Below are 138318 nucleotides of genomic sequence, written 5' to 3'. Positions count from 1 at the left end.
TGAGAGTCACAGCTGCTTGAGTTCTGTTACATGCTTCCTTATGTAATGGATTAACTTCTACTCTCGCATGTTATTTGGCTTTTCACATCACAACTTATTCTTTTGTTGTCACAAGTTTTTTAATCTTTTATGTAACGCGGACAGGGCTGTTTGTCCTAACGACGGTGCCAGGGTGGGAACATAGGGGGCACAGTGGGTGGAGGGAGGACCAGATCAAACTCTCACACTCACTTCCTTACTTATTCACTCAGTCATTCACTCAGTCATTCACCCAGTCATTCACTCAGTCATACACTCAGTCATTCACTCAGTCATTCACTCAGTCATTCACTCAGTCATACACTCAGTCATTCACTCAGTCATACACTCAGTCATACACTCAGTCATTCACCCATTCATTCACTCAGTCATTCACCCATTCATTCACTCAGTCATACACTCAGTCATACACTCAGTCATACACTCAGTCATTCACCCAGTCATTCACTCAGTCATTCACTCAGTCATTCACTCAGTCATACACTCAGTCATACACTCAGTCATACACTCAGTCATTCACTCAGTCATTCACTCAGTCATACACTCAGTCATTCACTCAGTCATACACTCAGTCATACACTCAGTCATTCACTCAGTCATTCACTCAGTCATTCACTCAGTCATACACTCCTACGCTGGGAACTGTGGATAGTCTTTTGTTGCAGTTCATGCCATTTTCTGGCACTGGCCGTTCCAGCTTAGAGTGATCAAACAGCTGGAGATCACGGACACAAATACACACACTCACACACAGAGTAATACGTAATCCTGTACAAAACCTCTCACAAAAAAACTGCAGTCCCTTCATAATGACACAGTCATTGACTCTCTGTTAACTTGAACAAACACTAGAACACTTTAGAAACACTGTCCTGCCCCCCCCCCCCCCCCCCCCCACACACACACACACTCACACTCACCCACCACTCACCGCCCATAGTCTCACTGTGTTGTAGAAGACAGCTGAAGCCTCTGCAATGTGCTGAGTGTGGAACACATTGACAGCTGGGTCAGGTCTGTCTGATGCCTCGTGTCTCCATGGTGACTGAGGCTGTATATGTTGAGGGCCTCCACAGATGTACGTAACGTATCCCAATGTAAAGGGGTCTCGTCTAATACCTGGGGGGGGTTCTCAGGCCTGGGTCTTCTTCTGTCTCTCACACACAGCTGTTCTCACCCCCCCCCCCCCCCCCCCCCCCCCACTCCCCTTTCTCCCCACAACCTCACCCTGATACCACTAGAGGGGGAGGGAGTCAGGGTTCCCCTACATCGCTAAATCTCACCCCCCCCTCTGTCCTGTCTCAGAATGATTTACAGTGGACACAAGGAATCTTAAATAGGAGACAAGGGAGGAGCTGGTTGGGACTGTGAATGCAAATGAGTGTGTGTGGATGTATACTGTAAGATTGAGTGGAAGTATATGTGTCGACTCTGTCTCCACAACAGCTTGACCTCCTCACATTAACACACTGGTCTCTCAATGGAGGAGCTCACCTCCCAGAATGTCCCACTGCAATCAAAGTTACCATTCCAACAATCTGTTAGGCTGTTGTCATGGTAACGGCACTATATGTTTTGCGGGTCAACGCTCGTACTGCACGGACTATCATTGTTTCACAAACCGCCACACACACACATGCGCAGGCACTTGCACATACAGACACATATACACACATGCACATACACACACTCATCGCTTGCAATAAGAGACTGTTGGCATTCATTCTTGTGTGTAGTTGGGAGATCATGTACAATCCTTGGACAGGTGATATTCAAGATGAAAGTCAGGTTGGCTGTGTGTGTATGTGTCTGGATGTGTAAATGCCACTACCAAACAGCTGATAAAATTCCTGGTAAGAGTCACGAGGCAAACACTAATCAACAGCTTCTTGATTTCACCTTTGACCTTTCAACAACGTTGCGTTCTGTAACCCCAGGGAGGTGCTGGAAGTAGAGCAGAACACTGTATAACTAGAACTACAGTCCCTCAGGGCCTACTGGGCCACTCACTGCTCTATCCTCAGTGTGCCGGCTGGGCCACTCACTGCTCTATCCTCAGAGCCTGCTGGGCCACTCACTGCTCCAGCCTCAGTGCCTGCTGGGCCACTCACTGCTCTATCCTCAGTGCCGGCTGGGCCACTCACTGCTCTATCCTCAGAGCCTGCTGGGCCACTCACTGCTCTATCCTCAGTGCCTGCTGGGCCACTCACTGCTCTATCCTCAGTGCCTGCTGGGCCACTCACTGCTCTATCCTCAGTGCCTGCTGGGCCACTCACTGCTCTATCCTCAGTGACTGCTGGGCCACTCAATGCTCTATCCTCCCCTCACACTCTGTTACCTGAAGTGGAAGCACAGTCTGGTAACACTGCAGTGACATGAGGAGGAGGAGGAAGAGGAGGAGGAGGAGCAGCAGGACGTGGAGGAGGAGGAGGAGAGACCAGAAGGGGAAATCTGTGTATGTCAGACGTCTGACGGTGAAGAGGGAGAGAGAAAAAGAAAGGAAGGGGGAGTGAGAGAAAGAGGGAAAGAGAGAAAGAGTAAGAACCGGATAAAGGACGATCAAGATTTACGTGTGTCAGTGTAGACACATGTAACGATAATCTATTAGGATGCTGTACTCTCAGCTTCTTATCCTAGTGTGTAATAACCATGGTGATGAGTTATCATGGTTGTCAAATGTACACAACTGTATTTTGCAGAACCTATTTTATCTTATCTTCCATATGACATTGCGTGTTTGTGAGTGTGCCTCCTCCTTAAATGTGCAGTTCTTAAAGCACGTTGTGCGCGCGCGTGTGTCAACCCCCCCCCACAATGAAAGGCCAAGCTCTCTCCATCCTAATCCCACCACACGGTAATCTGTGGTGAGTGATATTACTCTCTAATCCACAGGCTTTTATTTTCCCCTTCCATCTCTGTCCCTGCTACCCTGCTACCTACCCTGGTCCACCCTTCGATTGCTGACGAAGGGAAAATCCCAGCCTTTTATTATCATGTTACTAATGAGATTAGATGTTGGCTGGGGCGGGGGCGGGGCTGGGACTGGGTGTGTTGCATTTGTTGTTATAAATCAATGCACTTTCCATTCCTTCTCTGGTGCAACTGTAGGTTCATTAGCTAAGTGAAGTCAGGTCTGGTTGGGAGATGAATATATTCCGAGCATGATAATATCTGATTCTGGATCTGAGGGAGGGGTCCCACTCTAACATAGCAGGAAGCTCTCTCAACCGCAGACTTTATGTAGGAATTATGTAATCTCATTACAGAAACATTAATCACATTTCTATTATGACACACACACGCATACATTCACACAATGCCCTAAGAGAAATACCCTTTTCCATTTTCAAGTGGTGACATTTTCGACAGCTTCTAAAAATGAACGTGTACTCGTGTTTGTGTGTGCGTCCTGGAGACTCTCAGTGATGGTGCAGAAACTTGAGACCATATGGCCGTTTGGCATTCAGGAGACTCACTGTAGACGTGTGTGTCTGTAATGCCCAGAATGTGAGTCCCAGTACGTGCATGGGTGCGCGAGTGGTGTTGTTGGTGTGTGAACTCGCGCCAGGGAGCGGGAACAGGGGTCTGAGTTTGGGGGTGAGGGAGTTATGGGGGGGATGGCAACATAGCACCTGTCTTTCCTTCAGTGCTGAAGAAGGCTTTGAGAGCAAGAGGGACTGTAGCTGCTCTGTGCCAGTCTGAGACAGCCAACCAGGGAGGAACAATCACAGCTCCCATCCCTCCGCAAGTCTCTGGACCCACACCAGGGGAACTGGGGAGATTGGCGCATCTCACTTATCCCACTCTCAACAAAAAGAGAGAAAAAAGGAGTAGATGAGAAAGAAAAAAAACAACGTTAGCGAGAAGACACGAAGGAGAGAAAGGAGAAATAGACCAAGATTAAGTACACATGATGGAGGAGGAGGAGGTGAAACTTTGTTCTCTGTGTGTGTGTTTGCGTGTGTGTTTGCGCACGTCTGTGTGTATGTCAAATATCTGGTCTTCTTGTCACCTTGTAGCTGGTATATTTACCTTGTCTCAATGAACATCTTCTAGAGTATTCCTTTTACACATACTCATTGTTTTTACTTTCATGTGTTGTGATGGTTTTAAAGTACTTTGTACAAGCAGATTCACATTATTTAATTCAACGACTGACTTCAGATCTGTGTTCCCTGCGGTAGAACACTGTGAATGGGTGGAGTGTGTTATTTAACGCCTTTCCTGGGATCTGTGTGTCTAGAATGGTCTCAACGCGCTGCACCTGGCAGCCAAAGAGGGGCATGAGGACCTGGTGGAGGAGCTGCTGGAGAGAGGCGCGCCCGTTGACTCTTCCACTAAGGTAACCGTGGCAACCCCTCACGCTCTTGACTCTGCCGCTAAGGCAACAGTGGTAATCCCTCACCCCTGACCTTTACATTTGCCAGAATCAGAATGTAGTCACCTCGGCTCAACTAAAGTCACCATTATGTAGCCGTGACCCTGTCAACTCTTTACCCAACCCCAGACCCTTTACCCGGCCATAAACCTGACCCCTGACCCTAACTCTAACCCAAGAAACGAGACAGACCAACACTTTGTGCAGTCATCTGTTGTTCTCCCTCTAGTAACGAGAGATGTCAGAGGAGGGAAGGAGGGGAGAGACAACGAGCAGATAGAGGGAGCGGGTACAAGAGACGAAGAGCAGGATCAGTGTTTCCGAGGTGTAAATCACTGACTGGAATCTCACTCATCCTTGGTGTCTGTCATCTGATCTGGTAGAGAAAGGGGGGGGGGGGGGAAGAGAGGGGGTCAGAGGGAGAGAAAGAAGGAGGGAGAGAGTTAGAAAGGACGGGGAACATGAGCCAAGGGTATCAGATGACGGGGGTCGCTCTTCAACAGACAGAGAACGTAAACAACCTCCAGTGAATCTCTCCCCACCCTCTATCCATCAGTCCTCTCTCTTTCCCTCCCCTCCCTCTATCCCTTTTTTTTGCCCCCCCTCATTCTCTCACCTTCCACTCTTCCTCTCCCCACTATTGTGCCCCCCCATCAATCATTCCATCCGATCAGTCAATCCATGATCTGACTTGATTATGTCACATAAACCGTAGATTTGCTGCTTGTGTCTAGTGTTCTAGTCTGTGATTGGTAAATAGGTTTGATACATCCTGTTAACAGCTGATGGGCATCATGTGCCATCTCATCAGTGTGGTGTTAATGTGGCCTTGTGTGTCCTTCACACCCCATAAAACACATTAATCCGCACACACACTCTCTCACACACACACACTCACACACACACACACACTCTCTCTCTCACACACACACACACACACTCTCTCACATGCACACGCACAAACTATTCTACACACTCACACACACACCAGATACACACAGATTCATAAACACACAGACATTCACACACTTTCCTAAATGTTCCCTGCAGAAAGGAAATACTGCCCTTCACATCGCTTCTTTAGCTGGACAAAGAGAAGTGGCCAGACTGCTGTTGAAGAGAGGGGCAGATGTCAACGCCCAATCACAGGTCAGAACTCTGAGAATGAAGACTTGTATCATTAAAGTCTGATAAGACCTGTTCTGTTCTCCCTTGGTTGGTACTGTACTTGTAGGCATTGGTAGGTCCAACTTACATTACATGGAGGTGTTCAGTTCAGTTCTTTGTAACTGTGTGTGTGTGTGTGTGTGTGTGTGTGTGTGTGTGTGTGTGTGTGTGTGTGTGTGTGTGTGTGTGTGTGTGTGTGTGTGTGTGTGTGTGTGTGTGTGTGTGTGTGTGTGTGTGCGTGTGTGTATGTGTTTGTTTTCTCGGCAGAATGGTTTCACGCCTCTGTACATGGCGGCCCAGGAGAACCACCTGGAGGTGGTGCGGTACCTGCTGGAGAATGAAGGGAACCAGAGCACTGCCACAGAGGTCTGTCTACCTGTCTGTCTGCCTGTCTGTGTGAATGTCTGCCGGCCTGCCTATCTGTCTGTGTAAACGTCTGTCTGTCTGCCTGCCTGTCTGCCGGCCTGCCTGTCTGTCTGTGTGAATGTCTGCCGGCCTGCCTATCTGTCTGTGTAAACGTCTGCCTGCCTGCCTGCCTGTCTGTCTGCCTGTCTGTCTGCCTACCTGACTGTCTACCTGTCCTCAAGAATCTCCATTCTGTGTTCAGGACGGCTTTACCCCGCTGGCCATCGCCCTCCAGCAGGGCCACAACCAGGTGGTGTCCCTGCTGCTGGAGCACGACACCAAGGGCAAGGTCCGCCTGCCGGCGCTGCACATCGCCGCCCGCAAAGACGACACCAAGTCTGCGGCTCTGCTGCTGCAGAACGACCACAACGCCGACGTGCAGTCCAAGGTGAGGGGGGGGGGGGGGGTCAGGGGATAGGAGGTCTGTGGCAGAGGATCGGCGGTCGTGTGAACCTGTTGTTTTTTTCCAGCGTGAGGATATGTGTCTGTTTGTCTTTTGACTAAACAATCCCCCTTTAACGAGCCAACACCAACCACCTTCCTCCCCTCCCCTCCCTCTTGTCTCTCTCCCGCTTCTCTCTGTCCCTCTCGTTGCGGCCATGCCAGATGATGGTCAATAGGACTACGGAGGTATACTTTCCTCTCTTCCTCCATTCTTTCCTTTCCTCCTCCCTCTGTCTCTTGTGCTCTCATTGGGACCATGTTAACTACTGTGCATGCTGGTCGCATATACTTTGTCTGGTCTTGGTCTCTGTCTGTCTGAACTGTTTGTTTGTGTGCAAAATGTGCACCCTGCATGATCTCTCAGGGTGATTACAATAATGTCTTGTTGGGGATAGACTCCCCATGAATGTGATTCTCTTGTTTATTTGTGTTGAGTTTGTTCATTCAAATTTTAACTTTATTTATTGCATAAGGGATCATCCTCTGACAATGTTGAGATAACAAATAATTATTTGATATAATCGTAAATTAGACTAGATAAAATCGAATAGTTTGTTGTTGATTTACCAGTTACATTTTTGTTTCTGCTTGTACACATCATTAATTTTTTCTAAACGTGATGTAAGTCTGATTCTGTTAGACACAGTTCTTTCTTTAACTCTGTTTTTCAAATTACACCATGTCTAACAGAATGGGAAGGTAAGAAGAGAAATGTCTGTCAATTAGAAATCTATACATTCCTGTATTTACATTTTACTGTATTTATATATTTCTGTAGTTGTATAATTTTATTAGATATCTAAAGTGTGTAGTCATTTTCTTTTTCTGTAGGTTTCTTTTGACAAGTGACGTGTTTTTTGTGTTCCTTTATTATTAAGCATGGGAACAGTTGGTGGTGGTTGCCATGTGCAATATTTTGCATGTATATTTTTCCTGACTTGACCATAGTTTTCCCTTTCTAGCCTTCCGTTTATCTTTCTTTTCAGAAGCATGCAAATGTTTACTCTCTAGGCTCCTTCCTACTGTCTGTCTGCTGTGGAACATCTAATTTCACTAATTTAATCTTTTTCTTTCTTTTTCTCTTTTAACCCGTGCCCCCATCCCTTTCTATTTCTTCTCCTGTTTCCATCCTACTGTCTTTTCATCCATCTCTCTCTCCGTTTGTCACTCTTCCTCCTCTTTCTCTTCCTCCTCCTCTTCCTCATCTCCTCCTTCTCTTTCTCATCCTCTCTTCCTCCTCCACTCCTCTTCCTTCTCCTTCTCCTCTCCTCCTACTCATTCTCCTGCTCTCCTCCCCTTCTCCTCTCTCTCTTTAACAGAGTGGTTTCACGCCTCTGCACATTGCTGCTCACTATGGCAACGTGAATGTCTCCACCCTACTGCTAAACAGAGGGGCTGCTGTGGACTTCACAGCCAGGGTACGCCCCCTGCCCCCTCTCAGCCAATCACAGACCCCGTCTACCAAGAAATGGTGTTGCTTGGCCACTCACAACCTACAACAGCTGTATCCCTGACACTGTGTGTAACGTGTGTCCTCAGAATGGAATAACCCCCTTGCATGTGGCCTCCAAGAGAGGAAACACCAACATGGTGGCCCTGCTGCTGGACCGAGGAGCTCAGATTGATGCCAAGACCAGGGTGAGTGACACACACTCACAACAGAAATGTGCCCTGCTGTCACTGTCAATTGTAGCCCTTCTGGCATGAATAATTAGCTTGTAAGTAACATATGAGTCTGTTCTCTTGTTCCCTTATGTGTGTGTGTGTGTGTGTGTGTGTGTGTTTGTGTGTATGTGTGTCTCAGGACGGCCTCACCCCACTGCACTGTGCGGCCAGGAGTGGACACGACCCAGCACTGGAGCTACTGCTGGAGAGAGGAGCACCTATGCTAGCGAGGACCAAGGTACACACAGAAGTAGACACATATACATGCACACGCATGTAGATGTGTGTCACACGCACACACACGGACACACACATATGGATACGCGCTCACAAATGGACACGCAAACACACGAACACATACATACATACTGTATCTGCAGTCATAGACTTACTTGGATGGGCTGAATCAAAGGCGTAACTTCTCCTTGTCTCTCTCTGTTTCTTTCCCTCCTTCCACAGAACGGCTTGTCCCCGCTCCACATGTCGGCCCAGGGCGACCACGTGGAGTGTGTGAAGCACCTGCTGCAGTACAAGGCGCCTGTTGATGATGTCACTCTCGACTACCTGACAGCAGTGCACGTGGCGGCCCACTGTGGACACTACCGGGTCACCAAGCTGCTGCTGGACAAGAGGGCCAACCCCAATACGAGGGCGCTGGTACTGAACACACACACACACACAATCACATACACACAGGCACTCTCTCACGCACACATATTCACACATGCTCATGCACACACGCAGACAATGACTGACAATGACCCGTTTTATGTCGATCCATCCTACCCCTTCCCTCTTTCTCTCTCTCCCCTCCTCTCCTTGTCTCAGAATGGCTTCACTCCTCTGCATATTGCCTGTAAGAAGAACCGAGTGAAAGTGATGGAGCTGCTGATCAAGTATGGAGCCTCCATCCAGGCCATTACTGAGGTGAGACACCAGGGGGCACTGTGTCATACGAGTACACGGGGAGCAGCAGGGATTGGTTAGGTTGGGAGTCTTTGTTTCCTTATACTGTCTAGGGGGGCAAGAAACAGTTTGAAACAACTTGTGCCCCTGGCTTTGGCCCTCTTCTGTCTCGTCGTCTCACTTTCTCTCCTTCTCTCTCTTGCTTCTGGCTGTATCTCTCTTTCTGTCTCAATCCCTCTTAATCTCTCTCTATCTCTCTCTCGATCTCTCTTTCAATCTCTCTTTCTCTCCCTCTCTTTCTGTCTCTCGGTCTCCTCCTGTCGATCTCTCCAGTCGGGTCTGACGCCCATCCATGTAGCAGCGTTCATGGGCCACCTCAACATCGTCCTGCTGCTGCTGCAGAACGGAGCCTCGCCCGACGTCTGCAACATTGTGAGTAATGCTGGCGTCCAATCGCAGCCCACTTCCAACCGCCAACAGCTGTGCACTTCCTGTAATTGTCATCCGACCATGAATTGTTTGTGCGTGTGTCTCAGCGTGGAGAGACAGCCCTCCACATGGCAGCCCGTGCAGGTCAGATGGAGGTGGTTCGCTGTCTGCTGAGGAATGGAGCTCTGGTAGACGCCGTGGCCAGGGTGAGACCATCTGCCACTGATACACCTGGCACACACACCTGGCACACACACCTGGCACACACACCTGGCACACACACCTGGCACACACACACCTGGCACACACACCTGGCACACACCTGACACACACACCTGGCACACACACCTGGCAGACACACCTGACACACACACCTGGCAGACACACCTGACACACACACCTGGCACACACACCTGGCACACACACCTGGCACACACACCTGACACACACACCTGGCACACACACCTGACACACACACCTGACACACACACCTGGCACACACACCTGGCACACACACCTGACACACACACCTGGCACACACACCTGACACACACACCTGACACACACACCTGGCACACACACCTGGCAGACACACCTGGCACACACACCTGACACACACACCTGACACACACACCTGGCACACACACCTGACACACACACCTGGCACACACACCTGGCACACACACCTGACACACACACCTGGCACACACACCTGACACACACACCTGACACACACACCTGGCACACACACCTGACACACACACCTGGCACACACACCTGGCACACACACCTGGCACACACACACCTGGCACACACACCTGGCACACACACACCTGACACACACACCTGGCACACACACCTGGCAGACACACCTGACACACACACCTGACACACACACCTGGCACACACACCTGGCACACACACCTGACACACACACCTGACACACACACCTGGCACACACACCTGACACACACACCTGGCACACACACCTGGCACACACACCTGGCACACACACCTGGCACACACACCTGACACACACACCTGGCAGACACACCTGGCAGACACACCTGGCAGACACACATGACATACACACCTGACACACACACCTGACACACACACCTGACACACACACCTGGCAGACACACCTGGCAGACACACCTGGCACACACACATGACACACCTGGCGCACTAATGACACATGGCACACACCTGATACACACACCTGGAACTACATGCGCGAGGGACACCTTTTCACACAGCTGACTTCCCCAGGAGGACCAGACCCCGCTCCATATCGCGTCTCGCCTGGGGAAGATGGACATCGTCCAGCTGCTCCTGCAGCACATGGCCCACCCTGATGCCTGCACCACCAACGGCTACACCCCCCTGCACATCTCCGCCCGGGAGGGCCAGCTGGACACGGCTGCAGTGCTGCTGGAGGCTGGAGCCTCGCACTCGCTGGCCACCAAGGTGGAGACACACACACGTACATACACACACGTAAACACACGCGTACACACACGCGTACACAAACACACACCCAGACATGTACACACTCACACACACACTATAACCAGTGCTACATTTTCATTTCCCTCTCCAGAAAGGGTTCACCCCCCTACACGTAGCAGCCAAGTACGGGAGCCTGGAGGTAGCTAAGCTTCTGCTGCAACGCAAGGCTCTCCCTGACGATGCTGGCAAGGTGGGCAGGAATAGACACTCTACAAGATGTTTATGTACAGTCGGAATATTCATTTAGAACATTCTGTGAGAATACAGACTTCTTCCCTACTTCTTTCAGAACGGCCTCACTCCTCTGCATGTCGCCACTCACTATGACAACGAACAGGTGGCGCTGTTGCTGCTGGACAAAGGGGCGTCGCCCCACGCCACTGCCAAGGTACGGCTAGCTTACAGCCCCATGTCTTGTCGGCACTCACGCACGCGCACACGCACAGACATGCCCCTGCATGTGTAACAGCCAACGTGCTCCTTGTGATCCAGAATGGCTACACGCCTCTCCACATCGCGGCCAAGAAGAACCAGACGAGCGTGGGCTCGTCCCTGCTGCAGTACGGGGCGGAGACCAACGTGTTGACCAAGCAGGGCGTCACCCCGCTGCACCTGGCGTCTCAGGAGGGCCACGCAGAGATGGCTAGTGTTCTGCTGGGCAAAGGAGCCCACGTCAACGCAGCCACCAAGGTGACACACACAAACGCGTCTTTTCGTGTCCGTTTTGTTCTCCAGCTACGTTTTGTTCTTCAAGTCTGCTGAAGTGAAAGAAGTCCACAAGTCTACAATGACTGTCCTCTCTGTCGCTCCAGAGTGGCCTGACCTCTCTTCACCTCGCTGCTCAGGAGGACAGAGTCCACGTCGCAGAAACCCTGGCTAAACATGATGCCATCCTGGACCAGCAGACAAAAGTGAGAATACACACACACACATACTGTCCACACACACATGCACACGCACACACTAATGAGGAGGGTTTGATGTTACTCCTCAGCTGGGCTATACCCCTCTCATAGTCGCCTGTCACTATGGAAATGCCAAGATGGTCAACTTCCTGCTGCAGCAAGGTGCTTGTGTCAATGCCAAGACTAAAGTAAGAGACACGCTTCTTTTTCTGATTCTCTATTTGCGTGATATAGAATTTTTACATTAAAGTTTTCAATAATCTGTGTGTGTGTGTGTGTGTGTGCGTCTTCCTACAGAATGGATACACTCCCCTCCACCAGGCAGCACAGCAGGGGAATACGCACATCATCAATGTGCTGCTGCAGCATGGGGCCAAACCCAACGCGACCACTGTGGTAGGGCACACACACACAGCCTTACACACACACACAGCCTTACACACACACAGCCTTACACACACACCCTTACACACACTCCCACATATGCACACACCTGCCTATATCAAATGACCACATTTTCCCTACTTTCCATTTTTTGTCACTGCATCGCTCCCTCTCCCTGCAGAATGGAAACACTGCTCTGTCCATCGCCCGTCGTCTAGGCTACATCTCTGTGGTGGACACCCTGAAGGTTGTCACGGAAGAGGTCATTACCACCACAACGGTACGTGATCACAACTAATCAAGAGAAGCTGTATCATTCCAGCTTTTGCCAACATATTTGCTTGAAGTTAAATGATGAATCAATCAGTGTTCTCATTGGCTCATCTCTGTTGGTTCTCATCTCCTGTCTCCACATGTTTGTCTCGGTTGTGATTGGCCAAACTCTCCCGGTTACCATTAACGGTGACAGACGGTGACAGAGAAACACAAGATGAACGTTCCAGAGACAATGACAGAGATTCTCGACGTGTCAGATGAGGAGGGTGAGTGAGATGTGTCAGGTGATGCATGTCATGTGTTCATCCTACTGTTCATCGTACCTCTATTTTTGGAAGTTCTTACAGCTGGGTGTTTCTGAGTAATGTTGTTTCACAGCCCAGGTCCATATGGTTGTGTATTCTGGTTAATATTGTTTTGTGTGTACCATAACCCTGTATTCCTGGGTAATGTAGTTATAGGTCAGGCCCAGGCAGCTTCATATTCTGGATAATGTAGTTCTGTGTGTTGTGTAGCCCTGAGGCTGCTGGATGAAGAGCCGTTCTCTGACGTGTCTGTGGAACTGGAAGGTACTGGAAGGTACTGAGGACAGACAGGCAGGCTGGGTTGTCAGTACCGCTGTCTGTCCGTTCGTCCGTCAGTCTGCCTGTCAGTCTGTCTGGTTTGTCTGGAAGATAGAGTGTTGTCTTTCAAGCATCACAACTCTTTAGTCCAGCTTCTGTGTACGCTTGATTCACACTTCATCTTGCTGTAGTGGTTGAAAGAAACTAGAAAGGCTGTTCAGCTGATGAATCCTCTCACGTTTACTGACGTTGAATTTGAGTGGATTCTTAAGTCTTTTCCCCTTGTCTCTCAGAATTATTATTTGGGGACAGAAATAAAGGGAAAAAGACAACAAAAACAGATATTATTAAGATATTTGAAAGTCTAAATTCTCAACACCTGCACTGATACGCTTTTCACCTTAGTAAAGAAGAAAGATGGAGTGGAATTTTTTCTAACCAGTAACACCGTAACCATCATTTTAATCCTGTTGTGTCTATTACATTGCTGCACTCAGGTGTTCATATGTTGTAACTACAGGGGTTACCAAAGGTTAACCCTTTTTGTGCATTGCAATGAATAATTTCACTTACTACTAACTAGGTTCTAAGTATAGAAATTGATTAGACATAATGTGGGGGACATTTTATGATTTTAATTTAATGAGAATAACAAAATGGTTGGCTTCAAATGATGGAATGGTCAGCAGAGTTTCCAGAATGTTAACCCTTTTGAGTTGGTTTAGAAGGAACTGGGGATGAAGGTGAAAGCTAAGGAAGTGCAACACATTTGTAGGAACTTCTACAAAGGTTTTGGGAAGAACTTTCCCAATTTGATTTCCATTGTAGAAAGAATGCTTCAAGTGTGTTCAGCTGTTATATCTACAAAGGTGGCTACTTTGATGAGTAAAAAGTTGTAATTCAATTTTGTTAAAATGATCCAGTGATGTATTTTGATCTCGAAATTGTTTTGTCCTTTTTTTATATAGAATATTTGGTGAAAAGTTTGAATGGTAGCTGATTTTCTTTTGCAAATGTATACTGCATGCTACAGCTTGTTAGTTTCTTATAATGTTGTAAGACACTTAATTTTAGTCCATGTCCAATATAAATTTAGTTGGATCATTAATGCTATCTCAAATGAAACATTCAGACACCATCCTGCCATAACTTTAAACTTTCAATTTGAAAGTTGACTGTCCAGTAACAGCACAAGCAAGGATCAGATTCTCTAACAGTGTTAGTAATGTCACATCCAACTCCCGCGCAAATAGGCAGACCTACAGTATGTTGTGCACATCATTTTTAAGAAAAGTACTCATATGAGGCAAAATAAAGTATGAATGTTACGAAATAAAAAATGAGAAAACATTGCTGTAGAAAGCCTGTAACCACAAATACAAACGCTGCTGTCCCCCCCCCCCCCCCCCCCCGTCCCCCCGTCCCCCCCCCCAGGTGAGGACACGATGACAGGGGACGGAGGAGAGTACTTGAGGGCTGAGGACCTGCGGGAGCTGGGAGATGACTCCCTGCCTGGACAGTACCTGGAGAGCTTCAGCTACATGAGTCACAATCTGGACAGGTCTGACTCAAGCACACACATATAGTACACACACGGTAAACACACACACCATTTAACAGTAAACACACACACCCTCTTATGGTCCTGTGCTCTGTCCCTGTCTCGTAGCAGATCCCACCAGACTCCAATTCACCACCAGAGAGAAGGGGTCCTAATAGAAGAGATCTTCACCAGTCACCAGGTGAGCACACACACACCAGCAGTTGCACCAAACCCCTCACATGTTTATAGACCACGGAACATTGACTGAAAGATTCAATGGGATCGATGTTTGCATTGTGGTCGGTTTCCAGATGTCGTCTCTCTCGAGGGATAATGACAAGGACTCGTTTCGTCTGAGCTGGGGAGCTGAGCACCTGGACAACGTGGTGTTGTCCTCCAGCCTGCTACACTCAGGGTTAGGGCAGTGCATACACACACACACACACATAAATGCACTTTCACACACACACACACACCTACACACAGAAGGCCTTGGTATACTCCAGTTTTTGTACTCTACGTATGTACGTACGTATGTGAAAGCTACGCACGTGGCATTGTTCACATACTGTGTTCTTTATGTCATTACATTTACATTTAGTCATTTAGCAGACGCTCTTATCCAGAGCGATTTACAGTGAGTACAGGGACATTCCCCCCGAGGCAAGTAGGGTGAAGTGCCTTGCCCAAGGACACAACGTCATTTGACACGGCCGGAATCGAACCAGCGACGATCTGATTACTAGCCCGATGCTCTAACCGCTCAGCCACCTGACTCCAACATGGATGTTTAAAAGCTATGTCCACTAGGAGGCAGGTCAGCGACAAAACATTTTGTGACTCAACACGACAACTACTTCAGAACAGCAGTTACCATGGTGACATAGGAGGAGGCATTGCTAACTATGTCTTTATGTATGATTACGAGTCAGCTCAAATATTTTCTCTTTCAAATATACCGGCCTCATGTGCTACTATTTCTTTGCTGTTTCATGTTTTGATCTCGCAGCAGGTAAGAGGATCTTTAGTATACTTTGGTTATAACCCTAACAAACGCAGGCAGCCACACGTACTTAGCGTGAAGTATACTTCGGCCTTTACCCTTATACACACAGACTGATGAATGAGGAAGCACACACATCCATATCAGACTCACACACTCTCACATGGCAACAAGTTACACTTCTTCAACTACATATTCCAGAGAACCCGTGGTCATGTGGATGATGATGACATGTTTGCCCAGTCCCCATGTGACACAGAGGAGTGTGCTTCACCACCCCAGATCACTTTGATTTCCCGCACTCTGCCTCCTTTTTCACTACCTCACTTTTCCGTTCGGTCGGTATCTCGGTGGTCCTTCTCACTGGTCTCTGTTTCCCTCTGTTCTCCTCTGGTCTCCCTCTCTTTTCTCTTTCTCTTTCTCTATCCCCTGTCTTCTGCTATCTGTCTCTCTGTCTTCCTCTGGGCTGAGTGTGACGCTGTCTGTGTTCTGCTTCTAGCCCTTCCTCCCCGTGCCTAGACCATGACAACAGCAGGTGAACCTCCTCATCTTGGCTTCTCATTCTTTTCCTCCTCTCTCTCTCTCTCTCCCTCTCTCTTTCTCTCTCTCTCTCTCTCTCTCTCTCTCTCTCTCTATCTCCATCGTTTGGTCTGTCTCTCTCTCTTCTCTGTGTGCACAACCATGCATGATTTTTGGTCACAATTCCATGATCTATCCGAAATTAGATCAACTATTCAGTCAAAGCCAAAACATACAAACTGTAACTGCATGTACAGTCTGCAAATTTGATTAAGGAAATATACAGTACAAAATCTCTTGCCTCAGAAAATGCTATCAGTTCACGTGATCAATCGGAAATGAGGAAGATCCCTCCAGCTCCTGTCTGGAAACTCATAAATGGAACTGGAATGTAACCATTGGGATAGACCAGACTGGAATCGGTTTGGAATGCTTCCACACAAGTCTCCTTGTCTGTCAGTACATTAACTGGCCTGTCCTGTCAGTAACTCCTTTGGCTTGACCTAACAACACAGAATGATGTCACACAAACACCGCTTCACGCTGTCGGTTGCATTATCTGCATGAGGACCCAAGTGAATAGTCTGGAGAATGCCTCAATGCAACCAAACAATTATCACCATCTAAAAATCCTTCTGAATTGGAAACTAACAAAGAAATCCCTTAAAATGCTGAATCAGTTTTCATTGGTCGTTTCCCTTCTTCCTTCTCTCCTCCAGCTTCCTGGTCAGCTTCATGGTTGATGCCAGGGGAGGGGCAATGCGCGGTTGCCGTCACAATGGCTTGCGCATCATTGTCCCGCCAAGGAAGTGCTCTGCGCCCACGCGGGTGACGTGCCGCCTGGTGAAGAGGCACCGTCTGGCATCCATGCCCCCCATGGTGGAGGGAGAGGGGCTGGCCGGACGCATCATAGAGGTCGGACCCACTGGAGCCCAGTTCCTAGGGTAAGGGAATGTGTGTGTGTGTGTGTGTGTGTGTGTGTGAGTGTGTGTGTGAGAGAGAGAGAGAGAGAGAGAGAGAGAGAGAGAGAGAGAGAGAGAGAGAGAGAGAGAGAGAGAGAGAGAGAGAGAGAGAGAGAGAGAGAGAGAGAAGGGAAACAGAAAGAGTGACTAACATGTACTAATAAATCTCAAGTGTGACCGTGTCCATGTAACATCTGTGTGAGTGTGTCTGTGAGTGTGTGTGAACAGCACGCACATTGTTCACGCTCTCCTCTCGCCTCTCTTGTGCTGCGTGCGGATCAGTAAGCTCCACCTCCCTACGGCCCCGCCCCCTCTGAATGAGGGCGAGAGCCTGGTGAGCCGCATCCTGCAGCTGGGTCCTCCAGGGACCAAGTTCCTCGGGTAAATGTCCCCCAACGAGCTCCACGGCATGGATGCCCTGCCCCCCTCCTCCTCGCTCCATCCCCACGTCCATCTATCCCTCCATCCACCCCAAACCCATGTTTCTCTGGGGGACTTAAGCCTCACAAAGAACACTTTGTAACTTATATAGGGCACTTCTTCAGGAGTCACATATCATTCTGTTATGCAGTATTTAGTGCTATGTCATAAGTATAAAATGTGTCATTTATTAAGAGGGTTTTTTGTGGTATGTATGACCCTGCTTGTGTTAATTCATCCCAGTGTTTGGCCTGTCCCTCACCACACAGATGTGGACATTATCATTTGGATGTTTATTTTTGTTTTTCACTCCATGCATGACGCAAATATAAGACGGATATCATTTTTTGTGTTGGTATTGACCCCTGTGCCCGCCTCCCAGGCCTGTGATCGTGGAGATCCCCCACTTTGCTGCCCTGCGGGGAACAGAGCGGGAGCTGGTCATCCTGAGGAGCGAGACGGGGGAGAGCTGGAGAGAACACCACTGTGAACACACAGAGGAAGAGCTCAACCTCATACTCAACGGCATGGATGAGGGTGAGGCCACTCAGTGATGTCATCAACATGGGACAGGGAACTGTAGGGTGACTATTTCGCTTCTGAAGCACCCTCATGTCTTTCAACCACCTCCTCTCCCCCATCTGTCCTTCATCTGTCCATCCAGAGCTGGACTCTCCAGAGGAGCTGGAAAAGAAGAGGATCTGCCGTATCATCACGCGCGATTTCCCACAATACTTTGCGGTGGTGTCGCGGATCAAGCAGGATAGCCAGCTGATTGGTCCAGAAGGCGGGGTGCTAAGCAGTACTCTGGTGCCGCAGGTCCAGGCAGTGTTCCCCGAGGGAGCCCTCACCAAGAAGATCAGGGTCGGACTGCAGGTCTGACATCACACTCTCAATCTCTGGTTCATAGAGACCATGGTTCAGTTCCCTGTAAATGATGTGCTGTTAGTTGTTGGTTGTGACAATGCCAGTTGTCCAATACCAATAATAGCTGTGACCTAAATATGAGAATGTTTATTTTTGAAGTAGTGGCTCTGATTGGTCTCTCACCATCCACTTCCTGCCAGGCCCAGCCAATTGGTGTAGACCTCATCAGGAAGATCCTGGGTAATAAGGCCACATTCAGTCCCATCGTCACGCTGGAACCAAGGAGGAGAAAGTTTCACAAACCAATCACCATGACAATCCCCGTCCCTAAGAGCTCGGCGAACGATGGAACGACCAGTGTGTTTGCTGGAGACACACCCACCCTGCGTTTGCTGTGCAGTATTACAGGTATGTGGGAAGGAATTTTGAGGAACTGAAAATAAGAAAAAATGTATTCCCAGTTAGTTTATATAGTCTATAAACATTAGTAGTTTAAATTCCGTAAAGCAATGATTAAACATCATTGGAGGATATCTTGTATGTGGAAGGAAGTCATCTCATTGGATGTGCGTTTTAGGTGGCACCACTCCTGCCCAATGGGAAGACATCACAGGGTCCACACCCCTAACCTTCATCAACCAATGTGTGTCCTTCACCACCAACGTGTCAGCAAGGTAATGTTTCCTACCGTACGTATTACTGTTCTTATTTAACTGTATAATCAACATGTCCTGTCCTCTCTGGCACCCTCTGTAGGTTCTGGCTGATCGACTGCCGGCAGTTGCAGGAGTCGGTCAGCTTCTCCACGCAGCTTTACCGGGAAATCATCTGTGTGCCCTACATGGCCAAGTTTGTCATCTTCGCCAAGACGCTGGATCCCATCGAGGCGCGCCTGCGCTGCTTCTGCATGACGGACGACAAGATGGACAAGACCCTGGAGCAGCAGGAGAACTTCACTGAGGTGGCGCGGAGCAGGGACGTGGAGGTGAGAGAGATATGATACTTTGTGAAATTGTTTTTAACAAATAAATACTAACTTTAAAAAGCATTTATAGTTTGTGTAAATGTATTGTACTTTTACTCTCTTGTTATTACATGAGGTGAAGAGCGCAGTAGGACTCAAAACTCAAAGTTTAGGAGTTGGGACTTGACTTTGAACTTGTCAGTCTAGACTTTAGACTTAACTTGGGACTTCAGTGCAAAGACTTGGGATTTATTTGTCACTTGCAAAACAATTACTTGGTTCCACCTCGGCATGGAGGTGAGGGGTTGGAACCATGAACATGTAGAGGGGATGGTGGGAGGTGGGGCTGATTTGAGCTGAAGTAAGCTCTCTGTTTAAACACAGGTGCTGGAAGGGAAGCCGATTTTCGCAGACTGCTTTGGGAACCTGGTGCCTTTAACCAAGAGTGGACAGCATCACGTTTTCAGCTTCTTCGCTTTCAAAGAAAACCGACTCGCCCTCTTCATCAAAGTAAAGTTTTGATTTAATTTAGCGACATGTTTGCCAAAAATGCAATGAATAACGTCTATTTGTTTATTGGAATCATGTGACTGATTAAGATGATTGGTTGCTGGGTTGATCTATTGATTGACTGATTGATTGATTAATTGATTGATTGTTGACAGATCCGGGACACGGCCCAGGAGCCTTGTGGACGCCTGTCGTTCACCAAGGAACCCCGTACCTACCGCAGTCTTACCCACAATGCTATCTGCAACCTCAATATCACGCTTCCTATGTACTGCAAGGTGGGTTTAGATAAAGCTGAAGTGTGTGCCAGAAAATATTCCTTATTGCACAACCTTTTTCAGAACTAATACCTTTCTCTCTCTGGTTGTCTCTGAAGGAGTCAGATTCCGACCAAGACGCTGATGATGAGGTAATTGAAATGGACATTTTAAAATGCTTTCTACAATACAAATGATTGATACAGTAGTGTAAAACCACAGTACCAAAAGGTGATAAAGTTTATATAACATATGTAATATCTAACATACTTCTCTAAACTTTACTTCTGACAGAGTGAAAAGAGTGACAAGAAATGTAAGATAATCCTTTTTTTCAAGATAATAATGAAAAACAAAATTGTTTTAATGCAATATCAAGGCTAGTGAATTGCATTGCTTAGCATACTGAAACAACTCCCTGATCACCCTGCTGTGTGTACTAGTTGTATGCTACTAACAGTGAGTACAGTGAACTCCTGGTTCCTGGCCGCTATGCTATGGCTGATACGCACCCTTTCCTCTCCAAGACCCCATTAACACCTCTCACCTTATACTCATTCACCCATCGCTCACCCTTTTATTTTATGCTAAGACATTTTGAGTTTGTTTTGAAAAAAACAAATATCCAATGATATTTATATTGGATGGGGAACAGAACGATCCACTTTTCAGTCAGAACCTGCACCGTTGATGCATTCCTGTAGTTTGATTGCCTGACATGCATTATTTGATCAAAATCCATTTGACCTTTCAGTTATACTTCTTCTTTAGACTACTTCCCCTGTTGCATGAATTTCCTTTTCCGTTCTGCATGGAAATAACTTGACTCACACAAACAAATGAAAGCTTTGTGTGTTTGTGCATGTATGTAAATGTGTGTTCAAAGTACTTTTTCTCTATGAAACTTTGATGTGTTTATATTTCTTGAATTCATGACATTCGCTCTATATGATTTAAAGGTGTCTTCATGTATCATTCCTGTTTTACATTTTGTCATTATTACATTAGCATGTTGTTTGTTTTACTTCACCTTCTGTTATTGTATAGGCATAGTTTCAACATAATTTGGAAGTTCTCTTGAAATGCTGCATCTTTAAGAGACCCAATTTACCTTTGTAGCCATTTCATTTTCCATTTTACAAATACACTGTAATACTGCTCTAGCTTTAATGATACTACAAGGGTATTAATATTTTCAGTGTACTATATTTCTTAACACAAAATAAAGCACTGAACAACCCCTTCCAGCACATGGACTTTCAATAGATACAGTATACAATAGATACATTTTGCATGCATTTAAATATAAATTGTATCTTTCCACAAAGGTAGTCTACTTTTCTTACTTTTTTTGTTGTCAGTGGATGTGATTCCCCGTTCATGTCTAGAACAATCTTGAGATGCCTCGTTCTTGTGAATCCAGTCTGTCTCTTTGTCCATTTGTTCAATATACTGTATAGGTCTCTGTCCCCTCAGCTGTTCATGTCCACAGACATTTGCTGTGTCATATGTACGGATGTGTAGTCAAACACACTAAACTGACTGTAGAGTATACTCAAGTTATTTCCAGCCCATATCTTGCCTCTATCCCTTCTCCTCTGTTTGCTTCGCTTATGCTGTTGCTGCCCCAAATCCCGTTTGAAGTCTTTTGGATCTTACAATTCATCTTGTCCCGAAAACCTGCTGTCTTACTCTTTGAACCAACGATACATTGTGATATTTCTGCCCTGACCATAGTTTTCCGATGTCTCTTCTTCCCAATCCACTTCCCCTTCTGTTATTCACCTTTCTTTCGGTTGTCTGCTTTTCTATAATGGAAGACGATGAAACGGAATCGACCGAGACGTTCACCTTGCAAAGCAACCAGGTTCTAGACCCTGCTACTCTGGCGAGCCCAGACCTCCTCTCCGACGTCTCCGATATGAAACATGACCTAATTAAAATGTCCACCATCTTGACATCTGACAGAGTGGAACATGCAAGCTCCTCTGTCCAAGGGAGAAGAGAAGAGTTTAGAGGGCTGGAGGAGGAGGGAGAGGCAGGCGAGCCTTTTGAGATCGTGGGGCAGGTGAAAGACAACCTGGAGAAGATTGGAGAGATTTTACGAGGAGATGTGGTCACCGTTTACACAGTAGAAAATACAAGCATGGAGGATAGCGGGTGGGTTCTCCTGTCTCAAACTGATGTTGTAGAGACCAAAGGCATGACTGCTCCCGTTGTTGAGAAGTCGTCCTCCCGGCAGACTGTAGACCTCAGAGACATGTCAGGGATGGTGACACACCTCAGTGTGGACATGGCCCAGAATGTGGAACAAATACCAGTGGCAACTAAAAGTCGACCAGAGGAGGACATTGTCCAAGATGTTGCCCTGCAGAAGAATGGGAAACGCCATCCCCCAGAAATTAAGAAGCCCATTAGGAAGAAGCTAAGGGACAGGGAACGTTCTGGATGCAGCAGCTCAGAGGGTGAGCTCGAGAGGATGAGCTCGCAGGAGTCTCTGGATGGTGATGTTGTTCTAGGCCAACCTGGTCCTGAATCAACTCCAGTGGTAGAGGGTTCTCAATGGGAGCCTGGCTCAGGACCATCCCCAGCCATGGAGCCACCAGTGTCACCCCGGGTGGTTGAAACCCCAATTGGCTCAATTAAAGAAAGGGTGAAAGCTTTGCAGAAGAAGGTCGAAGAAGAAGAGGGAGAAGAAAGGAAGAAGAAGCATGAGCAGGTGACGGTCGCTCAAGTTAAAACCATCGCTACCATGAAAGAAGCAAAAGTGACCGAAATGCCTGACCTTCCCAAAACACCCAAATCTCCCAGGTCTCAGACAGAGAGGTTGGAAGAGACCATGTCTGTTCGGGAGCTGATGAAGGCATTCCAAACAGGGCAGGACCCTTCCAAGAACAAAGCTGGGCTTTTTGAACACAAAGCCGTGACCTCTTCTGACATAACAATCTCAACATTGGACTCTGATGCTGTAGTCTCTGATGAGACCCAAAGAGCTGAGCCCAGTGCCTACCCCTCATCAAAGTTTCAGACTCCCACAATTCTCTTCCCAGAGGGTAACATCCTTCCACATGATGAAAATACAATACCAGGTGAGGTAACTAAAAGCCCAGCAAGGGCATTCTCTGAAGAGTCAGAGAATGATTCTTCAAGCGTTCAACAGTCAGTTATCACTATAGACCAGCCTCACCCAGGCTGCGCTGAGCTTAGCTTTGAAGGAAAAACTTTAGTAAAAGTAGAAATGAGCTCAGATAAGATGCTAAAGGACGAGACAGAGACTGACAGGAGGCGATCTGAAGACTTACAGATCAGCCCAGACAGAAGACCCTCTGAGGACTTTAGTGCTGATATCAAGGCTGAGCTGGAGGAGAGTCCTGAATACCAGCTGTTCAGGCAGACCTCATCCACATGTGAAAAGAACCACCAACTGAACACCACTAATAAGGAGTTCTTCGCTGGAAACCATGACACCCACCCTGCCGCTTACTTCAGCCAGTGTGTAAGCGATGATGACGGTGACTTTTACTCTAAGAGTGAGTGTCATGTGAGAGATGTGGTTGCAAGCTCAGAGAGTCTGGAACGTGAAAGAATATCTTTGGGGCGTACTTCAGTCAGCAGTGTGGGTCACAGGACGTCACACTCAAGCTCAGGAGACAGTGAGAAACATGAAGCGCAAGTAGAGATGACCCAAACGGACCTAGACACCCCAACCTTCTCTTCTAAAGAGGAAAAAGTTGAAGTAGACAAAGGTAAAGGATATACAGTAAAAGAAGATAGGCAAGTTTATGGTGACCAATTACATTTTGCTGAAACTCATGCAGGTTTTGAAGACGCCAAAGAGATTTCTCATAACATTTTAGGTGAGGAGCCTGTAGCACATGAAGTCAAGCTTGAGGGAAAGACCTCCACTAAGGTTGCAACAGTGAAGGACATGTCTGGCATGGCGTCACTCCTCACTGGAGACTTGGACCGGTATCTGGATGAGCTGCCCGTTGTCACTTCAAGCCAACCAGAGGACGAGACTATCGTACAGGAGAGATTTGAACAAATAATACTTGCAAAGGGTCACAAACCAGAAATTGTGACCTCTTCAGATGTTAAGAGCATGGAGCCTGTATTACAGGAAGTCACGCTTGAGAGAAAGACCTCCATTAAGGCTACATCAGTGAAGGACATGTCTGGCATGGCGTCACTCCTCACTGGAGACTTGGAGCACTACCTGGAAGAGCAGCCTGTGGTCGCTGCTTGCCAATCAGAGGAGGACACCATAGAACTGGAGAAGTTTGAACAGGTGTTTCTGACACGGGATCGCAAACAAGAAACCCGGACATTGTACACAGATGAGGAAAACATGTTGGAGGAAAATATGGAAGGAGAATTGAAGGATTATGCATTCTCTAGAGAGGAGGGACACATGCAGACTGGTACTTATTCATCAAACAGTGACTCAGAGGATCTCACAGTTCATCTGCAGAAGTCATCTAAGACTGTTCCTACTACACATGGCTCTGAGCATGACACACAAATTGCCTCAACAACCACTCTAAAGGACTGGCATACCAGCGAGGTAAGAGAATCACTAGATGTCATACACACTGACCTAGAAAACCAAGACTCCATTTTAACAGAACAAGACTGTGCTGAGGCCAGTCAGAAGACTCCAGAGGTACAAGAAAGCAAGTCAGACAAGTCAATTGCTGAAACTCCTGCAGATTTTGAAGACGTTAAAGAGATTACTCATAACATTTTAGCTGAGGAGCCTGTAGCACAGGAAGTCAAGCTTGAGAGAAAGACCTCCATTAAAACTACAACAGTGAAGGAGATGTCTGGCATGGCGTCACTCCTCACTGGAGACTTGGACCGGTATCTGGATGAGCAGCCCATTGTCACTTCAAGCCAACCAGAGGACGAGACTATCATACAGGAGAGATTTGAACAAATAATACTTGCAAAGGGTCACAAACCAGAAATGCTGACCTCTTCAGATGTTAAGAGCATGGAGCCTGTATTACAGGAAGTCACGCTTGAGAGAAAGACCTCCATTCCAGCTACAACAGTGAAGGACATGTCTGGCATGGCGTCACTCCTCACTGGAGACTTGGAGCACTACCTGGAAGAGCAGCCTGTGGTCGCTGCTTGCCAACCAGAGGAGGACACCATAGAACTGGAGAAGTTTGAACAGGTGTTTCTGACACGGGATCGCAAACAAGAAACCCGGACATTGTACACAGATGAGGAAAACATGTTGGAAGAAAACACAAAAAAAGGAACAGTGAACCAAGTGCATGATATGGAGGTAGAATTGAAGGATTATGCATTCTCTAGAGAGGAGGGACACATGCAGACTGGTACTTATTCATCAAACAGTGACCCAGAGGATCTCACAGTTCATCTGCAGAAGTCATCTAAGACTGTTCCTACTACACATGGCTCTGAGCTTGACACACAAATTGCCTCAACTACCACTCTAAAGGACTGGCATACCAGCGAGGTAAGAGAATCACTAGATGTCATACCCACTGACCTAGACAACCAGGACTCCATTTTAACAGAACAAGACTGTGCTGAGGCCAGTCAGAAGACTCCAGAGGTACAAGAAAGCAAGTCAGACAAGTCAATTGCTGAAACTCCTGCAGATTTTGAAGACGTTAAAGAGATTACTCATAACATTTTAGCTGAGGAGCCTGTAGCACAGGAAGTCAAGCTTGAGAGAAAGACCTCCATTAAAACTACAACAGTGAAGGAGATGTCTGGCATGGCGTCACTCCTCACTGGAGACTTGGACCGGTATCTGGATGAGCAGCCCATTGTCACTTCAAGCCAACCAGAGGACGAGACTATCATACAGGAGAGATTTGAACAAATAATACTTGCAAAGGGTCACAAACCAGAAATGCTGACCTCTTCAGATGTTAAGAGCATTGAACCTGTATTACAGGAAGTCACGCTTGAGACAAAGACCTCCATTCCAGCTACAACAGTGAAGGACATGTCTGGCATGGCGTCACTCCTCACTGGAGACTTGGAGCACTACCTGGAAGAGCAGCCTGTGGTCGCTGCTTGCCAATCAGAGGAGGACACCATAGAACTGGAGAAGTTTGAACAGGTGTTTCTGACACGGGATCGCAAACAAGAAACCCGGACATTGTACACAGATGAGGAAAACATGTTGGAGGAAAATATGGAAGGAGAATTGAAGGATTATGCATTCTCTAGAGAGGAGGGACACATGCAGACTGGTACTTATTCATCAAACAGTGACTCAGAGGATCTCACAGTTCATCTGCAGAAGTCATCTAAGACTGTTCCTACTACACATGGCTCTGAGCTTGACACACAAATTGCCTCAACTACCACTTTAAAGGACTGGCATACCAGCGAGGTAAGAGAATCACTAGATGTCATACACACTGACCTAGACAACCAAGACTCCATTTTAACAGAACAAGACTGTGCTGAGGCCAGTCAGAAGACTCCAGAGGTACAAGAAAGCAAGTCAGACAAGTCAATTGAAAGAGGGATGGTATACGGACCTGATTATTTAGGTCTTCCTATCAAACCTTTAGACTTGGAGACTTTACACACAGTAGCCATGGATGACCTGGAGAGACGTCCTTCCAACAGAGACTCCCTGGAGAATAGTCCAAACATAGAGGACAGGTCTTCCAATCAATCTCCTGATTCTATTGACCCAAGCCCAACTAGGGAGTCTCCCTGCCCAGACTCACTAGAAGGAAGTCCAACTGAACCAAAACCGTACACGGCACGGCACAGCTTTCAAGAAAATTACCAAGATACACCAAGAAAGGCAGCTGTTTATGAGGACTATGCCTCCCAGCTTAAAGCTTGTTATGCCTATGACAGAAGCGTTTATGAGGAAGAGGGTGATGACCAACTAGTCCATGGTATTGAAATCGACGGGGGTGAAGAAGATGACGAGGCTGCCCAAAGGCAGATCACACCAGAGGAGGAGATGTTCAAAATGGCCACCAAGATAAAAACATTTGAGGAAATGTATGAGGAAGACAAAATCATAAAAGGTTGTACATTCTCAGGTGCCTCATTTATATCAGAGACGGGAGAATATGAAAAAGGAATGTACCCTGACAGTATCCCAACTGACAGAGAGGCTGAAGAGGTTGACCTCAAAAGGGAATCCAATGCTCATGATGTTGAACATTTCTCTGGAATGCAGCGTTCATCCCCACATGTAGATGATGAAAGTAAATGTCCAGGCTACTGTGATACTACGTTATTTGCGAGAGTGTCAATAGATTCTCAGACAGCCTGTCAGTCTAATGATGATTTAATCAAGAAGAAAGAAACATTTGCCACAGAGGACATGAGTGACGATATCATGGACAATACCAAAGAGATAGTATACACAGAGAGGGAGGACAAACATGATCAGTCACAGTTAAGTGTCAGTCTGTTAGATGAAAGGCTGTCAGACAGTGAACAGAGCTGTTCAACGAAACATGAGAAAGTTAACAAAGAGCAAGGGGACTCAGAAGTTGCATATAAACCAGAAATGTGCACAGATGAACACAGAAGAGAGGGTGCTGAGGGAGAAGAAGCCATATTAGAGATGCAGTCAGATGCAATGGCGGTTCGTGGAGAATTAGTGCCTTGGAGCTCTTTGACTGATTGCACTGAGGAGGAGGATGATGAAGCATTCAATGCTCGTGTGGAGGCGGAGGAACAGAGGATTCTGGGAATTGCGGCGGAGCTGAGAACCCCTGACACCACACCAGGCCGGACACCAACTGAAGAGGGAACCCCAAGCCCTTTTCAGTTCCAAGAAGGGAAGCTCTTCGAGATGACAAGAGGGGGTGCCATTGACATGACTAGGAGAAGCTGTGAGGAAGGGGAAGGGTTTGAGTTTTTCCACATAGGTGATCACCCCGTAGATGTGATTGCGGGGGAAGACACTAGAGTGGGACAAACCAAAGATCTCTCTGAGTCACCTCTTCCAAGCACACCTTTGGCTGTGGAGTCAACTTCACCACCGGCTGAGGTTGCGCACATCAAAATCCCTGTCCCCATGCCTAGGGGCCTGTGTAGAACAGAGCCATCCGACTCTGCTGATGTACCAGCAAGTGGACACCCACTGCTGAAAGCAGGCATGACAAGTTCCACTGACTCTCATTTAGGTTCTCCAGACCGCTACATCTGTGACCCTCACAAAGACATAACGAGCCCCACAGAACTGGAGTTTGGTTATCTAGACTCCACCATAGCCGACCTTCAAACCGCTACATCCACTGTCACCCGCTCTGTGTACTCAGACCAGACCCTGGATTCCTCCGAATCATCCCCGGAGGATGAAGAAGAAGAGGAGGAGGAGGATCTGTGCTCAGTTATCGAGGTGCCCACTGCAGCTGAAGTCAAGGTGTCACCCTCTAGTGTGTCAGCAGCCTCTGACATCTCTGCAGATTTTCAGGAGTCGCCTCCGCCGGTGTCGTCGAATCAGCATAGTACAGCTAAGGAGGCTGGAAAATTCAAATCAAAGATACCTTTAAAAACGGGTTCAATGAAATACACCCAGGAGAAATCCTTAGAACAGGAGCGCAGGACTAGATCAGAGGCTGATGTTAAGACTTGTAAAGATGTGGGCAAAGACAGTAGGAGTCTTTCTGACCGGGATAACCCCTCTGCTAAATCAACACCTCTCCCCTCCCGACTTCCTGTCAAACAGAAACAAAATGCTTGCTTTTCCTCTCAAGCTGACGGGGACCAGCTCTCTGACGTTCCAGAGCCTTCTGTCAGATCGTCCGTGTACACAGAGGATGTCAGTAGTGCTGATCCCAAGAGTCCAGATTCTGTTATCTTCAAATACGACAGTCCGGTCTCTTTTAGTTCTGATCCCAAAACTAGGCTCCCTCTGGGGGCACGACCCTCATCTGTGACAGAGGACGTCTTTGAGTCGAGACCCATCTGGGACGACACAGTGGAAACTCAGATGCAGCGAATCGTCGACGACCAAACTCCAGAGCTACATCAAGGTATCCTCCCTCCCGAGCCTGTATGGGTCTGTGCTTATCTTCCCTTCCTCCTACTCTGCTTCGTGGCAGCAAGATTTTGATTTTCCCAAGATAATTCATTGGTCACTTTTCAGTTGTGTACATTTGTGTGTGTCGTCGTGTTTTGTTCTGTGTTTCATCTTGTGGTGTATTCTTTCTATTGTTTATTTTTTCATACATGTCTGTATGTACATGAAATCTCAAGATTGACTGGAATGGTTATATAAATGATCTTAAATACCCATTGGGTTGTGAAACATCTGATGGTATGAGGCAATGAGAAATAATGCAGCTTCACTAATATTAACACAAGCTTTATTAATACTTTGATTAATACCCTTTTGCCATTGCTTATGCACTAATCAGCCACACCAATACATCCATTGTGACCACACAGAAGTTGATCTAATAACAGTATATGGATCAGAACCACTGTTCACCTCAGTCTCATGATCCATTTCACTTTCCACAAACCATTTGTTCTACAGCCTATAACATTGAGGCCACATATATTGAAATCTAAAACGATGGAAGTAAAAATAATTCTTGTGCTATTACACCAAATGTCAAATATTTAGATGGTATTTTCTGTTGTGGAACGTGATGACTTAAGTGTGATATTGGGTTCTGGCTGTGTGTGTAGTGGATTGGCAGGATGATGCGGACAGGAAAGAGGAGACTCTGGCTATCATTGCCGATCTGCTTGGCTTCAGCTGGACAGGTACTTTCTTGTCAAAATGTCTTAGAGGTGGATCGTTTTTTATATTTGCGAAAAGGTAGATGACACTGTCTCAAATTAGTAATATGGACATTGTGTTGAGCAATGTTTTCATAATTGAATTGAATCAGTCTGCAAATGAATAGTTTAAATGACAGTACGGTTTATCTTGGCTGTGTTCAGAGCTGGCCCGGGAACTGGAGTTCAGTGAGGATGAGATGCAGCAGGTAAGGACGGAGAACCCCAACTCCCTCCAGGAGCAGAGCCAGGCCCTGCTGCAGCGCTGGGCCCAGAGGGAGGGCAAGCACGCCACCGGTAATGGAGCAACAACGTTCCTGCTCTCATCTACCTGCAGCTAACCTCTGTCTCCTACTGCTAACACACTCCTGCTCTCTCCACTCACGGCTATTAGCTTCTTAGTGTCTGTACTATTACCCCAAAGTCGATGTATTGTACCGACTGCTAACGTCTCCTGATATCAAACTTGAAATGTCTGTTCTACTTATAACAACCTATAACATAGAAATAGAACATCGTTCTATTTCACTGTATACCATAAACATTGTTTCTAGTTTGATTCATCCAGACTGAAGAGTTGTGTAGTATGACTGACTTGTAAGCTGTTTCTTTCTACAGAGGATGGCCTGATAAAAAGACTGACCAAGATCAACCGTATGGATATAGTCCACCTCATTGAGACACAGATGAACAAATCTGTCCAGGAGCAGACTTCTAGAACCTATGCAGAGATAGAGAAGACACTGGATCACAGTGAAGGTATGCAACAACTCCACACTTGAGTCACAGGCAGCGAACATGGAACTGCAAAGGCTCCAGGTTAGGGTGAGCTAACGCTCTGATGTACAGTGTGACGCTATTGTCTAAGTTGAAGATGGGATGGTGATACAATCTCTCTTGTCATCAAGAAGATGACATAAGAGATGATTCTCACTCTGTCTTCTCTTCTTTTCTCTTCTCAGTGTCAGTCGCCCTCTCCTTAGTGCAGGACGATGTAGACAGCCCCAGACTGGTGCGGATGGTGGAGTCAGACCGCAGGCCGCCCCCTGCCGTCTCTGAGGAAGACCTATCAGTGGCCTCCCTCTTGGACATTCCTTCCTGGTCGGAGCCTATGGGGCACACCCACTCTGAGAGCATGCACTGTGATCTACTGGAAGAGCTTGAGATTCCACAGTATGTTTATCAATAGAGAAGACATACTGTATCATGAAAAATAAAGAATGCAGCTGAGGACACCCTTTCTTGTTTGAAATATACGAATAAGATTTAGAGATCACTTATAACTTTGTCTCCTTTCATATATTTTTTTAAGTGAACTGAACCCCAATGTGTGGACGTCGGAGGACGTCATGACACAAGAGTCAAAGGCCGATGACAACATAGATGAGCAAGTAAGTCCTCCACCCAACCCAAGAGAAGTACGTCTGTGGAGTCTGGCGTCTCACGTGTACGATCCCCAGTACAGGGGGAGAGCAGGTCAGGGGAACCACAATGTTGCAGTTCAGTCCTCAGGGGGTGCCACTGGGCCCCTGCCAGCTGGCGTCAACAATAGCATCCAAGATGGTCGCCAGGTCAGATGCAAAACGTCCCCTGATAGGTACTGGATGTCACCAGACCTGCTCATGATGTCATCCCCCATATCCATCAGGGACTTTAGTCTGAGCCTGTCTGAGTCAGACCAGGCTGAGACTGACTTTAATGAACTTTGGAGTGGGTTCAATGAAATGTGTTCGGCCCACCCTGCCCAAGAAACCTGTGACCCTGACCATTTCAGCAGAGACAATAGAGGCCCAAAGCACTCTTGCCCAGAGAGTCAGAGTGAAATAAAGGTCCCTAGCGGTCCTGTGGAGATGGGCCTTGAGCCTCTTGGGTCATGGCAGGAGAAAAGTCAGGAGTGCAAACAGCTATTTGGACTTATCAGTTCCCATCCAGAACACATGGATTCTGAGCTTCACTTCATTGATGAACCAGAAGAGGTTTTTTCTACAACTAAGCCTAGCGTTTCTGTTACTCAATGCAGGGTGGTTAAACATGGATCCCTTTTTCAAATCATTGGGTCTACTCAGATAGCACATGACTCAACTGATCATCCCTGTCAGTTCAGTTGCAACACTGTGAACCCAAACACTGATCATGTCATAGTCAGAGCAAAAACATCCTATATCTCTGAGCCAAAATCCTTCGCATCACACGTCTTCATGCCAATAAGCCAACACAGCCCAACTTGGCACTCAGCACTCCCAGACTGCCAATCTTCAACCCCAATATCTATGGAGTCTGACAAGAAATATGACTCACCTACATCTGGGCAGGGTTTTTCACCCATAGAACCAGGGGTGATGTCCTCACCTGAGTCCGTTTTATCATTGAGCGCTGATAGGGCATTGTCACGTGATTCTCATATGGAACGGATGGTGTTGTCTCCTGATTCTGCCATAGACTTGGATGGCAGCAGGTCTTTCTCATCAAGGTCAGATAGCTCCAGGTCCCCACCAGAGATTTCTACTTATATCATGGAGTACTCAGAACCCCTAACACTGGAGGGTCATAAATCTGCCCTTGTTGCTATGGATTCTGTATTTTCTGAAAACTACCACTCCAATTCGCCAGAATCCTATGAATCTGTGGATGAGCACAGACCTCTGTCCCCTGATTCTCCAGTACCTGAGTACAGTCCTCTAAACGCTGAGTTTACTATGATGGATGGAGACGATCGATCATGGTCACCTGTGACTTCTGAGGTAGATGATTCTGATATCTATCTTGATTACTTGTTCACTGACATGAGGCCTTCTTCACCTGACTCTGTAGCATCACTTGATGAGTATAGAGTCCTGTCACCTGACTCTCCTATACCCCAGTTCAGATCTGAATGTTGTAATTATTATCTGTCCTTTACAGGCCATAGATCATCCTCACCTGAATCAGTGAGTTCAGAACTAGAATATCCAGATGTGTGTTTGGAGATATTCAGAGAGAGCAGCGCAGAGTCAGTTGGCTCTTTTGATGAGTGCAGATCCCTCTCCCCTGACTCTCCAGTCCCCCAGTTTAGAACATGGATTTTGGAATGTCAGTCTTACTTTTCTGAACACAGATCTTCTTCAACAGAATCACTGACATCAGACCTGAGCTACTCAGACTTGTGCCCAGAAGAATTATTTGCTGAGAACAGATCAGATTCACCCGACTCCGTGATTTTACCGATGCCACTGTATAGGACTAAAACACAAAGCGATGAAATAAATTACAGGCCCTTATCACCAGAGTCAGTAACTTTACAAAATGATTTTTTATTCCCAGAGCATTGGTGCTCAGAGTTAAGACCGACCTCTCCAGTATCTGTCGCTTCAGTTGATGAAAATCAACCTCTCTCCCCTGAGTCTCCAATTCCCCAGTTCTTAACTGAGTATTGTAACTACTATTTACCTTTTTCAGGTAGTAGATCTTCATCACCTCAGTCAGTTGGTTCTGACATTACTTTTTGCCTTGAGGATATGTTCTCTGAAAATAGACCAGATTCCCCTGATTCGGTAAAGTCAGAAAGTGAGTTTGGAGGACGCATGGATTTGCTGAAATTAAAACCTTTATCACAAGAATTATTGGCGTCTGAGAGTAATTTCTCATTCCATGAGCACTGGTTCTCAGAGTCCAGAGCATCTACTCCAGAATCCGTTTTATCATTAAATGACCACACACTATTTCATCAATATTGTGACTATTATTTATCATTTAATGGAGATAGGTCCTCTCCTCATTCAGTAATTTCAGACATTGAATTTGCAGAATTCTGTCTAGAAGACCTGTTTGCCACGGAAAGACCCGATTCTCCTGAATCATTTATATCAGACTGCAGTGAAACAATTAAATTGAATTTGTTTAGATACAGGCCCCTGTCTCCAGAATCAATCTCCTCAGACTATGACTGTTCCTTCCTTCAGAGCTGGTTCTCAGATTCTCGACCCTCCTCTTTTGACTCATCCAATGAAGCGTCTTTTTCATCAGTCTTGCCTCAGTCACAGCTCAGACAACAGTGGTGTCATTATTTTCTTTTGTACGATGTACAAAAAGGTTCAGTCCCAGACTCTATGCTATCAGATATTGAATATTCAGATTTATGCTTTGAGGGACTGTTTAATCAGAACAGAACCGACTCCCGCTCCTCATACATATCAAACTGTGGATTAAAAAACTGGATGGAAATGGGTTCAATGACATCTGGAACGCTATACCCTGAGTGGCTCATTTCTGATAATGGGGGCACTTTGCTGTACCATAACTACCGGCTTCCTGAGAACAGACCATCCTCTCCTGAATCAACAGCATCATTCAATGAGTGCACACCTCTTTCTCCCGATTCTCCAATTCCTCAGTTCAGACCTCCAATATTAGACGACTGTGTTTTCACATCTCACTCCTCACCTGAGTCAGTTGCTTCAGACCATGAATATTCTCAGGAAGGATTGTTTGTTAAAAACAGACCATATACCCCACAATCATATCTATCAGAAACATATTTTGATACAGGTGTGACGGGATCAAGAAAGAACAGACCACTGTTACGAGAGTCCATATCCTCATCTGTTGACCATATTTCTCTGGAGCCATTGTTTTCAGACTCTAGACCACCATCCCCTGAATCTGTCATGTCATTAGATGAGTACAGACCACTCTCTCCTGACTCTCCTGTTCCCCAGTTTGGAGCTCAGTGTTGTGATTATTATTTGTCATTTAATGGAAGTAGATCTTCATCCCCTGAGTCAGTAGCATCAGACCTTGAGTTCTCTGGTTTATACCTTGATGCCTTGTTTGCTGAGGAAAGACCACATTCCCCATATTCAGTTATCTATGGAATGGAGGGTTGTGATTTAGCGGCATATAGACCAAATTCTCCTCAGTCTGAGTTCTTAGATGCTGAAGGTACCCTTTTTTTTCTGGATTGTTGGTCCACTGGAATTCAGAGATCTTATTGTGAATCTCCTTCTACAATAAGTGACAAGGTAAGGGAGCCAGATGAAATTGATCATAGATCTTCATGGTCTGAATCTGACTTGTCAGATGTTGAGGGTACTCTGCTGTATCTTGACTGTTGCTTCTCTGATGATCAACATAATGAACCTTTGACTGTTATTGCCAGGCAACAGCCTCAAATACAAGGTCTGAGCTGCCCAGCATTTGCCAAAGAAGTGAAATCTGGCATATTAAGCCATGGCTCAGAGACGAGTGGAAAATTATTGTATGTAGATGAGTGCTGCTCAAAGCACAGACCTCTCTCCCCAGAATCATTGACCTCGGAAAGCAGTGTCTTATTCCTTATATCCTCACCTGAATCTTTCATTTCCGATATTGAATACGGTGAGGAATATTTAGACAGTTTTGACATAAATTACAGATCATCGTCACCTGAGACGACGGTCTCCTACTTATTGGAAAGATCTTGTAACATTTTGGAGTTTCCATTGGTAGTGCCGTTCTCATCTGAGTCAATCGTAGATATTAGCCCTGTATCTAATCAAGCAGAAACATTAAATGCACATCTAATGAACTTCAGACCTCTTGCACCAGAATCCTTGACTTCTGAGAACAGCTTCTCGTTCCTGGATCTGTGGGTTTCTAGGCCGTCCTCCCCTGACTCTATCACATTGTTGGAGAGGTACAGTCTTACCCATTTCAGGCCTCAATACTGTGATTATTATCTGCAGTACAACAGAAGCAGACCTGTGTCACCTCTGTCAGTGTCATCAGACCTGGAGTTCTCAGGTTATGACCTTGAGGACCTTTTTGATGAAAACAGACCAGACTCACCAGAGTCGTGTCTCTCAGAGGGTGGATATGAGGAGAGTTATGGAATACCTACCATGTTGAGACCTCTCTCACCTGACTCCCTAACCTCAGAGAATCAATACATCCTCTCTTTCCTAGAATACTGGATCTCAGAATCAAGGCCATCTTCTCCCGAATCTGAAGCTTTGTTTAATGAGTACAGACCTCTCTCTCCTGACTCCCCTGTTCCTCAGTTCAGACCCCTGCAACCAGATTGGTCAGGCTCATACTGTGAAAGCAGGTCGTCCTCTCCAGAATCTTTGATATCAGATGTTGAGTATTCAGAGGAATATGGAGAGGCTTTTGACATGAATGATAGACCTCTCTCACCTGAGCCAATTGTCTTCCATTTTGTCAAAAGACCAGAATCCTACAAGTTTCCAGCAGCTGCCTCAGTTTCACTAGAATCAGGTCTATTACGCAGTAATGCAAAAACTCTCCTTCCTCTATCAGAGACTTTTGACATAAATGATAGACCTCCCTCACCTGAGAAAATAGTCTTCCCATTCATTAAGAGTCCCACAAAAACAGGGTATATACAGCTTGACTTAAGCAATACACAGTTTTGGTCCCTGCAGTTGCCACCATTCTCAGCAATAGAAGATTCTCTCTGTGAGTGGAATGGACTTGCTTTTGAATCCAATGACAAATCTGAGGTCAAGATTAGACTAGATTCCCTTAGTTCCTTTAATGACTCACGAGAATCAGTACCTTCAGAATTGGAATATTCCGATTTGTGTTTCAAAGAACAATTAGCTGAAAACAGACCAAACACTCCTGAATCGTATGCATCCCATAGTGATTTAGCTGGTTTTATGGAGATTACTCAGACACTACATTCACCAAAATCGTTAACATCAAAAGTTTATTTTCATCCCATTTCGAAAATTTCGAAAATCAAATCCCTATCCTCATTTGATAAGGATAGACCTCTATCTCCTGATTCTCCAACACCTCATTTTAGATCTGAACATTGTGACTACTATTTGCATTTTAGTGGGAGTTTTCCATTGTTAACTCAGTCATTTGGTTCTGACATTGAGTCCTTTGAATGGTGCCATGAAGAATTGCTCACTGGGGAAAGACAAGATTCCCCCGATTCAGTAATGCCTACAAGTCAGTCTGTGTTATACATAGACAAAGCTATCATAAATGACAGACCACTCTCACCAGAATCATTGACATCTGAGAACAGTTTCTCATTTCCACAGTTCTGGTTCAGTTCAACAACATGTTCCCTAGATTCAGTGAGATCATTAGATGAGTATCAACCCCTCTCTCCAGACTCACCAGTTCTCCAGTTTGAAACTCAGTGTTGTGATTATTATTTATTATTCACACACAGTACATCTTCATCACCAGAGTCAGTAGCTTCCGACCATGAATTCTCTGGTTTAAACTTTGATTCTGTGTTTACTAAGAACAGAGCAGATTCACCAGATACATTTATATCTGAGGTTGAAGATGAACACTGTGATGATATCCCAACCATATTCAGACCATTCTCACCTGATTCACTAACGTCAGAGAATGACTACTCTCTTTCATTTCTTGAATACTGGTTTTCTGAATTAAGGCCATTTTCCCCTGAAGCCATGACATCGCCTTTTGAGTATCGACCTCTCTCTCCAGACTCACCAGTTCCCCAATTTGCACCTGCTCTCTCTATGTTTACCATGAAAACAGCAGGGAGAAGTTCTCCGCCGGAATCTGTGATGTCAGAAACAGACTGGGAGGAGTTTTGTCTGGAGGATGTGTTTAGCGAGGTTCGACCCTGTTCACCTGATTCTATATGGTCAGATAGTGAAGACATTGCAGGTGCTTTAGAGGCGCCACAAAATCAGTCTAAACAAAAAACAAAAACTCAAATGACGGAGACTAATATTACAGAACTAACCTGTCCACATGAGAATGTCATACCATTATCCCAAGTTAATATAGAAGTGTCTGAAGGTAGATTTACAGCACCTGAAGATGTTGGTCTTTCAGAAACACCTCTAACTGAACAGCAAGCAGATACCACTGCCCCTTCACAGGTCATGTGTGATGTCTACGAAGGTAGGACATTGACTACAGAATATACCCTGGTTTACCAGGCCGTTCACTGCAAGTTAATGGCTCATATGAACGATCCACTATACAAAGGAGAAACCTACAAGAGTAAGACAGGTGTATTTGAATGCACAGGAAGAGGAAGGCAGGGGGCTAGAAGAGTTGTTGACATTCAGAGGGAAACTTTACATGAAACCAGAACAGATATTGATGAAGAGCCAAGGCTTGATAAAATGTCTGATTCGGAAATAGTTATTCTTAAAGAGACAGAGGTGATAGAATCACAACAGACTCAGTCTGTGGATCTTTTTGAGGAGAAAATAGATCATTGTTCGCTGACAGACTTTAAAGCTAATAAGACAATTATAGATTCTAAGGATGTACTTGACTCCTCCTTACCAGTGATGGCAGAAATCAGGAGCCCTTCCCCTGTCTTGTTCGAACTGGAGTTTGTCCAACTATCTCCCCTGCCTGAGTACCAACCTCTCTCCCCTGAATCTTTCAATTCAGACAATGATGAAAACCTTTTACATCTTAACCACCTGTTCACTGACATGAGGCCTTCTTCACCTGACTCTGTGGCATCACTTGATGAGTATAGACTCCTCTCGCCTGACTCTCCCGTACCCCAGTTCAGATCTGAATGTTGTCATTATTATCAGTCATTTACAGGCAATAGAGTATCCTCACCTGAGTCAGTGAGTTCAGAACTAGAATATTCAGATGTGTGTCTGGAGGAATTGTTGACTGAGAAACGACCAGAATCACCAGAATCTATCACATCCACCAAAAGAGTTTTAGAAAGAAAGTCTCCCAAACACAGACCATTGTCACCAGAATCAATAACTTCAGATTATGATTTATTGTTGTTTGAGCCATGGTTCTCAGAGAATATGACATGTTCCCCAGATTCAGTGAGATCATTATATGAGTACCAATCCCTCACTCCAGACACACCAGTTCCCCAGTTTGAAACTCAGTGTTGTGATTATTACTTATTATTCACACACAGTACATCTTCATCACCAGAGTCAGTAGGTTCCGACCATGAGTTATCTTGTTTAAACGTTGATTCTGTGTTTACTGAGAACAGAGCAGATTCACCAGATACATTTATATCCAAGGGTGAAGATGAACACTGTGATGATATCCCAACCATATTCAGACCATTCTCACCTGATTCCCTAACATCAGAGAATGACTACTCTCTTTCATTCCTTGAATACTTTTCTGAATTAAGGCCATCTTCCCCCGAATCCATGACATCGCTGTGTGAGTATCGGCCTCTCTCTCCAGACTCACCAGTTCCTCAATTTGCACCTGCTCTCTCTATGTTTACCATGAAAACAGCAGGGAGAAGTTCTCCGCCTGAATCTGTGATGTCAGAAACAGACTGGGAGGAGTTTTGTCTGGAGGATGTGTTTAGTGAGGTCCGACCTTGTTCACCTGATTCTATCTGGTCAAACAAAGAGAGTGATACAAATCCACATAATGAGAAACAGTCTCCTACTTTACATTCAAAACAAGATTTTTTAGAATATGACTGGTGGCCTGATGTCAAATCAGAACACCGGAGACCCAATACCGAATCAAAGGACGCCCCCTTTACTTTTTACTTCCCCACCTGTTGCCAAACCCACAGAATCGTAGACCAGTTTTTTTGTAGAGCCTCCTCCCCACACAGCACCAGTAAACCCTGCAATGATGTAGAACAGATGACAACTCACAGAATCGACCAGTCGTCCTCTGAGTTAAGTCATGTGCCATCTGACAAACACCATGAGGGATCTCAGGCTGTGTGGCTGGAGGAGGCTTTTCCTGAACAACACCAAACAACCCTATCTAAGCACTCAAGAGGGAGTGATGTTATTTTGAAGTGGATAAACCCGGATGTTAAACCGGGCATTGAGCAATATTCCAACAACAAAGACCTGGCAAGAGTGATGATGAGAGAGAAGAACAGCAGAGTCTCCTTGTTGTCGGTAAGACCACGGGAGCTTTTGCTTGGCAGGGAATGCTATGGTGCTTTTGGAAAAGAGTGTGGACACCAATGTGCAGTGAGTGAGCATTGCCTAGATCTTTAGGCTCCGGCTTTTACTAATATCGCCGTAGCTCTAGAAGACTGACATGCAGTGGCATGTTCGCTTTAAAACAGGATTGACCAGTTGGCTTAGAAACTAATTTGAAGTAGTGACAGATCTTCTAGGGTCTCAACACCATAAACTTGCTGCTAATCACATTGTGTGACTTTTTGTTAGAAATCATAAGAGACCATGTATGTGTGGTTTATGATTTTTGTTGTGCTTTGTTTGTAGTTTTGTAATATTTGGGGAGAATCCTTTGGTTTTCATAGAAGATTAAATCTACTGCATTTTGAGATCAATATACAAAGTTGTTACACATAGTTGTGCTGGTTTGCTCACTCTTTGACTGAAAGTCTTTTGTTTATGGTATTAATAGTTGCTTATATTTGGCTACATTGATCTGTATGAGGCTATTAAAGTGCACTTCAAGGCTGATTTGTATTGTACTATTCTGAATTAATACGACTCATTCATCAGTGTTTCCATCTCATTTGTTTTCCATTCCATTTCATCATTTCTATTCAGGTCCCCACAGATTATCCAATGAAGGACCTGTCAGAGTCTTCAGAACATGAACATGTGGTTTTAGAACACAGTACAACAGATGAAATTCCATCTCTGTCTCTCAAACCAAGGAACAATCTCCCATCAGAAACTCTAGAACTAAGTGATTATAGTCACGAGCCTTCTCCTTTAACTGTTGAGGGTAGCAGTTTATCACAGGAAGGACATAGAAAACCATCTAAACAGAGCAGAGACTCCTCCACCTCTTCATCACCATCACACACCCCTGTCATACCTGATCTACTCAGTCATATGTCCCAGGACAGCTCAGATCTGGGAGAGGATCTTCAAACATCTGAGTCTGTATCCCCTAAACTTGACCAGCTTTTGTCAGAACTTGAAGACATAAAGTCAAAGTTTAGACCAGAGACACTGTTGCCCATAGACCCACTGGTCTCAGAATCCAGTGAGGACAGTCCAGAAATTCTACAACCCTATATTGAGTTTAAGGACCTCTCCCCAGAAGATGACAGACAGTTCTGTGAGGATGAGGCCTCCATATATCTTGCAGAAACACCAACCGAGGAAGAACTGGTGACATTAGGAGATCCATCCCAAACTCATCCAACTGAACCTCAGGTTTTCAGAATAACTCCCGATCTGATAAAAACCTCAACAGAACCAACTCAAGTCTTGGCCGATTCTGTTTATTTCAGTGATTTGAGTCCTTTGGCCGCTATGCTCACTCACAGAGCAGTAAGTTGTGATATAAGCGGTTCCAGTGCTGACACAACAATTAATTCTAGATCAGATAGAAATCCAGAATCTTCTAAAAATTGGTGTGAGGCTCAAGAAATGTGTTCAGAATTCAGCGTTCAGACTCAAGAGTTCCAGACTCTCAGACATGATGTACCTACAGGTGACGCATATTCAGATCTTTTGACTGATTCTTCATCTATAGATGAACTTACAGTCCCTGAACACAAGCATGAAGTATTTGAAGATGAATATATCAAACCAGTATCAGTTGAAAAGAGCAACATTGAGCAATGTCAAGTAATTAATGAAGTTGAGGATTCAACTGATGAACAAAGCAATGTTGGAAGTTATAATTCCACACAGAGAACCCAAGAACTTTTAATTCTTAGAAATAAGACTTCACCCGAGACCAACCAGTATCAAGAACCTTTCCCCAAGCCTGTCTCTGTTACAGCAGAGGCAGTAACAGACTACCGACTTTCCAACTTTGAGGAACTGACTCAGTTTTCAAGTCCTAATTGTGATAATACTTCATCAAAGGAAGTCAAGGTTAAAGTCAACTCAGAGTGGACATCTAGTGATTCAACGACCCCAGTGGACATGGACTCCCCTTCCACTCAGACAAGTTCAGCCAAACCTGGAGTGCAGACTTTATCAACCCAGGATGAAGAGCTCTCTGTGGAGTTCAGTGTTTCACCCGAAAACAATGAGGCATACGCCTCACCCTCTAATCAATACAAACCTAAGCCTCCAATGAACATTAACATTGTGCAAGGTAGTATGCACAAAGAAGACTCAGATACCGAGTCTTACTTTGACTGCAAACAGGCCTTTTCAGACTTCTCAGAAAATGAGCCGGATGAACCTAAGAAGCAATCTAATCTAAGCCAGGCAGCCAGCCAGCCAGGCCGTCTTTGTGGCCAAGTGCGAAAACAGCCCAAAGGGACGGTCCGCTTTTCACTCAGCAGGCCAGAGTGTGGCGCCCTACTGTCCTCCGGGAGTGAGGATTTTGAAGATGTCCAAGAACCTCCAGATGAACCAAGCAAAGTCACCCAGGAACTGTCCCACACAGAGGAGTCTTTCTTTGAAGCATCTCAGGAGCTTCCTGTGGGACAGACACCATTTTGTAATGAAGAGGATTCTATGTGGAGGGTAAGATAAGTCATATCTGAATCCTACAAGGCTTGTGAAACCCAGAGCTGCGCTAACCTCGGTCCCCTGCTTCAGAAGGGAATGACTGCCTGAACTGCAAGGCTACAGGGATGGGATCTAAAACCCTTTTATCCACATTTGTTTTGACTTGATTCAGATCCAGCATGTTTTGAGGAGATGCCATTTTGCTCTTTTCTTGACAATGCTAATACTGCTGATCCTTTACAGCTTGTTTATTGCCTACTAATGATTTCATCATCCTTGCTTAGTTAGATGATTTACCACCCCAACACTGTCCATTGTACTTTCAATTTTCAAGAATTATGAGACCATAACCATACTGTTTAAAGCACATCAGCTTTTTTTAACCGCTTGCATGCCACATACATTTTTCTAAAGCTTATCTTCTTGGGATGTGTTATACTTCAGTATTAAAATACTAACTTTTAAGGATTGATTTTAATTCACTAAGCAACAGAACCACAGAACAAACAGCATAACATCAACGGCATTCACCATGCCTTTCCGTGCCAAAAACCGAAAAATAATGTAACGATCTACAATGTATCTGTGTTGCCGGATCTTTCCAGGAGATGGATGCGGATATTGGTGCGATCTCAGAGAGTTCAGATGAAGATTTTCTGACAACCAGAGTAGTACGGAGAAAAGTGATAATTAAGGTACAATCGTGGTCAGAGAATGGAGTTATTCAGGTCGTAGTGTGCTGTGCCCTTGGTTTGGGGTTTCAAGATGGTTTATGTTGAATGTCATAACTTGTTTATTGGTGGTGATTGTTGCTAACAGCATGAGTGCTTCTTCCATGGCGTCTGGTGACATGGAGGGAGAATTGTCCAAAGGATTTAACTGTGAAATGAATTGGCTCGAATTTGATTGTTTTCCAAAAAAGCTTTAGCGAAGAGTTTTGTGCCGCCCTGTGTTCAGTGTGTCTGAGTAGCCTTTGTATTACTTTACGTTTTGCTGTGTGCCGGGCTTCTCCTACTCCCGCCTCCTGAGAATGGACCTCCATTGTCACACCTTATTCCTCAAATATCGCTTTTTAAGTGACCAAAACTGGGCTATGTTAAGAGCTGATCATTTATCTCTGGCCTCCAACAGGCAGATGAGATGCCAGATCTTCCCTCTCAGACGGTTACTGAAGAACATTACACAGATGAACATGGACACATGGTGGTGAAGAAGGTAAAATATTGGTGGTTAAGACCCAGGCTGCCTGTCCTTGTTGTAGATGGTGAGCCACATACTGGGTGGTCTGTGGGCTACTCATTGGCTGCACACAGGCTTGAGGCCACTCCTGTCTGTCGTATTGCATCTCGGTTGCTTTAATTTCACTGCTGTCTAGGCCTATGTCTGGGGAGAAGATATCTATTAATATGGCGTTTCTTAATAGCGACACAAAAATACATTCAAACGACTCCTGACGGTGAATGTACTTGATCTCTTTTTCACAACCACCCATCCTGTGACCTTTGACCCTTCCAGGTGACCAGGAAGATCATTCGTAAGTGTGTGTCTGCAGACGGTATGGAGCGAGAAGAGGTGACAGTGGAGGGATCTCCCCAGGGGTCTGTCAGCGTAGCGGAGGGAGACAGCTACTCCAGGGTGGTGAAGAGGACTGTGCTGAGGAGCGAAGGAGATCACACAGAGGTGCGAGTGTGTGTTGGTGTCATCGCAAACATAACATCGTTCTGGCCTCTCCTTTGTAGGAACAAAACACAAACATTACTCTTTCAAACTGTGTATATCCTCTTTCCCCAGGTGACCTTCACTGACGGGGTGCCAGGATCAGGGGAGGAGCTTCTTGGAGGACATAAGGTCAGCCGGGTCGAGCAGACATCCGTGGTGGAAGGCGAGAGAAGGGAGACACACCACGGTGACCCCTCACTGACCTCTGACCTTCCTTCGGCCCACGATGACTTCTCAATGGTGAGTAAATCTGCCGACTGATCCGTTCATCAACCCCCTTTTCCCAAACTGGCTTTACTCCACAGGTGTTGTCTTTCGATGTGAGAACCTGTTCTCTCTTCCCCCTCATCTCCGCCCACTGCCTCAGGCTTTGGGCTACATAGGGGGATTTAGCAGGGTGCAGCTCCCCAATGTGGTGGAAAGGGAGATTGTCAATGAGGACGGCTCTGTAATAAGGAGGTTTGTTGTGATGATTTCTGTGAAGGAGTTCATTTCATATATGTGAGCGTGTTTGTTGTCTTAGTTGTCTCTGAGTGTGAGAGTTGATTAATCTCCATCTCGAGTTGGAGTTGTGTGGTCAGACCTGTACCACAAACAACCAGTAGGAGCCCCAGGATAAAAGCAACCATGTATATTGAATGCCGGGTTTCAAATGCATGTCTGTGTTGAAAAGTTGAATCTGTGTTCATTTATACTTCCTGCTAACAATTTCTTTGCCTCTGATGGTGACGTTTGTCTTTTCTTCTGCTTGGTCTTTATGCTCCGTTGTTCCTGGTTTGGATTTGTATAAACTTGAATCTGTCTGTCTTTCTCCCCACACTTTTTCACCCTTTTATCTTCTTAATTCTTTCTCCTTTGGTCCTTTGTCACAACCCCATCCCAGGGCCCGGATGCGTAAGGGGCGCACCCAGAGGCGGACAGTAGTGAGGGGAGCTGGGCGAAGCCAGGTCCTCCTGGAGCGCCTGGATGATGTTCAAGAGGGTTCACGACCTCATGACCTTCAGCAGCACCTCCATCAGCTCATCCATAGCTACTGCAAAGAAGAGGGTGAGGAGGAGGAGAGGAAGGATTAACAGGCTTTCAGCTCTCACCCTCCACTTCTCGTCTCGCCCCTGACGCCCCATCAGACACGTTTCCACCAATCCTATGCATCAAGCACATGCAATCCCAGAATGCACCTTGGCACCTCACCCCTACCACAGTCTTCCTGTTTTAGTTACAGATGCCCATCTGCCCAACAATCAGAGACAGTTTTCTTTGCAGTGTTTTCCCTGCTTGGTTTTATTTTCTCATAATGTATCTCTGTTTTCTTGTAACCTTTTTGTGACCAAAGAGAGTTGCCTGTTGGTTCCTGGTTTTCCGGAGTTTCACTGTCCATTTAATTTGCCGTTTGTCTTTTGAGTTTTGAGTCTTGAAGCTGTGGTAAAACGACGACAAAAAAACTAACAAATGAGAAAAGAATCCAGACGACTCCTATACAAACCTCCAACTGAAGAACACAGAGAATCCTTTCAGCTGGCGTTAGGTGCTGGAGTAAAGAACAACCTGTCACACTGCACTGCCTATCTCTCATTCTAGATAAACCCCCTCACCCAGAATTACAGTATATCACTACTGACACATTTAGCTCTTTTAGCTCAAAATTACTGTATAAAGGAAAATGTTGCAGACTTTATTGACACTAACTCCATACTATCTGCTGCTGACGTGCTTAATGTATGTGTTATTTCTGTCTTTGGAAAAGTATCTATATAATCTGTGCATTTTTAAATGATTGGCAACCCTGGTAATCTAGGCATCATTAATCAACCATGTGAACTAGAGCAGGCATGACTAGTCAGTCACTATGATCATAGCTACAGCAAGACAGCTGTCTAGTAGTTAACCACCCCAGCCTTTTTCATATTTTTTCTTTCTCTAGCCTGTCTCTCTTGTTCACTTCCCTGGAGTGCTAGAAGTGTTGAACCTATTGGTTTCATCCGGACTGTTGTTTGATGTGCAAGTGGGTTTGTGCATGTGTGTGTGCCTGGGTTGTGTGTATGATGATAGTCAACAAGTTATTAAGAGATAATGGGTGAGAGAAGATCTAAGAAGCATTGATTGGGTTTGTATTTGTTATGTTTTATTTTGGTTTCTATTTTATAGTGTGAGAAGTTAGTGTTCTGATTTGTGTGTGTGTGTTTCTATTATTTGAAAAGTTGGAGACAGATTGTCTGACATTGTGTTGTTGTTGTATTTCAGGTGAATCCTCTAAGTTTGAACTAATTTATGAATGTACCTAGGGGCCCAGTTAGTGTGGGACCAGGTGTAGTTGGATCTGTGTATTGTTGATTTGATTTGAGCGATGAAAACAACTTTATTTCACACAATCATGTCGAACTCAACTGAATGTCAGGAGGAGGCACCTCCACGCCTTGGGCACAGGAAATGGCGTAAGAAGCAGCAGGAAGTAGAGGAGGCAGCAGCATTTCTCAACCAATGAATTTTGTCAGGACACTGGATAGAGACTCACCTGGCACAGGTGTGACATGGCACGTTGAAAGTTTGTATACAGCCTCATTCACAGCTCTGGGTTAGCTACTGTATGTATCTACGACATATAATGTATTACTTTCACTATCACTGTTTACTTTTGAGCGAAATTACAAAAAAAGTGAAAATGCAAAACTAGTGGAAGTTCACTGTGACAAGTAGGCTTTTCATTTGAAGAAATCAGCATCCAGTTTATGTGGTGATGACAGTTATATACATATTCTATTATACATATATACATATCTATGAGGGCATGTCAGTTTACTGGAAATAATTTAAAAAAGAACATGACTGATAGATAAATAAAAATACAAGTGTAAAACCAAATTCTGTCATTAATTTGGGGTCATACATTACCACCAGTGACAACATTGTGCGTAAGATGAATTATACCAAGATGGGGGTAGTATCATCCCCCTCTTGTGGACAAAAAATGCCTGCCTTAATAAAACAAACTTTGAGGTGTATCAGAATAGCATTACCTTGTTTAACATACCTGATTATTTTTGGTTAATAGATATGTTGTTGCATTTGTGGAAGAAAAATGCATCTGTCTGCCCCAATAATGTGGCCTTTGTCTGGGTTCTGAGTCCTGTGAGGCACGTTTCTCCTTCAGCTGCAGAAACATAGCTCAACTGTGTGAGTGGAGGGAAGGGAAGACATAGTCTGACTTTTGCAAAGGAGAAATGCAACAGAACTGCCTACGGCAGTGGTTCTCAACCCTGGTCCTCAGGGAACCTCTGTCCTGCATGTTTTAGATGTTTCCCTGCTCCAACACACCTGATTCAAATAAATGGCTCGTTATCTAACTCTGTAGAAGCCTGGTAACGAACATGCATTTGAATCAGGTGTGTTGGAGCCAAGTTGGAGCTAAAACATGCAGGACAGGGGGTCCCTGAGGACCAGGGTTAAGAACCACTGTCCTAAAGAGATGAGAACTGCGTAATCAAAAAAGTAAGAACAGGGCACATTATCAATCTGGTGATTGGCTGCAGCTTTGTCTCCTATCGCACTCGTGACTGGGAAGCGAAAACCGGGAACGTGGAAAATCTGCCGTCTTTGTCCTGAGCCGCTGTCCGCGGTGCTGAACACCGCTTTTCACCCCACTGGCACTACTCAAAAAGTTTTTGATTATCAAAAAATATTGATCTCATTGTGTACAATCAACTAGGCTACATCTTTGAGGACGTGATTTAAGTTGTGTTTTCACCCGCGAGCCTTATGGTTTTATTTAGAAATATATGTTTCCATAAATACAATTTTCACGCCACAAAGGCATACATTTAAAGCCATGCTCTCCCTTTCAAGACAGATACGGTCCAAATTAAGGGTCGTCACACCTGCCTCTTATTGGAAAGGGAGAATGGTATTTTATGATAGGCTAAGAATCGTTTTCTCATTGCCATGGTAAACTACCTATTGAGCAGAGCGTTGTTTGATTTAAGGCTCACTTTCAATTTTGGTTGAACTTAACATTGCTAAAGAATACACAAAGAAACTCCTGTTTCCATTACTATTCTGGATCACTCACCAACTTTAAACAACAACCAACATGGAGCAGTCATCACACCTTTTATATTTATTTACTTCTTAAACATGTTATCCATTTATTGCCAAGCCGGCAACAATTTATACACACCATGTCACGGGTGCTGCATTGCATTGACATCATACGTTTTGCAAAAAGAAATTAAGTTAATTGTAGATTTCCTAAAAAAACAAACTGTAAAGTATTGATGAGGATAAATTGATGTATTGGTGAGGTGGTGTGAGGACAGACACATAGAAGCTCAGGTCCTCAGGGAAGACTTTACCACATGACTTTACCACATGACCTTTACCACATGACCTTTACCACATGACCTTTCTCCTTCACTGTTCTTCTCTTCTTCCGCCTCGTCTTCTAGCTTCCTTTCCTCTCTCCTTCCCATCACCTCCTACACTACCCCTTCTCTCCTCTCTTCATCACCTCTCCCTTCTCCAACATACTGTACTGGATTTCTTCTTGTTCCTCATCTTCCTTCTCCTTCTCTTCTTTTCCTCCTTCTTTCCCTCTCTACTTTGTAACAGTTCCTGGCCCTTTTGCTCATCCTCACCCATCCTCTTAGTCACTTCCATATCTATTCTCTCCTCCTTCCTCTCTTCCCATTCCCTCCTCCCTCTTCTTTTCTCTCATCCCTTCATATGTTCTCTAATTGCAGTAGTTTAAAAAACTCAGTTTGGTTCTGGACCATGGGTTTCCAGAGAAGCTTAATTAAGCTAAAACGTACCACTGCTTATCCAGGTGGACAGACCTTTGCTTCTCCTCTTCAAAATGATATGTTTGAAATTACAAAAAGAAATGATAAGAGGAGGAATACAACAACATAACTCTTACTTACAGTGGAAGTACAATACAGGTATACAAACATTCTGAAAATGAAAATGTTTTTTATCCTCATTCCGTCTTTTCTATAAAATGTGAAAGGGCTGCTTTGACCAACTGAACGTTTCTTAACCCTCTTGATCCATTGTGATGCTGTGATTTTTATACTAGACATTTTACCACCTATAGTTGTGTTTTTCGGTATTTTAAGACAGGTCTATGACACTGGAGGACAGTGGAACATTCCAGACAGGACCGGTGCACAACATTAACAAATGCAAACAAACAATTCAGTGATTTCACAAATCAAAACAGAAGATATTATAGTTCCATATGGTCACGATACCCCTTCCACCCCATGCATAACACAATAATCTTGATTTTTCATATATGACATATATGCTACATTCTCTTATTTCTTATTCAATGATATAAAGGCAAACATATCTTAATGCAAAGTATAAGCGGCTTAGCTTCTCTTTACAGTTAAATTAGTAGTACGTGTCAAAATCTGATGATTCAAACATGACTTAGCTCATAGCAAACATAAATGTAGCTCATAAATTTACGTAAATTCTTAATTCCTCTGATAGCAAGAATAGCAATTTAGTGTCTGTTTGTGTTATCAACAATCACAATGTATTCATATGTACATCACCAGAACTAAAGCAAGCTCAATTTTAACATTCTGATCTTTCAAATGTTTCGTATTGCACACACATAAATACACATAAAAATACAGAACTAATTTTCGGGAGAGGTTACAGTAGTAGATTTTTAACATCTCTCTCTATATATGTAAAATGCATACCAAAACAGCTTAAAAAACAGAAAAAAGAAATGTCAGTTATAAGCTCATCTGACAATGTCCAAATATGGTGTGCTGCCACCGTCTGTGGTACCAATGACTTTCTGTAGTAAAATGTGTTAACATTAAAATGTGTTGATATTGTTGTCCTGTGCGATGTTATGTCTTTATAGGGGGGTCAGGGGGCAATCAGGGGTTGGCTAGTTGATTGCCCGTCACAGAGAATCGTTGATGGGATTTTCATCTTGATATTCCATTAACTGCAGGACACAAACACAGAGGATCAGAAGAAAACAACAAAAGCGGTTAGTAGACTTCTCAGACTATTATTGAAAGGATCTCATTTTATATTATTGCTGTTATGTCAGTCTGGTTACCATGAGGGTATGACTGATCATGACTGACACTGGCTATGTGCAGTATCTGTACTGGAAGGAGACACTGTGTCTGTGTTTCTGTAATGGGATGGGACACTGGCTGTGTATACCTACTGGGATGGGACACTGGCTGTGTATACCTACTGGGATGGGACACTGGCTGTGTATACCTACTGGGATGGGACACTGGCTGTGTATACCTACTGGGATGGGACACTGGCTGTGTATACCTACTGGGATGGGACACTGGCTGTGTATACCTACTGGGATGGGACACTGGCTGTGTATACCTACTGGGATGGGACACTGGCTGTGTATACCTACTGGGATGGGACACTGGCTGTGTATACCTACTGGGATGGGACACTGGGAGCCCCAGAGCGGTGGAAGTGGATGTTTTGCCACTTCCCGTCGCGGCGGTGCCACACGCGGGTCTCCTCGGACTGCATGGTGCGCGGCATGCTGGCGGCGTCCATGTACTGGGTGAGGCGAATGTACGCAATACACGCAGCGTTCTCTCCGATCAAGTGGACGTGGGGATTCAGCAGGATAGTATGTACCGGCTTGTTGCCTTTAGACAGAGCTGGAGTGGGGGAGGGGGTTAGGGAGAGAAAGATGAGAAGGAGGAGGGGGGTGAGTAAAGGAGAGAAAGATGAGAAGAGAAAGGGGGAGGAAGAGATGTGGGGGGAGGATGTGGACAGAGGGGTAGAGGGTGAAAGGAATCGGAGAAGGGAGGGACAAAGGGGAGTAAGATGGGATGGGGTGGAAAAGGGAGAAGGAAGGTTCTAGATGATTTTAGTTGTGTGACAGCGGGCCTGGTAAATGATTGAGGTTTCTAGGGCAACGGCTTATCCGTTCTATTTTAGGCCTACTGAAGCGTAACAGTTGTTACTATTTATAGTCATCACATCATCAATTATTTGAGTGTTTTTGGAACAAAAGCTTCTAGTCTGACCATATAGAAGACTGACATGAGATATGATAGAAATAGCATCAAAACAACTTTCCTGGTCAAATGCTTTCACCTAACTAGGTAATAGAATCCTGTTCAGGGTTTCACTAATCAATAAGACAATGGTGAATGGTGTTTACCGTTCTCAAAGTAGAAGCGGTGGAAGTCATGACCCTCCACCAGATTGCCCAGGGCCTCAGGTTCAAAGGAGGTCAGGCCAGGATCACAAATCTTACTGGGGACCAATGACAGAGCAGGAGGGGCTTAGAACGTGATGAGTAACAAGTCATCTAGCTAAACTGAATATTAATGTGACTCTAAACCTTTCTTCAACATTGTAATATTGTAATAATAATAAACGAAGTGAATCCCAACATTTAACACGTTCTTAATATTTGTATTATGCGCAATATTGACTAGCACACAGTAGGCCTATTAAAATTCCACACACATACAGTAACTCTCTTTCACTCACACACCCACACGACTCACGCGTAAGCTTCAAAGTCTCCGTTGTTGATAGACTCAATCAGCTGCTCAGTGACCTTAATGATCTCCTGCTTACGGGCTGAAACACATAAGCACACACAGCGTCAGTAACCCGGGTCCTGTCGGCAGGATAATGGGTATGGAACGTCAGGAAATGTATTCAGAGGGTCCTCGTTCCAGAATGAACTGGATTTCAAAGCAAACAAGTTTAAAATGGACTCTAGTCTACAAAGCTGCAGGTACCATAATTAGTGATGGAAAGCACACCAAAAATCTGTAATTAAAATTATTTTGTGTTGTCTTTAAAACCAGTTACAAAACCGAATTCAGTTTTCCAGTGCTTCCCATGACTAATACTCTATAAGGCAAGAACATATTAGATGGAGGACTCTCCTTCACTCCTTAAAGCTCTGCATTACTGCATTCTCTATGGATGCAAGCTGGGAGATGGTGACAGTTACCTTTATTGTTATTGGTGCAGGCTGGGAAATAGTGAAAACATGACTTATCATTTATCCAACAGACAGACACAGATTTGTGAACAGATGTAGCACTTCATATCTCGACTACTCATTTTGATATGAGAGAAAAAGAAGGCTTACACAAGACGTATTGTGTGTACATGTGTGCATGCGTACGTGTGTGTCACTGGGAGTCATCGTGTTTAAGCGTGCATGTTTGGGTTTGTGTCTATGTCCCTTCGCTTTTTATCGAAGTCAACTGTGACTCAATGTTTGGGTTAGTGAGAGACGGGAGAGGGACAGACAGGAAGAGAGAGAGAGAGAGAGAGAGAGAGAGAGAGAGAGAGAGAGAGAGAGAGAGAGAGAGAGACAGAGAGAAACTGCTCAGGGAGAATAAGGGGAAACACAAAACAATACACAAAACAAAAAAAGGAGAGCCTGGGTGGTTGAGGGGCAGGGACAACAGTGGATTAAGGCTGAGGCAGTTTGAGAGGCAGTAGGATCCCGATGGGAGAGAGGGGAGAATCTACTCTGCTATCCTGCTCTTCTCCAGGGATGGTGAGTGGGCAGGGCAGGGCAGGGAGTCTCCCCCAGCCAGGAGGGACTTACTCTGGACTGAGGAGGTGGGAGTCTGCCTGGGCTCCGAGGTCTGGGAGGAGCAGCCCTTAGAGCTCAAGATACTGCCTACAAAGTTCCCCAGACGGAGCACTGGCACACAGGGGTGTGTGATCAGATGGGTGTGTGAGGAAGTGTATTTGTGTGTGTGTGTGTGTGTGTGTTCAGGAAGGTGTGTGAGTGAGTGTGTATGTGTGTGTTCATGTGCATGTTGTGGAGGGTGTGTGTGTACATGGAAGGGGAGAAAAACAAACATAGTCATTCCAGAAGTGTGGTAAAAAAAAGGAAACTAAATAAAGGAAGTGATATTTAAAAAGACAAAAGACGAGAAGTGATATGATAAGAAATGACATGTACTGTATACTGTAAATACACTCTTGAAGACGCAGAGAAAAAAGGGTGAAGACAAGCAGACGAAAAGGTTGCAGGGTGTACACTGTTAGCACAGACTACAAGTATACTAAGAAGACTAGACTGGCAGGCAGGCAGACATGTGAGAGAGCAGACAGAGAGATGGCAGGAGGGCGGGGCGGGTGCTCCTACCTTTAACATCCTCATCCTCTATGGTGGTATTGGCACTTTCTATGGACTCCTGGACAGAGAAATAAACACATTGTGTCTAGAGGGGCCACGACACACCTGGATCCATTTACACACTGGCATACACACATGATTAATACACGTACACACAAACATTGAACACACACACATTATATATATGAACACATACATTGTAAACACATACTAAGTGTACCTTGTTTCCATCTACAGGGTTGTGGATGACTGTGGTCTGAGGTTCCTGGAGAAAGGTGGAAAAGAAGAGTGAAGGTATTAAAAAAAGGAGGAAGGAGAAGCCAGCAGGAGTGTGTGTGTCTGTGTGCATTCTGTAGTACCCATATGTCTATCATGATCCTTGAAGCTCAATGACGCTAAGCCACATAGAGGGGGTCAGACACTGCTGGTGTCTTTGACATCCATCTGGCAGATTAACCTCAGTGATTGACAATCTCCTTCCTCCCTCTCCCTCTCCCTCTCCCTCTCCCTCTCCCTCTCCCTCTCCCCCCTCTCTCTCTTTCTCTTTCTCTCTCTCTCTCTCTTACTCTCTCTCTCTCTCTCTCTCCAGCTGTTTCACTAAGTCCCTCCCTCCCCCACCTTCGACTCCTTCTTTTGCTCTCTTCCTCCCCAGAGCCTCTTTCCTCCATGTCTCCTGTTGACTCTTCCTCCGTCTGCTCCTTTCATCTGCTGGCATCCCTCTCTCCTCTTCTCTCTCTTATCTTCTCTCTCTCCCTCCCCCCCCCCTCTCAGACATGGGCTCTGGCCTCAGTTAAGTAAGATGAGGGTTTATCATGATTGACTCTGATTCTGAAACTCCGGACGACTCACAGACTGCTCAAAGGTACACCACTTGAGCTCACCTGTCCTGCATCATTGCGTTTGTGTGTTTGTGTGTGTGTGTGCATGTGCATGTTCATGAAAACAGCTGTCTGTGTGAATGCACGTGAAGCTTTTGACATCACACAAAGCAACAGTCATGTGACCAATACAGCCAAACAATCAGCAAACACCATGCACAATCCTCTGTCAATCATTGACAGACCTGGGTCAAATAACTTCAGAACCATCTTTATCATTTGCGCTTGATTTAGTTTGCCTGGTATGATGGAGCCAATGGGTAAGTCACAGAAGTGCCAAGCCCCACCCATCTACCATTCGAGGCAGGCTAAGCCAACACACAGGATAGGGCGTAGTCTTTGACCCAGGTTGTCTTCTTGCCTGAAGAGCCTGAATCCTCCAAATCCTCCACTCAAGCCAAGCAACTCCACTCAGTGTTAGTTAGCAGCAAAGAGACAGAACAACCAACACTTGACAACAACAATGACAACAGCTACACAGCTCTGGAAAACCACTGCTGTTGGAATGACAAGGTTTCAAAAGGGTTTCATGCAAACCAAAGCACATCCTTCTGGGTAAAGTAACAGTTGGGGGGTAAGATGGTTTAGGGGTATGGCTTCATGCAGTGGGACAGGTAAGGGTGGTGGGGAGGAAGGTGTGTGTGTAGGGGGGGTGAGTGTGTATACCAGGGCAGGGGCAGGGCCAGTTTCTTTAGGGCTGGTCACTGTGTTGGCTTTGTTGTTTACCTGCAGGGGGGGGGGGGGGTGTAGACAGAACATAGCACACACACACACCCTCCTGAGTGACACACCGAGCAGAGACACTGATTCAGAAAAGGGCATGTACGGCCAGAAGCCCAATCTCAAATCAACTCAAAAAAAGCTTACACACACTCTCTCACTTACACACGCCCTATCACAAACACACACACACTCAGTATTTCTACCCCACATACTGGATACCCACACACCCTTATTCTTAAGTGTTCATTTCAGATGGGGCACATACAAACACAGACGTACGGACACTTTAGAGAGGGATCTGGGAGTGAGATCAGAAACATACCCCAGTGGAGGAGAGATATGGAGCGTGTTTAGAGAACAACAGCACAGATCCTAGCACACAATGACCACTGACAGAGAAGGGTGAAACAAGATATCCTAGTATTTAATACATACTGCACTGTATACAGTATATGCTACTGAAGAGACATAAACAAGATGCAATCTAAAATGCAATACAATAACATCGCCTTAAATAGACCACTGGTGAGAATGACTGTCCAGTCATTGGTGTGCATCCATTGGCTCCTCAGACATTGTAAGGGCCTAGTTCCATTTCTCCCAGCAGCCCTCCAATTCTGATAGTCTTTGTCTGCATGGGCAATGGTTTAGAGAAGCTTGACAGGTGTAAGCAATTTGGTCGGTGGCTGTTCCACAATGCTGTCACCTGTCCTGTTGTTTCAGATCAGATGGGGGGAGGGCTAAGGGAAGCGACTAGGGGCTGAAGTGGAACCAGGCACATGTCTGTCATTGTTCCATTCCAGTGGAGGCAATCTGAATTGCCTTTGAACAAACATTTTTGAGAACTCACCTTGACGCCGTCCGCTTTCTTGTTCAGCAAACTTTTGGCTGCTGTAGAGAATAAGTTCATACAAACTGTCAACTTCAGAGTTACATGTAGCACTCAAAACTAACATGTCAATTTCAAGTTACCCAGAGGAACCCAAACTAACATGCAACAGGCAGCTCACGCCATATTGAGCTCAATGTGCAAACCCTCAAGAGCCCTGTCCAACAAGGTCCATAATGCAATGCAAAGGTGTCCACTGACAGGAAATCATTCTTATGCAGGGCACCAATCACGTGCATCGAAGATAGACAGGATGGGACGAGGCGATGGGCCAAACTCGGGTGTTTCGTTTTGAGTTTAATGTACGTGTCTTGTCAGTGGGGGGGTATTCTTAATGACTTAGTGAGCATATTAGAGATATGCAGATTCAGATATGAACCACAAAGCATTTGATTCAATTAGATACATTATATATTGGTTAAATAATTATTTGGTATATGGATGCATTGTCTAAATAATCAGGAGATCTGTATATCTGACATGCCAGTGTCATTCTTCATTTACTGTAACAATGAATGCCTCCTACATGCGCTCTCACACACACAAACATCTTTGTTGCATACAACTTTCTTATCTTATTATATCTTAACATGCTGTTTCATAGCATGCAGGGGTTGGTCACCCTGCACAGCATTTTATTGTTTTACCAGATTTGTATGGCTCTATAGTCAAGCTGTACATTTAAAGTTACTTTATAAACACGGAAGACGCAGAACTGACGTGCAAACAGGATTACTGATTGGCTAATAGACAGGAAGTGAGATCAGGCAACACAGTTTACTTATCAGGGTTAAAACATTCCCTTTTGAGAACATTCCAGAAATCTTACCTCTCAGGGAACCACATCCCAAACAACGGAAGGAAAGAAAATTCAACAGGATAGAAGAAGAGAATGAATAAGGAGGAACAGAAAGCAGCCTTATGAATTAAAGGTCTATAAAAGAACATAAATCAAATCATAAAATCGTAACTGGATTTGTTCCAAGAGGAGGGAGAGGTGTGGGTAGTTCTTCTCTGGTGGAACACCTTAACCAACACTATGCGTGCTAGCATGAATGGAAGTTAGCTATTGACCTCTACTGGAGTGAAAGGTGTGGGGGAAAGAAGGCAAAATAGGCAGAAGTAAAGTCATGATAGGAAAGGAGGAGCGGGAAAGCAAGCAAGCTAGAAGTAGACGTTAGGAAAAAAATGGAAAACACTGACAGTAAGAAAAGAGAGTGCAGAGGACAAAAACTGATGGAAAGGGAAAGAGAGTAAGAGAGAAAGAGCGAAAGAGAGAAGAGACCTACCTGAGAAGTTTCTTGTGACCAGCAGAGTGGTCAGAATGGCTCCCTGCAGGAGTGGAGAGCAGGGAATAAAGGAGGAGGAGAAGGAGGAAAGGAGAGGGGGTAGTTGGAAACCCACTTGTTATCAGAGCATGTTAGAACAGGCGAGGACATCAGAGCAAGAAGAAAAGCAGGCAGGTAATTGTGTAACCGGTCGTTATGGAGAAAGGCAGGATTGAGGGAGAGGTGTTAGAGGAGAAGAAACAGAAGGAGAGGGTTGACAGAGGTCCAACCTTAAGTTTCCTCCTGGCGTTGAACTTCTTCAGGCACTCCACCGTCTCCTGTCTGTGCATCATGGAGGCGACAGTTGAGCGTTGCTGCAGGTGGAGAGCACCAAGGAGGGAGAGAAGGAGAGAACCAATGTCAGCAGGGATAAGGGAAGGAGGAACTGGTGTTGTGTTGTATTGAAATGAGTGCGCTGTAGCTGAAGGAATTAGACGGTACTGGTTTAGCATGTTAGCATTCCACATGTTAGTGTGTGTGTGTGTGTGTCTGAAACATACGCAGATCCAGGGGTGTTTCAGGGCTTCGGTGGCATTGATACGTTTGCTAGGGTTGATGGTCAGCATCTTGTTGATCAGGTCTTTAGCTTCAGGGGTCACTGTGTCCCACTCCGGAGATGGAAACTGGCAGGACACACAACAGTCATCCACATAATCAGTCAATCAATTATCTATCTATCTATGTGACTTTATACAGAGAGAAACTGGTGAAAGGAGAGAGATAAAGCAGTAAGTGTAGTGAGTAGAAAGATTAAGGGCATGTGCATTCTCACATCATAGGCCCCAGCCTTGATCTGCTGGTACAGGCGATGTTGGTCCTCGTCCCAGAATGGCGGATAGCCAACCAGCAGGATATACAGGATGACCCCTGGGAGGAAGTGACATGCTTTGACATTCAAGACTATCTGAATGAAGATCTGAACTGACCTCCAGGGTGAAGTTAAAAGGGTGAAGGTGAGAGGTTAGAGGGTTTTTTTTTACCACAAGCCCACATATCCACTGGCTTGCCATATGGGTCTTTTCTCAGCACCTCTGGAGAAAGGTAGCCCGGAGTTCCAGCAAAACCTGAGGGGGAGAAGACAGGAATGAAGGGATGGAGGGACGAAAGATCATAGGGAGGCAGGGATGGACAAGAGTGGGGGGAGACAGTGATGGAGGGATGGAGAAAGGAGTGGCGGGAAGGGATGGAGCAGGGTAGGGTTCAGAAAGAGATGGAGAAGGGTTGGGGAAGAATACATGGATGGAGGGATGGGGAAGATTACGGGGGGAGGCAGGGATGGAAGGATGGTGATGGGTGGGCGGAAAGGAAGGATAGAGCAAGAGGTTGGAAGTGGTTGAAACGAGAAAGGAGAAGTGCAAAACTTGCGAATCAAGATACAAGAAGGAGAAGTCACTCTACACTACACGGATGGCTGTTCCATTGATTGATTGATTGATTGATTGAGTGAGGGAGTGGGTGGGTGGCTAATTGATTGTGATTGATGGGTTGGTGGGTGGCTGATTGATTGACCCCTTCAATATCTGATTATTGATTGGCTAGGTGGATACTCACCAAACCATGCCTGTTGGTCCCCCTGCACCTCGATGGCCAATCCAAAGTCAGCCAACTTGACCGCCGCCCCCTTCAGCTTACTGGCCAATAGAAGGTTCTCAGGCTGGGGGGGGCGGAGTCAAACAGGTTAGAGATAAGAGGTCTGGCACTCTCTCAGAGTCTGAATCGCCAGTGGAGGCTGATCTGGGAGCAGTTTAGCCCAACCGAAGCCTAACCTCAATTGTTAGGGGTCACAGCACCAATCTGACCCCAGACCAGCATCCAGGGAGACCTACTATAGCTTAAATTAAAACAGAGAGACAATGAGCCCTCCCCTCACTCCCCATCAGAGATTTCAAAGAGAGCGGATGGGTGTGAGGCTAACTGCCTCCCTTTGCTTCGACCGATCCCATGCTCTCAGACCAGTGAGAGAGGATATTCTTGGTCAGAGGTTAGGGTTAGCTCACAGCAGCTGGAGATGAGCAGCAGAAAAACAAGCACTAAAACACAAACACACCTGCCTATACACCTATGCACACACGTATGCACACACACACACAGGCACAAGACAACCTGAATACGATTATTTCAATATAATATTTCCAATCAGTGCAAAACCTCTGATCCAAAAGACTTCACACATGCTTAGCTAACACTCAACATTTTGGTAATGATGTAAAGAATGTTATTTTACCCAATACCATTTGTGTCTTACACTCTGGGCTTGAGAGAATAACAATAAAGACTAGTCAGCTTCTGTTACGACACTCAAAATGATCACTTATATCCCCATCCCTCCCTCTTTCCATCTCATTATTTTTATTTCCCTCTCCTTCCCTCTCTCTATTTCCTTCTCTCTGTTTCTCTTTATTTCTCTCTCTTGCTCCCACCGCAAATATCAATTCCTTGGGAAGTCATCAGAATTCCTCACCCCTTCAGAATATTCATTCTGCTAAAAATGCTTCACATCTCAACACCGTTTTTACATAATTATGCAAATATGCTATCTAAGTGGCACACGCACAGTCCTTCCCTGTCACTGTAATGCTGTACTCAGCACAAAGACACACACACACACACAGTCTCCGCAGGGGACTGCAGCCCCTGGGTAATGATACAGGAGGGAGGTCTAGTTCCTGGAAGTGTCACAAGGCACACTACACCCAGAAGAGAGGAACATGAAGGTGCTGAGGTTTGGGGGACAAACGCAACAAACTAAGACTAGGCTACACGCATGTCTGCAAACACAACAAAGTGTCAACTTTATAAGTATTCTTATCAGCAGTTAATGAAACGCAAGCAGGATAACTACCACCATATGCTATGAAGGCTGAGGGAACTGGTGTGGCAGGGAATTTACGTTCAAAACTTGCAAGATGTGGCTGGAAAAAAAGCTCGACTGCGATAAAGATGTTTATGTAGGTGTTGTAAAAGTGTGATTATGAGGGTGAAGCATTGGCATACAAACCTTGAGATCCCTGTGCACTATTCCATTGACATGGCAGTGGTGAACACTCTCCAGAATCTGCTGTATACAATGACTGAGGAATGAATGGAGGGATGGAGCAATAGCAAGAAAGGAGCGAGACAAAAAGGAGGAAGAGAGACAAAGAGAGCAAGGAGAATTAAGAAAACAAACATTTCAAGAAACAAAGTTGATGTATTTCACCTTTTCCACGTGGATACCAAAGGACCAACTGGGTTGAGTTCATAAGTGAACGCCCTTAAACACAACAAGAACAAACAAAGAAGGAACCCTAGCCCTAACTCAGTCTGATAATGAGGCTGCTTTATGATACTGGAATGGTCGTTCATCATTTAACTAAAACACACATCTTGCTGCAAATCGGTACATCTTAAATCCCTACGTTCGCCTTTTGTCAGTGATGCTGTTTCTCCTCTCGTTCTACTTCCTCAATGCACTTTTTATATTACTCCTCCTTACTCCACCCTCTCCAGGATCTCTTCCTCCTCTTCCTAAACGTCTCTCTCTTTCTTTCTATCTATCTCTCTATCTCTCTCTCTGTTATTCTGTCTCTGGGGAGGTTGTATTCAAACCCTGGTAGTGTAGATGATGAAGAGCACAGTCAGTGTATCATTAATCACCTTTATAAATAACTGGATGAGAGACAAGGCAGATGTATCACACCTCGGGTACCATATGGGATAAAAAAACACACACACACACACAGCAGGACATAAGGGCTGCTGACCTCAGCAGTGTGTGTGTGTGTGTGTGTGTTGCCTACCTGGCATCAGCCTCACTGTAGTACTCCCTGGCTACAATGTCCTCAAACAGCTCTCCTCCTGTCACCCTGAACACAGGAGAGAGACATTAGACACACACACAAATACAACAGTCCAATGTGTGTGTCTGTGAGTGTGTGTACATGCATGTGTGTGTGTGCGTGCGTGTGTGTGTGTCTTTAGTGAGAACAACAGATCCACCCCTGAGCCTCCCTGGCAGGCCGCTCTTGGCTATCCAACCACACTGCATGCTGGGTGAAATGGGGACATTGTGTGTGTGTGTGTGTGTTAGCATGCATGAAGACTTGTGTGTAAAGGGTAGGATACACAGTGGTGGGTGGGGAAAGAGAATCGGGGAGCATGGAGAGGGATGAAAGAAAAGAAGAAAAGAAAGGAGCGTCTGGGAGAAGGAGGGGAGAAAGGAAGAGGGAGGAGAGAGCGGGAGGAGAGGAAAAGACAGACAGTATACTCACAGATCAAAGACCAGGTAGTGGAAGCCTTCTTCTGATATGCTGTCATGGAGACGAACTAGAAAACCAGAAAAGATTGTTAGAAGGAGGAAAGTAAAGATGTGAAAAAAGAACAATTCTCTCCTTGAAACGTTGACAGTACAAACATTGTGTCACAATTCCCACTAACTACATGCTTCAGTAGTACTACTGTCACTCTTGTGGTACAGCCAAACAGCGTGTTCTAATCATGTAAACAGATACCTTACACATCCTAACAGAGCCAGTAATAAAGGCAGGGTAGGTAATGTTGTTGAGAAGCACTTTTTGACATATTCGCTTACTGTAAATAAACTTCACATCCTGAAAGCAATCAATAAATCTAAAGGTTTGAAAGTAAAATGTAATCAATCCGATAACTGTGGGCGTCACAGGACTGTAAAAGCCAAAGCCACTAGTTATCTGTGGAGTTATTTCTTGACCGAAGAATATGTTATTGTGTTGCCGTGTATCATTATAATGTGATGTGCAAGTGTGTGTTTTCAGTCACATGCATCTTACCAATATTGGGGTGTTTCAATAAACGGCAAATCCTCGCCTCTCTCTCAAGCTTCTGGTGGTCTGTGAAAAAAGAGGGGGGGCAGGAAAAAAAGATTATTATATTTCTATTCAGACTCCAGTTGACATTACAACCACTGGAGGGCATGATGTGCATATCTGAGCATCTGTGTGTAAATGCAAGCTAGTGTGTTGGTGAGTGTGTGTGTGTGTGTGTGTATACACATGGCCGTAAGATGACAGCTGGCAGAGGTAATGGATGAAAACACTATAAATAAACGTCATGTCCCCCATTTCAACAGAACCCTCCTTTTATCTCAAAACTCCACCAGAATAAACTGACCTGATATATCAACTTAGCTTCGCACCACCGAACTTCAGGCCATACTGAACTGCCACAAAGACAAAACTAGTCAAATAGTCAAAGTCTGCCTGCATTGTTAGGTGGTGTAGGTGTAATAAATGTTAATATTATGTCTCCCAATCCTTCCATTAGTTCCGTTTTTTTTTTTATACCATGTTTCTTGCTTTGTGAGAGCCTGGATTGAAACTCACAAAACCGAGATATGGTTAGTGCCATGTTGAATTTCAGTATCCATATACTGCAAAGTGCAGTGTTCTGATGATTTGCTATTTTCTATCTTACCCAACCAGTTTGACCGGACAAGAATGGAATACGGACCCAGTACAAAGTGTCCAATGCTTCATTTAATACCTCGCCAACACAATGGGGCTACACAGGAAGGTTTTTGGTTTTATGGAGGGGTACCCTTAAGTTTGTTTTGGCATTTCACTGTGGGTACGCCCTCGCAGAAGCGCTTTTATCATGTCAGCCAACAGAGACGCCTGCACTGGAGGAGGGGAGACGCACGGCTCTCCAGTCATTAAAACACCTCTACTCGCTGGCCACTCAGAAAGCTCCATCTTGCTGCGATTGCCAGTAGGGAGCGTATCTAAACTGTCCACAGTTCGAGCGACCAACTCGTTCCTTAAGGATATCCACCTACGGTCAAACAACAGCAAGACTATTTATGCCTGTTTCCCCCGGATGCCTGGAGGAAGCTTCCATCACCTGGAACCTGGAAGCCCTATTCAACTCCATTTAGGGAGAGTCGGCACTCGACTGCATCGGTAATGGTGGAAAATGGCCTCGAATACATGTTTCCAGTTGAACCGCTAGTGGCCTCTCATCTACACCCCATCCAGAAGGCCACTCTGACTCCTACTGGGTCTACCTTGCCTGCCAAGGCTGACTGCTTCCCGTCCTCCACGAGAGAGCAGGCATATATAAATATCCTGTCCTTCATGCTAGTGGCATACCAGGAAGAGCTACAGGAAGAGATTGCTATCAAAGCTGAGGCAGGGATGTGGGATGAAATCTCCATTGCCACAGATCCTAGCGCTTCCACAGATGTCCCTAGGGAGCTGGGAGAGCTCTGTCCAAAACCACATGTGTGTCGGTGTATGAATGGTGCGCATTGCTTATGTCCAGTGTCTAAACCCATCACCACGTATTAGCACTGCCCTTCCAATGGAATTGGATAATATCAGAACCACTAGAACAGCTAGACACAGTCTATAGCTATAACCTTAGGTTATGACCATAACCTGGGGTCCTTAGACAGTGAGGCTACTTACCGGACCACCCTCCAAGAAGAGTTGTTGCTGATCCTAAATCACAGATAATTCCAATCAATTGGATTTTTTATACGGTTTTACCTAAAAAGACTGGTCACATTTACAGGAACTCTTGCCATGGTATTGATTTTACTGAACATCAAAACCAGAGAAATCAAGAGACGAGCGATCTGATCTGACAGAACCCAATGTGGGCCAATGTAATCTAAGAATCAGACCAGTGAAATCCCACAGGGATCAGCAGAACAGAATGATTCTGTGTCATGTGTTTGGGAGCGATTCCCGATTCTCACCACGTTAGTCGCAGTAGAGGAGAATTATGTCACCTGATTCTGATTCAAAATCACAGAGTCAGATTCAATTTGATAGAGTCAGATTCAGATCTACTGATCTGATTCAGGACAGTGTGGAGGCGACCCACTTCAGCTTCGCCTCAGGACAGAAAGAGAGAGAGGGATGAGCAGAGGGTTGTATTTTTTTCCAAATAAAATAGGACGCCTATTTTTCACCTTCGTCCTCTTCTCCTTCCTCTATTCTTGTTGACGCTGTGGAAACTGCGGGCCCAGTTCAATCAAACTTGTGCGTGTGCGCGCCTGTGTGTGTGCGTGTGTGTGTGCGTGATAGACAGCTATATAGACAGTAGGAAAAGACAACGATTGTAGTCATTACTTGGCAATATGAACAAGGTCAACTCTTTCCTTATCTCTCATGTTCTCGGCCTTTATCTCACTGTCATCTTCTTTTATTCTCCCTCATCCTCTTACACACACACCAAACATATTTTCAGCTCCTATCATACTCGATCCCTCTCTTCTCAACATACAAACTTCCTCTCCCTCTTTCTCTCTCTGTCTCGCTCTCTCTCACATCCTCTCCTTCTCTCATCCTCTCCCTCTCTCTCTCTCTTCCTCCACAGGTAGTCTACCTACCAGCTGGTCAGACATCTGTTGTCTAGCAACTCCTGGACCAATCAGAGTGCCAGGTTTCTCCTCTCCTCTGCAGTGGAACTAGCCTTGCATGCAAATGGACGTCCCTGAGCTTCCACTCATACATGTATCCACCTAAACACACAACTTACACATACAAACTACTCTACCACTATTCACAATCTCAGGCAACTACGCCAACCAACAGCTATAATAACATCTGCATATAAAGCCAACCCTACAGAAAGGACACACACTGAAAGACAGCCTGCCTCCCCCAGCAAGTCTTAAGAGGTGAGCAATAATATACTGTGACAGGCTGACTGCGTTTTTCGACCTACTACTTGTGTGAGAGAGTCCAAACCCACAATAGACATCAAAGGTTATTTCTGCTTGCGCGTTTAAGCTGTAGTTTGTAGGCATCAGCATTTTGAAATTGTACGGAGGCAACTTTATTGTCCAGACAGATGACAGGTTAAATACCAGTCACGCACTAGCATCTCTAAAACGGGACAATCTCTGCCCCCAACAACAGCCCTGGGAAAAACCAGAGCTGTTCCCAGATTCACCCTTTTTATTTGTAGAACTAAATATTTTAGGAACACAAGTTTGGTCGATCATTTATTCAAACGAAACCTTTGACTACATTGGCTTCCACGTGCTTGTAAACGCTTGTTGCAAACATTGTCCTGTGTATTTATCTCTGCCTCTCTCCATCTCTCTTTCTCTCTCTGGCAGCTTGTTTCCCATTCGATCAGCCGATCAACCGCACTGCAGCACAGTAGGGTTGTGTGTGTATGTGTTTTCATATTAAGGATCTTGTTACAGAATATGTTGCAGATAGACAGACAACAGGCCGGCAGACAGACTGAGAGACACACTGGCAGGCAATCAGAGATATACACAGGCAGACAGATATCATGGCCAGGGGACTGTAGACGTGTTCTCCATAGTCTGATTTTCACATTTCTACTACATTACAGACTAACACACACTAATTCACTGAGACAGTGAGACTCAGTCTGTCACCCTCCAATGGCTCTGAATGAAATCAGACTTAATATTCTCTATGGAGTCAGGGCATCCGGGGATAACCAGTGGTTCTACACACACACACACACACACACAGAGAGAAACAAGAGGTGTTTTTTGTCAAAGATAGAATGTCTCAAGAGTATCTTAATACTTTGTGCTACTGTCTCCATCTATCATGGAACATTATCACAGTATATGGAGGAAACAATGCACGCGTGTTCACAAACACACACATACACCCCCACACACATAAATATGCACACATAAACACAGCTGTTGGCCCATTTTCTTCTGTTCAGTCATTTGAGACCTGCCTCCTGGGTGAGGCTCAGTAAACACTACAGGGGATGGATTAGAGTCTCATGCACACACACACGCCTGCGCTGCGCACTCACACATGCACGCATGCATGCACACACACAAATACACACATCAATACATGTGAACCGAATATTAACATGTGCAGTTGTTTTTACATGTCACTATTAACAGGTCTGCACAAAGACACACATTCCTCCCTATTTCTTCTTGCACACCCCCTCTACTCCTCCCATTTCTCCTTTCCCTGCTCTTGTCTCACTACACCTTTACTTTGCTTTTAGTCTCTGTCTCGTTCTGTCAAATTACTCTCACACTTACCTTTAAAAAGACGTGCCTTTTCAAGGTTGAACCTTAGACTGGGGAATACAAGCACACACAAACACCTTCAGAGTGTGACTATCCACTGTACCACGATAGTGTTGCATTATAGAATCTCATCCTTATAGATTCAAATATTCTACAAGGTGAAACTGTTCCTCTCAACCCAGAAAGAGAGCATAGAGAGAGAACCCCGAGAGATAACCTAGAGAGAGAACCTAGAGAGAGAACCTAGAGAGAGATCCTAGAGAGCTAATCTAGATAGATAACCTAGAGAGAGAACCTAGAGAGATAACCTAGAGAGATAACCTAGAGCGATAACCTAGAGCGATAACCTTGAGAGTTAACCTAGATAGAGAACCTAGAGAGATAACCTAGAGAAATAACCTAGAGAGAGAACCCAGTGAGATAATTTAGAAAGCGCACCCAGACACCAGTTAGGACACACTCATCAAAGAGACTCAATGGCCTTCATTCAACAACAGACTGCTAGGTCAAAGAAGGAGGGAGGGGGAAAGGAAAGGAGAGAGGGAGGAAGAGGAGAAGAATAAAGGTGAGTAACTACAGAACTGAAACAGAATGAGGAACAGGTGTGGAAAGGGTTTGAAGAGAAGAGAGGAGAGAGAAAGAAAGAAAGCAATAAAGAAAGAGAGGGATGGGGGAGAGAGAGCTTCACTCTTATTAAGAATGTCCTAGCTGTTTCCTCAGAGTCTCATGCCCTAGTTAGTCAAGCTGGGGGTTCTTTTTTACCAGAAACACTGAGACACACACCCTGCTCCAGTGTAACAAACATACACATCCAGCAGCAGTGTAGCAGACACACACAGCCTCCTGCAGTGAAACACTGAGACACATGCACCCAGTTGCAGTGTAACTGTCACGTTGGCCAGGTTACTGTTCAACAGTTTGTCTGTCCACAAAATGTGAGCACCAAGTAGAACAAACACACAGCCTAGAAAGCAGGGTGTTCTCACTGTGTGTGTGTGTGTGTGACCAGCGTTTATTTTTAGCCTTGCGGTGCCCAGTGTGTCATGTGATACCTCCTCCCCCTCTTCCTCCCTCCCTCTCTGTCTTCATCTCTCCCTCCCTCTCTCTTCCTCCCTCCTGCACCCAATTTCTTTCTCTTCCTCTTTTTGGAGGTGAGGAGAAAAAGTAGATGGAAGGATGAGAGAGGAGGGATAGATGACCATCTAGAATGTGACACACACAAGAAAAGTAGAAAGAGAGGGATGAACACACACTACAGCCACCTTTACCATGGCTGTTGCCGTGTTACCTGCGCCACAGGGTTACAGGTCTCTCTGTGCCACACCCTAGTGACTCTAGCAACCAACCAAAACCCTTCTCAGTCCATAGCATAGCAATGCACACTCGATCTATACGCATACACTCAGACAGTGGGGGGTGGGGGGGGGGGTGGAGGGTCAGGGCAGAGTGAGAGTGACGCATGTCGGAGAGGAGTGGTTAAGCTGGTGAAAAATACACACATACACACGTCATCAACTACACCCTTCTCTTGACTCCTTTGCCTTCTCCATCTCTCTCTGTTTCTCTTGCGCTCACTCACACACATCATCAACTTCACTTTCTCTCCTCCTCCAATCTCTCTCTTCTATCTCCTTCTGTATCTCTCTCCCCTTCTCTCTCTCTCTCTCTCTGTCTCTCTCTCTCTCCCTCTCCCTTTTTCTCTCTGAGTCTTTCACCTCCCCTCCCCCCTCTCTCCCATCTCTGTCACTCTCTCATGGACAGACCAGACTGAAATGGTGCTCTTAATGAAATGCTGTATAATCAGGTGGCAGATTGCAGGATTGTAAAACGCTCTATAGGAACACACACACACACACATGCACTCACACACAAACACACAAAATGAAACATACAAATACAGTACACACACCCATAGCCCAGTACTGATCTTCCTGCACTCTCACCACCAACCCTGCCCTAAGCCCATCCCACTGATATCCACACAATGTACGCCCACACACACACAAGCTTACAAACCCACCCACACACACAAGCTCACACACACACAAGCCCCTTCCCTCACACACAAGCACACACTCACACACATAGGCACACACACATAGGGTGGAGGGTCATCATCCCACCAGAGTTGCAATTCCAGAGCTTATCACAGAAAGAGGCTAAGACCATATCTAACACAGCAGTATGCCTGGCATGGGAAACCTCTACTGACTGTTTGCCAGTATGTGTGTGTGATTGTATCTGTTGAGATAACCCATAGCTCAGTCATACTCCAATGGCGGACAGCAGTCCATGTCCTGGTCTAGCAGGGTTAAGGGAACGCTAGCCCGGGGCCGCGTTCTATCCTATCATATGCATTTATGCAAATGTGTCTCTTGAAGAGAGCAGTGTTGGGACTGGGAGCAAAAAAGTTCCAACACAAGACTGTGAATGTGAGAATGGCTTGTAACCAAGTATCCCAAATAATAATTTGATTGATAATTGATAATCTGACAATAGCAGGTGGTGACTTACAAGAGCACCGATACTGACAATATCTTTGGTCTGGACCTTTTCTACTTAGGAACATTTGTGTGACTGGACCTCCTAAAATTGGATTTGAATACCGCTGCCATGGGTAGATTTTTCAACGCAGTCCCATCATGCAAATGGAGAGATACTGATGCTCTTCATTAGGTATCCATTACACAGAGAGCAAAGAGAAGAGGTGAGAGGAGATGAGGGGATCAATCGGTTATAAGGAAAGAGCAGCTCAAAATGATTGGTTCCAAGTTCTGGACAGCTTTAGCAGTGAGGGATGTGATTGTTTTGGATAAGCAAATACAGAGCACATTATTGGATATAAAGGAAATTAATTTGCACAATAGGTAGCACATGCTATTGGTTATAAGAGTTAACTGCCGGTGCTAGGCTTTTTGGATGCTGTGTCGTTGTAATGGTGTGTGTATGTGTGCGTGTGTTGGGGCATGAATCTGAACTTGTATGTGTGCGCGTGCGTGTGTCTGTGTGTCCCAAGCCCCCAGGCAAGCCAGCCGGCAGCTACAATTACAGTGACGGATGTGAAAGAACTGGGTCGGCTCTGCTAGAGATCTACCCCTGGGACCACAGGCCCGGCCAGGGCCTTGTATCAATACGCAAACACACACACACACAACAAACACAAACTCACACATTCCCTCAAAGACGCACACTGAAACTCAAGCATTTACACATAAGACATGAGTCTAACCTCACAAAAAAAGGACACAGGAAAAGACTCATCCTACACATACTGCAAGTGGGCAAAGCATACACTCTTTTGTCATGGACGCATGCATAATAAATCACATAACACTTCAGCTCTCTTAGTCTCCCTTGCAAAATACAGCAAGGACACCCACACTTGTGCACGCACGCGTGTGCATAGACACACACACACGGACAAACACACTTCAACACACACACACATGCACAAACACGCTCATACAACCAGTCCTAATCAACGGAGACCCAGATGAGGCTCAGCTCCTATGGCCTCCTTCTCTTTTTCCCCTTCTTCTCTGTCTCTCTTCCTCTTTGTCTCCCTCTCTTCCCCCCTGCTTGCTCTCTCTCTCTGTCTCTCTTCCTCTTTGTCTCCCTCTCTTCCCCCCTGCTTGCTCTCTCTCTGTCTCTCTTCCTCTTTGTCTCCCTCTCCTCCCCTCTGCTTGCTGTCTCTCTGTCTCTCTTCCTCATTGTCTCCCTCTCTTCCCCCCTGCTTGCTCTCTCTCTGTCTCTCTTCCTCATTGTCTCCCTCTCCTCCCCTCTGCTTGCTCTCTCTCTGTCTCTCTTCCTCATTGTCTCCCTCTCTTCCCCCCTGCTTGCTCTCTCTCTGTCTCTCTCCTCTCTAAGTCCATTCAGGGAGCAGACTTGTTCACAGCTCACTCCCATGTGACTCCACACCACTAGGGATGTGTATCTGTGTGCATGTGTGTGTGTGTGTGTGTGTGTGTGTGTGTGTGCATGTGTGCGTGTGTGTGTGTGCATGTGTGCGTGTGTGTGTGTGTGTGTGTGTGTGTGTGTGTGTGTGTGTGTGTGTGTGTGTGTGTGTGTGTGTGTGTGTGTGTGTGCGCTGCCATTCCCTACCTCTGGCAGAAAGCTTCTTGGTGTTGATGATTTTGGCCGCATACTCCTGGCCAGAGGAGATCTTCAGACACCTCCTGACCACAGAGAAAGCTCCCCTGAAACGAACACACACAGTATTGTAATGAATATGAGTGTTTGGAACATGGGTTTTATGAATATGACCTATACATATTAGTGTTATATATTGGCATTATTGATAAATGTATTATGAATATAAGGGATTTGGTTAAGGACGTTATGAATATGGGGGTTATGAATATGGGCGGTGATCAATAGAGGTCAGACAAACAGTGTGAGTCATCATTTCACAGCATTTCACATCTGTGAAGTAAAAGAAATTTGGGTGAGTGGTTTCTCAACATGGCCGCCCCCCCTTTGGCCTACAAACAACTTCACCTGCTTCAATCAACAACATGGACATGAACAAGAATATATGTATATTTCAAACTTCCCCCTGGTTTTTTAAGGCCGGTGGCTTTCTGTTGTTCTTAATATATTGGCATGTTGTTTATAATAGATGGAGTGGGGGGGGGGGGGGGGTTCAGTCACATGCATGCAAATCAGACATGATTGTACAATCTAGGTCATGTTGGGAGGAAGGGCTGCATCTCTGAGCTGCACTTTTTGAGGGAAATCAGAGAGAAGCTGCTCTTCTCTCACACAACCTAGGTTTGGTCTTCTTAAAGATCAATGCAATATTATCTTCATGTAAGTCAAATTTGTTTATGGCGGAGTGGGGTCTAAAATACAGTTTACTGTCATATTATCTTAATGTAGCCCATAGGTCAAACCACAATGCATGGTGCATCTTCCTCAAACATTAGGACCGCATTACAGAAATTAAAGAAGTCTTGTAAATCGTCCTGCCTCCGAGGCCTCTCTTGAGTGTATGATGGCATTCCCTATGATTCAGTCACAATAGCTTGCTTGACCTTTTCCGAAGGACCGACCTGTTTGTGATATGCTGTACACAAGATTATGAAATATAACTGAGGGAGAGAGACTGTGACTGAATGTTAGACGGGGCTGACGGCCGCCAAAGACTGACCGCGAGGCCTAGGCAGACTGCAGGTTGGTCAACACACACGCACGCTCACGTACGCACACACGCACTCGCAAACACACGCGCACTTCAGTGCATCTCTCTCTTTATCCCTGCAACCTCATTACCCTCTGTCTTTTACTCTGTCTCTCTCATCGTTCTCACTGTCTCCAATCACCGTTTAGTCAGGAACCCCCAGTCTGTGACTCTTAATTAACCGCGGCTCGGTGGCTGGCCGTGGAATGTGTCATCGCCGGGGTCCGCTGTCGCATTACCGCGTATGTATTTCTGTTGCAGGGGACGGCACCACTATCTCACAAGTGGGACGCCTACCTTGTTAATCTAGTCAAAATGAGGATGCTTGGTTCGAAATACTGGGACGAATAAGAGGAAAGACGCTTAAGCCTTTGCACAATGATTTGGCAGTCTTACGGCATTTCATAAGACTATCAGTCGATAGACCATGCATGTTAAATCAAATACAGGTAAAATCAGTGTGATGTGATAACTGTAGGGCTATGTTGTTCATTCTTCAATTTTAAATCACAAATAAATCTACACAGCATACACACATACACGCGCGTAGTCTACCTACAGCGTCGAATCAACGTCCTCGGCCAAAGCAAGCTATTATATAACAATCTGACAGTCACCGGGATGCTGCCAGATTATGAACAATTTTAAATATGCACGCTTACTTGCCCAACTCTTCAAATAGCTGGTATTCGTCGGTAAATCTCGTGCAGATCGTTAACGCCATCCTGGTGAAGGGAATGGGTTGTGCGGTAGGGATGCTCTCACAAGATCCACACGGTCGTCAACGTCAGTACCGCCCGAGTCGTCCTGAAGGCGCAAGCCAAAACTGTGCGAATCATACACAGATACAACAATACGAGCGAGCGAGAAGGATTCTGCGGCAGCGACTGCACTCCAAACCCAATTTCCTAAATGCTTTGTCTTGGATAATTCCAGAGTTGTATTTTGCATGGGGGGGGTGTGTTTTTTCCCAGCAATCCTGACTGTCCTCACTTGCGGTTCCTTATCTCAGTTCGGAAGCGCAGCATTTTGTGTGCATTTCCATATCTATCGCGAGTGGCCCAGTGAGACTGTGCGTTTCTCTGCGGCCTTCAAACACTGCACCGCCCCCTAGCTGTGCTCTTGGATCCGCCCCTCCGCGCGCATCTGACCTAAGGATGGCTCTACTAATATTTGAATAGCACAAATAATGGCAATGATAAGCCTCCTAATATTCATTGTCATCATAATCTTAAAATGTAATCAAATCAATGTGTATACAATTCATCCTCTTCTCCCGTAAAGCAGATGGATGGAGTTAGGAGTGGCAACAAGCAATAATGTAATAATAATGTTACAATTTGGCAAACGCTTTGGGTCTCAAAACTAAAACATAACACAAGACTTTTAAATAAATACATTTTAATGTTTCATATAAAAGGTTTTCCTAGGTCTATGCAGAAAAGTACAATACATATTTCAGTGTTAAGTTATGTCACAGTGCTCAAAACAAAAACATATAATTAACATAGGACAACTGAGGAGATTCATACTTATTATTATGTAACTAGTAAAATAAATAACAATAACAAAGCACACACAATGAATATTAAATAAATTACATAACATCTAAAGAACATGTGTGAATACCTGAGTGCAGGGACGTCGTTCGACCCTTTTTACTGGGGCACGTGCCCCAGTATAAATCTGCTGTGCCCCAGTAAAACTAAAGTTTTAGTTTTAAGAATTTACTTTATTAGTCAGTGCATTCATTTAGATTGATAATCCCAGACCCTGCCTGAGTGAGATAACTTGTTGATGTTTGGAAAACTTGAATAGTGTATATTTCTATCATTTGTAAACCATGACAAGAAAATAAAAATATGTATCTAAACATTATAACACTTTAGTGGTGGTCCGCCTCCTCTTCTCTTTAACGGTTCTTACTATCAAGAAAAGACACAAATATTTCATTAGAAACTTGTAAAAGTGACAATTTTTTCATAATGCGATGACAAAATGAATGAACATGATCTAGTCATTCCCTTTCAGCTGTTGTTTTCTACTATAGGTCTGTGAGTCTGGTCTACCTACTTGGCCAGGATCTTGGCGATGACCTTCTTTACCCAGGGTGCTTTAGTGTCCAGGCACACCTCCTGGCCTGTCTGCTTCAGAGTGGCTCTGCGGGATCAGAACACTCAGTCAGAACCATCCAGCGTGTGTGTGGTGAGAAAGGGAGACAGGCGAGAGAGAGAGAGAGAGAGAGAGAGAGAGAGAGAGAGAGAGAGAGAGAGAGAAGAGAGAGAGAGAGAGAGAGAGAGAGAGAGAGATAGAGAGAGAGAGTGAGAGAGAGAGAGAGAGAGAGAGAGAGAGAGAGAGAGAGAGAGAGAGAGAGAGAGAGTGAGAGAGAAGACTCACATGATCTCAGTGTCACTGCAGTGGGAGCTTGCAGGAATGAGCTGAATCTTCTGTATGTGTCGACCAATTGGCTTGCTCTCTGTCTGGATGCAGTGGCAGCGAAGGTCAGCCCCCAGTCCTCCCAGGCTCATCCCTGTCAGGGGTCAAAAGGTCAGATGATCAGAGACATGGTCAGAGACAGGCAGCAAGGGGGAAAATAAACTATTGCAGGTAAACGATGGGCAGACAGACAGACAAACAGACAAACAGACAGACAAACAAACAAACAGACAAACAGACAAACAGACAGACAAACAGACAAACAGACAAACAGACAAACAGACAGACTGACTGACTGATCTCACCTGCAGTGATGGCCAGAAGAGTGATGAACACGATGACAGAGTTGATCTTCATATTTTTCTAAAGTTCAAAAGTTCACACTTAACAAGTTAAGATGTCCTGGTAGAAGTATTCTGGTAAAACTATGTTTAGCTGGTCCCTTTTGCAGTTAGAACTACTGAGATTGTAATGTTGTTGTCTTTTGTGTTCTCTATGTATTTGTCTCAAGCTAGATGTTCTCTCTCTCTCTGTGAGTTTGAATATGCCACTGTGGAGGAAGGAGCTCTTTATAAAGACCCACCATGGGTGTTAGTCATTGTGCTGTGTTGCGCAATTTGGGTTTTCTCTGCATGGGAATTTACCGCCAAACCCCAAACAGAATGTATTTGATTAATAGCTGTGTCACATGGCTGTAACAAGTAATTACATTTAGTAATTTAAGCAGACGCTCTTATCCAGAGCGACTTACAGTAAGTACAGGAACATTCCCCCGAGGTAAGTAGGGTGAAGTGCCTTGCCCAAGGACACAACGTTATTTGGCACGGCCGGGATTCGAACTGGCTTTCAGATCACTAGCCTGATTTCCTAACCGCTCAGCCAGCTGACTCCCTTACACTGATGAATCTTCTTTTCCCAGTAATTGTATGTCAAAAACTTATACTGAAAACATCATTCAATTTTATGCAGACTTAGTGAATATATTTTGTTGTGTCTAATTGGGTCATCCTGCACAATTGTCACCACACAGGATGCAGAATTTCAAGACGCACAGATTTACCAGAAGAAAGAAAGAAAGGTACAGATTTTGGAAAGCGGATGATGATCTCACTGGGGATCAGATATTATTACGCCATGCAAAATAAAAGCTTGGTAGTTTTATAATGAATAGTGTTAGTAGTGATAGTGTACAGTTTTATGAAGAATAGGGAGTCAGTTGGCTGAGCGGTGAGGGAGTCGGGCTAGTAATCCGAAGGTTGCCAGTTCGATTCCCGGTCATGCCAACTGACGTTGTGTCCTTGGGCAAGGCACTTCACCTTACTTGCCTCGGGGAAATGTCCCTGTACTTACTGTAAGTCGCTCTGGATAAGAGCGTCTGCTAAATGACTAAATGTAAATGTAAGAATAGAGTGAGTATACACACACGTATACATACTGACAGTACACATACCCACACACCTACAGTACACACACATACACACAGTAGAGTACATATACTGTATAAGGAAATATTGTTTTCCAGTAATGTCTGTGGCTCATTGTGTATACATTTCGGGAAAATTGTTCACGCTTCGTAATCAGAAAGGCGGTTTCCAAAAAAGCCCACCACTCTGTAAATATGTGTTAACTTTGGGCCCTCTTAGGAAGCACACCAAAAAGCAGCATGTTGCTGTTGTATAGTTTGGGTTTTTGCAGCTCGTTCCAAAAAGGCTAGGGCCCTAGGTTTACACTGAAAGCTTATTCATGGTTAAACATCCTTTGAAATTCCTTCAGATATTTCCGTTGTGTGTACTTGAGTTTGCCTGGAGTGGACACCAATGTAATGAGTCTGAGGAGTTCAGATCCAACACATCTGGCATCCACTCTGATGTCTCTGAGTCTCAACTGTGAGTAACCTGGCGTTCTCACAATTCCGCTGAAAGTAAAGCCTGCTCAAACACATTTGCTTCCTTGACATACCAGTGGAACGTGTATGCTTTCTTCAGTGACGTCTGTATTTCTGTGGTGAACTCGACAGGAGGTTCACTTTTTTTGTGTGAAACCTTTCAGGTGTGACAAATAAAGAGATTAGCTGGACAGGTATGTGTGAGTTAGCAGCCTGCAAGAGTCAGTGAGGTGTCTTCATGGGAAAGGTGTGTTGTTACCTGCAGCCTGTGTTGTGCTGCCAGGCAGGCTGGAAGGGGTGAAAAGCCTCTGCATGTCTCTCAATAGTTAACTGTCTTTTTTTTTCTCTCCCTCCCTTCACAGGCCTTTTTGGGTCAACCTAACTTTAATATCAAGGTCAAATTAATGTAAAGGTAATGCAAAAAAGGTCATCATATATATCATGATATCATATATTGACCAGTGCAGGGATAACAGGGGATATACCAAAAAGGGGAAATGGATGTCATTAGTCATTTAAATGGTCTCATTGACCGTTTGATGGACATGTGACCTCATGTGTTCGCATTGCGTTACCAACAGGAAGTACGTCTGTTAACATTGGATCACATGAGATAGTTCTTACAGGGGTAGGATATGCAATTACACAATGTGGTGGTTTACATAGGGATAGGATATGGGGTTAGGATATGATTATGACACCTGTCACCCACTACTGGGTGACAGTAGTGGGCGACTAATATACTTACTGAGTCACACGTCTGCTTACCAAATACAGTAGTCCAAAAACTCTCTTTTGTCAATAAGGAAGAGAACATGTAGGAAATTGCATGGGAGGGTAGAGGACTTGACACTAGGTATGAATTATTTACATAGCTGTCTTTATATTTAATCTCAGATAGGCCATGGGTTCATGTGAGTGTTATCTGATGTTGAAATACCTGCTTCATAATGTCAGACCCAGACCCAGTCCTGCGGAGAACATGCCGTCAATGTACTATACCCAGGCAATATGGATATGGATGCATGGGAAAGTCAAAATAATTATGTTTGGTCTTCCTTGCCTCGTAAAAAGGCCCTGGAAAAAGACTTTGCTTACAGCTAAAGAAAGACAGATTTGACAACTACTGGATAATATGGATTAGGGGTGGGCACTGGGCGGTATGGTATGAACGTGAATACGGGTGTGGCGTTATGCCATGATATGGATTTTGCCATATCATGGATATCACGGTATATTAATAAATGTATTAAGTAAAGTGATTCTGTTTGGTATAAAATATAAGTCAAGTAATACAGCCTAGTGGGATATTTCAAATTGTAGGCTATCTTTTACAACAACAAAAAAACATTTAAGCAGAGAAGCTGCACGCATTGTGCCAGCCAATGAAAGTCAACAAACAAGCAATCGCACTTCCAGAGGAAGCAAACATTCATTGGAGTAAACTGCTTTTGTTGGCAAAAGCAGTGTAACGCCAGTGGGGTTGATTTGCCGGACGAAGAAGAATTGGTTTTGAAAAAAAAAAAAAAAAAAGGGAGCCTCTTCGGTCGTTTGGAAATGGTTTCAAGTTTCCGACATTGACCAACAAACAGCTTACTATGTAAGTTGTCGTCGAATTGTGCTAGCCAAAGGGGGAAACACGAGCAATCTTTTTCACCACCTGAAAGCCATGCATGTGCGCGAATATGAACAATCTACCAGAATGCTTTTAACAAATCCAATGCCAGGTTGGTTGGAATTGTGAAATGTTCATTGTAGGCCAACAGAATCGAGTATTCAGCCATGTAATAATTGTTTATAGCCAACTCACTACAAATATTTAACAGTTTTATTGGGATCCCATAAACGTAGGCTACTGTTAAACGCTAAAGTCGCTCTTCCGTGGCAAAGCACTGCAAAAGTTGGAAAATTCAACTCATGCAACACATCGGATTTACCCAATCCAAATCCGTCCGAGTGCGGTAGATTAGCCGCTGCGGTGCGGATTGCATTGTCATGACATTTTAAGAATAACTAATATATCGTGATATATACCGTTACCGTCAGCGCTTAGGAATTACCGTGATAAACATTTAGACCATACCGCCCAGCCCTATGGACCCACTATAACTCATTTTCAAGCGGATGTATTTATTATGGAAAAATGTTGATGCATGCAGAAATGAAGGGACTGACAACTCGCTCACCCTCGTTTATAGTTTTGAGGATGGAGAACAAGTGTGTATAGAGGAGAACATGATTGTACTCCTATGCACAAAGCGAAGTCCATACAGAAAGGTTTTGTTGAGTTTGGTGTTAAATACAACTTGAATAGCCTGCACAGACCCCAGACCAAAACACCATTAAATACATTTTGGATTACAAATTGGATGTAAAACATTTATGGAAGAGTTGGACTGTAATGAAAATATTTCCATAACAAACATTTGAATGACAAAATAAGTATCTACTTGGACTTGTGTATATATGTCACATTTGATGTAACAGTCCTGTCAGGCAGGCAACAGTGGGAAAGATTGGAAAATAATTTTGTATAGCTAAAGTAACAAAAGTTTAAGAAAAACAAAATAAATGCACCAATGACTGCTGTTGTAAGGCCAGATTCCAAAATTCCCAAGATGTTGCAATCCTTAAGCTTTGAGTCATATCCAGCTATATATTAATTACAGCCTGCCACAATCAACTCAGACACTTGAGAGACAGAGAAAGGAAAGACAAGATGATAGAAGATTAAATCAACTGGAATTTAGGTGGTTCATATAAAAGTTAAGTTAGCTCACATCATTATCTTTGAAAACCAAAAACCCTGCCAGAAATCTTGGTGTTGTCATTAATTCAGATCTAAATTTCAACAGCCACATCAAGTCAGTAACAAAATAATATTTATTAGTGCTTAAGAAAATCGTGTTCATGCCATTATTACCAGCAAGTTAGAATTGAACCTACTGAAAATAAAGGGAACTGCACTATCTATAATTCCAGAAATCCTTGTGACAAATCTTACTGACTGCATCACAGACATTGTGCATCTTCTGAGTGAATAAATGCAACTGATATGAACTGCAACTTCGGACGCAGTCTCTTTATTGAATCAGTACGGACATTTACATGGCAAGTTTGGCTACAAGCTGTTTTATAACAGCGCCACAAGAGGGCAGTATGATTCTTTGAGAATCTACTGTTGCAAATAACAAGGCCTGCCATTTTTCTATGATACAAATGGCTTTCCACTGACAGAAGTTACTGTAACCAAGTTACCCTTCAAAAAACAGATTTATTTTTTCAGTTTATTTTTCTCTTTGTCATGGTATTTATTTTGATTAACCATTCATGATATTATAAGTGAACACAAGTAAATGCCTCTCATATTCAGTGCTGATCTCAAGTTTGAGTAGTCTATTGTAAAAAAACAGACAAACATGTAACATCAAACATGACGGGAATATAAAGACTGAAAAAACAAAAACGGTTTATTGTTATAATACATTTCTGATCAATCCCTAGACAAAACACAAGCTAGGGGGGTTGAGATGTGGAGGGAAAGTGATGGAGAGCGTATAGTGGTCCATCAGTACAGTAGTGATCCTATCCCTTTGACAAGACAACAGAGGGGGGTGGATATGGGTAACACAGTTGGTATACAGCTTAACACTCATGCAATAATGATCACATCCTCTAGACAACACAGGACCAGGTGGAGTAAGGGGAGAGGAGGATGGAGAAGAGAACAGCGTGATGATGGAGGAGGGAGATGGAGAGGGTCACGATGGAGGAGGGGGAAGACACGTTGAAGGCATACAGGTTGTCCATTTATCCCATAGTGATCAGTTCCCTACAGGTGGCTACAATTTGGGGGAAGGAGGAGGAAGATGGGAGGACAAAGGAAGGCAACATGGGCATCCTGTCTGGAAGACCCTCTCTGGAGCACCGTGCTCACTTCATGTTGTTCACCAGCTCTTCTAACTTGGTCTGGTTGGACCCAGAAAACTCCTCCACCTGGGAGGCGGAGGAAGGAAGAAAAAGGACAAGACTTTTATTCTGAAACAGAAAAGTAGTCAAGAACAGCTGTGCACCCTTCAGTTGGTCCACTTGGACTCACCTTCTTCTTGTTCTTATAGAAGTGGAATGTTGGCATGCATTTGATGTCACAGAAGGCGGCTACGTCCTGAGAAGAGGGGAAACACGCACACGCTGGTTACAACCCAGGACCGTCCTCTGTGTGTGTGTGTGTGTGTGTGTGTGTGTGTGTGTGTGTGTGTGTGTGCGGTTTGGTTCCTCGCCTGTGCGTCGTCCACGTCAACCTTTAGAAAGACCACGGTAGTGTGCTCTTCAGACAGTTTCTGAGGAGGAGGCATAAGTACAAATGGTTGCACGTGGAACAAAACAGAGTGCACATCAAAATGTAGAGAAGAGGAAGGAGAGAGTATTATCATGGCTCCCTACCTTGAAGAAGGGGGCGATGGTTTGACATGGCCCACACCATGTAGCTGTGAAATCCACCACCACCAGCTTGTCTCCAGCCTCCTCAAGGGCTTTGTCAAAGTGATCCTGACACACACACACACATACACAATCCATGAATTGTACATTAGGAGCTTGTCAAAAGTTCTATGGCGAAAATTGTAGCTGGGTGTGGATGGTGCTGCATTGAGGAGGTGGCGTGACAGTGAACAACATTGCCATAATGTGATCAGAAATCTTGGGAACGAGGTTACATGCATTGTTGGACAAAAAAACGACCCACACGTACTGTTGAATGTCGTGCATCCTCGCATTACAGTTGATCAGTGATTAAAGCATGGAGATTGAGGTGCCAAATTACCAGGGATCTCGCGTTACCGGCACTACCCAATAGTGGGCTATGCACTGAAGCAGCGCAAGAGACTGACGTAACTGGAATCGTAAAGTATTTTTCTGTCTTGACATTAAACTGATCCGTTTAAATCCTTTGCACATGACTCAGCGCCAATCACACAATGAAAATACCAGTCGGATGCTTGACCAGCGAGGATGATAGGTTCGCAAGTGTGTCGGTTTATAGACTTGTTAACTAATTTAACTCATAGTTACACGCATTGAAGTGCCCAGACTAGATGATGTGTGAAAAAAAATAGGCACCATGTGACACTGTCAGCTGGATTCAACTCAGTTGATACCAAGGCGAGCTGAAAGAACGTGTAAAGACTCTAGCTCGTTTGGGGCAATATAGCTAGTTCTCTTTGCAGTTTTCTTGTTGGGGTTTGCTCGAACTCGTAGCTAGTTATGTAGCTAAAGAAACTCGACAGGCTAGTGTATAGTTCTAAAAGTAGCGAGCAAAACCCAGGGCCCATGCACGTAGCACTATGCTAATTCATGACGGGAGGACCACGCTAGCTAAGCTAGCAGCATTGATTCAGCTGTAGTGTAACCGCTGTGTAACCAACATGTCTGTCAAGACAAGCTGACTTTTTACAGTCAGGGGGTACCTTGAATCATTGGCAGTAATCTATGGCAGATAACGTTGGTTGAATTTTAATTATAGATTTGAAGTGATCAAAATGTACTTTGTTTTTCAATGGAAATACCGCAATATGGCGAATTGAATCTACGTTTGCGAATCTCGGCACCACCAACACACCCTTCGCATGGGAGAACATTTAGCCAAGGCCAGAAACCAAGAAACCAATACATTGTTCCAGTACAAAGTCAATAAATCTCAGCATGGTTGTTAACTTTTTGTTCGTAGGTGGATTTTTCACAAATGTACCTACATGCCTATATGTAGCTCATTAATGCTAAACCAGCTCGATAACCTCTATCGTTTTTATTGGCTAGTTTAGTCGGTGCCCAACCCAATTGATTAACTTTTGTACCTTTAGTTATCTATTTATAACGGACCTAGACAAGTGCATTAGCTTTTCTACGAGATTTAACATTTGAGCTCAGTACACACTTCTTACCTTACTCTCGATTATGATGATCATTTTTACAAATTAGTGGAAAATTAAGGCCAAGCAGACAGACAATCCCGCGCGCGTGTTTCACCTCCCACCGTTTTGGTCTCAAATGGAACAGAAGTGCGGCGTGCGCAGGGTCAGTGCAGCCCAGGACAGACCGTCGTGCAGAGGATTATGTAAATGTATCGTATTCCTTACCATTTGCTATATGTGTATGTTAGAGAGAGAGAGGGGGGGGGGGGGGGTCAATTACAGCCCAGCATTGTGATTTTATAGAACAGAGATAATTTGGGTATATAGGCATACTCTAAATCAGACAAGTGTAAATCCGATGGAAAGACAATCATATCAACAATATCATTCAAGAATAGAAAATAGTCATTGATATACTCTCGTTCTGTGTAATATGAGGCAGATGCAGGAAATCTGATGTATTTTAACCAAATACCCTATTGAAATGAGAGGGGACAACGTGCCATTGATATGCTGCTCTATGCTTCATTCACACAGACTGATGTCACCAACCAACAAGCCATTCAGTCCATCGCCTGACCCCAGGCTCCTTCCAACTGTATAAATACTGTCCTGGGGTTAGCTTGCTGTTGTGTTCATCTTATTACTATTAGAATCTAGTGAAAGGAGAACTGATCTCAGGTCTGTGTCAAAGTTTCTACCGTGTCCTCTTCCTCTCCTTCTGCTCCTGATAGGCCCATACGTCAATGGGTGAGGTTGCCATAGAGACGAAGCAGTCCAATGTTGAACCAAATTAGATTTTAATCAGAAGTGGGTAGGGTTTTCAAAGGCTTTTTTATCATGAAAGGCTGTAAATGAGCAACCTGCACAACACAGAGACATCAATCATACCTCCTCTTCTGCACAAATCCTATACAAACCCAGGCTTTCATGATGCATGGCAACGTATTCAAATAAATTCAGTAGTGTGTTCTCAATCTATGTAGATGACTGTGGACAAGGTAAAACACCTTAAAAATAAAATAAGGATTATTTTTCATCATATTTTATTTCTGTGCAATTGAGATGGGTAAAACCAGGGGACGTGTGTGAGACACCCGGAGATGAGAAGTCCAGGTGTCTATGTTAATGTGGCCACAGATCCCTGTCATCCACTGAAGCACTCACATCTGCCATGAATAAATAAATAAGAAACACTGTCTGCAGTCAGTAGAGGGTGGAGGGGTGGCTGGCAAGGAGGCTCCAGAGTAGCGGAGAAAAGACAGCTGAAAAAGAGATGAGACATAAGAGAAGGAACATTGGGATGGGAAAGAAGGAGGCTGAAACAGATGTAGCCTAGGCCTATGCAAGAACTATTTTTAAACCAGCTATTTCTGGCAGTTGCCTTGTGTTTTATTTAAAACACAGAATACATGGAACAGTGACTGTAGATTATTCTAGAGTGATGATGTGCCATCTCTGGCCCTTATAGCCATCCTCATTTCTAGACACTGATGTGACTCAACTACATCTACAGCAGTGTAGAAGCGCCAAACATCAAAATGTTGGATCAGAGGATGTAGTATGACGTTTCCTGCGCAAAGGTGCATAGACCATTAACTGATCTCTTCGTGCCCTCTTGTGGTGAAAGGGTGGTATTAGCCTGCTATCTATTCACAACAAATGTCACTGTATGTCTAGATCTTTACAACAATGCTATCTTCCACTTGTGCACATTCTATATTTTGAAGGCATTTAACAGAATGTGCATAATGTGGGCTTTCACAACCAATATATAATACAACCAAAGTCTTTCTTTCTTCCCTCTTCTCTCGCCACCTCCGCCCAACCGGGGACGTCCCCGGTTTCCATGCCTTGCCGTAAAGTAAGAGCAAATGCCTGAACTCTCCACCGATGTCTCATCTTGGGCGATGAGGATTGTTATGATGTGGCGTTGAAGTCAGTATGGTTGGCACACCCGTAGATTTACCGGTCAGGTAAAACAAAAAACGGTGATGTGCGGGTTTTCGGCCAACCAACTGAGATAACACGGTAAGGAGTTCCTTATTCACCATCTGTTAGTTACGTATATTATATTTGTCTACGACAGAGCCTGCCTGCTAACTACATTGCCTCGCTCGTATGCCCGCATGTTACAGCTTTATAAAACGTATCCTTAATTGAGGAGTGTGTGTGTTTGTGTGCGTGTTTACTAGTCTCGAATGAGTTGGGACAACTGTGAGGCTTGTTACGAATGTAGCTGTTTAACGGCTGTGTGGTAAAGGTGCTTGTCCTGCTCTCGTGACGTTGACCAGTTTCATGCACAATCTTTATCACTTGTAGAAAGCCTTGCAAATTTGACGAACGCTCACATTTACACAAGGGCCAAATAATTATTGCAAATGTATATTTCAGTATAGAGGTCCACTTAATAAATACATCTATTAGTATTGCTCAGTCATACTGGATCTAAACGATCAGTCTTAAAATATGCTTTTTGTTTGTGTTTGGGCAATAGTCCCCAGGTGGTCCTTTGCCCCTTTCCTCCACCCCTCTCATTCCTCCCCCTCCTCTACCCCTCCCCTCCCTCCCCATTTTCTACCCTATCTACTCTTCCTTATCATACTCCACCCCTGTTCCATCTTTTTCCCCCTCCCCAGGTGTGTTGTCCCTCCCCCTCACATCCCCTCCCCTCCTCCCCACCCCTCTTCCCCTGGGCAGTCCTACCAGCTGTTATGGAGGTGGGCAGCCTGCCAGTGGAGCTGTGGAGGGTGATCCTGGCCTACCTGCCCCTACCTGAGCTGGGCCGCTGCTGCCTGGTGTGTCGGGCCTGGAGGGAACTCATCCTCTCCCTGGACAACACCCGCTGGAGGCAGCTGTGCCTGGGCTGCCCCGAGTGCCGGCACCCCAACTGGCCCAGCCAGCCCCACCTGGAGCCCCCGTCGTGGAGGGAGGCCCTTCGGCAGCACGCCTTGGCCAGCCGCACCTGGACCCAGAACGGGCCGGAGCTTCAGCCCTCGGCCTGCCTGCATCTGTTCCGCCGGAGAAAGGACCGGCGGGTGTGGCACGTGGGGGCGGGGTGTGAGTTTGAGACGCTGCGGGGGGCGCTGGGGGTGGTGGGGCCTTATGACCGGGTGGTGCTCCACCCTGGAGTGTACGAGGAGCAGGCTGAGCTGGTGCTCAGGGTGCCCGTGGAGGTGATGGGCCTCGGCAGGCTGGGGGAGGTGGCGCTGCTAGTGTGTGTGGAGCAGCAGTGCCCCACAGCCAGGCTGTGTAACCTGGTCTTCATGCCCGCCTGGTTCTCCACTGTTGTCTACAAGGTGAGGGGATGAGGGGTTGGAAGGAGATTTACTCTGTTCTTTTAACTTTCAGTTCTCACAAGGTTCCGTCCTTTCTCCCTCGCCCCTTCCCTTTTTCTCTCCCTACTCTCTCTCTCCCTCTTTCTACTTCTCTAATTCACTCACTCCCCCTCTCACTATCCTTCTTCCTCCGTCCCTCTCTCCCTCCCTCGCTCCCTTCCTCTGTCACTCCCTCCCCTCAGACATCGTCAGGTCATGTGCAGCTGGACAACTGTAACTTCGAGGGGGCCCAGCTGCAGATCCGCGGTCCGGGTACCTGCCAGGCTCGCTTCTGCTCCTTCTCACAGGGCAGTTCCGCTCACTTCCTGGGCGTTGCCCTCAGCCTACTGGAAAGCTGCGATTTTGCAGGAAGTGACACAGCCTCCGTGACGGTGGAAGGAGCACCAGTGTCGGAGAAAAATTGGGCCTGTAAGCACCTGGCAGTGCAGGCCCGGACTATTACATCCTGGGCCTCGCCCGGGAATGCTAGCCCAGGGGGAGGCCCTCAGTTTGGGAAGGACAGTGGCCTGCAGTCCCTAGGGGCAAACGTCAGCCTGAAGGACTGGAACAAACAAGACGGTGAGAGGAGGACGGGGATCCAGGGTGGGGAGGAAGGGCTGTGTCAGGACACTGTGATCGAGGACAGCTGGACAGAGAGCGAGCCCAGCGGCGAAGAGGAGGAGGTCGAGTCCCACACCACTCCTTCCCTAACCACAGGCAACATCATCAGCAAACCAACCGTTTACAAACTGGCCCATGACCACCATGGCCTCAGCCACCTCCTCAAGGCCAACCCCGACGGTTCCCTGCCCCCAACCTCGGACCCCAGCCCCCCCTCAGTGACACCTGACCTCCGCACTCTGACCCAAGAGCTCCAGAGGGATCCTGAGGCCCAGGCACTGGCATCAGCAGTCCAGGGCTGCGTCCTGAAGCGCTGCCTCTTCCGCGAGGGCAAGGGCGGAGTGCATGTGTGTAACCACGGCAATGCCCGTCTGGAGGGCAACGTGTTCCGGGGGCTGAACTACGCGGTGCGCTGCATCCAGAACGCCACGGTAACGGTCTCCATGGCTCTCCAGCATCGACTTCTAATTCCATCATCACCCACCGACCTGACCTCCTTTTCTTCTCCCACTCCCCAACTCTAGGTAGTGATGCTGCGTAACGAGGTGAGCGGTTGCCGAGCGTCTGGCGTGTTCCTTCGTCTCTCTGCCCAGGGCCTCATCGCTGACAACAACATCCACTCCAACGGAGAGGCGGGGCTAGACATCCGCAAGGGAGCCAACCCCATTATCCTGGTAACACCACACACTCTCCCAGAGCACAGTTCTGCCAAACTTTTAAGCATCCACTTGCCCATGGTATATTGAACATCTCTGACTGCTCTAATTGTTACTATAGAATTCCCTGCGGAAACAGAGGCAGACAAGATGGAGGCAGAGAGAGATATGTTCATCATGTACTAGGATTTAAAAGCTGAATTGGACCATGTTTCCATATTGTACTTCACTAATGGTTTTCCGCATTCATCTGAAGTGATACCACGCCCAATGTTGATTGTCATCATGTATTGAATTCGAAATGCAGTCCAAAGTGGCTCATCGGGCAGAGCGTGTACCGCTTGGGCTAAGGCTTTAACGCAGGGCCCCGGGTTTGATTCTGGCCTGGGCCATTTCCTCCATGTCTTCCCCCCTCTCTCTCTCTCTCTCTCTCTCTCTCACTGTCTTTCCTGTCACACATTGTTTCTGTAAAAAAAACTGAAGCAGAAGAAGGCCAAAATAGGCAGTCCAAGTCAACTCTAGGCATGTTGTAGAAGCCTGGGATCTGCTTGTCCTTCCTTTCTGCTTGCTATTCTGACTTTTCTCTCCCTCTGGACAGTGTAACAGAATACACAGTGGCATGCGTTCCGGCATTGTTGTCCTGGGCAACGGGAAGGGTTCTATCCGCAGCAACCAGATCTATAACAACAAGGAGGCGGGCGTGTACGTTCTTTTCAATGGCAACCCTGTGGTCAGGTAGGTGAGGCAACAGGAATATTCCGGAAACTGCAAAATGGAGAATCTAGACCTTTCTTCTGTTCTTTTTTTAAATGTTCTTTGACTGTGTGCTTTGTCACTCAACCTTCCTATCTCTCGCTGCCTCTCTATTTCTCTCTCGTTCTCACTCCCTCTGTCTCCCTCTTACCCAGTGGGAATCACATCTTCCAGGGCCAGGCTGCAGGAATAGCAGTGAATGAGAGTGGCAGGGGCATGATATTAGGTATGTACATGCAATGGAGCCAGTCAAAACAGACACCCACAGAGCAACAAAGAAACTCTTCTAGAAAGAAACATTTCAAAGCTACACATCTATTCGCGTTTCCTTTTAATGCAATTCCTCCATCCATCGCTCCCTCCCATTCATCCGTCCCACCATCTCTCCCTCCCTGTTAGAGAACGTGATCCGGGAGAACCAGTGGGGGGGGGTGGACATTCGGAGAGGGGGAGACCCGGTGCTAAAGAACAACCACATCTGTCATGGCTACTCTGATGGGGTGGTGGTTGGAGAGCGGGGCCGCGGGCTCATAGAGGGCAACCACATCTACTGTGAGCTCACTTCCTTCTATGTCTGTGATGTCGTGGAGGTTTGTTGTTTATTTTCGGAGAACGTGGTTGACCCTGGGAGTGATTCTCTCATCTGCTGTGTCTAGGTAACAAAGGATGTGGCGTGTGGGTCATGTCCTCCAGCCTCCCTCAGCTGCTGGGGAACTACATTACCCATAACCGCATGTACGGCCTGGCGGTGTTCTGCCGGAAAGACCCCGAGGGCGCAGGCCAGAGGGAGACATACCAGGACGGGGGTGGGGGGGAAGGAGGAGTAGGAGGGGGTGAAGGTGGAGGTGGAGGAGGAGGACAAGAGAACTTTAACGAGGAAGGAGAGCTGCTGGCGTGGGAGAGTGATTTGGACAGCGAGGACGAGCGCTTCTCTTCCCGCCGCTCCATCAGCGTAGCTCTGGTAGAGAGCAACTGCATGAGCCGCAACGGAGGTAAAGGCTCAGTATGGAACACACGCTGTCTGGGCTCTGTCATTGTCGTGCGCCCTTACTTTATTGTCTGGTCATCTTCCTGTCTCCCTCCCTTTTCCCTCCTCCCTACTCTTTCTTCTTCCCAGCGGTCGGCCTCTATGTGAAGAGCAGCGAGCCGTTGAATGTCGTTGCAAACCTTGTCAACGGTAACCGTGGTGCCGGTGTTGCCTTGCTACAGAGCAGCCAGCTGACCCGGCTTGTCGCCAATTGTGTCCAAGGCAACAGCCGGGGGGGCATCACAGTAGACAGGGAGTGTAGGGTGGAGCTCCGTGGAAATGGTGTCTATGACAACGGCGGCCATGGTGTTAGTTTCCATGGTGATGGGCAAATTGTGGAGAACGACGTGGTGGGTAACCGTGGATACGGGATTCGGGTGATGGACTGTGCGGATGTGAAGGTGAACAGAGAGAACACACACACACACTTCAGGGTTGAGTTGAGTTTGTGGGGTTGAGTTGTCATGGTTGTGTGTGTGGTCTTCCTCAGGTGTTGCGTAACCGTGTTCAACCAGTTCAGGGGTGTGGCATCACTGTACAGGGGCTGGCCAAGGGCGTCGTCCATGACAACCTGCTGTACCAAGGTCATCCTGGTAACACAAAACCCCTGCTGCACTGCGATCCTGGCAGCGAGAGCTGTGTGCTGCCTAACAACAGTCTGCTGATGCATAGCAACAGGTAGCTATGCAACCTACTGTACCTACCTGTCCCTCCATTCACTCTCTAATTAGATGTCTGTCTCATTGTAAAATTGTAATCCTCAAAAAAACAGATTATTCTGTTCCATTGAAAGCGAGAAAGTCTGTCAGACTAAATTGTATGTACTGTCTGCATGAAACGCTGTAGCTGTTGTAAAAAAAAGAAATGTAGCTGTTCTGCATAATGCTAGCCTGTTGAAACGTCCCTTTTTTCTCCCGCCTGTTAGGACTTGTGCCTCCGCCCCTGCCTGGACCCTGGAGAACCCCCCCCCTCGACCGCTGGTCGATGCCCCCTCAGGCCCCCCCACCTCCTCCGCCCGACACCCCACCCACCTTGCCGTCTCCATGACCACCAGGATCACTGCCTCTGTGGAGAGTGGTTGCCATAATAATGGCAGCGTCTTCTGCTCCATCCTGTGAGGGATCCCTCTCGTCCCATAGTGTCCGACCTGAGCAATGACATCACTCCAGACTTGAGATGGTTATGTGGGATGTTACAACATGGCACCTTACAGACTTCTAGAATAGCCTGTGACTGTGCCCTAGAACACATCCTTGGCAAGCTAACAGACATGAAAAGAGATACCAAACCTTTTATCACCACTTTTCTATTAAACCAATGTCAACATTTAGTAATCAAACTGCCGTCAGGACAAAAAACACAAGCTATCTTTAGGATTATAGCACATTAATACATGGGCACTCCTTTATATTCAAATGCTGAAACACAGGTCAAGCTTTTATCCATATTTAATCAGTTTAAACAATACATGAATTCACCATGGTATATAGGTGAAGAGATCATACGAAAGACATAGCTTAGTTGACTGGGGTGTTGAGTTTACCGGAACTAGTTTGAAAGTCAATTGGAGATCATATCCATCTGCTACGCTGTCGATGCAGTGCCTTGATGGACGGAGGAGTATGAGCAGTGACCAGTCTACCAAATCATGAACTGATTTCCCTGAATAATGTGTAATAGTAGACCAGCCTAGTCTTACAACTCCGCTGAGCACAGTGACCAGGTTGGGTTACCAGGTGACATACCATGCTTCATCTAATCTGAAATGTGCAATATGTAATGTCTACAAATGTGCCTCTACAATTTGCTATACAATATAAATATGGATGTTTTCAGTCACTTGTCAAGTGTCCAGTTACTGCGAACCCCCATCTTACAGCGCATGGCTTGAAATGATTCATCACGAGTCTTCTCTTTCCGATTTTTATTAGTTTGAAATTAACAGTATCCTCACTAGGTAGGAATCTATAGCATTCTTGCTCTTCAAATCAAAGTTTATTTGTATAGCTCTTAATCTCACTTCTCCCTCATCCCTCCCTTCGTCTAGTAATCCCCTTTTCTAACGCATCTTCTTGCGTTTCCTGTTGTCGAGGAGCGGTTCGTATTTGACCAGAGGGAGCTCCAGAGTGGCCAGCCTGTGCTCATCCTCATGCCCAGCCTCTTTTGCTTTCCCCCGGGCAGGCCTGCTCAACTTCAGCCCCATGGACTTGGCTACCTCCTGTATCCTGCACAAGTGGAAGAGGTATATGCACACATACATTTAGCAATGTCTCGTGTGTAAATTAAGATTTGATGTCCACCCGTGTGTGTGTGTGTGTGAGTGAGTGAGAATAGAGGCTCAGCTTCCTACTTGCTCTCGGTGATCCCTAGGTCGCGGTGAAGGACTGTGAGGTCAGCAGTCATGTGACCCATATGTAGCAACAAGGCCAAGCAGTAGGCAGCCACCTTCACATGCATGGATGTCGACACCATATTCTGTAACCTGGACTCGTGAACACAAAACGGCAGTTATGAATATCTTCTAAAAACGACTGCAATCACCAGTTCCCCCTGCTGTTGGTAAGGCAGTCGATTACCTACCTGCCATTGTTGAAGGTCTCCACTGTGAAGCTCTTCATCAGCTTGTTCTGGATGATACGAGGACAGTCCTCCTCCTGGCCGACTGGACAAACACAAATAGGTCATCTGTCACACATGAGTACAAACAAACACGATTCTGCAGTCCCACACACACAGCATGATACTTACACCTGCGTGTGAACATCTTCAGGTGGACTAGTTTGAGGAGCAGGCTCAGGTAGTAGGCACAGCGTGCCTGTCTGACCCTGGCAGGGCCCTCACTGGGCAGGCGCGTCAGCAGCTGCAGCACACACTGGTTCCTAGAACACACACACCAGGTCCAGGGATTTACTGTGTCTCCCCAGTTTGAACGATAGCCATCTCAAACACTTTTTATTCAACACCAAGCTGATGGAGAAAGAGGATGTCCTGCTGTAGTGTAGAAATGATCTGTGCATGTGATGGAGGAATGGAAGTAGTGTTTACAATTACAGTAATTTACATGAAATGTGGTTCTTTTAACCAAGATTATGCTGCAAGATGTTTCCCCCCCCCCCCCTACTACATTTGCGTTCCCTATTATAGGCTAACCTGAACGTTTCCAGTTTATTCCCATGAAAACTTTCCAACTCTGAAAAAATTCCAGAATTTCGCAACCCTAGGTATTATAGAAGAATACCCTACCCTCCGCTGTCTCTCATCTTCTGTAAGTCCTCTGGGGAGAGGGTGGCCATCTTGGATCCCGCCGCCTCGAGAGCGCTGTACTCTACTGGGGTTAGCACTGGGACGTGGATAAGGAGAAACACACATCCAGGACAAAGTGTCTACATGTATATATGCTAAACTCACATCTTCACACACACTATTCCACAAACACACCCTCTTTCACAAGTCCGGATAGCAGGGAAAGGATACAGTCATCAAAGAGGTAGACCTGGTCGGGGGAGGTGGCGTCTGGGTGGCATGGAGGCAGGTAGGGAGCAAACTCTGACTGAGCCTGTGTCTGGGACAGTTCATCCTGCAGGGCTGGGGATGAGGTAGGGAGAGAGGACACAGGGTGAGGCAGGGACGAGGTAGGGAGAGAGAGAGAGAGAGAGGACACAGGGTGAGGCATGGACGAGGTAGGGAGAGAGAGAGAGAGGACACGGTGAGGTAGGAAGAGAGAGAGAACACAGGGTGAGGCAGGGATGAGGTAGGGAGAGAGAGGACACAGGGTGAGGCAGGGACGAGGTAAGGAGAGAGAGGACACAGGGTGAGGCAGGGACGAAGTCGGGAGAGATAGAGAGAACACGGTGAGGCATGGACGAGGTAGGGAGAGAGAGAGGACACAGGGTGAGGCAGAGACGAGGGACTGGTGATGAGAGAAGGTAGATGTGCGTTTCTGACAGTGTTCCCATGCTTGGAATTCATCTTAGTATTAAGCAGCTTGTTGCATGCTTGCCGCATTAGTCCAGTAGTTAGGTGGTAGTGTGGAAATGGGCCTGCATTCACCTTCCAGACCCTTCTGATCAATGACGTTCTGGGCTGCCTTGGCCACTGCCTGCTGCAGGGTTTCACTGCCCACCTGATTCAGCCTGCGTGAGGTCAGGGCTCGCTTTTGCTTGTTGGAGCCAAATGCCTCAATTAGAGAGTCCACCTGGCCAGAGAGGAAAGGGTTAACAGGGAAAGCCAGAATATATTGTTTCTTTATATTTATGTATTCATTCATTTCTGATGTAGAGGGTGGAGTGCACAGTGTTTACATGCGCTTGTGCATCTACCTTGTCTCTGTATGTTTGGTTGTTACTAGACGGGTCAGCCTCGGGGGCGATCTCCCCTGTAATGAGAGGACCACATTCCCATCCTCACTACAGTGACAGAGAACAAGCAACATTCTACAACTCAAACTACATCTCAGAGAGAGATTATGTTTCTCTCCTTATCCTTGAACAGGAAGGAATGCCAGTGAAAAGCAGATGGCGTTCTTGAATGCAGCCCTATAGATGATGATTGGGGTCGTTTTTTCGTTACCTGGGATGACTGGCTGCATGTTGAAGAGCAGAGCGTTGTGCACCTCCATCTTCATGGTCTCCTTGTTTAGGACTCCAACATAGTATCTGTAAACAGTTTACGACAATGGTTGAAAAATAGTCACCAGTACTATACACCCCACACACCTGTTTAACACTGGAATACTTCAGTCCTCTTGGAAACAATGGTCACACAGGTGGTGCTTGTGAGACAGGGTCGGCTATGAGTAATTCTGTAGGTGGGGTCAAGAATGATGCCTACCTGCAAAGGTTGTTACATTTTAAAGATCCTGTTTCAAAGTTATTCCCAACGTAGGACAGTCTGTCTGATTCAGCAACCTGGAAAGTGGAGATGTGAGAATTGGTCAACCCTTTTATCATAGGATGATGGCTGTTCTTGTAGTACGACGCTGATGTCTTACCAACAAGCGTCTGCTCTTCTTCCTCGGGTTGTTTTCATCGACGTTCTTGTAAAAGGTAAAGTCTAGCTGATCTGTTTTCTGCAAGGTCCCATTAGAGAACTGAACTGAAGACCACATATAGCAAATTGGTCAGGATCAAAAAAGACTGCATTTCATTCAGGATGGGGCACCCACGTGTGCGACGGAAATAGGTATTTTACAGTGAAACGTCTTAGCCCAGAGGTACATAATTTCAATATTACGATAGTACACATTTATTTTATTAGTACAGACAAAATGACACCTAAAAATAGTTACCGATAACTGCTTGATCTGCCTCTCTTTCCTCTTCGCAACATACGAGTGAACATTTCGCGTCCATGTTTGTTGTCACCACACTTCTGAAAATACCTGCCAACCCTACAGCGTGGCCCTGTGGTGAGGAATGTTATTGCAACTCTCACGTCGGCGGGGACAATCGAATACAGCGCCACCTACTGTGTCTGGAAAAGACAACAGCCACCAGTCTGTCTGCAAGATGAAACATAATAACACTGAGGTCATCGTGATCGTTAGATTGTCTATATTGGTCGTTGGTTAATATGTTACTGCTCAGAATTGTCACCGATTAACAAGCAATAAACATAATATCTACAAATGTCAGAATTCTGGTGTATTTTATTGGTAACAAACATTGGGCTTGAAAATGTGTAGCTCCTTTGCTGCCACACACTACCACATTAGGATAGGTTGCTCCAGGCAACCGTCCCCAAACTCCCAGCAGTATCCAGCCCTAACCTCCGCCCCTCTGTGTCCGTGCACACTGGTAGTACTAACGTGCTAGAGAGTGACCAAGCAACACCAACCCAGAACACACGCTGCCGCTCTGGGAAGAAAGCGTCAGCACCATGGATGGACAACCAGCATGATCATATATAAAATATTCTTTAGTACACAGCTCAATACAACATTTCACTGAACATTATCCACGTTGGCACATCACCTTGTCCACTCGACCCGTGGGCTTGGAAAACAAGCTGGCTGACTGGAGTCGGCGGCCCTTCCTGTTGTCTAGCTACAGTACTGTTGCTAGCTAGCTGGCTAGCAAACTGTCTTGACGGACGCGACCGGGTTTCAGAGAAAGTAACAGCAAGGTAACAATCGTGTCTTTTGAACCCTAGCTATTGGTATCACGTTATCTGTTTCAGTGTATAGCCCAAGATAAGCTTTATGTGTGCTATAATTTAATTAGCCAGCTAGCTAGCAAACAAGCTACTGTAGTTGAAGGCGTTACTGCCGGCCCAGCTAGCGAGTCTTTCAATGGGAAACTTGCTTTTGCCACTAATTGTCGCCCAGGTCGTGCAAGTTCGTCTAATATGCTATATAATTGTGCCTTTAAACCGGTACAAAGGCTAACATTATCTCAAAGTGATTGATTTGCTTGTCTTGGAAGTAGATACACATGGCTTTCTACATACACTTTGCAGATTAGGGAACTATAATTTATAGTTCCCTAATCTAATCACCACCTACTAGGCATGCATCTTATAAGATGCATGCATGCCTAGTAGGTGGTGCTTGCTGGACAAAGTACATCAACCAGAATTAGTTCATTTGAAATTGTTAACATCCAGTTTAACCCTATGTTAAACTTCTCTAACTGTTCTATCCACTTGCCTTTCTCCCATGTGTCCCATCTCAACTTTCCCCCTCCCAGCTTCTCTCTCCCCTCTTCCCTTCAATATTCTCCTTCTTAACATCTTTCCTTGTCCACATTATTCCCCAGGTTATCATTCCTCCCCCAGTCCTAACTCTTACGGTGGCCTACATCCCTTTTTTCCCAAGTCATGGACTTCCCGGGCCACTTCGACCAGATCTTCCAGCAGCTCAACTACCAGCGCGTGCATGGCCAACTGTGTGACTGTGTCATCGTGGTGGGCAGCCGCCATTTCAAGGCCCACCGCTCTGTGTTGGCAGCATGTAGTACCCACTTCAGGGCTCTGTTCACCGTCGCTGAGGGAGACGCCAGCATGAACATGATCCAGCTGGATAGCGAAGTGAGGAGGACGATGACAAGAAGCCTTGAATACATCACTGTTATTAGGAAAGATGTAATTACTGCAGCGTGCTACTGATACTAACTCTTCATCTGTCTCCAGGTGGTGACGGCAGAGGCTTTTGCTGCCTTGGTGGACATGATGTACACCTCCACTCTGATGCTGGGTGAGAGTAACGTCATGGATATCCTTTTGGCCGCCTCCCACCTGCACCTCAATGGTGTGGTCAAGGCCTGCAAGCACTACCTGACCACCCGCACCCTTCCCATGTCCCCCCCGGCCTCCTCTGACAGGCCGTCCCACCAACTCCAGACAGACCAGCAGAGGCACAGGCAGCAGCAGGTAGCAGAGTTAGCAGCTAATGCTAACAAAAATGGAAATTCCAACCTGGCAGCTAACGCTGCTAGTTTAGCGGCTAATGCAGCTAAGTCCAGACTCCAGCGCTCGTTCCTCCTGCAGCAGCTGGGACTGAGCCTGGTGAGCTCAGCCTTGGGTGGGATGGAGGAGGATGGGGTCGGGAATGGGGTGGGAGGTGGTGCGGTTGAGCAGAGGGCTTCCTTTCCCATTCGCCGCTTTCACAAGCGGAAGCCTTCCTTGGGCCTATCAGAGGAAAGGCCTAGGCAAAGGCCACGCCCCTCAGTCGAGGGAGGGGTGAGTGGCGAAGGAGAGGAGGCTGGGCTTCTCTCTCCTGACTCCCACAAGATGGGGGAGGAGTCCAACCTGGATGTGACGATCGCCGGCCTTGTAGGAGGTGTGTCCCAAGATGACCAACAGATGCCAAGCCAATCGGACGGAGGCCACTGCAATGGCGAGGTGCCTAGACTGATGCAGGGAGGGGTGGGGAAAGAGGAGTACGTGGATGGAGGGAATGGGCCGATGAAGGTGAAAGAAGGGACAGAGGAGGATGACGAGGAAGACGGCCGACAGAAGGTACGAAGCCAAGTCTTTCTTTTTTTCCCAAAGGATGAAACTATGCTATTTGGTATGATGGCTGTCGTTTGAAACAACATGTATTAAACTTCATCTGTAAAAACAAATCATATCAATTCAATATAAGCATCCATACATACTTCTTAGCCCTCATGTTCTTCTGGTTCCTCAGGTGGTGGTGAAGCAGGAGCCACTGAGCTCCCCGGAGCCAGTGGATGAGACCAGCGATGTGACCTCTCAGGCGGAGGGCAGTGGCCTCAGCGACCAACCAGAGTCCAGGAGGCGGGGCGAGGAGAAGGCGGAAGAGGAGCTGAGCCCAGAGAGCAGCGACCGCAGCTTTACTTCCACCTCCGACCCCCAGCCCAGCTCTGTCCTGCTGCAGCCCAGAGAGCAGCAGCTGCTGAAGGCCAGCCTGGGCAGGGGTAGTGGGGGTGGAGGTGGGGGAGTGTTTGGGTGTGGTGATGGGTTGGATGGGAAGTCTGGCTTTAGTATCACTAGCTTCCTCAGTGCCAAGGTGTTCGGAGGGGTAGGGGCTGAGCTGGTTGCCGGGGACGATGACCTCCCGAACACAACGACGACCAGCGACGGTGCTGCGCGTCACTTCCTGCTCGGCCCAGAAGCCACCGGAAACTCTGGCTCCGCCTCTTCCTCTCTGCTCCGGCCCTTGTCCAGTAGTCACTTACTTGGAGGCGAAAGTTGCAGGTCCTTCACAGATGCTGAGTCGCTCTTTCTCCGCCCCCTCCATGATGGGCGTGTCAGCCCCATGGGTGGGGCTGGGGCTGTAGACCCCTTCGCTTTGGACTACCAGCGCTCCAGTCTGGGGCTGCACTCGCTGGTCCGAGCCAGCAGAGGGAGTGCTGGCGCTGCTGCGGCCTCACTCGGTTTCCCTGGCTACCGACGCATAGCTCCCAAGATGTCCGCCGGCCTGGGTGGAGATGGAAGCTTAGGAGGAGGAGCAATAGGCTCTCTCATCCAGGACGCCTCCTCCACCTCCTCCTCCCTGGGGGGTCCCCTGCTTCGCAACGGGACTGGGATCTACGAGGCGGGAAGCGCCCCCCCTAACAGCTCCCACCCCCCCCAGCTGACGAGGGCCTCGGCAGACGTCCTCTCCAAGTGTAAGAAGGCGCTGTCGGAGCACAACGTCCTGGTCGTGGAGGGGGCCAGGAAGTACGCCTGCAAGATCTGCTGCAAGACCTTCCTGACGCTGACAGACTGCAAAAAGCACATCCGCGTCCACACGGGGGAGAAGCCCTACGCCTGCCTTAAGTGTGGCAAGCGCTTTAGCCAGTCCTCCCACCTCTACAAACACTCCAAGACCACATGCCTCAGGTGGCAGAACAGCAACATGCCTGGTGGCATGCTGTGAGGCCCTCTGCCTGGGGAGGACCCTGCTATGTAGCACTGCTGTAGCCCGGAAGCATTCTGTTTGCTTTGGTTTGTGTTGATCCTCTTCAGGGCGAGGGAGACGCTTTTAGGGGTAAAAAGGGGAGAGATCGACAATAAGGACCTCCACAACATTGCCACCTTTCCCTAAACATACTGGTTGCTTAGACTGTTAGTGTCCAGTCTTTGTTTTATTGTCAGAAATTCCCCTGCAGAATATCAATGTTTTTCTTGTTGAAGCCTAATTCAATTAACATTCTACAAGAAACTCACAACAGGGTGCTGAATCCCCTCTGTCCTATCATCAGTTAAGTTCAAAGGAGGGTTTTTGGATGTTTGAAGTTGCCTTTAGTCTGAGCACCTTTGACTAGAAAATCAACATTGATGAAGGCTATCTTCTTGAAGGAAGATGTCAAAGTGTGTTGGCCTTTTGTTTCTCTGTTTGAGAATCCTTTTTTAATTTGCACATGTCCTGTGTGTGTGAGTGTATTGAAACGCACAGCGTTTGTCCTAGTCTATAGCCTTATGAAGGAATATTCTGTAAGCTGAGAACATTATAAATGTAAATATTGCACATAAAATGGCTTTAATCACTTGCCATTACAAAGAGAATTAAGCAAAAAATCTCAAATTAATTTGTTGTTGTTTAACAGTTTGGTAAAGCATTTGCATATCAAATCGCATTTTTTGTACATCTAATGCTTGCAGTACTGTAACATAGGTAAAACTAGACAAATCCTTTGCAATGCGTAGAAAAAGTTATGAAACTTTCTGGGAAGTTAAAGGCAGGATAGGCAAGTTTTGTGAACCTAGCAATTGCAAATGTCCCCACTGTGGGACTAATAAAGGATTATTGTATCTTAATTTTTGCTTGAGTTTGAAAGGATTCAAACCATAATATCCCACCGCTCCCTTAAAAGCCACTCCTCCAGAACACATGAACATGCTGCCTGACTACTGCCAGGAGGTTGGTAGACAAACAGACAACTAGTCCATCCAGTCATTACACTCGGTCTGAATACCGTCCAATCATTAGTGCCGGTCCAACCGTAATAATATCTGTTAGTCCTGCGACGACCACAGATATCAGATTGATTTCATTTTACTGTCAAACCTTGACATGAATTGGTTGCTATCAGGATGTGAAGATTATTTAGGCAAATATGACATCCAATAAGACAAATATGCTTCTCAACAACATTGCCTACCCTGCCTTTAAGCCGGGGAATTTTTTGAAATATTCCAAGTTGGAAACTTTAAATAATTTTGCAACCCTGCTTTCTTCAGTTTTTTCCCCCCACCTAACCGGAACTAACAGACTCCTGATCGTAGTGTTAAAGTTAACGTACGTGGGTCTGTTTTTCCCTGTCTGCAGCAGTATTGATTCAGTACTGTAGTGTTATGTTAGTGGACTATGCGTCAGAACGAAGGACGTATGACTGTGTTGATGTTACTTCCAAGTCCTAGATCCTAGTGAGTCCTAGATGAACTCCAGAACCCAGCAAGTCCTAGATGACAGGCTAAAGCTACTTTGCTACGGAATATAAAGGTTTAGGGTCCCTTTAGTACAGGTCCTGTATCTTTTTGTCTTGTTGTAGCTTGTTTTCTGCTCTGTGCCAGTGTCAAACAATGATGATGTCATCCACTGCTTCTGTTTCTTAGTTGGCACCTTATTGTAGAGTCTTTACACTGTTAAAAAATAATTGACTTTTTGTATGAAATGAACATGAGTATTCGATTTTATTTAAATTTTTCATACCTTTCATAATTATTTGCTTCGTAGGATTTTGTGACTGTAAACATAAGCTATATTCGTACTACTCTTCATATCTAACTTCTGAAAACCTACAGTATTAAAGGTTGTATGAAATGATGGGTTCATTTTTAGTCAGATGATTGAAGTTTTAGGCAGAAATACTGGGGTACTCATTAGGGAAATTATGTTGAAGACCCTGTTACAAAAATCTAAGATGACTTCCATTTCTCTCACTGTGACTTTGTTTCCATGGTGCTTGTCCATTGTAGCAGTTGTTTAAACAGTTTCTTTATATATTTGCACTGTAAAAAATATTTATACAATAAGCCCATTTGTGGATAAGCCAAAACCAATTTGAAAAGCCTAAATCAAAAGATTAATTAGTAACAGAAGTTACTGCCTTATACCCTGTTGCTTGAAAAGCTGCGATTCATTTAAATGTAACAAGGGAAGGACATTGATATTCTTTCTTTACATGTAACCATAGTGTAACCATGAGAAAACTAAATGTTGTACTTTCTTTGTTAAAAATAAACTAACTAAATAACAGAAAACCTATCTTTTCAGTTGTTGTATTGATTGAATAAAAATATTTTAATGTCTCAACTTTGTGTCATCCACTTGGTACAATAAGTTGAACAGTATAGAATTGAAAACAGGAGAATTATTTTGTGCATAAGAAATAGAGAATGAATGTAGAGTATGAGTACAACAATACAATGTTTTTTTTTGTTTTTCTCATTGAAGATTGGACCCTTTCCTTCCTGGTTGCAGGTGATTGGCGCCTAAATCTTGAGCTCTTTGATCATTGGCTGGCCCGTCAGGCCTAGCAGCAGGTTATTGGCTGCCAGGGCAGACATGGCATTTCGGGTGCTGTAGGAGGCACTGGCGATGTGAGGAAGAATTACTGTATGGATGGAGGGAAAAGGAAGAGAGTCGCAGTAAGGCTCTGTTACATTTTACATTTTAGTCATTTAGCAGACGCTCTTATCCAGAGCGACTTACAGTAAGTACAGGGACATTCCCCCCGAAGCAACTAGGGTGAAGTGCCTTGCCCAAGGACACAACGTCAATTGACACAGCCGGGAATCGAACTGGCAACCTTCAGATTACTAGCCCGACTCCCTCACCGCTCAGCCATCTGACTCTGTTCTTCATATACAGCTAGCACAAATGTCTGAGTCACAAATACATGTGAAAGCCTCAGACACTTAAACACACTTTTTAGTAGTAATATTAGGTCTCTGTATGGGCTTAAACGCATCTAAATGGTGCATTAAAACCCCAGAGGTGACGACATGAGGACAGAGCTGAGAAACAAGGAAAGCAGTGATGGAGAGGACAGACTCACCACAGTGATGGAGAGGACAGACTCACCACAGTGATGGAGAGGACAGACTCACCACAGTTTTTGAGGGTAAAAAGCGGGTGGCTGGTTGGGAGGGGCTCAGGGACGGTGACGTCCAGGCCGGCGCCGGCTATCTGACCCATGGACAGAGCCTCATAAAGATCCTGCTGGTTCACCACCCCTCCCCTGACACATGCAGACACAACACCAGAAAGGCACACCTATGAAAATCTGTGTGTGTTTCTATTATTGATGTACACATTTAGAAAATCTAGGACATGTGTCTGCATGTGCATGTCTGTGTCTCCGTCACCTGCTGGTATTGATGAAAATGGAGGTGTTTTTCATCTTGGAGAAGAGGTTCTTGTTGCAGATCTCCTTGGTCTCTGGCGTGAGAGCGCAGCAGATTGTCAGGAAGTCTGACTGCTTAGCCAGCTCATCCAGAGAGACTGGAGGACAGAGACATGACACACATAGTTACACACTACAACAGATACATAACATAGACCACAATTCACTCACTCCATCCATTCATTCATCCATCTATACTTAGCTGTTCAGATGGAGGACTGGGAGTTGACCGGTGCTACTCACCGTACTCTGCATTGATCATGCTGGCCAGTTCAGGTCTGGGTACCACGTCTGTGTAGATGAACTTCTTTACCTTGAAGGGCTTCAGGCGCTCTGCGATGGCCACCCCTGTCACACACACAGTTACAGCTTGACAAATGTATCTGTCTATTTATATAACTTGATATGCTAACGTCTGCAGTAACGTTGTGTTGAAGTACATGGGTCAGGGTGTGTGTTTAGTGTGAGATTGTATGTGAGGGTGTCATGATGTGTGTTTAGTGTGAGGTGTGTATGTTGTAACGAGGTGTGGGTGGGGGAGGTTGAGTGTTGTCATGCTCACCGATCCTCCCCAGACCCAGGATGCCCACTGTGCTGTTAGCTAGCTCGTAGCCACACAGCCACAATGTCCTCCAGGTGCCCCAGCCCCCTCTGGGGAGGAGAACAGAGGGAGAGAGTTTAGACATACTTGAAAACATGTTGCAGCATGTGTGTATGTAAGACAGAGAGAGTATGTGTGTGTGTGTGTCAGGGAGAGAGAGTGTGTCTGTGTGTGAGTATGTGTGGACAGTACGTCTTGGCCTCATGCGTGGCCTCGATCAATCTCCTGGACGTGGTCAGCAGCAGAGCGACAGTGAGCTCCGCCACAGAGTCCGTCAGAACGTCTGGGGTGTAGCCCACACGGATCCCCCTGGAAACGGACATATACACAGAATGGGATTATGGATTGCCACATGACTGTCCCTGCTGTGCATCTGGTCAGGTCACTGACCTCTTCTTCAGCTCCTCCAGATTCAAATGGTCAAATCCCACTGACATAGTACTGATGACTTTCAGGTTTGGACCTGTAGGAACGCACACACGCCGGCACACACACATAAGAGGAGGCCCCTTGCAATGTGTCAGGGATAAGACATTGACATGGACAACAAGGACAATCACCTGACCTGCGGAATCCAATAACTCTGTATCAATCTTCTCGGTGAGAACGCAGAGCAGAGCGTCCATGCCTCTGACCTTCTGGAGCAGTTCACATCTGGGCACAGGGACATCGTCTGAGTCCCACAGCTCAAACTGCACTCTGCATGAAATGAGACGTTGAGATTCATAAATAAACAAATAAATGATATACAAGTTAGAGTACATTTAAAGAGCAACTAGACGTTATGTATTTAAACTTACACACAGACACACACACTCACAACCTATGTAAGCAAACTGACTGGACCCTTCTTATCCAACAGGTCGGTGGGGCAAACATTGGCAAACCTGTTTACCCAAAGTAAATGATGAACTTTTTCACCCACTTCAAACTCTTAGCATTTTACAAAAACAATACACTATGTTCATGTTCATAACCCCAAAACAATTGTACAACATAGCCTACGTAATAAACTATAGACAAGGTCCATCAATTTGAACATTGGGTTTTTGTGTGGTCACACACTTACTGTCCAGACTCCCGGAGGATCTTCAGTCCCTCAGGGGGAATTTGTCGGGTGATATACACCCGTGGAAGCGTTGACATTTGTCTCTGCACTGCGCCAGTTAGACCCCCTGCTGTAGTTAATGGAGTAACGGCAATCCGCTGTAGACGACGCAAAGCCACGCGACTACACCACATCTCTGTGGAGGGGAGAAGTCCAGAGCAGACAAGTGGAAGAGTTAGAAGACCGGTTCAAAACAGGGACTTCGGAACTTTGGCGTAGGCTAGTGTGTGTCGTTGTGCGTCAGTCAGGTTTTTTTTTGGCAAACGCTTAGAGGGGAGGTACAGCAGGTCTCCAGCGGGTTTGTCATTTGATCAATATGATTGAAGTTTTGAAAGGTTTGAGTACGAAACCTGGTTTTCCTACAAAATATGTCGACATCAGCCTGAACAATTATTCAATTCAAACACATATCATGCACACATCATGCACACACATGTCTAATTATTTGATTTAGTCATGTTTATTTAATTAATTGGATGCACAAGGCTAGACAAACACCCCTTGGCCGAGTATGCCTAAATGTTAAATTGTTCGGTAAATAGTTTACTGGGTAGACGAACTTTGTCTGTTTAAACAAGTTGGACCTTGGAAATTGTAGCCTAGCCTATTTATTATTTACATGTTATTTACATTTTTAGGCCTAGGGACGGGTGTCTTATTGAAAATAATTCAGTAAGGCAACTTGTTCTTGTTGTCCAATACTGCTCATGTAAGTGCATTTTATAAACCTAAAATAAAACTGTTAAAATTAACTGTTGCGATATGACACTGCTTTTAAATTAATATCGTTGTGGTTTCCATGCATTTGTAGGCTACTTCGTCTAAAATAGTCTCTTTAGAATATAGTGACGTGACCATGGTAACCCGGAAGCGCTAGCCATTCATTCACTACACTTCGCGTACACTGACAGTGACAGGTAACCGAAATTGTTTTATCATTGTTTTTGCTTACACACAGTGGTGAATTTTACATTTCGGATAAATGACATAATTCACACACACCTGCCCAACCATGGCACTTCTTCTAGAATTGTCATTGCCTTTAGATCTTGGGGGGGCTATTATGTTATGCACGGCACAAACCCGGCTCCAGTCCAACAATATTACCAGTTACGTTATAGCTAGCTAGCTTAGCTAGCTAGTTGCTATTCTTCTAGCTAGCACTAGCACAGGCCAATGAGTAAGCAGTATAAGTTGACTTAGCGTTAGGAGCTAACTGATCATAGCTGATATATTTTTAGCAAGACACTCTTTGTTTCCACCCAAAAATTGCCTGGATTACTTGGTGAATTAGTGAATATATAGTTCGCTATCAATGTGTCTATATTATTAGCTACATAGTAACAACATACGCCTACTCTTATGAACATCATATTTACTAGTTTAGAAATACAATAATCAGTCAGCGTAGCTTTTTAGTCTTACAAGCCAGAAAAAAAATACTAACGGTAACACAAGTAACTTGCTGATACGTCTCAGGCAGGGGATATAACGTTGCTGCTAACCCTATTAGCTAAAACAACCTAAACCGGTGTTGTGCACTAACGTACCAACCTTCAATGCCTCTTCCAAGATAGACATCCTAACGAGTAATAAGTCGCTTTCTGCTGGTTAAGCTGTAAGCCTACTATTCCCTGGTTTCTGGTTCAGCTTGTGCTTAACTCTACTCATCCTTGATATCATATTAGCCTAACTAATGTTCCTCATGTCATATTTATTTACCTCTCTTTTCTCTCTCTTCTTCTCTCTAGTTTGTTGGACCTGTCAGTTTCCCCCCTCCTCCCTTCCCATCATGGCTGCAGACTCTATGGAGATCGATGACTCACTCTACAGGTTAGTCTCCTCAGTACATAGCCTACTGGCATTAGTTACCTGGAGGTACTGGATAGTAGTCAGCCCACTGTGAAAGCTAACCAACAAGCCAACTGATCACCCCTGTCTCTTCTATCTGTTGTCCGTCTTTCCTTTTTACTCCTTCTTACCTTCACCCTTTTTCACCATCTATCCCTTTCTTATATCTTTTCTGCTTTTTCCCTCCTCTCTCTCTCTCTCTCTCTCTCTCTCTCTCTCTCTCTCTCTCTCTCTCTCCGTCCATCCAGCCGTCAGCGCTATGTGCTGGGGGACAGTGCCATGCAGCAGATGGCCCAGTCCTCAGTATTCATCAGTGGACTGGGAGGTCTGGGAGTGGAGATAGGTAGGTGCTGCATGTTGTCATGATATGACATCATGTGCATGGCATGGCAAAAGATAAAGTCCCAATGGTTGCGTGGCAGAAGTGTCTTACTGTTAATGGTTGTTGTTTCACAGCTAAGAACATAGTCCTGGCAGGTGTGAAGGTGAGTGTTAAGTCACTGGGAACCTATTCTTCTCATTTGTAACATATCTGAAGACTAACAGAGTGTGTGTTCCTCATCCATAGGCTGTGACCCTCCATGACACCAGGCAGTGTGAGACCTGGGACCTCGGCTCCAACTTCTTCATCCACCAAGATGATGTGGTAAACCAGAGGAGAAGGTAGGAGACATCACTCTTTATTATGTCTCTACAGTACCTGTTACTGTGTCTCCTACTTATTCACTCTTTTACTCTCTCTTCCCCCCTCTTCTCCTCACCTCTCTCTCCCCCCTGATCTTTCTCCCTCTCTCTCGGCCTGTCTCGCACCCCCATCAGGGTGGAGGCAGTGCACCCCAGGGTGGCAGAACTGAACCCCTACGTTCACGTGGAGACATCCTCCTGCCCCCTGGACGACGCCACAGACCTCAACTTCCTCAAGAGGTACCAGGTGAGACAGAGACGGGCACCGTCACTGGGGGGTTCCACTGTCACCTCTGACCTGCCCCATGTGTCGAGGCTAACGCGCTCCGGTTGTGTTCTGGGTTCCAGTGTGTGATTCTAACAGAGGCCAGACTGACCTTGCAGAAAAAGGTCGACCTGTTCTGCCACTCCCAGCAGCCCCCGATTAGGGTGAGTTATGTGACCAACACATGACGTATGATGTATGTTGCCAAAGGATCAAATTGACCTCTCAGACCTGTAAATGTCTTTGTATCCAGTATCCTTTCTAGCATTAGCCCTTTGTTACTGATGCACGCTGACGTTGCGGCTTTTCCTCGCAGTTCATTGGCTGCGACACGTACGGGATCTGCGTTCGGGTTTTCTGCGACTTTGGCGAGGAGTTTGAGGTGTCGGATCCCACGGGGGAGGAACCTAAGGAGATATTCATCCAAAACATCACTCAGGTAGCACTTCCTGTGTTGGGAAGTGTGTGTCTGTTTTAGGGGAGTGTGTGTGCGTGTGTGTTCTGACCCGTCCCGTTTGACCTCTGACCCCAGGACAACCCGGGGGTGGTGACCTGTATGGACAGCCGGACCCACGGGCTCCAGACGGGCCAGAGCGTTCTGTTCAGGGAGGTCAATGGCATGGAGGAGCTTAACAGCCGCTCACGCCAGGTCACAGGTACTGCAGCATGCCAAATACACACCTGCCACGTGTTTACATTTACATGTATTCATTTAGCAGACGCTTTTATCCAAAGCGACTTCCAAGAGAGAGCTTTACAAAGTGCATAGGTCACTGATAACAACAAGATAGCCCCAAAAACATCGCAGGTCAGTGTCTCTGATGGAGGTGGGGAGTTGATTCCACCACTGGGGGGCCAGACAGGAGAAGAGCTTGTGTTGGGACCGGGCGCTCTTGAGCGGTGGGACCACCAGGCGGTTGTCTGAAGAAGACCGTAGGTGGCGGGGGGGGGGGGGGGGGGGGGGGTGTAAGGCTGCAGGAGAGACTTGATGTAGTGCGGGTGCAGTCCCGTTCACTGCTCGGAAGGTCAGTACCAGGGTCTTGAATCTGATGCGGGCCGTGATGGGTAGCCAGTGGAGGGAGATGAGGAGCGGGGTAACATGGGAGCGTCTGGGTACATTGTAGACCAGGCGGGCCGCCACGTTCTGAATCCTCTGGAGAGGGCGGGTTGCGCATGCTGGGAAACCTGGTGTTACCTGCTTCCTGTAAGATTCCTGTTTTATTACTGCGGTATGTCAATGGTGTGCGTGTGTGTGTGTGTGTGGTCCAGTCCTTTCCCCTCACAGTTTTGCCGTAGGAGACACGTCTCACATGCAGCAATACACCCATGGTGGATTCTTCCTCTTAGAGAAGACGCCTAGAACATACAGATTTGTAAGTGTTATACACGTGGACACACTCGCTCTCACACACACACACACACACACACACACACACACACACACACACACACAGAAACACAGAACATCATCTATCTCTTTCTTCATGACCTACAGTGTTTTAAATCACCCTTGCTGCCTAAGACTGTATATTGAGGATCTATGCTTCCCTTTTCTGTGTGTGTGTGTGTGTGTCCATCTTCAGGAGACGATGGAGAGACAGCTTTGCGAACCCCATGTTCTGACCCCAGATTTCAGCAAACCAGAAGTGAGAGATCAGAATTCCTCAGTTCAACTTCCTTTCACAGTGAGCGGGGTCTGACAGTTTCCTATTTACTTTATTCTGAATCTGTCCCTTAGGCTCCACTGCAGATCCACGCCGCCATGTTGGCTTTGGACAACTTCCAGGAGCAGCATGGTCGACTTCCCAGCATCGGGTAACCCAGCTTCATACTCTGTAGAGAGAACAGCACTGACACATAATAATGTACAGCTTTTAATAGAGCAGGTTAGTTCACTGACGTGAGGCCGTTCTATGTGTGTTCCTGCTGTTTGTGTTCAGGTGCTTACAGGATGCTGAGGTTTTGGTGAAACTCACAGAGGAAGTCAACAATACGCTCCGAAACAAAGTGAGTCAGCCAGGCGTTTACGCACACACACACACACACACACACACACACACACAGACAGACAGACAGTGAGTACATGCAAATCCGACCTTCAAATGTCTAGAATTTCCTTTTCCTCTCCGTCCCCACCCTGCCTCCCCACCTTTCTCATCTATCTTCTTCCCCTCTCTCTCCCCTCCCCCCTCCCCTTCACCACCACCTTCCATCTCTCCCGTCTCCAGGCCCCAGTCAATGCTGAGCTGGTGCGCTGCCTCTCTAGGACGGCCAGGGGCGCTCTCCCCCCTCTGGCCGCGGCAGCTGGAGGCCTGGCCAGTCAGGAGGTTCTCAAAGCCCTCACGGGGAAGTTCGCCCCCCTGCAGCAGTGGGTGGGTACCGGAAACACCTCCTAGGAAACACCAAGAACACCCCTAGAACAGGACATGCCGTCGATCCACGTCTGATCATACAGTTGGAATTCTGTCTGTTTATTGTGTTGTCCTTCTCTTTCCCTCTCTCTGCTCCTTCCTCCCTGTGATCTCTTTCTGTGATCTCTCTCTCTCTGTGATCTCTCTCTCTCTCTCTGTGATCTCTCTCTCTGTGATCTCTCTCTCTGTGATCTCTCTCTCTCTGTGATCTCTCTCTCTCTGTGATCTCTCTCTCTGTGATCTCTCTGTGATCTCTCTCTCTGTGATCTCTCTCTCTCTCTGTGATCTCTCTCTCTGTGATCTCTCTCTCTCTCTGTGATCTCTCTCTCTCTCTCTGTGATCTCTCTCTCTCTCTGTGATCTCTCTCTCTGTGATCTCTCTCTCTGTGATCTCTCTCTCTCTGTGATCTCTCTCTCTGTGATCTCTCTCTCTGTGATCTCTCTCTGTGATCTCTCTGTGATCTCTCTCTCTGTGATCTCTCTGTGATCTCTCTGTGATCTCTCTCTGTGTGATCTGTCTGTTGTCATTCTTGTCCACAGTTCTATCTAGATGCCATAGAGGTAGTGAGGCAGCTGCAGCATTTATCTGCTGAGGAGTTTTCTCCCAGGTAACACACACACACACACCCACGCATAGGCACACACACTTACATATACACATGCACACATCTGACTCCAAGGCTGATGATGGAGTGTGCGTGCCCCGCAGGGGGGACCGCTACGACGGCCTGCGCGCCTGCATAGGACAGTCCATGTCCCTGGAGCTCCACAAGCTGAGAGTCTTCATGGTGAGTCCCGTCTGCCTTCTCCTCACAGACATGTATGTTGGACATGGAGGCCAGGGTCTCTTTTTTCACTCCCAGACACAGAGCAGGAGTTCATGGTTTGGTCTTTCTGTCCCCCCAGGTGGGTTGTGGAGCGATCGGCTGTGAGATGCTGAAGAACTTTGCCCTGCTGGGGGTTGGATTGACCAAGAGTTGCGGAGAGGTAGGTCTCTGTCGGATGAATGGAGAAGGGAGGGGGAGGGATGTATGGATGAGCGGATAGGTGGAGAGAGGGATGAGCAGGAAGACGGAGAGAAGAATGATCCAATGGAAGGATGAACAGTGTGTGTGTGTGCTGGGATCTCTCCAGGTGTGCATCACAGACCCCGACCTGATCGAGAAGTCTAACCTGAACAGACAGTTCCTCTTCAGACCACGCCACATACAGGTGAGCTGACGCCACATACAGGTGAGCTGACGCCACACACAGGTGAGCTGACGCCACATACAGGTGAGCTGACGCCACATACAGGTGACCTACGCATCATTGTCAACATAAAGAGGTGGCAACCTCATGATCACTCCCTCCCTCCCCCTTTCCCTCACTCCCTCCCTCCCCCCTTCCCTCACCCCCAGAAACCTAAGAGCACCATGGCAGCGGCCGCCACTCAGGACATCAACCCTGAGCTGCAAATCGACGCCCACCTCAACAAGGTGTGCCCCGCCAGCGAGAACATGTACAACGATGCCTTCTTCTCCCGCCTCCACCTGGTCGTCACGGCCCTCGACAACGTGGAGGCCCGCCGATACGTCGACAGGTGAGGGGGAGGGGGGCCTGACAGCAGAACGTTCTCTCAGAAGGAAAACTCCTTCCTCTGTGTACTGCTTCACACTGGGAGGATTGCTATGGAGGTGTGTGTCTAGGTCATACAATGCAGACATTTCTGTTCCGCCCACAGCCGCAGCGTATCCAATCAGAAACCTCTCCTGGACTCTGGGACCATGGGAACCAAAGGCCACACAGAGATCATTGTGCCAAACCTGACCGAGTCGTACAACAGCCATGTAACTGCCTGCTTCTGTTACAGTTTTTGTTTCGTCTTTTAATAATTGTTTTTCTTTCCAATGCATATCTGCTAGCTTTGTTTTTAAACTGACAATCTTTTATTTGTCTGGACAGAGGGACCCTCCTGAAGAGGAGATCCCGTTCTGCACTCTCAAGTCTTTCCCTGCTGTCATAGAACACACCATCCAGTGGGCCAGAGACAAGGTGAGCTCTCTTCACTTGTGCTTCTAGAATGTTATCTGTCAATACTTGTGGTAAAATGGCCCGGAATTTAGTCATCTTTTAATCTCTTTGTCTCTCTCGCTCTCTCTCTCTCTAGTTTGAGAGTACGTTTGCCCACAAGCCCTCCATCTATAATGTTTTCTGGCAGACTCACTGTTCACCAGAGGCAGTGATACAGGTACTTAGGATTCAGACACATCATTCATACAATCACCACCGTACAACCATCTAGAATAGCATAGTCTGTAGATGACGTGTGTGTGTGTCTCTGTATGGGTGTGTCCTGCCATGTGCTGATGTATGCCTGTTCTGACGTGTGTGTGTGTGTGTGTAGAGGATGCAGGCCAGAGAGAGCATGGAGGGGGCATTCCAAGTGATCAAGCTGCTAAGCAGACGTCCCAGCCAATGGGAGCACTGCGTCACTCTGGCCCGCCTCAAGTTTGACAAGTACTTCAAGAGAAAGGTAGGCTAACGATACCACCACTTCACGCCTGTCCAAGTGGCAGTGGCAGTGGCTTCTTACTTTGAGTTGTGGATTTCATGGTTTCCCCCCCCCCCCCCCCCCCCACGTGTTTTACGCATGTGTGCCATTGAAGGCGCTACAACTGCTGCACTCCTTCCCTCTGGACACACGGTTAAAGGATGGCAGTAAGTCCCTCTCTCTCTCAAACACACACTTGGCGTGTATCAGGTTCACGTGATGACTGACTGTGGTCCCTCCCCCTCAGGTTTGTTCTGGCAGTCCCCTAAGAGACCCCCGTCGCCCATCCAGTTTGACTTCAACGACCCATTGTGAGTCGTGCCTCCTGTTCCCAGTCGTTGAGGAGGAGAAGGCCTAAGTCCTCTTCCCCTCATCCCGTTTCACTTTCTTTCCCATCAGGCACTACAGTTTTGTCGTCAGCGGCGCTCGACTCTTTGCCGGGATCTACAACGTCTCCTACTTGGAAAAGGTGAACACACGCGTTCGCTTGTACATTCACTCTCGCACACACGCACACACTAATGCTCGCTGACCCTGTCTCTCATTGGCACACATTTGACATACATACAGACACGCACCATGTAGAATAAGGAGTGATACAGATGTGTGTGTCTGAAGGATCTCTCCCAGGAGGCTGTGGCCAGGATCCTATCCCACATCAAGATTCCAGAATACAGACCTGCAGAGAAGGTAGTGACGGAGGGAGGGAGGGAGGGAGGGAGGGAGGGAGGGAGGGAGGGAGGGAGGGAGGGAGGGAGGGAGGGAGGGAGGGAGGGAGGGAGGGAGGGAGGGAGGGAGGGAGGGAGGGAGGGAGGGAGGGATGTATTTTGATCGTTGTTTTACAGGTTATCCTGCAGTTGGTTGATGAATTGTTGATGTGCCATATTCTTAGTGGTTGGTACTGAACGTTCTGTATTCTTATAGGTTCATCCTGAATGTGCTGTTTTCTTATTGGTTGGTGCTGAATCTTCTTGTGTGGTGTTGTGTCCAGCGCATTGAGACAGACGAGACTGCTAAGAAGCCAGATCAGCTGAAGCTGTCTCTGAGCAGCGAGGAGGAGAGGGTGGCCATCGCTCAGCTGGAGGAGGTCATCGCTGCTGACAACGTCACACCAGGTACACACACACACACACACACACCAAGTACACACTCCTGGTAAACACCACCAGTTACACACACACACCACTCCTGCTGCTACTAAGTCACACCAGGTACACACACATACTTGCTGCTTCCAAACACACCTTGATGTGTGTGTGTGTGCAGAGAGGTTACAGATGACCCCCCTGCTGTTTGAGAAGGATGACGACAGTAACGGGCACATGGACTTCGTGGCGGCGGCGTCCGGCCTGCGTGCCAGGATGTACGCCATCGAGGCCGCCGACCGCCTCAAGACCAAGCGCATCGCCGGCAAGATCATCCCCGCCATTGCTACGGCAACGGCAGCCGTCGCCGGACTGGTGAGAACTAAACACCGGATTTCTCTGAGTTGGATTCAAAGTGCAGAGACCGGCACATGTTTGTTGGCTCTGATGGAAGGAAACAGCTAACAGGTTGACGAGTTTGAGTTGCCTCAGAGAACATGAGTCTGAGTCATAACAGTGTGTGTGTGTATCACGGTAACAGGGTCCCAACAGTGGGTGTATATCCCAGTTGCAGGATCCTAACAGGGTCTGTATCACAGTAACAGGGTCCTAACAGTGTGTGTATATCCCAGTAGCAGGATCCTAACAGGGTCTGTATCACAGTAACAGAGTCCTAACAGTGTGTGTATATCCCAGTAGCAAGATCCTAACAGGGTCTGTATCACAGTAACAGAGTCCTAACAGTGGGTGTTTACAGGTGGCTCTAGAGCTCATTAAGGTGGTTGGAGGATACGGGTTTGAGTCGTTCAAAAACTGCTTCTTTAACCTGGCCATACCTGTGGTGGTCTTCACTGAGGCTGCCCCTGTCAAGAGGACTCAGATCAGGTAGACACTCATGCACATACACTCACTCACTCTCTCTCACACACACACACACACACACATGAAGACACCTTGCCCTGTTTTGACCCCTGCTGGTGTTCTCTCTCAGGGAGGACATCTCCTTCTCCATCTGGGACCGCTGGATGGTGTGTGGACATGAGGACTTCACCCTCTCTGACTTTATTCATGCCGTGAAGGTATGAACACACACACATCCTCCCAGCATAGTGTTGATGTTTTTATGTTAATGATGGCTAATGCTGATGGAGCATGGTGTGTGTGTGATGTCAGGAGAAATATGGCTTGGAGCCCACCATGGTTGTCCATGGCGTGAAGATGCTGTATGTACCTGTGATGCCTGGACACAACAAGAGGCTCAAACTCACGTAAGCTTCCTTCAGTCTCTCAAACTCCCTGAATCACTCTTAAACTCTTGAAGCTCCATTCAGTCACACATAGCTGATTCACTTTTTTTTTCTTCCTGTTAACCTAACTGTGATTCCAGGAATCGGTGTTGGTCTCTCTGTGAGACTACATTTAGTCATTTAGCAGAAGCTTTTATCCAGAGCGAGACTAGACAGCATCATTCCTTCCCAATGATTGATTCTCCTCTGAAACGGTGTTCCCCTCCCCACAGTCTCTCACTGTGGAATCACTGTGAACAAACTCTCGTCTTCCTTTCTCCTGGATCGTTCTGAATGGGCGTGGCTTGTGTGTCTCCCCGCAGGATGCAGAAGCTGATCAAGCCCGCGGCGGAGCGCCGCTACGTGGACCTGACCGTGTCCTTCGCCCCCGACACGGACGGAGACGAGGACCTCCCCGGCCCGCCGGTCCGATACTGCTTCAGCCAGTGCGGGGAGGCAAACAAGCCTTGACCTCCTCCTCCGCCCCCCCCTTCTTACCCCCTCGTAAAAGCTCTACCTTCAGAAGTCTGATCCTCCATCCCCCATTACCAACCTCATGATCCTGTCTCATGTACCCCCCTCTCTCCTGCGGACCACTAGGCGATGCGAGTAGCACTTGACTGTGTACATAGTTTCTCTCTCAGTTTGTGCCGATGCCTTAATTAACGAGCTTCTGGTGTTAGTGATGACAATTCTGCAAGTTACATGGAAGAAAAAAATAACTTGTTTACAGACGCACATATAAACACACACACCACTCCAGGTTTTCTATTTTTTGTTTTCTGGAAGCTAGACAAGTAGAGAAAGGAGAAGAGAAGTAAAGAGAGAGAAATGTTAATTGATGTGAATGAGAATTCCAGCATTGGAAAATCCTTTGGAACTGGATTGTAATGTCCAATCATGTCATCCAATTAGAGCAGCCTTTCTTGGTCATCACTATGCTCCTGTTGGTTGTAATGGATGAATGTTTGAATGCTGCATGGTATTTGCTCGTCTTCGAAAGGGTGCAATGTTGTCATGTCCCCTCAAGAAACAGTTCAGTGTTGCTCATTTCACGATGAACCAGTGGAACAGACTGAGGCGCTGGAAAGGTCCAGAACCACCAAAGATTCTTTCTTGTGTTTTGTTGAACATGACTCTGATGAGTCCTTGTGGTCTACTGCCTCCGAAACCTTTAACCATATCTTTTGTCTCAGAAGTCAACCCACACACGTGAAAGATAAAACACTGTATGTACGACTACCAGCAAGAACTATTGTAAAGTAAAGAAGGGAAACAAAACTGGTTAAATGGCCAGGGTGTTGTCTGTGTGAGGTTATTGGACATTAAACACAAGCCACCATCTGTCAGTCCTTGTCATCATTACACTCCAGTATGTTTTAATCCATCATAAATTCTTTGTTTTGTAGTCTTCAGTTGTGCATCAATGAGTGTCAATGGAGAGGGGTGTATTTATTTGTTCCATACTTTTTTAAATTGTTTCTCTTAGTGAGTTTTTGTTGTTGTTGTCAAACTCTCCAGCAGGTTATTAATAACTGACCCAGTGCATCTCAGCAGCCTGAGAGTCTTTGTTTCTACTCCCTTATTTCAAGAACAGGGCCCGTGTTCCAGAATGCTCCGGAAAGGAGGCATTTTTCGAGATTTTAAAGGGGCATACAGAAAGCAAACGTTTCGATTAATGAAATGCAGCTGGCAGAAGTACCCCAACAGTTATGACATAAGTCAGGCACTGTGGGTCTGTAAGAATCTTAGCTTGTACCCAGAACATGTAACTGGCAGATGAACAGTGTTGCGAGAGCAAACTAAAACAGTCCTCAGCTTTGTTCCTCCTTGCCTGACTTTTGCACAGAAAATGTATCTAGTCCTCTACTTGTATCTCGTCCTGCATTTAAAACAAATAACCATGTGATATGGCTGTGATGATGTTCATCCTTGTGACAGACAACCAATGGTCCAATAAAAATGAGTTTTCAGGATATGGTAAAGAACCAGCTGGTGTGCTGTTTATTATTCTACAGAGCATTGGAGACAGATCTGTATTTACCTGGGCTCCTGTGGTTTGTACCTCCATGTATCCTGAGTGGTAGAGAGGCAGATCAATGACCTTGTCTCTCCTCCAGGCGATCATTCTGGGAGGCTGCCCCCTGTATGAGGCCATTCAGACATCTCTCTCATATTACAGAGCTTTGATTTAACTGAATTACCTTCAACTATACTTGTTCATTAAATATTAATACTTTGTTCTTGTCTGCTCGATCATGAACAGTTTGTTTTTATTAAGTCTTTTCTGATCATTCCCTGTTCTGATTTCTCCATAAAATGCTTCTTATTAGGAGAACTGCATTTATCTGGGCCAGGTTCTTTATTTTATACCCGGGCGTCACCCTGACAACATCTGCAGGCAACCGTAGGCCTGTTTTATTGAGTTGCACTGAAGATTTATATAAGCCTAATCAGCAACTGTGTTGAAGCAAATTCAAAGTTCCACTTTTAAATGCATATCAATAAAATTTACCTATGATGATAAATGATATTCCTATTGCAGTTTACATTTGACCTTATTTTACTGGTAGCCAAAGACGATTGGGATAGTTTTTTACTGACAACTGGTCAACTCAATTCCCTATGCTACATTGCCATGAATTTTCATGATTTGTTTAGCTAATGCCCACACACAAATGTTAACAAACACACACATTGTTATGGGGAGGCATTGGCAAAGTGATTAACTGGCCATGTTCCCAAAACCACAGTGGGCTAGTGGTGCTCTTTTACTAAATGAATAGATTGATCAGTGGTCCATATTTTCCTAGGGGGAAACTCTGAACCGAGCCAGTGTTTAAATCAACCCAGTCTCATACTTCTGCACATCTATGACACGGGTCTACACTTCTATTTTGCGTGCCATATATAAGCCAAATCCCTATTTTACGTGCAGTTTATACGCCAATTCCTCCCGTTCATTTCTATCAACAGAAAATGCGTCTCTATCACACAGAACGTCATCAACTCTTTATCGATTATACGTCATCATGCAGACTCGGATTTTGCGGAGATTCACGATTTCGAAGCTTCAAAATGTATACTTTTTTTGTGGGGGAATTTTCACCTCAAACACCTTCAAATAAGAAACATCAATTATTATTTGCCACCAACACCAAGCAGCATTCTTGTAAATAAAAATAAGAAAAAAGATATAACACACACAGGCAACATAGGCCTATAGCAGAGCCTGTTTATTAGACATTCTCTGCCTATAGGCTACAGGCCCGGTTCTTGCCAGCTCTGGAAGGGCCGGCTGGCAGATAACTTGAGTCGACATTTTTGTTGATAAATTATCCAGATTTTTATCCAGAAATTAAACCAGTTCCAGTAGTGAAGCAATAAACCAAAAGAGGGTGTAGTATTTGTCTTTGATGCAACACCCCCCAAGCCATTTCACGGTTCCACGGAAAGTGCTCGTGTGAAGCACTTTTCCTTGGTATCAATTGTTCTTTACTACTGGGTGGCCTATATGGCATCACTTCTGAACATGTTTCTCTAAAAAACAGTTCCTGTGACGAAACAATAAATCAAAGAGGGTTTGGTGGCGATACAACACCACCCACGCCATGTCACGGTTCCATGGAAAGTTCTCGTGTGAAGTCCTTTTCCTTGGTATCTAGAGGTGCGTTCGACATTGGCTTGCGGCTGCATGAAACGACCGGCGAGAGTAGCCGGGGAGGAGTTGAAAACGGCTCTGTAAAGTCGGACATTCCAGCTTCTCGTGGTTTGCTGCGTTGACGTCAGTCATGGCCGATCAAGCGCTGTTTGCTTACTTTACTTTATTTATAATTAAATTTAGTCTTTCCGTTAGTGAAGAGTCGGACTAAAACCCTTTCTTCAACAAATTTGTATTTCAATTAAACAGTTTGTTCCGGATTTCAGCGTTGGCGAAACTGAAGGTGTCAGAATAATTACAAAACACGCGTCAAAGTTGTAGTGTGTGAGTCTGGACAATCATGAAATAGCTGTGCAGTTGCTCTTGAGAAAATGCGCTCGGCTACACAGCCGGCAGTTCTCGAATCGATTTCACAGTACTTTGATGGCTACGTCACAGTGACCTAGCCTCGGCGCAGTCTCAAGTCGGACAAAAAGTCTAACCAGAATTCACTGTTTCAAGCATAGTTAGACGCCTGCAGCCGGCTGCAGCGCTGCATGAAGTTAGTCAATGTCGAACACACCTAATGGGTCTTTAAGATGGGTTCCATTAAAGTTAATAACTCCTTAATCAGAATCAGAATTCGGTTTATTCGCCATGTCGGACTCAGACACAATTAACATGTCTGTAGTTCTGGTGCTGGTATCAAACCCCCAAATTTGTGAAAGTTCCGTGAACTTTTCAGACAGTAGTTGGCATTTCCATTGCTCTTGGAAATAAACCTAGCAAAAATATATAACCATTATGACAAATCATGACATGACCATTAGTTTATGAAGCTCTGATCCATGAAGCGACGCCATCCTCCTGCCACACTTGTTTCGCTCTTGGCGTGAGCGAGCAAGTAGTGGGCGCGCCCCTTGTGACGTTGCGGAGGCTTCAAGATGGCGGAAGCCCTAACAACCCAAGAAGAGCTAGTAAGTCTCCGTAAATGTTTTTAATACCGCTTCTCTTTAAACTTGGATTATTATTTTTGTCAGTCCTGTCCCCTGTTTAATATGCACAATTTATGGACATATTTTGTGCAATAATTCTTTGTCCTGGAGGGTGATAAATAGTCGTGGCCCGTTCGCACCCTCCCGTCACGGCCGAATCCTGTGTGACTACAGTAGCTGGTTAGCATGGTTAGGATGGTAACCCAGCTAGCTGAGTGGCTAAGAGGGACTGGATAGCTAGTACGTAGCAATGTGTGGTGATTTTGGCTACTCATCGAACGTCTTAATAAATGCAATCTGTTTAGTGGAACCGAATGGTTACTAGCGTCAAGCCTTAATTTTTGCCGCATGTCATGCTTGTTTTTAATGCAGCTGTTCGCCGAAGTAGCACATCTAGTCTTCTTAAGTTTGCAAGCTAGTTTCCACCTCTACGATACCACATGTAGCTAGCTGGCTAGCGAGCCAATCTGTGATGACAGGAAACTAGTGCACGGTATAGCAAGTGGGGAAAACATGTAAAACTGTTATGTTCAAAATTATCGTAGTTTTGTGTGCGTGTGATGAACTGTCTGTGTGGGAGCAAATCTCGAGCAAATTCTGCGAAGGCTTGGCCCTCGTCTTAGCGTTCCAGTTAGCATGAACGCTGGCTCATGTTTACGGCAGACAGTTCACAGAATTGGTCTCCCAGTTCCTAGCATTGTTGTTGTCATGAACAGCTTGCCTGCTGGCGCTCACCTTCAGCGAGCGTGTTTTTCGTTGGATAGAATGCGTCAGATGACCATGTAAAAATGGTTTGGGACATCACCACCCAGTTATAGCTGGCTAGCACTTTTATATGGTAACTATGTTCGCTTCCTAGCTAGCCTCTGTAGATTAAATCTGAAACCTGAGATGTTTTCCAAGTGCACATAACCATGTTAATTCAGATTTGGGGTCAGTTGCATTACATAGAATGGTACTAAAGGTAACGAATTAATATGAACATTCTGTAATCCACAGTATGTTAATAATGCTTTATTAAGTGCTGTGTGTGTTCAGATGTTTAGTTGTCTCCCCTGCTTATTCCAGGCTGTGGAGGAGTTTCTGGGTGAGGTACGCAGCAGAGAGCTGCCCCAGAGTGCTGCTCTGGTCTCCCAGACAACAGCAGTTAAGTTCCTCATGGCCCGCAAGTTTGACGTCTCCAGAGCCATCGACCTCTTCCAGGCATACAAGGTGTGTGTGTGTGTGTGTGTATGTATGTGTGCTCACATGTAAGTACTGAGTGAGTCTGTCTCTGCCTTGCCTGTCTTAGTCACTCAATCATTGAACCAACTCATCATTTACCGTTAGTGTCTGCTTGCCAGGAAGTGGATTCCTATCTTCTGAAGCCTGGTGTCCTGTAAAGCCCATGACTGCTGTGACAAAGTGCACAGTCAGCCTCACCCTTTCACTCTGTAATCCTCTTCACCTTGTCATCCTGTCTTGTCTATCCAACAAGAACACCAGGATAAAAGAGGGCATCTTCAATATCAATCCAGGAGAGGAGCCACTGCGCTCGGAACTGTTGAGTGGCAAATTTACTGTTCTGGTGAGTGTATGTGTGTGTAACCTGTGAGTGTGTGTGTGTGTGTGTGTGTGTGTGTGTAATCTTTGTGTGCGTGTATATTCTGTGTGTGTGTATATTCTGTGAGTGTGTGTGTGTAACCTGTGAGTGTGTATATTCTGTCTGTGTGTGTGTGTGTTCCAGCCTGGTCGTGATGCGAACGGTGCTGCTCTTGCGCTCTTCACTGCTCGTCTTCACCGACCTGATGTCACTACCCACAAGGCCGTGCTCCAGGCCATCATCTACCAGCTGGACAAAGCCATCGAGAGGTGAGACACATCCAGCAAACTTTCACAGCATTGCTTATGAAAGCATTGTTCAAATCAAAGAGGAGATTTGCAACTGTTCCTTAGTCACCCCTTCCTGCCCCCTCTATCCCTCAACCCCTCCCCCCCTCCAGTGCTCAGACCCAGCGTGAAGGACTCATATTCATCTATGACATGACCAACTCCAGCTACGCCAACTTTGACTACGAACTCTGTGTCAAAATCCTCAACCTGCTGAAGGTACAACTGTCTGTCCAGGTCTCTCTTCATTCCCAACCCCTAGGCTATTAGGCTTTGTGCGTCCTGGGCTCCGTGCGTCCTGGGCTCCGTGCGTCCTGGGCTCCGTGCGTCCTGGGCTCCGTGCGTCCTGGGCTTTGTGCGTCCTGGGCTCCGTGCGTCCTGGGCTCCGTGCGTCCTGGGCTCCGTGCGTCCTGGGCTCCGTGCGTCCTGGGCTCCGTGCGTCCTGGGCTCCGTGCGTCCTGGGCTCCGTGCGTCCTGGGCTCCGTGCGTCCTGGGCTCCGTGCGTCCTGGGCTCCGTGCGTCCTGGGCTCCGTGCGTCCTGGGCTCTGTGCGTCCTGTGGTCCAGTGAAGGGCAAGTCGGTGAGATGTGTGTGTCTTGGCAGGGGGCATTCCCGGCTCGTCTAAAGTGTGTATTCATCGTGTCGTCACCACTCTGGTTCCGAGCTCCTTTTGCCGTCCTGCGCCTCTTTGTCCGCGAGAAGCTCAGAGAGCGGGTATGTGTGTGTCTATTACTGTTTTGCATGTGTGTGTCTAAGCTCTCTGTATATTTTCTGTGTGTAATTGTGTCTCCTCTTATCAGGTGTGTACGGTGAAGGCTCACGAGCTGGCCAATCACATCCCGGTCTCCTCGCTCCCAGAGCACCTGGGTGGAACCTCTCAGTACAGCCACGTCGCCTGGATACAGTCCTGCGTCAACATACAGACACACGCCAATCCAGGAGAGATGTTCACACAGGACACGCATGACTGCGTGGGCAGCCTGTTGTGCTCCTACTACCTGGATCCCAACAACGCTAGCGCAGGTGCTATGCTAACCACGGCTCAAACCTCCATAGGCTCCCACACAAACCCCCAGTTGGTGTTAGCCTCCCAGCTAGCCACAGCCAACTCCAACTGCTATGACGATAGCAATGCTAACCAACACAACCACTGTGATGGTGTGGATGGCAGGACTCATGGCCAGGCCCTGACCCAGCAGCACAGCCCTCATTTGGGTCAGAACCGGCCACATGGGAACCACCAACACTGGAACGGTTCTGCTGTGACGGCGGGGTCAGGGGTTAATAGCACCCCCAATGCTAATGTTAACGGTCGTGGCCGCCAGCCCCCTCCCCAGTCCGAGACCCCCCCTGACACACCTTTGCATCAGACAGGAAGTGAGGCTGTGCTCGTTGACAAGCCCTCAGGCTCCACCCACATAGTGGACAACCAGGAAGTGGAGGAGCAGGACGAGGATCACGGGGAGGAGGATGAGGAAGGGGTTCCTCCCCTGCCCCAGAAATCTCTCCCCCGGCCCCCTCAGCACCCATGCCCCCCCCTGCCCTCCTCGTGGGGGCCTGAGGATGACGATGAGGAGGAGGAGGAGGAGGAGGAGGAGGAGGAAGACATGTGTGCTGAGGTGTCCATACACATGCCTGAATCAGGGGGCATGACGGTGCAGCAGCTGGTGGAGTACGTGAAGAAGCAGAAGAAGAAGGGGATCTACCAGGAGTACGAGGAGATCCGCAAAGAGCCCCCCGCCGGGACCTTCGACTACTCCAAGTAAGACCCAGCAATGCCCTGGAGAAACAAGCAACCCTAACCCTGGAGAAGCAGCTTCTCTCTCTTTCTGACCTGTGATGACCTGTTGACGTTTCTCCCCCCCCCCTTCCTAGGAAGCCGGCCAATCAGATCAAGAACAGGTACAGCGACGTCCTCTGTCTGGACCAATCCCGAGTGCGGCTGTGTCAGCTAGGTGATGATAGGGATGAGGTAAGTGAGACTTGGCGTTATGATGATCGACCTTCTTGGAAGTCTTGATCGCTCTGTTCCGATCCTTCTCTGGCTCTGATCTCTCTATGACTCATCTCTCTCTGGGACTCTAATCTCTCTCTGTGGTTCCCAGACATCGGACTACATTAATGCCAGCTTCATGGATGGGTACAAGAGGAACAGCGCTTACATCGCCACTCAGGGTGAGTCCCAGCATATACACCAAGCTGAGACTGGGCCTTCCCCGGGTGTCTACCCACTGCTTCCTCAAATTGGCATCTGGTTGGTCAGCAGTCTACAGCATGTTACTGAAGAGTGCTTTTCCAGTTTGTCTTCGACTGTGGTTCAGTCGTGCAGACCTCGGTGTGGAGTGGGTGGTCATGTCAGTTGTTCTCGTTTATGGTATTCAGGTCCATTGCCGAAAACCTTCGGTGATTTCTGGCGCATGGTGTGGGAACAGATGGTGCTCATCATTGTCATGACTACCAGGTGAGTGTGTGTGTTCAGTGGTTGCGAGACAGGTGTGTAAGTGTTTTGTGTCAGGACGGGATTGACGACATGACTGCGTGTGTCTGTGCGTGCTTGCGATCCAGGGTGGTAGAGCGCGGGCGTGTGAAGTGCGGTCAGTACTGGCCCCTAGAGGATGGGAGGACTGAGCAGCACGGCTATTTCCTGGTGAGGAACACGAATGTCCAGGTGTTCCACGACTTCAAGCTTTCTCATCTGGAGCTCTATAACAGCCAGGTACATACACATGCACGCACGCACACACACACACACACGCACACAATATTTAACAAGAAAGCTCGGCTTAGCCATCTCTTTTTAAATTACTCTCCATCCCCCTCTCTCCTCCCTTCCCCTCTCTCCTCCCTTCCCCTCTCTCCTTCCTTCCCCTCTCTCCTCCCTTCCCCTCTCTCCTCCCTTCCCCTCTCTCCTCCCTTCCCATCTGTCCTCCGCTCTCCAGACAGGGGAAAGACGGGAGGTGTCTCACTACCTCTACGTCAGCTGGCCAGATTTCGGAGTGCCCAAGTGTGCGTTGGCCATGTTGGACTTCCGTGAGCACGTGCGTCAGCAGCAGGAGGCGGCGCTGCACAGCCTGGGCTCCCAGTGGGCGGGGCCTCCGGGGGGGCCCCCTCTGGTGGTACACTGCAGCGCAGGCATCGGACGCACAGGTAGGAAGAACCGCTGCTGCCCTCTCTTACCCGTCTGGCAGTCCTCTCTGTCTGCCTGTGTTTACCCGTCTCTCTGTCCTGTGTGGCTGGCCACGTCTTCGGGGTCCTCTGAAGTTTAGAGATATACGACAGGAAACGGGTTTACCACTGATGCCGTCATCTCTCTCTCTCCCTGTCTCCGTCCTCCTTTGACGCCCAGGTACGTTCTGCACGCTGGACATCTGTCTGTCCAGGCTGGAGGACATCGGGACGGTGGACGTGCGTCAGACGGTCCGCCGCATGCGGGGCCAGCGGGCTTTCAGCATCCAGACCTGGGACCAGTACTACTTCTGCTACACTGCTGTCATCGAGCACGCCCAGCGCAACGGGAAACTGTCCCCCGTACAGTGGTCCGACTCCGACCTGGAGACAGACAGCGAGTGATGGAGGAAGGGATGAATTGGGAGGAGAGGAGTAGAAATGGCTCCAGCCAAACTGGGAAGAGGAGCGGAGGAGTGTACAAGAGAAGGAACGCTGGCAGAGGATGGGGAGGGAGAATGGAGGGATAGATTGAAGAGGCCTCCATTGTAGCAGACTCCCTTGTTTGCTCCTCCTCTCCCCCAGAGTCGAGGGAGAGGGCAAGAGAAGACCCCAAGAGGAAGTGGAGAAGCTGCATCCGTTGATTGAGTTGTGCTGACAATTTTCGACTCCCATGTTTGAAATGTCCCATCTCTAGAGAGAGGTGGGCCCTGCCCTGAGACAGGCCTGTCTGCCCATGACAGCCACGTACAAGTTGTAGCATTTTTATATTGACTTGCACATGAGGAATGACAAACTTGAACTAGAATCCCGACCTTTCACCTTTGACTTTCCTGTTCCTTTGGTATTGGTCGATTGTGTGTCCTTCCTTTGTGCATGGTGTGTGTATGTGTGTGAGATTGTGAGACAAAAAGTGAAACTTGAATACTTCCGTTGTATTTTTCCTGAGCGTGTGTGTCTGTGTGAACAACAGGAGCCGGAGGTGGGACTGTGTGTGTAAACGTTAACGATAGGAGGTCAAGGTGGGGCCGTATGTTGTTTCCATGTGTCAACGACAGGAGATGGAGATATATCAAGTTCATATCTGGTTTCTCCGTTTTGTTTGGACTTGCTTGTTTCTTGTGTACTTTAGTTTTTCTATGGTGCATTTGTATGTGCGTTTCATAACTGCATATGTAGACTAACCTCACAAAGCCAAAGCCCTGAATGCTTGGATGTACTCTTGACTAAGATATTATGACTAAAGCCGTGTATATTCTTGTAACATACGTTTATATATTGTGCATAATATCAAACTGAAAGAACAACAAACAAACAAAAAAAGCCTTGTTTTAATATAAGTGACTAAACCTTGATAAGTCTATAGTAGGCTAGCTAGACTCTTAGGAGGAAGAGAGTGAATGCTTTGGATGAATATTTAAATATGTAATTGTAAACCTGTGTGATTGGTCAGGTCTTGCATCATTTTAACTGTTCGGGCATCCTGATTGGACGGTTACATAAATATTGGCCTTAAAACTTCCTGATTCACTGCCTCGTCGTCCTCAGACTTAAAATCTTTACACCCCCTTTTGGCAACTAGTGTTTTAGCATTTAAAGCCCTAGCTTTGAACCTGTGTCAGACCCATAGAGCCTCTTACCCTGGTAGAAAATATCCTAAACTCCATTATCCTGCCTCTTCCTCATATCCACTCTCTTCTTGTTCATGTCCGCTGAACAAGGCTAGACGAACGATCCCTGAGGAGTTCTTTAACCCTCGTGCTGCCTTCGGGTCACATGACCCAAAGGTTCATAACGAACCATTGTTGTGTTTACCCAATTTTACCCAATACAAAAACAAATAAAAATAATTTTCTTTTAACCTTTGCAATGTGGGGGGTCTGAGACAGCCCAACGGTTAAAAGAAAATGCTTCGCTTTGTTTTTGTATGTGGTAAAGTTGTCGCAATACGACGGTGGGTCACAATGACTGATGGGTCAGAATGACCCGAAGAGAACACAAGGGTTAAATGTATTTTTGGTCAAGAAAAAGACATGGCCGTCTTACGGTACCCGCTGCTGTGTGTCTGACCCAGGTTTGATCCAGCTCTACAGGGTCAGTGGACGCCAGGGTTCCAGTCAGACGTGTGTTGCCTGTTACTAGGGGTGGGTTACCTGCTGTGGAGAGGTGGAAGCGGGACCAATGCTCCTCTGTCTTTTCCTTCTTTCGTCCTGTTCCCCTGACGCCACGTCAGCGCTGAGTCTCTAGATTCCCGCTGCCTCAGATGTGCCTTCCTGTAGCGCCCCGGCGTGCGGTCTGCCCGCCCACGCAGCAACTGGACCCAAACGTGTGTACCTGCGTAGGACACCGTGCTGTGTCTCCGTCTATCTCCTAGTACACGACCCGTGACCCTGAGTCCCATGTGCCTCTCCATATGTACTCAAACCTAGTGCACTATCTTGATGTTGGGGCCCCGTTCTAGTACTCTTAAAACGCCTTACAGCCTGCTTCCTTTGCCTGGCAGACATGAGGAGGAAGGATGGGTGGAAGTGTTTTTCACTGAGATGGGCTTAGTTTTAGAACTGGGTGTGTTTGGAGTCTTGACCGTTGACATTAGACCTCAGGGGGTGAGAAATATAATGTTTATTGTTTTGGGTTTGTTTTGCCAAGTTTTTTCACCTAGTGTCAAAGATCATTTTTCTCTGCTTACCTCCAGTGATTATCAGTTAAATTAAGTATATCAATTTTGTATTTTATACAGCATACTGTAATATTGTATCCTATAATATTTATGTATTTGTAAAACTTCAACAGTATTGAAAAATCAGTGAATGTTGGTACGACGTTTAGGAAACCAAACCTGAATTAATTCAATAAGCTGAAGATCAGATGGAGAGGGAAACACAAACAGGTTTGGACGTTTCCATTGGATGATTATGAACATGTGACCTGCCGTTGTCTTTTCAGAACTGAGTCACACAACAGCGGCTTGAATCCAGGACAATGTATGTTTGGAGGAGAGTGGTGTTTCTAGGCACCAAGCCTGGATCAGCTCTTATGTATCCAGACTGCCTGTTTCATCTTTGGACATCCTACAAATCACAATCACAGGAGGAAGAAAACAGGATTATTCAGTGGACTGGCTGATGTCTTTCCACATGATTGTTTTTCAAACTAGCGGGGAAAAAAGGATGGGCTAGAAGAATAAAGTGACAGAGGAATGTTCAGCGGCCCAGGGGTTCATACCTGACCGGTGCATGGATGACCCTGGGGTGACCCTCGGGTGACCCTTGATGCCAAAGGCCCCAGACTTTTCCTCACCCTTCCTTCTGCCTGCACAGCCTTCAGGCTGGGTCCTAGCACCCCAGCCTTGCTCTCAGACAAACACACGCCCAGAGCGCCAGGACACCCCTATGGAACGTGGTTTGGGATGGATTGAAGAAGAGAATGTGTGTAGAGAAGGCCCCAGAGGCACTGGTGAGCTGTTTTCTCCTTGTTCCTGGACAGTGGAGAATGCTATGTGAGGTTGTAGTTGGTGCTTCTTTTTTTTTGTTTCTTTTTGTGCTTTAAGTTCTTGTGATTGAATAATGGCCTTTTTACAAGCTGTCAGCCTGGCTGTTCATTAAAACAAAGGTATTATTATCCTGAGTAAAGACCTGTGTGGACTGCTGTCTAGATATGAATTATTGAGGGAGGGAAGGGAGAGACAGAACTAACCCAAAGTATAATTGAATCAGCCACTACGTATTGTCTTGCAAGTTAGTGTCGGCTTTGTCATTATTTTAATAAAAAGCAACGCCACAAATACCCCTAAACCTGTATGCCTTTATTTAGAAAAAATAATCTCAAGAAGACAATTTCAAAGAATACCAAGGTTTCAACAGCGTGTAACAGATGGCACATGCATTCAGATAACACAACGTTACAAGCAGACTTTCCCTATCATAACTCCTCTTTTGTAAGAACATTCACAACTTCTAGAGTGTGTGTTGGAGTGTACGTCTGCGGCGGTGAGTCTTCAGGTATGGGTAGGGGTGTTTGTTTGTCACACGCGAACAGGAAGTGCAGCAGGCAGTCCTGTAGTAGGGGTACACACACAGCCTGGCCTGCACCACCACCACACAGTTATCATACTGGTCCCGGCACGACACGCCTGGAGATGAGTGGAGACCGGCAGAGGGAGAATGGATGTGGAAGGGGAAAAAGTAATTCAGTTATGTAAGTGTTTCGTTTTGAATATCAATCTCACTCCCTGACATGAGTGTTGGGATGTCTTACTGTCGTCTGTTACACAGGGCTGGGGATTACACTCCGCACTGCTCTCCGGGGTCAAGCTGGGGTCACAGAGGTTGCTAGGGGCCATGTTGTCGGCAAGGCAGCGCACCTCACGCACGCGGTAACCGCCTTCGCAGGAGCGTGAACACTAGGGGGAGCCAGTGGGACAAAATAAAAATGCATGCCTGCATGCTTAGAAGGAGCTATGAGAGATGCATGCATGGGACATGCATGCCCTGGCTTGTTCACATGATATGTGGATGGAGAGATGGATGACTGGAGAAAGGAGGAGGAAGGAGAAGTGCATGCATTCTCACCGCGCTCCATTCTGTCATGTACCACTGCACGCCACACAGCTTCAGCTGGCAGGGCTGTGAGCTGATTGGCTGAGGCAAGTGGAAACATTTGGATTGGTCAACAGCCTGTAGGCGACCCTCGTCTCTAAGGAGACATGCCACGCCTCTGGTCTGCGTTCCATTTCCACATTCTGCAGAACACTGGGACACACATACACAATTAACTGCTCTTTTTGTAATCACGTGATGTATTCAGCATTAATTAAGCTTTAGTACACAGACATGGTAAGGTATCACATGTTGCGTGTTCTGTGTGTTATATGACATGTTGGATGTCGTGGGTTCTGTGGCACACCTGTCCCCAGGGTCCTGCGTACCACTCCACTTGTTGGCGACATGGCCCGGCATCACATGATGTCACTTCCTGTGGTCGCTCCCCTTCACAGCCGCCCAATCGGAGGTTGGTCACGTGATCGACAAGACACACAGATGCTCGGGTGCGTTTGCCCTTGCCACACTCTGCAGAACACTGAGATGATACAGAGATGACACATGTACACATGCACACACACACACAATACATAACACAACTATGAACTACCCTCCTGCCCCCAGCCTACCCAGCCCACCCAGCCTACCCGCTGACTCCAGAGCGAGGTGTACCAGCTGCGTGCGCAGGCTCCCATGTCACAGTTGTGGAGGTGGTCTGGCTTCAGGGCCAGGTTACACTCCTGGTCCTGCTCCACGAGTCCCGTGCCGCCCACACACACCACCTCCCTGCTGCGCTGCCCAACCCCACACGGCACAGAGCACTGGAGGGACAGTTGTTACAGATAGTGAGAGGATTTTATAGTCATAAAATGTTGCATTCATAGTTTTCTCTCTCCAAAGATAACTGTTTTAACTTTGTATTAAAAGTTATGAAGTATGATACCAGAGTAAAAGTAATGGTACTCCAGTAATTCTATGGTAGTATTGTCAGTATGTCAGTCTCACCGGGCTCCATTCAGAACGTAACTGCCATTGGCTGCAGACCTTCAGTTGGCATGGCGATGATGTCGCTGGCATAGCAGTGACATCCTCTTCGCACAGGTCCGTTCCCACAGTAACCACTGTCACCGTTCCGTTGCTGTTGTTATTGGTCACCTGGCGACAGTGGACCTGCCGGTGCTGGACTCCTGGGCCACACCTCTTGCTGCACTCTGACCACTCCCCCAAGTCCCAGCTTTGATCAAATCACCAAAAGAGGTCTTACAAGAAGTTACCTTCTTCTATGTTATCAGAGATTGACACCAACATATGATTCCAATCTAACTGTGTATGTGTGTGTGCAGTCCCCACAAGGATAGTCATCTAAGAAGAAGACCCTGTGGGAACAGTTTCTTGAGCCCCACAACTGGTGCTATTTGTAGAGGGGGTAAATTGTCAGTCTTCACAATAGGGTAGTAAAACAAACGTGTGTGTGCATGTGCATGCGTGTGGGTGGTTTCTCACAATGCCGGACAGGGTTGGGTGTTGCAGTCCTCTTCATGGTTTAGAGGAGGAAGGGAGGGGCCACAGAGGTCACTTGCTACTGTGGTCTGGGTCTTCCTCTCAGTACACCTCCACAACACCTGGCGCCTGCCTGACACACATCGAGGACATGCCTTCAGTGTCCAGTTATATACCTCGGAACACCTTCACCTGTACTCATCTGGTTATCATTACATGCCAAGGATTCATGTGTGTCAAGTCATTCATGTGTGTGTTGGAGCTTTGAGTGTGAGGAAGAATTTACAAAGAGGCTCACCGGTGCCACAGGTGGTGGTGCAGGGTGTGTGTCCGGTGCTGGTCCAGATGTAGCTGCTCCAGGAGTCAGGGCTCACAAAGGGGTGAGAGGGCACCTGGTTGGTATGTTCCTGCTCATTGATAATGTCATTCCCTATGAGGTTCTGTCCAATTGAGTCCTTGTTATAGGGAACAACTGTATGGGAGGGGCTATCAGTTTCTTGGTAAGCAGATAAGTCAGCGTCTGTGTGAGAGGGGCTAACAGTGTCTGTATGAGAGGGGCTAACAGTGTCTGTATGGGAGGGGCTAACAGTGTCTGTATGAGAGGGGCTAACAGTGTCTGTATGAGAGGGGCTAACAGTTTCTGGGTAGGTGGAGAAATCAGCGATTGTGTTGAAGGAGGTAACAATATCTGTATGGGAGGGGTTATCTATGTCTGAGTATGAGGGGATAGCAGTGACTGTGTAGAAGGGGCTATCTATGTCTGAGTATGAGGGGCTAGCAGTATATGTGTGGGAGGGGCTAACAGTGACTGTGGGGGAGGGTCTAGCTGTGTCTGAGTAGGAGGGGCTATCAGTGACTGTGTAGAAGGGGCTATCTGTGTCTGAATAGGAGGGGCTGGCAGTATAGGAGGGGCTATCTGTGTCTGAATAGGAGGGGCTGGCAGTGTAGGAGGGGCTATCTGTGTCTGAATAGGAGGGGCTGGCAGTGACTATGTAGACGGGGCTATCTGTGTCTGAATAGGAGGGGCTGGCAGTATAGGAGGGGCTATCTGTGTCTGAATAGGAGGGGCTGGCAGTATAGGAGGGGCTATCTGTGTCTGAATAGGAGGGGCTGGCAGTGACTGTGTAGACGGGGCTATCTGTGTCTGAATAGGAGGGGCTGGCAGTGACTGTGTAGACGGGGCTATCTGTGTCTGAATAGGAGGGGCTGGCAGTGACTGTGTAGGAGGGGCTATCTGTGTCTGAATAGGAGGGGCTGACAGTGTAGGAGGGGCTATCTGTGTCTGAATAGGAGGGGCTGGCAGTGTAGGAGGGGCTATTTGTGTCTGAATAGGAGGGGCTGACAGTGTAGGAGGGGCTATTTGTGTCTGAATAGGAGGGGCTGACAGTGTAGGAGGGGCTGGCAGTGTAGGAGGGGCTATCTGTGTCTGAATAGGAGGGGCTGGCAGTGTAGGAGGGGCTATTTGTGTCTGAATAGGAGGGGCTGGCAGTGACTGTGTAGACGGGGCTATCTGTGTCTGAATAGGAGGGGCTGGCAGTGACTGTGTAGGAGGGGCTATCTGTGTCTGAATAGGAGGGGCTGGCAGTGTAGGAGGGGCTATCTGTGTCTGAATAGGAGGGGCTGGCAGTGTAGGAGGGGCTATCTGTGTCTGAATAGGCGGGGCTGGCAGTGTAGGAGGGCCTATCTGTGTCTGAATAGGCGGGGCTGGCAGTGTAGGAGGGGCTATCTGTGTCTGAATAGGAGGGGCTGACAGGTACTGTGTGGGAGGGGCTTTCAGTGTCTGTATGGGAGGGGTTAACTGTGGCTGTGTGGGAGGGGCTAACAGTATATATTTGGGAGGGGATAATGCTTACATTGGAAAGGCTGTCATTGTTATAATGGGGGGGAATAGTGTATGTATTGGAGGGGCTATCTGTGCTACTGTAGGAGAGGCTATCTGTGCTATTATGTGAGGGACTTTTAGTGTAATGTTGGGAGAAACCAGAAGTATCATTGTGGGAGGGGCCAATAGTCTCAACTGGGGGGAATAGAGGTGAAGGGGTGTCAGGGGCCAAAAATGAAAGAGGAGAAAGTTGAATTGATGTCAGGGCCAGAGGAAGTGATATCGGAGCCAGAGAGTACAGTATAAATAATTGAATCCAAAAGCAAAATACAGAGGAAAGATGAGAGTGAATAAGTGGAAGGGTTAAAAACTTGATGAAACTTATTTGGATTAATAGTGTCTATTTATATGTATACTCACCCAGGGAAACTATGTCAGGAAGTGTATCGGGCTGGGGACTGGTATGTGTATTGGGAAGCAGCAGACTGTATTCGTAATACACAATGGGGCCAGGCTTCTGGTATATTACCTGAAACAATGACAGCAGTTTCAATAAGTTAAAAAGAGTAGCTATCTTACTGCGCAATCTGCACCATGGCCAAAATGTAGACGTCTGTGTGTGTGTCTCACATATAGATGGAGCTCTTCTGTTATTGGTCCCGGAGCAGTAATGGACTCGCCAGTGCGGGAGCGGACCTCATTTGGCCGTCGATATGTCAGCCTAGTTCCCGCAGCAAGGTAAACACCTGGTTTGTCGATTGCCCAGTTACCATTGATGATGGAAACACCGCTTCCAGTCGCCAGAGCTGGGAGACAACATACAGGAGAGTTCACCCACCTAACAATCACAAAAGTGTGTGCTTATGTGTGTGTGTGCCACTCCACTGGCTACCTATCATGGCCCGTATCAGATTCAAGACCCTGGTATTGACCTTCCGAGCAGTGAACGGGACTGCACCCGTCTACATCAAGTCTCTCCTGCAGCCTTACACCCCCACCCGTCACCTACGGTCTTCTTCAGACAACCGCCGGGTGGTCCCACCGCTCAAGACCACCCGGTCCCAACACAAGCTCTTCTCCTGTCTGGCCCCCCAGTGGTGGAATCAACTCCCCACCTCCATCAGAGACACTGACTGTCTCTCCACCTTCAAGAAAAGGCTCAAGATGCACTTGTTCCGGGAGTACAACGGTACTTAGGAATGGTTCGCTTGACCCGATGTTAGTTTCCTCAAGGATCACAATGACTCTTGCTCAGAGACTTGTTGCTCTTGTGGTTAGTGGTAACTGATTTAAATTGTTTGTACTCGCTGTGGTATATTGTTTTTATTATTGTTGCTTGTTTTTTCCACAGGTACACTTGCACGTATAGCGGTTCATGTTGTTTAATTGTAACTTGTTTAACTACATGCTCTTATGGTTCTTCCCTTTGGCACTTACTTTGGTTGTTCACAATGTGTGCTTCATGTTTTGGCTACTCGCAATGTTTTGTGGCTATCTTGTTGTTATAATCAGTGACCTATGCACTTTGTAAAGCTCTCTCTTGGAAGTCGCTTTGGATAAAAGCGTCTGCTAAATGTAAATGTAAATGTGTGTGCGTGCGTGTGTGTGAGTGAGTGTGGTACCTAGATAGTTCCTGCTCTTGATGGTTTCTCGTATGGTGATGTTCTGAGCTCCAACAGGAATCTCCAGGATCTTGTGGTAACCAAGACTGAGGATGGCTCGGGAGAAGAGCCCTCTTACTACCTAAACACACACGTTTCATACATTCACAAGATCTCTTTCCTCTTATGATTCTTCAACTTCAGTCTAACAGTATACAATGTAAATGTTTTTCTCTTTTGTTGCTTGGTTGATGTGTGTTATGTAAATCAGTTGATTACTATTATTATTGTTTTCTCTGTCTTTCTCCTCTCTTCCTTCTGTGTTTCTTTCTCTTGCCTCTGTGTGTTTTACTGACCCAGTGATAAGGATCTGAGATGTGCACAAACAACTGAAACACTCTCTGCCGCACCTCAAAACAAACTGCTATTTTTAGCCAAAATATGTTATATTATTAATATATTTATCCAATGTGGGCCACAAATGACCACATGCCCATGTAAGGTTTGAAAGCAATCTACTACAATCCATTTCAAAAGCACTCTACAATGTCACAGCTACACATCATTTAGAACATTTTGCCCTTATTGTAAAGTATCTCACATCACTGACATATACTAACTGTACATTCATGTCATATGTTCTACGACACACGGCACTGGGAAGCCACAGGCTCCTGACCTGTAGCTTTATGGTCCTGAATGAAGCCGAGGCTTCCTTACCTCCACAGAAGTAGAGCTGCTCCTCTTGGTGTTCCCAGGGAGAGCCTCCGAAGGAGGGAAGAGGAGGAGCACTGAGAGGGTGAGCTGGAGGAGACCCAGCCCTGCAAGCATGGGCTGCTGCTGCCGCAAGCCAGCCATGGAGAGACTGAGACAAGGTATTGACATACACAGCACAGAGGAGTGTGTGTGAGAGAGAGAGAGAGAGAGAGAGAGAGAGAGAGAGAGAGAGAGAGAGAGGGGGGGGGTGTTGTACAGGTAAGGGGGTGAGGGTGGAATAGAATGTTAAAGAAAGGAACACACATTGTCTGTAGAGCACACACCACTGTGACTCTCACTTTTTTCCTCTCTCTTCCTTCCTCTGACCTCCCTTTCTCCCTTGTTCCATTCCCCTTCACTCCTTCTCATCCTATCATCTCCTCCACATCCCTCCTTCCCTCTCTCCTTCTCACCCCCTTCCTCCCCCTGTCCTGTGCTCCAGCTGCAAGGCTGTTTGATGTCAATGTGCCTCGTCCAGGCCAGCTGCCCCTACAACTAACTGAAGGGTCCAGCCACCACGACAACACCTGGAGTTCCCTTAATGACTAGTTATTTCCCTAACAACACAGTGCTTCCCGAACGACCATGAGAAACTCCAGAGAAACACTTGATCCATCAATCAATAGCAGCGTTCTGGAACCTTAGCACAGTGTTCTAGGATGGCAGTTAGCTGCAGTACTGAGAGAAGCTGACTGATAAAGCATACCTGAGGAAGTGTGTGTGGAATGTAAACATTGTTACATACGTATTATACACTCAACAAACTATTTCAAACCACTGGGCCTCTCTGTTTTTGGTTGTATTGGTTAGACAACTATATTTTGGTCAAGTGTTTTTCCTCTTTCTTGTGATGTCCTCCAATGACGAGGACAAGATGCTATAAGGTCTATGGCACGTTAGCTTCTATGCTCATCCCTCTTCGACATAAGTTACTGATGTTTTAGCAATGATTGATGATGAATCAGAGAAAAAGAGGACAAAGAAAATTGCCTGGAGAAAGTTTATATTGTGTTAATAAAAAAAACACACAAAAAAAACACAAAAAACAACTAGCCTACAGTAACAGAGAGAGTTCTTGATTATATGGTCAGGTGATTAAGAGAGCCCTGGGTTTGTCCTAAACTACTAGTTGCCTTCCCTGACGTCTGACCTTATACATAATGACAGGCTTATAGCAGAGGAGGACGCACACTCCTTCACTAAAACATACACCCCTGGTCATTCCTCCGCCAGCCACAAAATCTGAAAGTTCAAAAAGTGAGCATCAAATCACAACAAACTAGAAATGTTGGTTTTCTACAAAGCAACTACTGAGCGTAAATGGTTGAGTTTCAGCGCATGCCCTCGGCTCTAACTTTAATTTCAACATTTCTATTTAACCACCATTGTCAGCGGGCTATTCAATACCATACATTTATAGAAGAGGCACACAACTCCATAGATATATATAAAGACTATATATCTATGCACAACTGCCCCAGAAACCGGAAGCAGGAAATTCCGTCACTAAGTGGGAAATTCAAATTTTGGCAACAAGCAGTCCTAGTTATTTTAGTTTTACGAAGCATATGTCTCCCGTAGCTAACGCTTGTCGCGGAAGTTTAAGATAATATTAAGGTAAGTTACAGTGTCGTTGTGTGATAGTTTACCATGCAATTCATTAATTACATCTTAAAGATATTTACCAGCACGTTAGCTGGCTAGCTAGCAACAAGCTACTGTAGCCATTCATGACAGGATGGGCGATTTTTCTTTTACCGAATCAATGGCATGTAATTATCTACGACCATCGATCAAACTTAGATTGACAATTAAAAACGTATTGATTCAGCAAACGATAGTTTGCAAGTAGATTAAACGGTATCTTATGTTTATAGACTCAGGTCGACGGAGAGATGCCCACCATAGAGAATGCAGCGGAGCTCCTCAAGTACTATGAGGTGTACGAGACTATCGGCTCAGGTAACATACCTAGGCTACGTATGAATGTGTGTGTGTTAGTCTGTTAGTGTTAGTCTGTGTGTGAATAATGTAGACATGGAAAACACGTATGGGCACAGAGGTGTGTGTTTGTATTTGATTTGTGTTCTGTCCAACGGTCTTTCCTAGGAGGCTTTGCTAAAGTCAAACTGGGCCGTCACATTTTGACGGGGGAAAAAGTGGCCATCAAGATCATGGACAAAAAAGACTTGGGGGTGAGTCTTCTTGGTGATCCTGATGATGAGGACGATTTTGGACTGCTCTTAATGTCATTGGTTTGATTAATAATTGTGATGTGCTCTCCTCCCCCTCAGGAGGACCTCCCTCGTGTCAAGGTGGAGATAGAGGCCATGAAGAACCTCAGTCACCAGCACGTCTGCCGTCTCTTCCACGTCATTGAGACTTCCACCAGGATCTACATGGTGCTCGAGGTGAGACACACCCAAACACACTTGTGTGTAATAGTGAGGAGGGGGGATCCCTCACTGAATTCTTCCTCCCAAGGTTGCTTCCATTTTCTCTCAAATTAATTTTTCTGGGAGTTTTTCCCTTGTCTTCATTGAGGGTTTAGGTTGGTTGAGGGGCAGTTCTATGGGCATATGTGAAGCCCTCTGTGACATTGCTTGTTAAAAGGGCTATACAAATACATTTGATTTGATCAATATGTTAAATAATCTTTCAAAAAGCGTTTCCAAAACTTTCAAAATAGGCTCTCCATCCAGTGTTTCCCTCCCGTCCCCCCTTCTCATCCCTGTCTCCACTCCCCCCCATCCCCCTTCTCATCCCTGTCTCCACTCTTTCATCTCATCCCTTACAGTACTGTCCTGGCGGGGAGCTGTTTGACTACATCATCGCTAAGGACCGCTTGTCAGAGGACGAGACCAGAGTATTCTTCAGGCAGATTGTCTCAGCGCTGGCCTACGTCCACAGCCAGGGCTATGCACACAGGGACCTCAAACCGGTCTGTGTAGGATGTATGACAGTTTCAGTTTGAGGACAGTGGTAAAAGGGTGGTATTCTGACACGGTTCTCTTCCTGATTTTCAGGAGAACCTGCTGATAGATGAGAACCACAACCTGAAACTCATAGACTTTGGACTCTGTGCCAAACCCAAGGTATGTTGTGTGTTTGGGTGTTTCAGTTTGATTGTTATGAAATCATAACAGTTCATTGTCTGGTTCCCTTCAGTGGGTCTCGCGTACTGAATGAGCTGTGTGTGTGCTAGGGAGGCCTGGGCTACGAGCTGATGACGTGCTGTGGGAGTCCAGCCTACGCTGCCCCAGAGCTCATCCAGGGGAAGGCCTACATCGGCTCAGAGGTAAGGCCCCGCTTGTGTGTGTGTGTGTGTGTGTGATACTGTGTATTTAGTCCATGTCTGTTCTGTGCAGGCTGATGTGTGGAGTATGGGGGTCCTGCTGTTCGCTCTGCTGTGTGGCTACCTACCTTTTGATGATGACAACTGTATGGTCCTCTACAGGAAAATCACTGTAAGTCTGTGGGTTTTTATTCCACCCATCCACCACATGTATGTGTTGTTGTATGTAGGTGTGTGTACTCCTGACTTCCCCTGTGGTTCTTGCAGAGAGGTAAATTTGACAACCCTCATTGGCTGTCTCCAGGCAGCCTTCAGTTACTCAATCAGATGATGCAGGTACACTCCTCATCTTCATCCCACCTTTCTGTTTGCCCCCCCTCTCCTCCTCTCTACATGAATATCTCCCCCTCTCCATCTTGTTCTTATCTAGCAGTCCCCATTCTTCTAGTAGTTGGTTTCTAATGGTAAAGCTTTCTCTGCTCTTCCTGGGCTGATGCTGCTGGAGGTTTCTAACGTGCTGCTGCGGTGTCTGTCCACTAGGTGGAGCCCAGGAGGCGTGTGACAGTGCATGCGCTGCTGGATCATCCCTGGATGGTGGCTGGCTATGGCAGTCCTGTAGAGTGGCACAGCAAGCTGCCGGTACACATTAACACACACACACTCATGCATATGAACATCATAGCGCATGCACGTGTGTAAGCCACCATGAATGAGTGCTCTGGGTTTGTCTCGGACCAGCTGGGGCACATAGATGAGGACTGCATCACTGAGATGGCTGTCAACATGAAGAGATCCAGACAGAGTACCACCAAGCTGGTCAAAGAGGTGTGTGTGTGTGTGTGTGTCGTCTTGGTCTGTTTGTCTGGCTACACGTTATCTTCTTGTGGAAAAATCCCCAAAGTTCTAGATGAGCTACTGTTGTTTACTGATGTTGTTGTGGTGGGGGTAGTGGGCATATGACCAGACCACAGCCACCTACCTGCTGCTGCAGTCTAAGAAACAGAGAGGCAAGCCCATCCGCCTGCGGCCCCCACCCCCTCTGTCTGAGGTCACTTCCTGCTCCCCCCTGCACCAAGGCCTGCAGGTAGGCGCACACACGGGCACACGCACCTCCTGCCTGAATGGTACGCTGGCTAGATCTCTCTGGCTCTCTTTTTTTCTCACTGTCTATCCATTTCTCTCTTCCTAATGTCCCTTTTATCCTATCTGTTTTCTTCCTGATCTCTCTCCCTCTCTCTCTCCACCTCTCTCTCCCCCTCTCTCTCCCCCTCTCTCTCCCTCTCTCTCCCCCTCTCTCTCCCCCTCTCTCTCCCCCTCCCTCCAGTCTCAGAATATTCTCCACTTCAGTGAGGATGATGACCAGGGCTCCGTGGACTTCATTGACACCTACTATGACGATGACTGTCCATGGATGGCACTCACACCCCAGGGGGTCAGAAGTCGAGACACCGACAATACGGACATGGTCAGCATGGCTTGATTAGATGACGATGTAAAAACATCTCTGGTGTATGTGTGCATGATTGAATGCGTCATGAACAACTGGATAATGAATTCCCATCCAAGCTTGTAGCGTACGTGTGTTTGTGCCCTCACAGAGAGCTGTCTCTCCTGCCGGGGACAGGAGGCGGGGTCATGGACGGACCCCGGAGAAAGCTCAAATCACGCCGCATCGCCGGCGCGAACAGACCAATGAAAACAAAGAGAACGTTGCTGTGGTTACCAATAAGGATGCAGACATTTTTGCACAGCCTGCCCCTCGGACACCAGCGACCAATAAGAAGATTGCGCGGCCCAATAAGAATATCTTGAACACGCCCACTTCCAATAACAACAATATTGGAGCGAAGACCACAGTAGACACACCCAAAGGTATGAACACACGTACACACAGGCCTGTCTAGTTGTATATGGATGTTTTCCGTTGAGTATTTAAAGTACTCTCCACCTGTTCCATTATAGATTAGTCCACTGCCCTCTCCAGCCAACACACACACTAATTTTCCAGCACTTTTCTAATCAGAAGTGACATATCCACACGCCACACATTTGCAAGTAAATAGTATTCTGTCATAAACTGTATTGGCCTGGGTGTGATCTCTCCCAAAGCCACTCATATTTCTCTGATTCAGCCGTCATTACACCACTTTGGGTGCGTGTGTGTGCATGTCTAATTGACATTGTCAAACCAATGGAGTTTTCCTATTAACAGTTCTAGCATTAATCTCGAGGTATTACAATGACTTAAGAACAGATGCTAATAGTACTATTAGCTCTATTGGTAAATATGTGTCTGTGTAATAAGGCTGAACATGAAAGTCGAAACAGCCTTGTGCTTGTCAGGTAATTCTTTTGTCTTCCTAACATTCCCTCTGTAGAACATGGTTCACTACTATGGTCTCTCTCTAACACAGCTATACAGGCAGGCGCCGCTTGACAGCCTTGTCCACACACACACACACACAGACTCCCTAGGCGTGTGCTGTGACAGGTGTAGCTGTCTCTTTCCCTGCACGCCGTCCCGTGTGGTGTGTAATGACATGTGTTTTCTGCATTAAACCGTGTGTGTGTGTGTGTGTTTCAGGAGGGGGCAATGCTAAGGACCAGTCCAGGAAGAGAGGAGAAGAGCCCAAGGAGCCAGGAGACCTGGAAATACTGGCCTTCAGCCCTGAACGGAGGTGAGGGGGGGGGGGGGGAGAGCGTAATGGATGACAAAGAAAGAGTTACAATTGTGACCCCAGTTGGTGTACGTTGGTCAGGCAAGTCAAAGGTCAACGTGTCCCGCCGTAGGTCCCGGTCCCTGGACATGGCAGCGTCCCAGGGGG

The 138318-nt window shown here is 46.4% G+C and overlaps 11 protein-coding genes across 20 annotated transcripts in view; 6 read left to right on the top strand and 5 right to left on the bottom strand.

Annotated features, from left to right (window-relative positions):
- Positions 1-46808, top strand: part of LOC136956195 (ankyrin-2-like) — a 59091-nt gene extending 12283 nt beyond the window's left edge. Inside the window, exons 3-47 of one of the 3 annotated variants that reach the window (XM_067250065.1) lie at positions 4283-4381; positions 5468-5566; positions 5852-5950; positions 6192-6377; positions 6596-6619; positions 7753-7851; positions 7973-8071; positions 8238-8336; positions 8558-8755; positions 8927-9025; positions 9338-9436; positions 9541-9639; positions 10706-10903; positions 11037-11135; positions 11235-11333; positions 11438-11635; positions 11758-11856; positions 11940-12038; positions 12148-12246; positions 12416-12514; positions 12704-12776; positions 14508-14634; positions 14743-14815; positions 14928-15031; positions 16858-17082; positions 17383-17481; positions 17903-18057; positions 18185-18396; positions 18588-18795; positions 18965-19061; positions 19144-19372; positions 19736-19861; positions 20017-20139; positions 20238-20270; positions 20413-20434; positions 29782-29859; positions 30040-30171; positions 30493-30633; positions 30837-31047; positions 31187-31265; positions 40356-42245; positions 43362-43445; positions 43746-43910; positions 44022-44189; positions 44833-46808. In XM_067250065.1, the coding sequence (XP_067106166.1) occupies positions 4283-4381; positions 5468-5566; positions 5852-5950; positions 6192-6377; positions 6596-6619; positions 7753-7851; positions 7973-8071; positions 8238-8336; positions 8558-8755; positions 8927-9025; positions 9338-9436; positions 9541-9639; positions 10706-10903; positions 11037-11135; positions 11235-11333; positions 11438-11635; positions 11758-11856; positions 11940-12038; positions 12148-12246; positions 12416-12514; positions 12704-12776; positions 14508-14634; positions 14743-14815; positions 14928-15031; positions 16858-17082; positions 17383-17481; positions 17903-18057; positions 18185-18396; positions 18588-18795; positions 18965-19061; positions 19144-19372; positions 19736-19861; positions 20017-20139; positions 20238-20270; positions 20413-20434; positions 29782-29859; positions 30040-30171; positions 30493-30633; positions 30837-31047; positions 31187-31265; positions 40356-42245; positions 43362-43445; positions 43746-43910; positions 44022-44189; positions 44833-44847 (7158 nt within the window). In that variant the 3' untranslated portion in view covers positions 44848-46808. Of the gene's footprint in view, positions 1-4282; positions 4382-5467; positions 5567-5851; positions 5951-6191; positions 6378-6595; positions 6620-7752; positions 7852-7972; positions 8072-8237; positions 8337-8557; positions 8756-8926; positions 9026-9337; positions 9437-9540; positions 9640-10705; positions 10904-11036; positions 11136-11234; positions 11334-11437; positions 11636-11757; positions 11857-11939; positions 12039-12147; positions 12247-12415; positions 12515-12703; positions 12777-14507; positions 14635-14742; positions 14816-14927; positions 15032-16857; positions 17083-17382; positions 17482-17902; positions 18058-18184; positions 18397-18587; positions 18796-18964; positions 19062-19143; positions 19373-19735; positions 19862-20016; positions 20140-20237; positions 20271-20412; positions 20435-29781; positions 29860-30039; positions 30172-30492; positions 30634-30836; positions 31048-31186; positions 31266-37376; positions 39729-40355; positions 42246-42835; positions 42926-43361; positions 43446-43745; positions 43911-44021; positions 44190-44832 lie in introns of those variants that run through there. The other 2 variants (XM_067250066.1, XM_067250067.1) reach the window with 2 other exon arrangements.
- A 2654-nt stretch (positions 46809-49462) lies between these two features.
- Positions 49463-71880, bottom strand: camk2d2 (calcium/calmodulin-dependent protein kinase (CaM kinase) II delta 2). 5 transcript variants are annotated; one of them, XM_067250825.1, is made up of 21 exons: positions 71752-71880; positions 70012-70106; positions 61688-61747; positions 61151-61205; positions 60680-60745; positions 59899-59971; positions 58452-58554; positions 57881-57964; positions 57673-57767; positions 57401-57523; positions 57131-57214; positions 56862-56904; positions 55534-55574; positions 54627-54686; positions 53303-53347; positions 53092-53140; positions 51934-51954; positions 51476-51551; positions 51124-51218; positions 50382-50614; positions 49463-49914 (listed from the first exon to the last, which is right to left on the bottom strand). In XM_067250825.1, exons 1-20 carry the CDS (start codon positions 71811-71813, stop codon positions 50382-50384), a joined length of 1563 nt encoding a protein of 520 aa, XP_067106926.1. In that variant the 5' UTR covers positions 71814-71880; the 3' UTR covers positions 49463-49914. The 5 variants fall into 5 exon arrangements, with proteins under 5 accessions (XP_067106926.1, XP_067106927.1, XP_067106928.1 ...); XM_067250826.1 differs by having other exon boundaries at positions 50386-50614; XM_067250827.1 differs by having other exon boundaries at positions 55534-55571.
- Positions 71881-72473: 593 nt separating this feature from the next.
- Positions 72474-74052, bottom strand: cxcl8a (chemokine (C-X-C motif) ligand 8a). Its single transcript, XM_067250830.1, has 4 exons — positions 73831-74052; positions 73487-73619; positions 73163-73249; positions 72474-73014 (listed from the first exon to the last, which is right to left on the bottom strand). The coding sequence occupies exons 1-4, from the start codon at positions 73880-73882 to the stop codon at positions 73002-73004; spliced, it is 285 nt and encodes a 94-aa protein (XP_067106931.1). The 5' UTR covers positions 73883-74052; the 3' UTR covers positions 72474-73001.
- Positions 74053-78855: 4803 nt separating this feature from the next.
- LOC136956205 (thioredoxin-like) lies at positions 78856-81486 on the bottom strand. Its single transcript, XM_067250081.1, has 5 exons — positions 81350-81486; positions 79854-79958; positions 79691-79750; positions 79510-79575; positions 78856-79406 (listed from the first exon to the last, which is right to left on the bottom strand). Exons 1-5 carry the CDS (start codon positions 81371-81373, stop codon positions 79344-79346), a joined length of 318 nt encoding a protein of 105 aa, XP_067106182.1. The 5' UTR covers positions 81374-81486; the 3' UTR covers positions 78856-79343.
- Positions 81487-83227: 1741 nt separating this feature from the next.
- On the top strand, positions 83228-89532 carry fbxo10 (F-box protein 10). 2 transcript variants are annotated; one of them, XM_067249795.1, is made up of 11 exons: positions 83228-83350; positions 83959-84618; positions 84840-85688; positions 85782-85931; positions 86512-86648; positions 86822-86892; positions 87066-87218; positions 87323-87658; positions 87784-88094; positions 88184-88371; positions 88619-89532. In XM_067249795.1, the coding sequence occupies exons 2-11, from the start codon at positions 84034-84036 to the stop codon at positions 88809-88811; spliced, it is 2973 nt and encodes a 990-aa protein (XP_067105896.1). In that variant the 5' UTR covers positions 83228-83350; positions 83959-84033; the 3' UTR covers positions 88812-89532. The 2 variants fall into 2 exon arrangements, with proteins under 2 accessions (XP_067105896.1, XP_067105897.1); XM_067249796.1 differs by having other exon boundaries at positions 83234-83350; positions 83817-84618.
- A 70-nt stretch (positions 89533-89602) lies between these two features.
- polr1e (RNA polymerase I subunit E) lies at positions 89603-93188 on the bottom strand. The gene is made up of 12 exons (XM_067249798.1): positions 92981-93188; positions 92684-92787; positions 92524-92600; positions 92263-92348; positions 92013-92068; positions 91744-91888; positions 91168-91278; positions 90937-91033; positions 90442-90572; positions 90274-90355; positions 90044-90175; positions 89603-89918 (listed from the first exon to the last, which is right to left on the bottom strand). Exons 1-12 carry the CDS (start codon positions 93042-93044, stop codon positions 89753-89755), a joined length of 1251 nt encoding a protein of 416 aa, XP_067105899.1. The 5' UTR covers positions 93045-93188; the 3' UTR covers positions 89603-89752.
- Positions 93189-93551: 363 nt separating this feature from the next.
- Positions 93552-99248, top strand: LOC136956000 (zinc finger and BTB domain-containing protein 5). Its single transcript, XM_067249797.1, has 4 exons — positions 93552-93816; positions 94449-94719; positions 94822-95649; positions 95822-99248. Exons 2-4 carry the CDS (start codon positions 94510-94512, stop codon positions 97013-97015), a joined length of 2232 nt encoding a protein of 743 aa, XP_067105898.1. The 5' UTR covers positions 93552-93816; positions 94449-94509; the 3' UTR covers positions 97016-99248.
- Positions 99249-99363: 115 nt separating this feature from the next.
- grhprb (glyoxylate reductase/hydroxypyruvate reductase b) lies at positions 99364-102394 on the bottom strand. Of its 2 annotated transcripts, none has more exons than XM_067249799.1 (9): positions 102158-102394; positions 101654-101787; positions 101479-101551; positions 101281-101397; positions 101050-101138; positions 100731-100835; positions 100450-100585; positions 100192-100322; positions 99364-99695 (listed from the first exon to the last, which is right to left on the bottom strand). In XM_067249799.1, exons 1-9 carry the CDS (start codon positions 102328-102330, stop codon positions 99574-99576), a joined length of 1080 nt encoding a protein of 359 aa, XP_067105900.1. In that variant the 5' UTR covers positions 102331-102394; the 3' UTR covers positions 99364-99573. The 2 variants fall into 2 exon arrangements, with proteins under 2 accessions (XP_067105900.1, XP_067105901.1); XM_067249800.1 differs by having other exon boundaries at positions 99675-99695; positions 100166-100322.
- A 699-nt stretch (positions 102395-103093) lies between these two features.
- Positions 103094-113659, top strand: uba6 (ubiquitin like modifier activating enzyme 6). The gene is made up of 33 exons (XM_067250638.1): positions 103094-103113; positions 103948-104029; positions 104296-104390; positions 104504-104532; positions 104616-104710; positions 104867-104978; positions 105080-105160; positions 105313-105435; positions 105529-105652; positions 106266-106369; positions 106580-106642; positions 106735-106811; positions 106937-107003; positions 107225-107368; positions 107947-108014; positions 108116-108194; positions 108313-108393; positions 108541-108618; positions 108807-108988; positions 109130-109235; positions 109351-109440; positions 109556-109636; positions 109793-109921; positions 110055-110106; positions 110187-110250; positions 110339-110408; positions 110558-110629; positions 110931-111054; positions 111206-111399; positions 111782-111909; positions 112016-112103; positions 112198-112292; positions 112634-113659. Exons 2-33 carry the CDS (start codon positions 103989-103991, stop codon positions 112779-112781), a joined length of 3084 nt encoding a protein of 1027 aa, XP_067106739.1. The 5' UTR covers positions 103094-103113; positions 103948-103988; the 3' UTR covers positions 112782-113659.
- A 3235-nt stretch (positions 113660-116894) lies between these two features.
- ptpn9b (protein tyrosine phosphatase non-receptor type 9b) lies at positions 116895-125761 on the top strand. The gene is made up of 13 exons (XM_067250703.1): positions 116895-116927; positions 118014-118157; positions 118423-118512; positions 118672-118796; positions 118928-119033; positions 119417-119527; positions 119614-120575; positions 120689-120785; positions 120919-120988; positions 121196-121274; positions 121379-121529; positions 121753-121960; positions 122160-125761. The coding sequence occupies exons 1-13, from the start codon at positions 116895-116897 to the stop codon at positions 122381-122383; spliced, it is 2400 nt and encodes a 799-aa protein (XP_067106804.1). The 3' UTR covers positions 122384-125761.
- A 7957-nt stretch (positions 125762-133718) lies between these two features.
- Positions 133719-138318, top strand: part of melk (maternal embryonic leucine zipper kinase) — a 5682-nt gene continuing 1082 nt past the window's right edge. The window contains exons 1-16 of one of the 2 annotated variants that reach the window (XM_067250523.1): positions 133719-133815; positions 134082-134160; positions 134308-134393; positions 134493-134609; positions 134996-135139; positions 135225-135293; positions 135404-135496; positions 135567-135665; positions 135761-135829; positions 136034-136132; positions 136232-136318; positions 136443-136577; positions 136818-136958; positions 137092-137365; positions 138078-138171; positions 138284-138318. The exon at positions 138284-138318 is cut by the window's right edge and continues 125 nt beyond it. In XM_067250523.1, coding sequence (XP_067106624.1) covers positions 134094-134160; positions 134308-134393; positions 134493-134609; positions 134996-135139; positions 135225-135293; positions 135404-135496; positions 135567-135665; positions 135761-135829; positions 136034-136132; positions 136232-136318; positions 136443-136577; positions 136818-136958; positions 137092-137365; positions 138078-138171; positions 138284-138318 — 1609 coding nt within the window. In that variant the 5' untranslated portion in view covers positions 133719-133815; positions 134082-134093. Of the gene's footprint in view, positions 133816-134075; positions 134161-134307; positions 134394-134492; positions 134610-134995; positions 135140-135224; positions 135294-135403; positions 135497-135566; positions 135666-135760; positions 135830-136033; positions 136133-136231; positions 136319-136442; positions 136578-136817; positions 136959-137091; positions 137366-138077; positions 138172-138283 lie in introns of both variants that reach the window. The other variant, XM_067250522.1, reaches the window with a different exon arrangement.

This window comes from Osmerus mordax, chromosome 14 (assembly GCF_038355195.1).
Source record: "Osmerus mordax isolate fOsmMor3 chromosome 14, fOsmMor3.pri, whole genome shotgun sequence".
In the NCBI taxonomy this organism is placed as follows: domain Eukaryota; kingdom Metazoa; phylum Chordata; class Actinopteri; order Osmeriformes; family Osmeridae; genus Osmerus; species Osmerus mordax.
Note: the sequence above shows the minus strand (reverse complement) of the source record. Positions and strands in the feature narration are given on the sequence as shown.

Bases quoted from the DNA above. Each gene is read 5' to 3' on its own strand.
- LOC136956205 (XM_067250081.1), bottom strand. From the start codon at position 81,373: ATGATCATCATAATCGAGAGTAAG. The intron at 79,959-81,349 runs GTAAGAAGTGTG...TGTGTGTGTCAG, and splicing joins TCATCATAATCGAGAGTAAG to GATCACTTTGACAAAGCCCT. The intron at 79,751-79,853 runs GTAGGGAGCCAT...CCTCCTCCTCAG, and splicing joins CCATCGCCCCCTTCTTCAAG to AAACTGTCTGAAGAGCACAC.
- uba6 (XM_067250638.1), top strand. From the start codon at position 103,989: ATGGCTGCAGACTCTATGGAGATCGATGACTCACTCTACAG. The intron at 105,161-105,312 runs GTGAGTTATGTG...TTTTCCTCGCAG, and splicing joins CCCAGCAGCCCCCGATTAGG to TTCATTGGCTGCGACACGTA. The intron at 107,369-107,946 runs GTGGGTACCGGA...TCTTGTCCACAG, and splicing joins TCGCCCCCCTGCAGCAGTGG to TTCTATCTAGATGCCATAGA.
- cxcl8a (XM_067250830.1), bottom strand. From the start codon at position 73,882: ATGAAGATCAACTCTGTCATCGTGTTCATCACTCTTCTGGCCATCACT. The intron at 73,620-73,830 runs GTGAGATCAGTC...GACCCCTGACAG, and splicing joins TCTTCTGGCCATCACTGCAG to GGATGAGCCTGGGAGGACTG. The intron at 73,250-73,486 runs GTGAGTCTTCTC...CTGATCCCGCAG, and splicing joins TGCAGTGACACTGAGATCAT to AGCCACTCTGAAGCAGACAG.
- grhprb (XM_067249799.1), bottom strand. From the start codon at position 102,330: ATGTGGTGTAGTCGCGTGGCTTTGCGTCGTCTACAGCGGATTGCCGTT. The intron at 101,552-101,653 runs GTCAGGTGATTG...GCGTTCCTACAG, and splicing joins AGAGTTATTGGATTCCGCAG to GTCCAAACCTGAAAGTCATC. The intron at 100,836-101,049 runs GTGAGCATGACA...TGTGTGTGACAG, and splicing joins CCTGGGTCTGGGGAGGATCG to GGGTGGCCATCGCAGAGCGC.
- polr1e (XM_067249798.1), bottom strand. From the start codon at position 93,044: ATGGACGCGAAATGTTCACTCGTATGTTGCGAAGAGGAAAGAGAGGCA. The intron at 92,069-92,262 runs GTAACGAAAAAA...CTCTCATTACAG, and splicing joins CATGCAGCCAGTCATCCCAG to GGGAGATCGCCCCCGAGGCT. The intron at 91,889-92,012 runs GTAGATGCACAA...CTCTCTGGCCAG, and splicing joins ACCAAACATACAGAGACAAG to GTGGACTCTCTAATTGAGGC.
- fbxo10 (XM_067249795.1), top strand. From the start codon at position 84,034: ATGGAGGTGGGCAGCCTGCCAGTGGAGCTGTGGAGGGTGATCCTGGCC. The intron at 86,649-86,821 runs GTAGGTGAGGCA...CCTCTTACCCAG, and splicing joins AATGGCAACCCTGTGGTCAG to TGGGAATCACATCTTCCAGG. The intron at 88,372-88,618 runs GTAGCTATGCAA...CCCGCCTGTTAG, and splicing joins CTGCTGATGCATAGCAACAG to GACTTGTGCCTCCGCCCCTG.
- ptpn9b (XM_067250703.1), top strand. From the start codon at position 116,895: ATGGCGGAAGCCCTAACAACCCAAGAAGAGCTA. The intron at 118,158-118,422 runs GTGTGTGTGTGT...CTATCCAACAAG, and splicing joins ACCTCTTCCAGGCATACAAG to AACACCAGGATAAAAGAGGG. The intron at 120,989-121,195 runs GTGAGTCCCAGC...TATGGTATTCAG, and splicing joins CGCTTACATCGCCACTCAGG to GTCCATTGCCGAAAACCTTC.
- camk2d2 (XM_067250825.1), bottom strand. From the start codon at position 71,813: ATGGCGTTAACGATCTGCACGAGATTTACCGACGAATACCAGCTATTT. The intron at 57,215-57,400 runs GTATGTTTCAGA...CTCCACCTGCAG, and splicing joins TGAAACACCCCTGGATCTGC to CAACGCTCAACTGTCGCCTC. The intron at 54,687-55,533 runs GTGAGTTCTCAA...CCCCCCCTGCAG, and splicing joins AGAAAGCGGACGGCGTCAAG to GTAAACAACAAAGCCAACAC.
- LOC136956000 (XM_067249797.1), top strand. From the start codon at position 94,510: ATGGACTTCCCGGGCCACTTCGACCAGATCTTCCAGCAGCTCAACTAC. The intron at 94,720-94,821 runs GTGAGGAGGACG...ATCTGTCTCCAG, and splicing joins TGATCCAGCTGGATAGCGAA to GTGGTGACGGCAGAGGCTTT. The intron at 95,650-95,821 runs GTACGAAGCCAA...CTGGTTCCTCAG, and splicing joins AGGAAGACGGCCGACAGAAG to GTGGTGGTGAAGCAGGAGCC.